This window comes from Arachis hypogaea, chromosome 9 (assembly GCF_003086295.3).
Source record: "Arachis hypogaea cultivar Tifrunner chromosome 9, arahy.Tifrunner.gnm2.J5K5, whole genome shotgun sequence".
Taxonomy (NCBI): domain Eukaryota; kingdom Viridiplantae; phylum Streptophyta; class Magnoliopsida; order Fabales; family Fabaceae; genus Arachis; species Arachis hypogaea.
This window is the reverse complement of record NC_092044.1, coordinates 2,601,702-2,743,049: the sequence shown is the minus strand read 5'-3', so window position 1 is coordinate 2,743,049 and position 141,348 is coordinate 2,601,702. Positions and strand designations below refer to the sequence as shown.

General features: G+C 31.8%; 16 protein-coding genes, 2 long non-coding RNA genes and 2 other non-coding genes across 33 annotated transcripts in view; 8 read left to right on the top strand and 12 right to left on the bottom strand.

The window, feature by feature from the left end:
• The window catches only part of LOC112709905 (uncharacterized), a 2,319-nt gene extending 859 nt beyond the window's left edge, over positions 1-1,460 (bottom strand). For all 4 annotated transcript variants that reach the window (XM_072202271.1, XM_025761898.3, XM_025761899.3 and 1 more), the window contains exons 1-3: positions 1,024-1,460; positions 784-905; positions 1-127 (exon numbers count right to left, since the gene is read on the bottom strand). The exon at positions 1-127 is cut by the window's left edge. In XM_072202271.1, the coding sequence (XP_072058372.1) occupies positions 1-127; positions 784-905; positions 1,024-1,297 (523 nt within the window). In that variant the 5' untranslated portion in view covers positions 1,298-1,460. The remainder of the gene's footprint in view (positions 128-783; positions 906-1,023) is intronic.
• Positions 1,461-7,276: 5,816 nt separating this feature from the next.
• On the top strand, positions 7,277-10,216 carry LOC112709901 (putative disease resistance protein RGA1). The gene has a single exon (XM_025761891.3). The coding sequence runs from the start codon at positions 7,277-7,279 to the stop codon at positions 10,214-10,216; it is 2,940 nt and encodes a 979-aa protein (XP_025617676.1).
• A 1,549-nt stretch (positions 10,217-11,765) lies between these two features.
• On the bottom strand, positions 11,766-13,480 carry LOC112712852 (uncharacterized). The gene is made up of 2 exons (XR_003157931.2): positions 13,293-13,480; positions 11,766-12,317 (listed from the first exon to the last, which is right to left on the bottom strand). It is a non-coding gene; the product is annotated as an uncharacterized lncRNA (long non-coding RNA).
• Positions 13,481-17,369: 3,889 nt separating this feature from the next.
• On the bottom strand, positions 17,370-18,179 carry LOC140175411 (uncharacterized). The gene has a single exon (XM_072203759.1). The coding sequence runs from the start codon at positions 18,177-18,179 to the stop codon at positions 17,370-17,372; it is 810 nt and encodes a 269-aa protein (XP_072059860.1).
• Positions 18,180-32,303: 14,124 nt separating this feature from the next.
• On the bottom strand, positions 32,304-37,728 carry LOC112709900 (probable plastidic glucose transporter 3). Of its 6 annotated transcripts, none has more exons than XM_025761887.3 (15): positions 37,461-37,728; positions 36,800-36,927; positions 36,051-36,147; positions 35,891-35,958; positions 35,662-35,794; positions 35,283-35,382; positions 35,062-35,174; positions 34,864-34,957; positions 34,270-34,423; positions 34,012-34,155; positions 33,815-33,888; positions 33,395-33,483; positions 33,123-33,237; positions 32,796-33,017; positions 32,304-32,478 (listed from the first exon to the last, which is right to left on the bottom strand). In XM_025761887.3, the coding sequence occupies exons 2-14, from the start codon at positions 36,864-36,866 to the stop codon at positions 32,829-32,831; spliced, it is 1,437 nt and encodes a 478-aa protein (XP_025617672.1). In that variant the 5' UTR covers positions 36,867-36,927; positions 37,461-37,728; the 3' UTR covers positions 32,304-32,478; positions 32,796-32,828. The 6 variants fall into 6 exon arrangements, with proteins under 6 accessions (XP_025617672.1, XP_025617673.1, XP_025617675.1 ...); XM_025761888.3 differs by having other exon boundaries at positions 36,800-36,924; positions 37,461-37,721; XM_025761890.3 differs by having other exon boundaries at positions 36,051-36,141; positions 37,461-37,674.
• An 899-nt stretch (positions 37,729-38,627) lies between these two features.
• On the bottom strand, positions 38,628-48,565 carry LOC112709898 (golgin candidate 5). Its single transcript, XM_025761884.3, has 20 exons — positions 48,290-48,565; positions 46,930-47,209; positions 46,416-46,571; positions 44,727-46,177; positions 44,005-44,076; positions 43,216-43,290; positions 42,960-43,074; positions 42,543-42,604; positions 42,393-42,440; positions 41,733-42,017; positions 41,582-41,641; positions 41,366-41,449; positions 41,199-41,264; positions 41,011-41,109; positions 40,597-40,930; positions 40,309-40,526; positions 40,083-40,142; positions 39,862-39,975; positions 39,316-39,390; positions 38,628-39,004 (listed from the first exon to the last, which is right to left on the bottom strand). Exons 3-20 carry the CDS (start codon positions 46,561-46,563, stop codon positions 38,984-38,986), a joined length of 3,387 nt encoding a protein of 1,128 aa, XP_025617669.1. The 5' UTR covers positions 46,564-46,571; positions 46,930-47,209; positions 48,290-48,565; the 3' UTR covers positions 38,628-38,983.
• Positions 48,240-50,873, bottom strand: LOC112709897 (protein CURVATURE THYLAKOID 1C, chloroplastic). The gene is made up of 7 exons (XM_025761883.3): positions 50,590-50,873; positions 50,344-50,473; positions 49,476-49,570; positions 49,286-49,372; positions 48,985-49,047; positions 48,861-48,898; positions 48,240-48,565 (listed from the first exon to the last, which is right to left on the bottom strand). Exons 2-7 carry the CDS (start codon positions 50,444-50,446, stop codon positions 48,511-48,513), a joined length of 441 nt encoding a protein of 146 aa, XP_025617668.1. The 5' UTR covers positions 50,447-50,473; positions 50,590-50,873; the 3' UTR covers positions 48,240-48,510.
• Positions 50,874-62,226: 11,353 nt separating this feature from the next.
• On the top strand, positions 62,227-76,739 carry LOC112709896 (homeobox-leucine zipper protein GLABRA 2). The gene is made up of 11 exons (XM_025761882.2): positions 62,227-62,482; positions 62,842-63,080; positions 66,062-66,179; positions 66,536-66,748; positions 67,340-67,741; positions 68,124-68,225; positions 70,788-70,997; positions 72,394-72,568; positions 73,150-73,421; positions 75,077-75,166; positions 76,187-76,739. The coding sequence occupies exons 1-11, from the start codon at positions 62,414-62,416 to the stop codon at positions 76,607-76,609; spliced, it is 2,313 nt and encodes a 770-aa protein (XP_025617667.1). The 5' UTR covers positions 62,227-62,413; the 3' UTR covers positions 76,610-76,739.
• A 765-nt stretch (positions 76,740-77,504) lies between these two features.
• Positions 77,505-88,996, bottom strand: LOC112709895 (uncharacterized). Of its 4 annotated transcripts, XM_072203796.1 has the most exons (12): positions 88,794-88,963; positions 88,622-88,717; positions 88,432-88,506; positions 88,120-88,184; positions 87,116-87,344; positions 86,520-86,574; positions 86,309-86,412; positions 85,456-85,552; positions 81,164-81,308; positions 80,803-81,040; positions 79,548-79,619; positions 77,505-77,661 (listed from the first exon to the last, which is right to left on the bottom strand). In XM_072203796.1, the coding sequence occupies exons 1-5, from the start codon at positions 88,824-88,826 to the stop codon at positions 87,275-87,277; spliced, it is 339 nt and encodes a 112-aa protein (XP_072059897.1). In that variant the 5' UTR covers positions 88,827-88,963; the 3' UTR covers positions 77,505-77,661; positions 79,548-79,619; positions 80,803-81,040; positions 81,164-81,308; positions 85,456-85,552; positions 86,309-86,412; positions 86,520-86,574; positions 87,116-87,274. The 4 variants fall into 4 exon arrangements, 1 of the variants encoding a protein (XP_072059897.1); XR_011866176.1 differs by lacking the exon at positions 77,505-77,661 and having other exon boundaries at positions 79,377-79,619; positions 81,164-81,349; positions 88,432-88,485; positions 88,622-88,996; XR_003156576.3 differs by lacking the exons at positions 77,505-77,661; positions 86,520-86,574 and having other exon boundaries at positions 79,377-79,619; positions 81,164-81,349; positions 88,432-88,485; positions 88,622-88,889.
• Positions 88,997-89,806: 810 nt separating this feature from the next.
• On the top strand, positions 89,807-91,374 carry LOC112709894 (photosystem I reaction center subunit VI-2, chloroplastic). Its single transcript, XM_025761880.2, has 3 exons — positions 89,807-90,250; positions 90,656-90,782; positions 91,083-91,374. Exons 1-3 carry the CDS (start codon positions 90,123-90,125, stop codon positions 91,260-91,262), a joined length of 435 nt encoding a protein of 144 aa, XP_025617665.1. The 5' UTR covers positions 89,807-90,122; the 3' UTR covers positions 91,263-91,374.
• LOC112709893 (rop guanine nucleotide exchange factor 12-like) lies at positions 91,076-94,587 on the bottom strand. The gene is made up of 7 exons (XM_025761879.3): positions 93,875-94,587; positions 93,625-93,741; positions 93,344-93,498; positions 93,180-93,254; positions 92,836-93,108; positions 92,398-92,718; positions 91,076-92,251 (listed from the first exon to the last, which is right to left on the bottom strand). The coding sequence occupies exons 1-7, from the start codon at positions 94,176-94,178 to the stop codon at positions 91,871-91,873; spliced, it is 1,626 nt and encodes a 541-aa protein (XP_025617664.1). The 5' UTR covers positions 94,179-94,587; the 3' UTR covers positions 91,076-91,870.
• A 1,729-nt stretch (positions 94,588-96,316) lies between these two features.
• LOC112709892 (glyoxylate/hydroxypyruvate/pyruvate reductase 2KGR) lies at positions 96,317-100,344 on the top strand. Its single transcript, XM_025761878.3, has 2 exons — positions 96,317-97,018; positions 99,639-100,344. The coding sequence occupies exons 1-2, from the start codon at positions 96,596-96,598 to the stop codon at positions 100,155-100,157; spliced, it is 942 nt and encodes a 313-aa protein (XP_025617663.1). The 5' UTR covers positions 96,317-96,595; the 3' UTR covers positions 100,158-100,344.
• LOC112713744 (small nucleolar RNA U30) lies at positions 99,139-99,226 on the top strand. Its single transcript, XR_003158714.1, has one exon. It is a non-coding gene; the product is annotated as a small nucleolar RNA U30 (small nucleolar RNA).
• On the top strand, positions 99,367-99,459 carry LOC112713743 (small nucleolar RNA U30). Its single transcript, XR_003158713.1, has one exon. It is a non-coding gene; the product is annotated as a small nucleolar RNA U30 (small nucleolar RNA).
• Positions 100,345-101,747: 1,403 nt separating the features above from the next.
• LOC112712778 (uncharacterized) lies at positions 101,748-102,257 on the bottom strand. The gene has a single exon (XM_025765696.1). It carries the CDS (start codon positions 102,255-102,257, stop codon positions 101,748-101,750), a length of 510 nt encoding a protein of 169 aa, XP_025621481.1.
• Positions 102,258-103,353: 1,096 nt separating this feature from the next.
• On the bottom strand, positions 103,354-106,397 carry LOC112709890 (ras-related protein Rab7). The gene is made up of 7 exons (XM_025761877.3): positions 105,978-106,397; positions 105,441-105,467; positions 105,212-105,311; positions 104,589-104,735; positions 104,424-104,504; positions 104,163-104,308; positions 103,354-103,614 (listed from the first exon to the last, which is right to left on the bottom strand). The coding sequence occupies exons 1-7, from the start codon at positions 106,028-106,030 to the stop codon at positions 103,545-103,547; spliced, it is 624 nt and encodes a 207-aa protein (XP_025617662.1). The 5' UTR covers positions 106,031-106,397; the 3' UTR covers positions 103,354-103,544.
• A 1,077-nt stretch (positions 106,398-107,474) lies between these two features.
• Positions 107,475-112,584, bottom strand: LOC112709889 (proline-rich receptor-like protein kinase PERK15). Its single transcript, XM_025761876.3, has 8 exons — positions 111,748-112,584; positions 110,630-111,157; positions 110,109-110,195; positions 109,930-110,000; positions 109,361-109,437; positions 109,039-109,186; positions 108,233-108,394; positions 107,475-108,114 (listed from the first exon to the last, which is right to left on the bottom strand). The coding sequence occupies exons 1-8, from the start codon at positions 112,124-112,126 to the stop codon at positions 107,845-107,847; spliced, it is 1,722 nt and encodes a 573-aa protein (XP_025617661.1). The 5' UTR covers positions 112,127-112,584; the 3' UTR covers positions 107,475-107,844.
• Positions 112,585-118,718: 6,134 nt separating this feature from the next.
• LOC112709888 (uncharacterized) lies at positions 118,719-127,071 on the top strand. 3 transcript variants are annotated; one of them, XM_025761875.3, is made up of 16 exons: positions 118,719-119,370; positions 121,195-121,588; positions 121,694-121,871; positions 122,018-122,157; positions 122,234-123,455; positions 123,557-123,657; positions 123,787-123,931; positions 124,683-124,751; positions 124,840-124,885; positions 124,982-125,152; positions 125,228-125,343; positions 125,549-125,628; positions 125,736-125,871; positions 126,110-126,293; positions 126,414-126,496; positions 126,650-127,071. In XM_025761875.3, exons 1-16 carry the CDS (start codon positions 119,271-119,273, stop codon positions 126,785-126,787), a joined length of 3,303 nt encoding a protein of 1,100 aa, XP_025617660.1. In that variant the 5' UTR covers positions 118,719-119,270; the 3' UTR covers positions 126,788-127,071. The 3 variants fall into 3 exon arrangements, with proteins under 3 accessions (XP_025617660.1, XP_025617659.1, XP_072059896.1); XM_025761874.3 differs by having other exon boundaries at positions 124,982-125,343; XM_072203795.1 differs by lacking the exon at positions 121,694-121,871 and having other exon boundaries at positions 118,746-119,370; positions 124,982-125,343.
• Positions 127,072-128,318: 1,247 nt separating this feature from the next.
• LOC112709887 (large ribosomal subunit protein eL37x) lies at positions 128,319-129,329 on the bottom strand. Its single transcript, XM_025761873.3, has 4 exons — positions 129,167-129,329; positions 128,944-129,079; positions 128,728-128,829; positions 128,319-128,543 (listed from the first exon to the last, which is right to left on the bottom strand). The coding sequence occupies exons 1-4, from the start codon at positions 129,167-129,169 to the stop codon at positions 128,497-128,499; spliced, it is 288 nt and encodes a 95-aa protein (XP_025617658.1). The 5' UTR covers positions 129,170-129,329; the 3' UTR covers positions 128,319-128,496.
• A 2,734-nt stretch (positions 129,330-132,063) lies between these two features.
• On the top strand, positions 132,064-134,445 carry LOC112712851 (uncharacterized). Its single transcript, XR_003157930.2, has 2 exons — positions 132,064-132,256; positions 134,096-134,445. It is a non-coding gene; the product is annotated as an uncharacterized lncRNA (long non-coding RNA).
• Positions 134,446-141,348: the final 6,903 nt, after the last annotated feature.

Below are 141,348 nucleotides of genomic sequence, written 5' to 3'. Positions count from 1 at the left end.
GCAGCTCGGCCAGCCTTTGTGCCCACTCTCTTTCTCTTGCAACTGCAGCCATTTTGCGCCCTATCCTCTTCATATTTTTTCTCCGTTTAGCTTCTTTCATCTGAGCTATCCTTTTCTTCCTTTCTGCCTGTAAATGCCAGAGAATTCCACATTGAAAATAATTAATGGAGGTGGAAAACTATTATCATCATAGTATCTAACACACACTTAAATGTATCTTTCTAAGAGATTTTTAAATTTTTAACATGCGAATTAACTCATGCATGACATTTTATGTACGATGTTAAGTATCAAGCCAAATATAATCTAATCCCATTGTATTATCAAATCTTCTTTTAACTAATAATTATCACTTGAGGAAGAAGAGTTCCCCAGCTTCTACATTGGACTTATAAGTTATGATACAAATGCTTGCAGGTGTTAGGAGTACCCTGGTCTAGGAGCCAAAAACAAAATGTCAATTTCTTGACAATTAAATTGTCCTCTTCAAAACAAAACAAGATGATGCCCTCACACTCCCCCAAACCACTTCCAGAGAAGAATAGCTATTCATTTTAAAGCTACCATCCAATCCTTACACAACCAACAAACAGAGCAAAAATGAATTTCCTAGCCTGCGTAATTTCTACAATGTTCCTATTACACAAACAAAAAGGAAAGATAGTTATTTTTGCTATTAATCATAAACCCTAAATACTATTGAGGACTACAATTTAAAACCATGTCTAAACCCTCTATTGTTCAATGCCTGAATTTCAATTTTCGGGAATTAAAATAGCGCACCAAAATAAAAGCACGGCGCAGCCTCATGCGTTTCTTCTCGTTCCTCCTCTTGATACTCCCTTCGTTTGGCTTATTCGGAAGAATGGTTTCGCCAGGGGTATGCTCAACCCAAGCATAAGGCCCTGCAAAATACACGCACAGAAAAAAAAAAAATCCACAGCTTCATTCTTCAACGAACAGATTCAAAAGCAAAACCACAAAAAAATGTTTTTGAAAGAAAAGAAAAGGCTTGTGACGCGCCTTGGGGTTTCAAGGAGGCTCTCTTTCGGCGCGATTTATCAGCGGGACGGCGTTTGGGGAAGCGCGTGTCAGTCAAGCTATGGAGATGGTTCGAAAGGGGAAGAATCCATTGGTGCGTTTTGAAGAAGCAGGGATCTTGCTTCGGAGATGCGAAGAGGAGGCCACGAAACGACGTCGTTGTGGTGGCGGCGGCGGTTGTTATGCGAGAGGTTAGGGCAGTTGATGATGCGATTGAGAGAGGGCGAATGAGGTTTCTGAGGATTCCGAATCCCATTTCTCTCTCAATTGGATTTGCACATGCAACTCTTTGAATCACTCTGCACAACTGTGTTTATTTCGATCAAACTATCAAGTGTTCTAAAACGAGGTTCAGAGTGTAATGACTAATGAGTAGAGCTCGTACTTCATAGTTACAAGTTTAATAATAAATTAATAATAACCCTCAAATCTAATTTTTAATAATATTTTTAAGAACTTAATTTTGATATAAATTTACACAAATCATTCAATTAAATTCATATATTTAAATAATTTTTAAGTAATAAATCTAAAAATGAAATAATTTTATTAATATAATAATATATAATTAATTATGTGTATACAATTTTTTTTACCGTGCATACAAATTAAATTCTACTTTTAAAATATGTTGTTAAAGCATAGCATATGTTAGCAAGAATTAAGTTTTTCTCTTTGAAGGTTGAACACTTGATTTGTGGGCATGTCTACTGTCTACACCATTCCTACACTTGATTTGTATGTAACTAATGTGTTCATAATTGAATTTGATATTTTGTCAGCTATTCCAATTCAAAACTCTTTTCTAGAACTAGGATTATTTTTCACAAAATAAATAAATAAAGAGCGAGGATCAATAGAACTTTAGTTAAAGGATTTTGATACCAAAATGAAATTAAGATTCAAATATGATTTCTGTGTAAGTATAAAAGTATTGACCTCGTTTTGTGTTGGTTGTGTAGGTGAATGCTTTTGTGCGTTACTTTGTATGATTTGAAAATGGCAATCTTCTGAAGGTGCTGATGAATGGGAATAATTAGAATTACAACAAGAAACAACAATTAGAATTACTACATCAATGCACCTTGCCAAGTTACAAGGTATTATAAACAATTGCGAATATCATGTACCTTTTAGTAATTTACATAAATTAAAAGAATATAAAATTATAACAAGAATTATATTATGGTCGTTTTGATTCCAATTTGATTTAAGTTACGTGTGCCCGACACTGCCGACAGCAATGGAGCTTTACAGAAAGTTTATCTAATTAAGCTATATAAACATGCTACAGAGTGGGTTGTTAAATTCTTTTAAGGAAAAATTATGCTGACATTTTAATATTTTATGTGCATTGGTTTTTTTAAACAATAAAGCACACACATTCCCTATAAATTATTATTAAAAAATAGGAATAAATATTATTTTGATTCCTAATGTTTAGAATCAGAATTAAAATCATTTCTCATGTAAATTTTTATTTAAAATCGTCCCAAACATTTTATTTCATATTAAAATGACTTTTTTTAATAATTTTTAATTTTTTTAGTAAATTACCCATATTTTAATAAAAAAATTATAAAAAATTTAAAAAAATTAAAGAAAAGAACGCGTTGTTGGGGGAGGAAGAAAAAGGATACGCGAAGGAAAAGGGAAAGGAAAAAGAAGAGAGGGAAGGAAAGACGGAAGCGGCGGCAACACTGGTGACCACTCACTATCACCGTTGCGTCTTCTCCATTTTTGCGGGTTCGCTCTCTCTGTCTCTCTCTTCGGCGGCCACCGACACATTCCTCACCTCGATGGTGACGCATGTGACGGCGGCGACTCCTTCCCCTTGGTCACTGGCTCGCGTCCCTCTCTCCCTCTCCCTTGGGTGCGACACGATGGTGACGGCGACGTGTGTGACGGCGGCGACTCCTCCCCCTTAGTCACTGGCTCGCTGTCACCTCTTCTTTTCCCTCTTTTTTTTGCTTTTGCTTGAGCTTCTATTTCTGCTTCTTCTGCTTATTTGATTTCTGTGTCTTCTTCTACTTCTTCTGTTTTAACTTCTATCTTTGTTTTTAATTCTAATTTTAATTTATTATTTTTTATTGTATTATTGTTGTGTGTTGATTTTGTTGGTGAATTTGATGTTATTTAATCTAATTTGATGTTTTTGAATCTGATTTGATATATTTGATGGTGGTAAAAGTGCTGGTGATGGTAGAAAGTATTTTTGTCCATAAAAAATTAAAAGGACGATTTTAATATGAAATAAAACGTTTAGGACGATTTTAAATAAAAAACTACGTGAGAAATGATTTCAATTCCGACCCTACACGTTAAGAGACCAAAACAATACTTATCCCTAAAAAATACTAAAGAAACAAATGAATAACTAACTTATTTAATGTGTATTTAAAAAAATCTAAAGTTTTTTTAATTTATAATTTAGAATCCAACACATATAATGCTTTATATAATTAATCTTATAAGTTATAATTCATCTATTTTACTATGGTTGCCTTTTGAAATACCAATATTCGTTAATATTTGTTGTCACCATTATTTCAGACTTCAAAAGTTATATTTTAGAAAATATAAATTGAATAATTAAAAAGATATTTAATATTATTAAGAAAAAATTTTAATTACAAAAATATCTTATTAATTATTGTGAGAATTATTTAAAAATATATATTAAATATTCAATTAAATTTTTGTCCCTTTTTACAAAAAATAACATATTTTTTGTCTAAAAAAAGACATTTTGATCCTCAATTTTTTTTTATTTTAGGACATTGTGATTTTTTTATTAAAAATTCCGTTAAATAGTAACAAAAATTAATTTTATTGGGATTTTATTTATAATTTATAGGAATTTTAAATTCACATACAGGGGCGGACCTACTTAGTATAATGGGGCATAGTATAATGGGGCACTTGCCCCTACTCTTATTTCAATTTTTTTTAAAATATACATATATAATATGTTTTTATTTTAAATTTTAAATGATCCAATTACAAATAAATTTGGCTCAATTATTTAAAGTCCTAAATTCACTTTATCTTTTTATTATTTTAACTATCAGTTAATTTAATTAAATTTAGTCTTCTCCATTTCTCAAATTCCAACCATCACCACTTTTTTATTCTCTTAAATCCTCTCCTTAATTTCATATTTTCAACCTTTTTTTTATTTATTTTCTAGTGGTCATTTTCTCTTCATCAAAATGTAAATTTTAAATTCTCTATTTTTTTATATAATTCTCTATGACTTTATGTATCTTTCAATTTCATTGTTTCTCTTTTTGATATTTTGAATTACAAATTTTAATTCAAATAATTATAGTTTAAGTATTAATCTAATTTTTTATTTTCTTCATGAATTTATATATTTTATTTTATTCTCAATTTAGTGATCCTTATCATTTATTTTTTTATCTTTTGTTTTATTTTATTATATGTAATTATGTTGCATATAAATTTTTAAAGTCAATTGATCAATTTACTAATTTAGAATATATATTTTTTTATCTTTAAAAATAATAATAAAAAAATATTTCAAAAAATATCTTTCGTTCTATTTTATTATATGTAATTTTTTATTTTTCTATTCGAATAATTAATGTACACTTTTATTTTTTTAAATTTTGATTAACATATCTTTTGTGTATATTATTTTTGTCCTCCAATATAAACTTTTTGGGTCCATCACTGCTCACATAAACTATTAATAACTTTATTTTTTAAAAAAATTTTTATTGGTGGTGGTTAATTGGAGAAAAACCATTACTGAAAATGATGTCGCAGAAAAAAATAATTACAGAACAAAGACCTTTTCAAAAAAAATAATATCGAACAATAAATGAAATAAGATAACATTAATATTGATGATATTTGTATTGGTGATGATGACAGTAAAAGAGATAACGATTAGAGGTAAAAGTAATAATGATGAAGATGAAAAAGGTGGTAATAATAATAATCATAGTTACATTGTTAAAAAAAAACGTTGTGAATTTAAACCGTTATAAATTACAAATAAAATTTTTATAAAACTAATTTTTATTTTTATTTAACGAATTTTTTAATAGAAATTAAAAGTTGTATTATTCTAAAATAAAAAAATTAAAAATTAAAATATCTATTTTTTTTGAATAAGGGGCGTCTTAATCTTAGTAAAAATGAATAAAAGCCAAATTGAATTTTTACCCAATAATATAAATTAAATAATTAAAAAGACATTTAATATTATTAAAAAGAAATTTTAATCGCAAAAATTGTCTTGTTACCAATATTATAAAAATCATTAACAGAAATAACACTGCAATTGAGAGACATATCTATTTAGTTTTATAATAGAATTATTAATTATATCTACAATAATATGTTGAGATGATAAAGAGAAAAAGAAATGACTAAAAAGTTTTAAACGAGATAAAGAGATAGATTAACATAAAAAAATTAAAATAAATAATTTTTATTTGTTGTTTTTATTTTTGTATTGATTTTAATTGATAAATTTAATTTTTTTATGTGGTGTTTGTATTTTTTTTTATTTTTAGTTATTATTAAAATTATAATTGTTTGGTCATATGTTTTTGTGAAAATATATTATTTCTTTCTGTTATCTCTTTTGTTTTATCTTTGTATAGATATTTTTTATTTAAAGATGTGTCTTGAATTTTTTTTCTTTTTAGTTAATCTTTTGATTGGTATATCATCTTATGATATTAGTGTTAGTGAAGTTGATTCCTATAATTAATGAAAAATATAATAAAAAATATAAATGATATTTTAAATATAATATTTTTGTAATATTATCTATTTTATTTGTTGTAACAGTGGTTAAATTTTAATATTTTTTGTTGGGATAAATGTCTTCGTAATAAAATATTGTTATGAGCTTTTTTTAAAGTTAAAATTATTTACTTTGACTTCAAATATAAGTGTAAAGTTGTATAAATTTTTAATTGATATAAGTGTAAGGTTGTGTAAATTTTTAATTGAGATAATGCTTCAGTGTTATTACTCTTTTAGAGTGTAATTAAATTTAAAATAGTTGTGCCTAATAATATTTTTGCTTTTCTATCAAATAGCATAAAAATTGTAACACTTGTATCTGAAATCTTTAATTTAATTTTGAATCTGTAATAATTATTAAGTTAGTAATTTATAAGTTGATGGAATTTTTATGATAAGTATAATTTGATAGAATTTTTTATAATTTAAATTTGTAATAATTTTTTATATTGTAACACAAAAAAAATTATTTTTGTAAATATTTTATATTTAATTATTTTTTTCTCTTAATGCATTTAGTTTTTTAATAATATCTATAATAATAAGAATATTTTTTTTAGAACACTTATTATATATATATATTGAATAAATTATTTTTTATAAGAATCATTTGAATAGCATAAAATAAAAATACATATTAATATATGTTTAACCCACTTTGTCGACAATGTCTCAAATGATACAAATTCAAAAAGTATTCAAAAATAACTAAAATTGACTCTTTGATTTACATAGCATAATGAAATAAACATAACTATAAAATTTTAAAATATAATTATATGTAAAATATTACAAAATAATAAAAAAGTATAAATAGTAAAATAATAAAAGCATTTTTTCATAAATTTATTTAAAAATTATAATAAATATTTTTATTTTGTACCTAATTATCTAATAGAATTATTTCTAAATAGATACATTTCCCTTCATTAATATTATGAATTATGAAATAAAATAATAATGATAAAAATTTTATATATGATATATTAGTATGTCAAATAGTATAAAATTTAAATATTTTATAATTTTAAATTTATTATGATAATATTATTATTATTATGATACTTTTAATATAGATATTTATTATATTTAATTAATGTTTTATATTTCTATGAAATAATAATATGAAAGAGAGACAGACCAATCCTCAAATTAATAATTTTTAGTGATTTAATCTTGGAATTAATAATTTAATAATTATTTACTACTTCCTGCGGAAAATTGCATCGTAGGTTGGTAAAGGCATCACGTGGCACGTGACTCGGCACGTGACTAAAAAAAGGACAAAAAACTGAAAAAGAGAGTTCATTTTAGTATTTTACGGACTAACGAGTTGCTAAGAATGCATTTTGACTTTTGAGGCACTTTTCATTGCTTGCACAACCAATCTCCGATCTTTGTCTTCCTTCCTTTCTTTCTTTTTCCCCTTTCATTTGTTGTATTTCTGAAAATGGCGGAGGCCTTGCTTGGAATTGTGCTGGAGAACTTGATCCCTTTTGTCCAGACTGAATTTGCAGCCTTCTTTGGAATCAAGGAAAAGGCTGAAGACCTGTCACGCACTTTAGAACTCATCAAAGCTGTTCTTGATGATGCCGAGCAGAAACAATGGTCAAATCGTCCTCTCAAGGTGTGGCTGCAGCAGCTTAAAGATGCCATGTATGTGCTGAATGATATCCTTGATCAGTTGCCTACTGAATCCTCTCAACTTGGGTTCTTATCTTCTTTGAATCCAAAGAAGGTGATGCATCGTCGTGAGCTTGGACAGAAGCTGAATGAGATAATAGGGAGGTTGGATCGAATTGCTCAAGCAAGAAGCAACTTTGATCTTAGACAAGGTCTGAGGGAGAGGCCAAGTGAAGTAGCTGAATGGCGTCAAACTAGCTCAACTATCGCCGTTCCTCAAGTGTACGGACGAGATGAAGATAAAGGGAGAGTTATGGAGTTTCTTCTTAGCCCAGCACGAAGCTCCGAGTTCCTTTCCGTCTATCCCATTGTTGGCTTAGGTGGTCTCGGGAAAACAACACTTGTTCAGCTGATCTACAACGATCCAAAAGTAGGTAACAATTTTTATTTGAAGATTTGGGTGTGTGTTTCTGAGCATTTCACTATGGAGAGTATTTTGCGTTCCATTGTAGAAGCTATCACAGATGAGAAGTATGAGCTCAAGGCTTTAGATGTAATGGAGAAAAAAGTGAAAGAATTGCTACAAAGTAAAAAGTATTTGTTGGTTTTAGATGATGTATGGAAAAGAAGTCAAGAAATGGAATTGGGATTAACCCAAGACAAATGGGATAAGTTAAGATCCGTATTGTCTTGTGGATCTAAAGGCTCATCCATTTTAGTATCCACTCGCGATAAGCATGTTGCAACAATTATGGGAACATGCCAACCTCATTATTTGGACCGTCTATCCGATGATGATTGTTGGTCGTTGTTTAAACTCCGCGCATTTGGACCTGACAGAGAAGAGCGTGCAGAGCTTGTTGCAATAGGGAAGGAGATAGTCAGGAAATGTGGAGGATCGCCTCTTGCAGCAATGGCATTAGGAGGTTTGATGCAATCCAGAAGCACGGAAAAGGAATGGCTTGAAGTTCAGAAAAGTGAGGTTTGGAATTTACCAGATGAGAATGATATTATACCTGTCTTGAGATTAAGCTACTCTTGTTTATCGCCAACTCTAAAGCAGTGTTTTGCTTTCTGTGCCATATTTCCCAAAGATATGGAAATGGTGAAGCAAGAATTGATTTATCTTTGGATGGCTAATGGATTTATTTCATCCCGGCCAAACTTGGAGGTGGAGGAGGTTGGCAACATGGTCTGGAATGAATTATATGGAAAGTCATTGTTCCAAGATGTCAGGGCTGATGACTTTTCTGGCGAGATTTATTTCAAGATGCATGATTTAGTCCACGATCTTGCTCAATCAATTTCAGGGCAAGAGTGTATATGCTTGGAGAAACAAAACCTTAATGATTCTTCAAGAAACCCCCATCATATTGTTTTTCACCACATTGTTAAAAGACAATTCAAGAAGAGATCCGTTGAGAAAGCTGAATCCTTGCGGACATTGTATCAATTGGATTCATACGGATTTCCTTTCAGTTCTAGATTGATTCGAACAAATAATTCTCTTCGGGTTTTGTGCATATATGCTAGAAAGATACCATCTTTTGGGAGTTTAAGTTGCTTGAGGTATTTGGAACTTCGTGGTTTGGATATAAAGAGCTTGCCTGGTAGTATTTGCAATTTGCGGAGACTGGAAATCTTGAAACTAATAGGGTTGAATAATCTTCGCCGTCTACCGAAACACTTGACTAGGATGCAAAATCTCCGACATCTTGTCATTGATGGATGGAATATTCCATCTAGTATGTTTCCTGATGCTCACAAATTACGTCATCTGAGAACTCTAAGTATATACATTGTGAAATCAAAGAAAGGGCACAGTTTGACAGAGTTACATGCTTTGAATCTGGGAGGAAAGCTATACATCAAAGGCCTAGAAAATGTTGGGAGTATATCTGAAGCTAAAAATGCCAACTTGAAGGGTAAACAAGACCTTCGACAATTGATTTTGTCATGGCGCAAAAGTGGTAAGAGGAAGTCCGTATTGGGAGCAGAAGAAGTACTTGAAGCGCTTCAACCTCACTCCACACTCAAGCTGTTGACGATAGAATACTATGAGGGATTACAATGGCCAACTTGGATGCAAAACAATTCTGCCACCCACAATTTAGTTTCTCTTCGACTTGTGAAATGTGGAAAGTGCGGGCATCTTCCTCCAGTGGGAAAACTTCCATTTCTGAAGAAGCTTTTTATAAGTGGCATGGATGATGTGCAGTACATTGAGGAAGATGAAAGTTATGATGGTGTTGAAGCAATGCCATTCCCATCTTTGGAGGAATTGGAAGTGGCGAGATTGCCAAACGTGGAGAGGTTGTTGAAACGGGAAACAACACACATGTTCCCCTCTCTTTCTACCATAAAAGTCATCAATTGCCCTAAACTGCAATTGCCGTGCCTTCCAAGTGTTAAGAACCTCACTGTTTGGGAATGTAGCAATGAGCAACTGAAGTCAATCTCTAATCTCAATGGTCTTAACCAACTTCATCTTTGGGTAAATGATGAAGTGTCGTGCTTCCCAGAAGGAATGATGAGCAACATGACCTCTCTTGCAACTCTGGAAATAAAATATTTCAGTGAATTGAAGGAACTGCCATCTGACATCACAAAACTCACTGCTTTGTCTAATCTTACCATTTATGACTGTGGTAAGCTGGCGTGTTTACCAGAACAGGGTTTCGAAGGGTTATCTTCACTTCAACGATTGTCAATTAACAAGTGTACGAGTTTGGGATCGTTGCCTGATGGTGTCCGGCACTTAACTTGACTTCAATATTTGAGTATTGTTGGCTGCCCAATGTTGAAAGAGCGGTGTAAGGAAGGAACAGGGGAGGATTGGCACAAGATAGCACATGTTCCTGATTTATATATCTAGTAATCATTGTATTGTATTTATTGTATTCTTAGTTTATACACTGCTTAAGTGCTTATTGATTCTTTTTTCTTTTTGTTGTGTATTTGCATTATCATGGTTTCAATATTTTGTGTAGTTTATCTTCATTTGGAGTGCTCTTTCAAATTACAGAACGCCCAAAACAAGAAAAAATATATTGTATCTGCTTTTCAATTTTCAGGATATGAAATGAAACTCATTGCAAGTTCTGTGTTGGCCAGGTGAGTATTCAATAATCATGCATATGAATTGCTGGAACTTTTAACTCATTTGTTTAAAATACGCACAGAAAGGAACATGTATAGAATTCTTTTGCTTCTCCCTCAGTTTTTTGTTTGGCATGAACGATTTTAATTTTTCTTAATATGACAGTAGATTTTAAATTGGATGGTGGGCTATTATCCAATTTTATTGTCAATGCTTTTCTTTTGCCAAAGCATCAAATAACGAATTCTTATATATATATATATATATAGTTTGTCTTTTATGTGCATATTATTAAGGTTTAATTACTCTGTTGGTCTCTATATTTTTACCAAATTTTTAATTAGATCTCTATACTTTTTTTTTTTCTCCACTAGGAATATTTAGTTGATCTTGGGGAAGAATTCTAAAGCAACGGTGTGTTAATCTGAAACATTTTCTGCTATAAGACTATGATTTTCCAAAACAAATTATTCTTATTGCCTCATATCACAATGCAATTGGCTTCAAATAGTTTCTGTCTATCAATTCAAATGAGACTTCTATTGTGTATTGAGGCCAATAAGAAAGAAATTCAGAGCTTAGATGATTATGGTCAGTTGGTCACAGTCACTATCACTATCACTATACAGGTTTCAAAACATGATATCTTCATCATGGAATTGGCCGAGGCATTAGTGGCATAATCATGGTTTCAATGTGCATTGCTAAATTGTCAAGGCTTTACTTTGGCCAAACCATCCAATGAATTTTGATTCCCAAAAATTGTTCTCTTTAATAACTGCTAAAACTTTTAACTTCTACAAATGGTTATTTTTTCATTTTTTAAATTTGTCGGAATGGACAAAAATTCACACACACCTAAATCATTTAATGAGTCATATGTACACATGAATATAATACTTCATAGTCACTTCCATCACTCCCCAATAGAACGGTGTCTCCATTAATAAAAATACACATATATAACGATTTCATGACACACTTGAAAAAATATATAAATCACTAATAAAATGATAAAATCATTACACATGTGCACTTTTATTAATGGAGATATATTTTTTTGCCGAAATAGTGGATATAACTACCAAAATATTATATTCGTACACACACATGACTCATTAAATAATTGAAGCATTTCTGTATAAACTTTTATATCAATTATATATACTTTTATGTTTGTGTAGAGATAAAATTAAACTATGATAGTATAGACATATTGGACTAATTAACTCATTTTATTGCGACAATAATTCATTCCAATTTCCAACCTCTATACATAGAGATATTTTCATTACAAACACATTCTGAAAATAATATAAAATATCTAATAATCTTCAAAATCCTCCTCCTTTTTCATTTTAAACTGCAAACGATCGAAACTTCTTTATTGATCAATAACTTTGACTATGTTTTGATTTTAAACTAGTCTTATGTATTATATATTGATTATTGAATTCCAACCTCTTGTATTATTATTAATTATGTTCAGGTTTTCCTTTTCCTTTTCCCTTTATTAAGTTTCGGAAAAAGGAAGGTTTTTCTTTACAGAAATAGGTGCATCTACAAACATGTGATACCGCATATTTTTTCATGCAATCTCCAAGAATCAACTTGCTATGATATTTCGCATAGCATTTCTCGACACATCGATGAGGGTAGTGGTGTTTGCAATCATCGTCAAACATAAAATCGTATCGGCATAAAGTAGTGTCTTCAGTAATGAACTGACTACTACTAGCAGCACCGTCTGAACTTGTCATCCACATAACTACAAAATAAAATATATATAATATTGAAAACCAAGCTTATAAATAATTAATCTAATAATAAAACGTTATATTTTAGTATGTAGGGATGCATTTGCTTATATGCACAGACTACTAAAGTAGGGTTTGGTGGAGAGATAGAGACGGAAAAACAACTGAGAGACAAAGATCGAAATAAATCTTAGTATTTTGTTTGGTGTAAAGTGAGAGACAAAAATTGAAACAAGAATGAAATTTAATTTAATTTGTACAAAGAGTAAAACTGAAATTAATTAATTGAAATGAAGGTATTTTACGTATAAAATGTTATTAAAGTTTCAGTTTCAATTTCTAAATTTTAGTCTTCTGTGTTCTCACTTTTTGGAAGTACTGAAATACTGAAATTCTGGAGATAGAGACAGAAATTTTAATACCAATTTCTGAACCAACAAACATGATACTAAGTCTTAGTCTCCCAATCTCTGTCTCAGTATCTCAAAACAAACGTTACTTAAGATAGAGATACAAGACACTAAATCGTGTTTACCAAATAAGTCGTAAATAGAGATATTGTTTTTAAAGATATTGAATTAGTGTATTTTGTGTCTATTTTAATAGAAAAAACACAGAGAAACAATTTTTTATTTTTCTTTTATTATTCTTATTAATTTTTTATAATTATATTTTTCTTTCTAAATTTTTTAAATAAAAAAAAATAGACTTTTATAATTTGTTTTAATTTATCACCAAACAAAATATAAGAAGAACACTAATTTTTATATTTTTGTTATTTATGTCTTAATTTCAATATCTTGTCTTATTCCAATCTAATATACTATAGAATATAAAAATGAAAATATACTCTTTAATTTAAATGTGTTTGAATTAATTGGAATCAAATTTACTGAATTGAGATATGGAAAAAAAAGGTGTAGCATTTCAAAGGCATACACTCATAAGAGGGGGAATAAATAATTGAAATATGGAAAATAATGAACCTGATGAAACCAGAAGCGAGAGTAAGAAAATGTTTCCCAAAGATAACTTGGCCATCTTTCTATTTTCTAACAAGTTAGCGTGAATTTCTTATTCTTGATATCTTTTTTGCTTGCAAGTCCAAGAGTTGAGATATCTACTACTGTATATATAAGTGGAGAGTCATTATTTTAGTCTAAATTAAAAGAATTTGAAATTAGTGAAACCCCCCAACACGCAACATTTTAAAGAGTTTGTCTTATAATAATAATTTTTAAAAAATTTAATTATCTAATAATAAAATTATTTATGAGAAATTTATTTATTCACTATATGGATATTAAAAGTTTTATAGAAATTTTAAAGTTTGCATAATGTTGTTAGTAATGCAATTGAGCATACACTACAACAAAAAATATTTTTGGTGATACATTTTTTAGTACAATAATATAATGGTTATTATATATCTTATTTAACTTATGTTTTTGAAACAATTATATATTCATTGTTATTATTAAATATTATGACGACAATTATATATTATTTAATATTTTGTAACTATCAAAAAGGTTTTTACTAATTGTATAATTGCTATTAAAACATTTTAACGAGAGATAAAACATAATATAACTATTGTCTAATTATTAAATAAATAATTAACGGCTATTTTATTGGCACTAAAAACAAATTAGCCGCTAATAATAATTTTTTTAGTAATGATATAGCAGTCCTTTCTTTTCGTGAATGTGGTGATATTCTTCGGTAAAAAAATGATTTTTTTGTTAAATATATTTAATATTAATTTCAAATTTTTACTTTTTTTTAATAATAGGAAATATTCTAACAGTGAAATAGTTACAGAAATTGTTATTTAAACAAATTCTCCAACATTAAAAATGTCACTCTTCTTGATTTTATAGGAATGTTGATGTAAATAATTCATTAATAATATTGTTTAAACTTTCTTCAACAACACTTATTTGAGACCAAAAGTAGCAATGTGGTATCTTCATATATTTAAATAGCTACCAACTTGCACAAAGTGGGATTTGTCTCTGCAGATAATAAAATTTTGCTAACAAATGTTCTAAAAATACTTAGAGTAAATGTTCTTTTCATTCTAATCATTTGTTCGATGGACTTTCCACTTCTTAAGAAATCTAAAAATCTAAATCGGTCTCTATCTACTTTGATATATATACGGTTCAGTCACTGGTTAGAGACCGAAAAGAACATTACCAAGGACCGAAAAGACATTTATTCAAAGTTGATAGGGACTAGAATATACATATTTCAAAGTAGATAGGGACCGATTTAGATTTTTAAATTTCTTAAAGGGTGGAAAGTCCATGTGACAAATGGTTAGAGACCAAAAAAGGCATTTACTATTTTTTATGAAAAGTTATTAAAGTACGTAAAATTATTATTTATAAAAGGTTTTTTTTTTGGACGTGATTTATAAAAGGTTAATCAACAAAGTATTGTCGTGTTCAACAACTACAATGATAATGCATCCTAGTAATTATGAAAGGTTAGAATTATGAAGTTGTCACGCTTGGTATTTATTAAAGGTTAATAATGGTAGAAATTGTTGTTGCTCCTTTAAAATATCTATTATTAAGATTTGTCTTTTTAATATTCGTTAGTCTGCTGCATAGTTAAAAAAAATTTGCTAATATAGATTTTAAGAGTACTTTTTAAAAAATATTAAAATGAAAGTTATTATTAAAAAGGTAAGATTTTAAAACTTTCAATGTTAACAAATAAAATTATAAAATAAAAAAAATAAAACTATATAGTTTGTTAACATTTAACCGTTTCATATCTTCTAAACAACTCTTTAAAAATGTCTTTTGAAATATGTTAAGATGTCAAATGAACTAATATATTAATGGGAATATCCAATTTTTTGTACTTCCTTATGAAAACACTTTTATTTTATATTAATAAAATAATATTTATCTTTGAAAAAAAAAAAAAGAACTAATATATTGTGTTACATTATGAATTCGCCTCTAGATAAACTGGTCCGTATTACTTCAACTCATACTTAGAAATGGATTTTTTCAAATTTTTTTAATAATTGAGAGAATAAAAAATAATTTTTAACTCTTTAATATTTTATCTCTTATATTTTTTTTAATTTCACTTATAAAATTAATAACAAGAAATTACACTTTATTTTTTCAATTATTAAAAAAATTTATATGATCTATTTTCCGTCTTACCTACTTAGACATTCTGAAAATACAAATCCATTGCCATTATTAGCAGTTTTATCAAGATGAGTGTGCCATATGTGAATTGTTTTGGCAATTCAGACTCTTCTGAATTAGTTCAACCAGTATAAGATGAAAGTGATTAAAATATGGGATTGTTCCATTTAGTTCTTTTAAATGATAGTCAATATTGTAAAAGGACCAATTTAAATATTAACTCATAAAAGCAATCTCCAGCAACATTAATTAAGTCAATTAAACAAGGTCATAAATAAAAACGATTTCACATGCTAGAATATTTGGAGGAATAAAAAATGCTCTAACTTGGTGGATTAGTTATGATCTTGATTCTAGGAGGGGTGGCCAATGTGAGAAAACTACATACTTTAACTTTTGTGGCGGATTTATTGAACTTTGATTTTGATTATGTTCTTTGAAGCAATAAACCACGCTGGTTCGTGTCACTTATTTGTTAGGGACACATTTGTTACAAATAAATTGATGTCTTCTACTTATATATAAAAAAAAGTTGATTTCTCTAGCTTTTTATCAAATTGATAAACCTGGTTTTAGCAAAAGTACTCTTAATTGAATGAGATTAATGTTTCATTGTCTGCTTATTTGTTTAGACTTATATAGAGACTTTTACAATTTACAAATTAAATCTGGTTGTGACACAGTCAAATCAAATAATATTTTCATATAAACTTCCTTGTCCAAATCTTCATGAAGGAAGACAGTATTGACGTCTAACTGTTTCAAATGTCATTTCTTTGTCATTGCTAATGCTAACACTATTCGTAGGATAGTCATTTTGATAACTGGATTAAAAGTATCACTATAATCCACTCCTTGCACTTGAGTTGAATTTTACCCGAAAAATCCATTTGCAACCCACAGCCTTCTTATCTTTTGAGAGTTTTGTTAGGAAATTATTTAATTTCCTAACTTATTTGTGGGCAATACATATATCAATTATAATCACAAATGATGCTATTTCAAATTAAATGACTTATATAATGATGATCTCATTTATTGTTATAAATGCTAATTGAATAAGTCATTATTACTTTTGATTTGGAATTAAATGAGAATAAAACCGGATATTATCTTTTGTTCCTTAGATAATTATCTTTTTTGGATTTTAGATATACAAGTTTAATCACCCGTGCCATGCACGTGATAAGATTGAAATTATAATTTTAAGTTGTTATGTTAAATTTCATTTTAATTATAATAATTTAATTAACAAAAAAATAACTTGTATGCGTTGTTTTTCTTTTCTTAATATAGTGTTAATTGTATTAACTATAAAATAGTTATTTAATCCACTTTTTTCAATAAATCAAGCATATATACTCAATATGACCATAAATAATCTAGTAATACTTAAATCTACTAACAAAGTTTTATATGTTGGTTTACTGTGAAGTAAGAAAATATCAAAATCAGCTCAAAATGAAGAACAAATTAATAGAGAATCCTAATACAGAAAGTTTTGTAATAAACAATAAATAATTTAAACATACTAAATAACAATTCAATACTATCATTTGATACCTGCAAAATATATATGAAACAACACTGTATCAATGTTTGTATATAAAATTATATGATTAACGTAATTATAAAATTGTTTGTCAAGAGAATAAAATCATACGAATTTTAATGATAATTTTAGTATTCTCAAACTATTAATGTACAATAAGAATTCATCTATTAGTTCCTATAATTTCTAAATTTTTTTAAGTGATAGTAATAAATTTTAATAAATAAATAGATTTAGTAAGACATTTTGTTATTACCTTTTTATTATAGGCTCTCAAAAACTTCTCTATATACCACATTCATCGTGCAGTTATCTTCCAAGTGTCCATGATCTTACAACAGCACTCGCAGACTATCTTTACTCGTTACCCTTGATAACGCAACATACAATTGACCATGGGTGAAAACTGGCCTTGGAAGGTAAATTCCAACTTTCGATAGAGTTTGTCCCTGAGACTTATTTATTGTCATTGTAAATGACATGATAATTGGGAATTGTCTTCTTTGAAACCTGACCGGCAGTGTTTCATTATTTGGAATTAGATTCAGTTTTGGGATAACAACAATACTTCCAGCTTTGTTACCAGTTAAAGTCTTGCATTCTATCACATGATTTTCCATTCTTCTAACTTGCATCCTCGTTCCATTGCACAAACCATTAGTTTGGTCTATATTTCGCAGCAATATAACAGGAGCGCCAACCTTCAGAACCAACTTGTGTGGTGGTAGACCTGAACAATTTATTCCATTTAGAATCTCCGGCGAGAAAGCATCTAACACAAATTCCATATTTTCCTCTTCAGCACACACAGAGTCTGAACTTAAGTAGACTCTTTCTTGTCCAGGTAACCCTGCAGTCATCTTGTTGTTGACATCAATGACACAATCCAAAGTTGGTGCAAGAATTGCTCTATCCTTGAAATAATTTTCAACAGATAAATTGGATAACATATCTGGATACACGAAATCAATGAGGTCATCTAAAACTGTTTCAGAATTCTTAATCAAAATGTCAGATGGTATATGAACGATCGATTCACCATCTGTTGTATCACCAGCCAAACCATCACCAATTTTGAGTAGCCATTCTGCAAAATTTCTGAGTTCTTGTATGTTGTTGTTTTCACCTAGTGACAATCTCATGTTTTTTATAAGTTTCAAAACCTTACAATTATGCCACAAATATGAAGAATTAATAGAAGACTGAATTATATCTTGGCTTGAGCCTCTGGGAATCACAGATAAAATTTGTCTAAAATCTTCTCCGAGAACAACAACTTTACCTCCAAATGGCAAATGAGCATTATACGAATCTGAGCACCTTAAGATGTCTCTGAGGCATTTGTCTAAAGCTTCGTAACAATAATTACTTATCATTGGAGTTTCATCCTATATGATTAATTTGGTCTTGGATATTAACCTTGTAAGAGGACTTCCCTGTTTAATGCTACACAAAGAATCCTCATTTATGGCCAAAGAAATTTTAAACCTTGAATGTGCAGTTCTTCCATTAGGCAACAAAAGTGCAGCAATCCCACTCGAAGCAACATTTAAAACTATACCTCCTTTAGACCAATTGAGCATGATATAGTTGACCATAAGAATGTTTTTTCACAACCACCTTGACCGTATAAGAAGAAAAGTCCACCCATATTACCGCTAACAGCACCAATTATTTGATCGTATGCAAATTTTTGCTCATTAGTTAGCTTTTCTAAATACCCACTTAGTTCATTCGCAAGAGCATTAACGTCAAAATAATTGAAACAATTGACTATTACGACTTATATATATATACATATATATATATATATATATATATATATATATATATATATATATGTACACACTAATTACAAATGATATGAATTTTTAATGAAAATACTTGATACTAATAGAAAAAAATTATATAAATAGAAATTATTTAATTTCAATTTCAATTTCATATAACAAAACAGTGGTTTTCAAAAATTATGGAATCTGTTTTTGATATATGTATTATGTCATACATATAAATTATACGGGTTATTATATAAATTCAAATATATGCATAACAAAACAGTTAATATTATATATTTTCTACATTAATTATATGCCAATATTTAAAAAAAAGAGATAAAAAAAGAGATATATAAATATGTATAATATTATTGTTATATATAAAGCAGTTTTATATTGTTTTAATTATAGAGACTTACTATAATTATATAAAATTTAATTTAGGAAATAATTTTCCTTGCCATAAATAATATACTAAAACGGTTAGTATATTATCTTCTTTATGGTTAATTGAATTTATCAATGATTTTTCCGTGTAAATCGTTATTACTCGGTTTTTAATAATTATTTAATATACAAAATTTGAAATTGGAAATTGTTATTACTAATTTAATTAACCGGTTAATTGAATAATAATTGTCAAATTATTAAGGTGCAAAATCATTGATTTACTCAATAAATTTCCATATATTATTTATATTTCAAGTAATAATTTGAAATTATATTATTTACCCAGTTAATAATACTATTATTAATAATTATTTTTTGCATGGATTTTTAAATCAATTATTAAATAATTATTTTTGTTAAGATAATTGTTTATAAATTATTTCAAACTATATTTTGTTAAGATATAATTATTTAGATTATTACTCATGGCACCGGTATAATTTCATTTTATACCAATTAATCAATTATAATTATATGACACGGGTGTAATTTCAATTTTATCCATTGATTATTGGCAAATAAATTTTATTTCAATTATAAATAAAATCTGTTTTTATTGGTAAATAAATTGTCTTTAGGTTAACGATTTAATATATGTGTAGATTTATTTTTTGTCAAATATAATGAAAATACAAATAAAAAATAAATGATAAAAATAAACTTAATAATATCTGACACTACTTCATTTTATTAAATTATTTAAAAATAGCACATCTACAAAAAATAATCTAATATATAAATTGAGACAATAATTTAAAAATCTATAATTATAATTTAATCAAATACTAATAGTAAAACCAAATTACCTAAACAATATTGAACATATTCTAGTCCTTAGTCACGTATAGTATAGAATCATTCTTGTAACGACAACCAACTGAAATAACATCGTAAGTTTCAATATTTAGAATTCGTACAAAATCAGACCATCCTCTTGTTAGATAAGTTTCATCATCCGCTATCCATGCAATGCGGCAAGGTATAAAATTGCCACATCGAGAAACCAAACTAACTCTTATTCCCCTCAATGGCATTGCATGCATGCAAAAGAAAGCTGGTAATTTTTGAAAAAAATCAAAATATGTTAAAAAATTATTCTAATAATGAACAACTTAAACTAAGAAAATTTAAATATATTACCAATCGTTGAAATTGCATATCTAAATTTGTCATGAATTTAGCAAAACTGAACGCTTACATCCTTCGGTAAAGTAGAGACTATTGCCTCTTCTTTGAACGCTTACATCCATGTAGTTGGAACCCGAATCAGTGAAGATAACTCGATGAGGTATTTCATGGATGTGATGCATTGTAAATGATTGTGGCAAAAGACAATCGAACTGGAACATTAGATGATAAGAATAACTTAGAGTAACAACAAATAAAAAATTATCAAAAGAATAATATAATAGAACGAGTATATAAAAAAATATTATAAAAATTTATAAATTGTACCTTAAAAGGATCAACTTCAATAAAAAATGAAGAATATATTCTTATTCTATGAAGTAGTAAAAAATACACTAAATATAAAATTATGAATTGACTCTCAAATTTAGATTCAATACCATAGGAAAACACTATATATAGACTTTAGTAAAACAAAAATAAATATGTAAATTACCTATTATTAAGGTAATTTTTTAATAATGCATTAAATTTTGATTTGATACAATTATAATGAAGATATGTTTCTAAATTAGTATAATTATATATTATTCATTAAATATTAATTACAATATAATTATAATTAAAGATATTTTTTATAAAATAATTTAGAAAAATTATTTGATATACGTGAATCGGGTAACAAAGATTTTTTATTTTTATTATTACTATTATTGATATTATTATTATCATTAAAATTATTAAAAGTATTTTTAATTGATAATTGATAAGTAGTTTAATAGTGCATTAAATATTGATTTGATATAATTATAATGAAGATATGTTGCTAAATTAGTATTATTATATATTATTCATTTAGTATTAATTATAATATAATTACAATAAAATAATTTAGAATAGAAAAAAATTTTTATTCGTTTTGGAGGGAAAACAGAGGCATAAGAGATCGACACGTCACCTTTAGTAGCTGGGGAAAAACCCAGTTTTAGTATATTAAGTAGATTATCTTTTGGGCTTTAGATACTATTTTATTTGGGCTTAAGGGTTTAATGGGTGCCATGCTGAAATATAAATAGACTTTCAGGGTTTCGGTCCCCAAAATATACCAAAGCCGCCTTTGTTGCTCTTTCCCCATCAAAAGAGTTACAGTTCAGCCGCCTAGGAATACAGAAGGCTTTGGTTGAGGAAGATCGAAAGAACCACAAGATCCAAACTCTTCCAATCATAATTTATGTTTATGAATTCAGGTACGCTTTCGCATTATGTTATATTTTTTGGTGATTCAATATGAATGATCTGGATTATTGAAAATTAATTATTCCAACAAATGATATCAGAGCCATCCATAATTTAGTCATCAAAATATCAATTTTTTTTATTCTCTCGATTGATATATATGTATATGTGCGTGTCATATATAGTATGAGCACAAGGATTAATTTATTTTAATGCCAATGCACTCGATTGCAATTCTTTATACACATTTGTGTATTATGGGTGTGCTACTGTAGATATATATGTATGACTTTATTATGGCGTTAGTATGCCTTTAAATATTATTGGGTGTATATACATATTATTGGCCGCGCGTATATATATTTTACTGTATCTAATTTTTTTTTATTTGATATAATAATTGATTTGTTCTGAAATATTAGTATAAAGTATTACTATGATTGTTTCAGATTTAATTATGTGTGCCATTAATTTGGTGAAAAGTTAATTAATTATCCTTTTAGGATATAAAGATTATTATGTATGTGTATCTTATGCGAATAATATTTAAATGATAAAAAAAAAATTATATCTTATTTAATTGTTACATAAGGAAATTAGTAACAAATTTGGATTATTATACCCACATATTTTATAAAGATTTAGTTTTGGAATAAATTGATTGAACATTATGCTGCCAAAGTAGTCTCTTTTGTGAAAATTGATTTATTCAAAACATTAGGAATATGATGATATGTAATTCATGCGAATATTGGTCGGCCCAAAGGAAGGTCTATATTTGGCCGAATTACATACACATATTGATGGTAAATACATGTTTGGGTAACTAATTAAGAATAAAGTAATACTTATTATTTATGCGAACAATAATCGGCCCAAAGGAAGTTTATTGTTTGGCCAAATAATAAGCATTGCATACTTTTGTTTATTTTCTATTAATTATGCAGTCAATAATCGGCCCAAAGGAAGGTTATTGTTTGGCCAATTAATAGAAAATATATGCGGTAATAAATAGGTTGCGAAGTTTAAGTTTCCATGTGCGCATTAAGTCGGTCCAAAGAAAGGCTTAATGTGTGACAGGAATTTTGACAATATTTGATTACTGCAATGAAAGTATCACTTACAGTTAATTTTTCTATCCAAAGATTGAAAATTAATGTTGTGCTAGATATCTCAATATGGATTTTTACCCATTAATATCTAATATTTACTGCATATTCTTTTTGTTCTAATCCAGAAACTATGGCTTTAGCTACCAATGTTTATGCGCAAATTAGCAGTATTCCTATGCTGAATGGTTCAAACTTTAAAGTTTGGAAGGATACCGTGGAGATTGTCCTCGGTTGTATGGATCTAGACACAGCTCTTCGAGAGGAGAAACCCACTTCCACTCCGGAAAACCTCAATGAGGTTAAAATAGAGAAGTGGGAGAAATCCAATCGAATGAGCATTATGATCATGAAACGCTCAATTCCTGAGGCGTTTCGGGGCTCAATTACTGAGGATAAAGATGCCAAACAGTTCCTAAAGGATGTTGAGAAATTATTTACTAAGAAATTCAGTGCTCACATGGCTTTATCTTCTCAGTATAAAAGAAAGCGTGATACTACTGTCGATGCACCTTCTCAGCAGAAAAAGGCTAAGAAACAGGATCAAGTTTCAACCTGTTTCTTCTGTAAGAAGGTGGGACACATGAAGAAGGATTGTACCAAATATGCCACTTGGCGTGTGAAGAAGGGTATAATTCTCACTTTCGTTTGTTCTGAGGCTAGTTTAAGTTATGCACCTGTTGATACTTGGTGGGTAGATTCTGCTGCTACTACTCATGTAAGTGTCACTATGCAGGGTTGCCTGTGGAGCCAACCGCCAAGTGATGCTGAAAGATACATCTACGTGGCAGACGACAATATAGTTGCAGTCGAAGCTATAGGAACCTTTAGATTATGTTCCACGAGTGGATTTTATTTGGATTTATTAGAGACATTTTATGTACCGTCATTTAGACGAAATTTGGTTTCTGTTTCTCGTTTGGACAAATCAGGTTATTTTTGTTCATTCGGAGACAACAAAGTCAGTCTCTTTTATAATTCGAATAATATTTGCTCTGGTCATTTGGTGGATAATCTATATAGGCTTAACTTAAATTCCTATAATAATGAAATACTGCAAACGGGTACAAAACAAAAACTTAATGAGAATTCGGCATCATTATGGCACAAGCGCCTAGGCCACATCTCTAAACAGAGAATTCAGAGGCTTGTGTCGGATGGAATTCGCGGACCCCTAAATTTGGCGGACTTTGAAGTTTGCATTGAGTGCATAGAGGGGAAAAGGACAAACAAAAAAAAAATTAGGTGCCGAGAGAGCTAAAGATGTCTTAGAACTGATACACACCGATATATGTGGCCCATTCCCTACTGTATCTTGGAATGGAAACGGTACTTTATTACGTTCATAGATGATTACTCTCGTTATGGGTATCTATATTTAATTCATGAAAAGTCCCAAGCCTTGGATGTTTTCAAGTCTTTCAAAGCGGAAGTTGAACTTCAACTTGGAAAGAAAATCAAAGCTGTCAAATCTGATCGTGGTGGTGAATACTACGGAAGATTTGATGGTTCAGGTGAGCAACATCCCGGACCTTTTGCTCTTTTCCTAGAGGAGTGTGGTATTGTTCCGCAATACACCATGCCAGGCAAACCTAGCATGAATGGTGTTGCAGAGCGAAGGAACCGAACTCTTAAAGACATGGTGAGAAGTATGATTAGTCATTCTTCCTTGCCTGAATCACTCTAGGGAGAAGCCTTAAAGACCGCAGTGTACATCCTTAATAGGGTGCTAAGCAAAGGAGTTAACAAAACCCTATATGAAATTCAGACTGGGAAAAGACCCAGTATAAAACATTTGCATATTTGGGGATGTCCAACTGAGGCGCAGCCTTATAGGCCGCATGAAAGAAAATTGGACTCAAGGACAATTAGTTGCTACTTTGTTGGTTACGCTGAGCGTTCACGGGGGTACAAGTTTTACAATCTTGCATTAAGGTCTAATTTTGAAACGGGAAATGCGAGATTTCTTGAGGATGTTGAGTTTGGGGGGAAGGGAATATTAGAAATATTGCTTTTGATGAGGATTCTATAACTAACAATGATCAGGACTTTGTGCCTATTATTGTTCAAGATACAGTTATAGTACAAGAGCACAATGAGAATCCTACTGTAGATCCAGTTACAGTACAAGAGAACAATGAAAATATCGTTGTTGCTCAAGATACTGCTACAGCACAGGAAAATAATGAGAATCCTCCTCAATCCCAATCCATACAGCAAGCTCAACAACCTCAAGAAGTGTCATTAAGGAGATCCAATAGAAAAAGGAGAAAATCCATCTATGGTCTCAAACAAGCTTCCCGTTAATGGTATCACAAGTTTAATTAAGTCATTACCTTATGGTTTTGAGGTAAATATTATAGATGAATGTGTATACCGCAAGTTCAGTGGGAGTAAATACATCCTTTTGGTCTTATATGTTGATGACATTCTACTTGCTAGTAATGATATAGGCTTGTTGCATGAAATTAAGAAATTTCTATCGGACAAATTCGAAATGAAAGATCTTGGTGATGCCTCTTTTGTATTAGGAATCGAGATACTAAGAGATCGCTCTCAAGGTATTCTTGGATTATCACAAAAGAACTATATCGATAAGATTTTAAGTAGATATGGCATGGAAAGTTGTAGACCAATGGACACACCCGTAACTAAAGGAGACAAGTTCAGTCTCAAACAATGCCCTGAAAATGATCTTGAGAGGACAGCAATGCATGATAAACCTTATGCATTAGCACTAGGGAATTTAATGTATGCTCAAGTCTACATATATCCTGATATATCATTTATAGTGAGAGTGTTAGGTAGATACTTGAGCAATCCGGATATGGATCATTGGATAGCTGTTAAACGCATAATGCGTTATCTAAAGAGAACAAAGGATTACATGCTTATTTATCAGAGATCAGAAAATTTGGAGATCATTAGGTACTCTGATTCCGATTTCATGGCATATGGTTGCGAAACTTTGTCACTAAGCTTCATATAGTAGATGACATTGAAAGGGCCATTAAAGATATTTTGTGACAACAAGTCAGTAAGTACTATACTCCAATAAAAATAAGAGCTTGACAAAATCGAAGCATACAGACATCAAGTTTCTTAGTTGTCAAGGAGAAAGTTTAAGAAAAACAGATTTTCATAGGACATATGGAAACAGAGTATATGCTAGCAGACCCATTACCAAGGGATTGAACCCTAAAGTTTTTCATGAGCACACTGCTCGGATGGGTGTCAATATTTATGATGCCTTGGTTTAGTGGGGGTTTATTTTATGCTATATGTCCTATGACAGATATTGAGTTATTTTCTGCAGAATTAAGTTGATGGTTTATTTCATGTTATATGAAATGTTCATTTTGCAATATTTGTATTGTGTTTGATCTCAATAAAGTTGGACCAGCTGGAAATAGACATGCATGAGATCACTTGGCATGTAATTTCTATATTACTCATCCAAATTTGATCTATGTCGTTAAGTATATTAGGATGGTGATTGGCGTGGTTTAGTCACGGCATTTAATGTGATAAAAGCTACGGTAGTTCCATATCTAATATATGAGACGGACCAGATTGTTAAAGTAATGAGAGAAATAGCATTCAGATGCGCGCATAAAGTTTATAAAATGTGATTATGTTAAGAAAGAATATATGTATAGCCCAAGTGGGAGATTGTTAGGAAATTATTTAATTTTCTAACTTATTTGTGGGCAATACATATATCAATTATAATCACAAATGATGCTATTTCAAATTAAATGACTTATATAATGATGATATCATTTATTGTTATAAATGCTAATTGAATAAGTCATTATTACTTTTGATTTGGAATTAAATGAGAATAAAACCGGATATTATCTTTTGTTCCTTATATAATTATCTTTTTTGGATTTTAGATATATTATCTTTTGGGTTTTAGATACTATTTTATTTGGGCTTAAGGGTTTAATGGGTGCCATGCTCAAATATAAATAGACCTTCAGGGTTTCGGTCCCCAAAATATACCAAAGCCGCCTTTGTTGCTCTTTCCCCATCAAAAGAGTTACAGTTCAGCCGCCTAGGAATACAGAAGGCTTTGGTTGAGGAAGATCGAAAGAACCACAAGATCCAAACTCTTCCAATCATAATTTATGTTTATGAATTCAGGTACGCTTCCGCATTATGTTATATTTTTTGGTGATTCAATATGGATGATATGGGTTATTGAAAATTATTTATTCTAACAAGTTTAGTAAGACACCAAATTCTATTCTGATATAGAACGGTCAATTCAGCATGTATTGCATTTCTCCAACATTTATGTGCAGCTGTTTCCTCATAAGTGCTAGATTTTGGATTTGAGGTGATGGATAGAGAAAGAAACTTATGTTTTGGAGTTAGTTTATCATATGATAAGTATTGTGAGATAGGATATAAAGAGTTAGAGTTGACAAAGTTACTAGAATGAGCTACGTAGGTTATCATACAATGGTAGTCCTTTAAATAAGCAGGCGGTTTGACTCTTTCAAATTTTTTAGTGATGCAGTTATGTGTGATGTCGTAGTTTTGTGATGCAGGTACATTGTTATTGTGTGGTGTGGTAATTGGTACAATGGTGTGTGAGGAAATTGGTGAGTGCATTGAAAATGAGAAATGCTCATTTGAATCTATGAGTGTGATAGGTATGGGTGATTGCAAATGATGTGTGGATGGTGTATCATATTGAAAAAGATCAATGCATTATGGAGTACGGGTGGATACCATATGAATGTCAATGCTAGTGGAATGTGAAAATAAAAAATGAGTTTTATAGAAAGTTATATTTCTAGATATGAAAATTTTCTTTGATTTTAAATCAATAAATCGAAAACCTTTGTTTCTAATTTAAAACCAAGAAAAACTGTTTTCATAGCTCTTGGGTCTAATTTTATTCTTGAATTTGTTGATGTGGAGGCATATGCAAGATAATCAAATACTCTTAAATATGAAAGGTTAAGTAAATTACCATATAAAAACTTATAAGGACTAGCATTATCCAGTTTAGTGCTGGGCAACCTATTAATTAGGTGAATAGCGTGAGCAACTGCGTACAATATGAAATTCTTTATTGAAATAACAATGCTTTAGTAACACCTAAAATGTGCTCATGTTTTCGCCCTACAATTCTGTTTTGCTCTGGTATTTCTACACAAGAGATTTGGTGTAAAATGCCAGTTGATACAAAAAATATTTTAGAGTGAATTCTGCCTCATTGTTAGTCCTTATATACTCAACTTGTTTTTCAAATTATACTTTGACAAAATTCACAAAATTAATAACCAATTGTGATGCCTCAGATTTAGTTTTCATAAAAACAATTCAAGTGAATATGTTCTTGTCATCTACTACAGTAAAAAAATATCTATGTCCTTCATTGGAAAGAACAGAAATAGGACCCCAAATATCCATATGAACTAAGTCAAAACAATCTTTTATTTTTGTTGTACTAAAATCAAAAGATAATTTCTTTTGTTTTGCAAAATGACATGAGTTACAAGAAAGTTTTAAAGCAATACAATTTATAAAAGGATAATACTTCTTCAATAAAATCAATTTATGCATGGGTATGTGTCCTAATCTAAGATGCCAAATGTTACTATACTTAATGTGTGAAAGTATTGTGGGATGAATAGTAGTCGTAGTTGTCGCCAACGAAGTTTGCTTTGCTAGAGAAGGGAGAAGTGAGAGAATTATGGAACCAATGCACTCAACAATGCCAATCATCTTTGATGTGAATCGATCTTGTATCTCACAACACTTATCATTGATTAACAGTTGCTATTCAAGCTGTGATGTTAATGGTTTGATGAACTAGAAAGGATTAAGGGCTTGTTTGGGTAAGCTTCTCAAAAAAGATCTTTTTTCGAGTTATCTTTTTTAAAAGATCTTATGGAAAAGTAAAAATAATTTTATATTTGGATATCTCATATAAAAAGATCTTTTTATTTATCAATTATGTTGAAGTATAACAATATAAAATTACTTTTTTGTTTATTTATTATATGAAAAACATTTTTTTTAAGAAAAAAAAAGATCTTTTTTAAAAAAAGATGTAAATTACGGGCTTGTTTGGGTGAATTTTTAAGAAAATATCTTTTTTGAGTTATTTTTTTTAAAAGATCTTATAAAGAAGTAAAAGTAATTTTATGTTTGGATATCTCGTGTAAAAAGATCTTTTTATCTATCAATTATGTTTGGGTATAACAATATAAAAGTACTTTTTTGTTTATTTATTACATGAAAGATATCTTCTTTTTAAGGAAAAAATATCTTTTAAAAAAAGATGTAAATTACAGCTTCTCGAAAAAGATATTTTTTTTATTTTACTAGTGCTTTTACTTTTACTACTAGAAATTTGCCAAACACGTTAAAAAATAAAAAAACTTTTTTAATTGAAAAAAGATCTTTTTTTAACAAAATAATGATATCAAAAAATGTACTACATTTTCTCAAAAAAGATATTTTTTTATTTTTTTAGTGTTTTTACTTTTACTACTAGAAATTTGCCAAATATACTAAAAAATAAAAAAGTGAAAAAAATTTTTTATCGAGATAATGGTGTCCAAACAAACATTAAGCGAAGGAAATTTTTTTCATTGTTGAAGAAAATGAAAAATATTTATTAAATTATAACCCTTTATATATATATGTACATCTTATCTTATGTACTCCCATTAAAAAAATTACAACAAAAAAATTTATGTCTACTATTTGATAAAAAAATCTAAGTAATAAAGAGATCATGTGAGAAATCTGAATCTTTGCGAATGATATATAATTTGGATTGGTACATTATTCACTACAATTGATGGAATACAAGATATTTTTGTCCAACAAACATTTCTCTTAGAGTGTTATGTACAAGAACTTTCAAATTTCCATCAGTTGAAAATTTAAGCCACTTGAGATATTTAGGGTTTTGTGGATAGATATAAAGAACATTTTTTATTCTATTTACAGTTTACATAAATTGAAAATCTTGAAATTAATACATTGTCATGAGCTTTTTAGTTTATCAAAACACTTGATTTGCTTGCATAATCTCCCACATCTTGCCATTGAAGATTGTTGCTTCCTATCTAAGATGTGTTCAGACATTTGTGAATTGAGAACACTAAGTATATATATTGTCAATTCAGAGAAATGAATAAGAGTTAATGAATCAATCAATGTAAAATTAATAAAAAATGAATAATATAAAAGGAGTACATAAGAGTACATTCAAATAGCCTTTTTTTGAGTAAAAATAAAAACATTTTTACAAACATATCAGAAATTATTTATTATAAAAAAATTTGAAACTGAATCTTAAAAGACTAGATAATAATATTTCAGTTGAGTGGTTTTCATTAGATTCGTACAAGAAGTTATAAATTTACAAACTTTAATTTTGAAAGTGGACTAATTATAAAGGAGTTGATTTCCTTTTATTTTTATAGTTATTTTATTGTATTATAAATTAAAATTTGTTTTTTATTTTAAAATCTAAAAACTCCAAAGTTATTTGAAAAATTAAAATATTTTTTTAACACTAAACTTAAAATACCAAAATATCTTTTATGTAATAGTTTTAAAATTACTAGAATATCTTTATAGAAATAATTAATATTAGTTGATTTATTAGCAATTATGATTCTAATTCAATATTAAAAGATTAAACGAATCTTTAAGAATACAAGAGCAAGCCTGGAGGTAATCCACACAAAGACGGTGATGAGCTATACAGAATGGCGTGGTGGTGATTCTGGGGGAGGCTGTTGACAGGTCTGGGGTGTTAGGTGTTGGTTTGGTTGGTAGCTCGTTGTGTGTCTTCTTCTTTATTTTATGCTCCACTTTAATGTGTTGAGCTTTCTATGTTTCAAAAAAAAAAAAAAACATTCTATAGTTGATTTTTAAAATACTAAAACAATTTTTAGCATTAATTTTAAAATGACTAAAATACCTATTTAAAACAAAGGTTAGTTAATTGTATCAGAAATTACAAATTTAAAATTTTAAAACAACTAAAATATCTTTATAATTAATTTTTAAAACAACAAAACATTATTTTAAGTTTGATTTTAAAAAGACCGAAATACTATTATAAAAATTTTCATATGGTTTACTCATTAGAAATGAGAAATTTAAATTTAATTTTAATAAGACTAAAACACCCTTTTAGTTTATTTTAAATGACTAAGATTTTCTCTTTAAAACTCAAACGAAAACAAACTTTTAGTATTAATTTTGAAAAAGACTAAAATATCATTATAATTGATGTTTAAGAAAACAAAACAATGTCAATTAAAAAAACCATCTTAGGACTAATTCATATTATTTGATTGTGTTAAAATTAAAAATTTGAATATGATTTAAAAATAAAAATAAAAAAACTCTTGAAGTTCATATTTAGAGTACTAAAATATTCTTTTAATCATTTTAAAAAAATTCTTATTATTTTTATAATGAATAAAATTTTAGGATTCTCATAATCAGATTTAAATAGACACACATAAAAAAGACACTAAAAAATAAAAAAATCAAATTAAAATTATAATGTCTAACATAATGAAGCATCGTTCAATCTAGCAGGATCTTTTTATAGTTGTTTAAAATAAAGTAAAATGATATTTTATAATTTTTAATATAAAAATCCAATAAATATACTTGATTTAGGTCTAATTATAAGAATAAAATTAATTTTAAACATAAATAGGATAAATAAGAATAAAAACTAGTATAATAGATTATTGAATTTATAAAATGTCAATATGATTTTTTAACAAATGTTTAAATATAAATTATATGTCATTATTATATGAAAGGTACTATTTAAATTATAAAGTTGTGTGTCACTAATACATGAAAGGGGCTATTTTAACTATAATTCACTTATGTAATGTAATTTTAATTTACAATTAGATTTGTGAAAAAAAAAATAGATAATAAATTTGATATAATAGAGATTTATTTGCGCGAAAGGTATCATGGTCATTTTGGTAATTAAAAGAGTAAAATGTGATTGTGCCACATGTATAAATGAATAAAAATATATACTCTAATTCTAAATTAATTTAATATCAAATAAGCCCTAAAATTAAAAAAAAAATACATAAAGATCTTGGTCCTTTAAGGACCTTGTCTTTCACCATGCTAGAACTCTCCTTCAATTCATACTTGTCATTCACTAAATCTTTTATTCTCTCACACTATGCATCATTCCCATTCTGTTAAATAACCAATTCAGCCAACTCAGCATAGGATAACTCTAACATGTTGTTCTCCCTTTAGGTGTAGTAGTCCTTCATTCACTTAGGGGGCTTCCTCACTCTATCTCTTCCTTCTCTTTCACTTGGCTTAATGCTATAAGTTGTGGTTTCTGCCCATGTTAATATCCTTGACTTTTTCGATTGAGTAACATGATATTTTCATATTTAACGCAAATTTGGACTTTGGTTGGGAGTATAAGAGAGGGGGAAATTTTACCTAAAGAGTTTCACGCATAACACAGAGAAGAAGGGTATCGTCCCATTTAGCCCTTTTCATCATAGTTAGATACTGACAAAAAAGAAAGAAATTATTTTTTATAGAAAAAAATATTCATTTTAGTCCCACGCAACCATTCAGTTTAAGCCTAGTCTCCACATAAAAAGAAAAACTAAAAAATGTACAGATCCCTTCCGTTGAGCACTTGATGCATGGTAAAAAAAATGCCCTTGATGCACCATGCAGAGAATTTCCTGCAAATGGTTAAGATAAAGAAATATGGATGAATTAATATTGAAATTATTGAAATTGCTCAAAATTTAGCAAAAGTGCAATGATAATTATGTCCTGAACTGTTGTTATCTTTTGTTTTATTGGATCAGTGAAGTTCTCTAAATTTAGGTGATGTTACACCTGACGCTTTTCTGTTTATAAAAGTATACACTAATGGCTTCTCTGACATCTAGGTGATAATATTACATCTGATAACCTTATTGAGTGAGATGTCACTCATGAATCATCATTGAACAACCTCTTGTATAATCAAATCGAAAATAGTGTATATTATTACCTCAACACAAGAGAAGTCAACATTTTAGTGCATTTATGATGCTTCTTGAGCAAGAAGTGCTATCTCAATTTCCTGTAGTGACTTCCCTTTTGTTTCAAGAATATACTTCTTCACAAAAGCCACTGCTATCAGACAGAATGAACCAAAAATACTATACAAGAGTTGTGCCCCAATTTGCTCCAGCAAGCGCAGAAATAGTAGACCCACAAAGAAGTTTATCACCTGTTACAAAAACAATACTAAGAGAAAGGAGCCAAACAAGTAGAGCATATTCAACAAGCATTTGCCTAAATACTTTAATTTTTCTATGAGAATTTTCATAATTACCCAGTGCGCAGCCAAGCAAATTGCCATCGCCTTTGCTCTGATCTTGCCGGGTAGCATTTCAGACATAACGAGACAAGGAACTGGACCGGCCCCGAGTGCAAATGATAGCACAAACCTGCATTTTCCATTTCACAATAGAGATGTATTCAGTAATTTGGCAGTACAAAAAAAAAAAAGAAGGTAAGGTATTTCAATCCATATGTTGTATCTAACTTAACAGAATAAGATAGATAATTAATTGAATTCAAGCTTCAAGCATTCTGAAAACTTACAGCAACATGCCACCAACGGATAGATACATTGCTCCAGATCCTGCAGCAAATGAACTTGCAGCAAGAACTTGTAGACCCATCGCTACTGCCTATGCGAGAAAAACAATAAAGTTTGGATCATATATTTCTCATTAACTAGCTAATTAAATTTATAAAATGAAAAATTTGGTGCTAGATATATTATCAGCAACTTTAAATCCAGCTAGTCTAAGGTTTGGTCCTTGTTAGACATCTGAATACAAAGTGAGTTGGGTCTGTAGTTCCTTGCAGTTCAAGACCGATTATCTGTAGTATGAATTTTACAAGAATTTTATGAAAATATGTCCAACAAAATTTTATGTAAGTAATGCTCGAGTCTTTTTCTTTTCTAACCTAGCGCAGCAAAGTTATTATTTTCATTCTTTTCTCTTTCTTCCTTACCATGCCGAAAAAGCTACCCATGAGAAGCACTTTTCTTCCAAGTTTATCCATCAGAATCATTGCTACAATTGATCCTGCAGTACCGTAAACAAAAAGGTTGAGTGAAATACACAGTAAGTATTTATCGAAAAAACATTATTTACAAAATCAAGACACTTTTTTTTAATAAAAAAAAAAAAAGAGCTAAGCCAGAATACCCAATAAATTGCAAACTCCCACGCTCGTATTTGCAAGATCAGATGGTACACCAAAGCTTTCAAAGACTGTCGAGGAGAAATAGAACACAGCATTTATGCCAGATAGCTGCTGTAAAGCAAAAAGCACAGAACCAATGAACATCACTGCAAAATGCAGAAACAAGCAATATTTCAAGATTAGATAACATAAAGTGGTCATGTAGATGATACAACTATTCTACAAACAGTATTCAAAAATAGAAAAATATGGTCATTTACCTCTGGCATGGCAGCCACAGAGTAATTCCGATAGTTTTACAGAACTAGACTCATCACCTCTATCAGACTTTGACAGGTCAGCCATTGCAGATTTCACATTTACTCCTCCCAAGAGCTTCTCAAATTCAGCCTCAGCTTCAATGGTTCTTCCTCTCTTTTTTTTTTTTTTTAAAAAAAGAAGAATCAAATAAGTATAGGTTCCAGTGCAGGCAAATGACTCACGGTCTTGCTCTTATAAGTAAAGTGTGCAGTAATGCTTAAAAGATATAAATAAAGAAACGATTTATTTTACAACATTATTTTTAATAAGAGAATTGATCATAGTAAGATTGCAAATAAAAATATGGAGAATGAGATATAACTGTTTTAAGTATCAGTCTTACTTGCTCTTAACACGTTAGTTTCTAATACTTATCTGTCTCTCTTAAGCCTAATCATAATCCAATAAAAATACCAAGTTCACACTTAAATAACCAATAAACCACGGTCAGGATCAACATTATTCTAACAATTGGATCTGAGACAGTTGAAAACAAAAGGTTAGCAGTATGTACTTGGAACTTGGAAGTTATTCATAATTTACGCAAAGACAACCTTGAAGAGCCAGTGTGGACTCTCTGCACTGATCTCCATGCAAATGGCAAGCACTCCAGCAGGAATGATGGATACCCAGAAACAAATCCGCCACCTGAACATTAATTTCCACATGAAATGCAACTGTGAAATTGGGTGATAGATAACACTACCATAGATATATGTTTTGCTAAATCAAACTATAATATCATTTCATACCAACCCACTATTTCCTTGGCTGGGATTCCTATAAAGAAAGAACCCATAAGTCCAAGACATGTTGCAATCTGAGTTAAAGCCCCAAAAGTACCCCGCACAGCTGGAGGTGATACCTACAAATGCAAATGGATTTTAAATTTGTTTTTATAAGATAAGCAAAGAGACATCCATTGAGTAATATTGCGATATCATAACATACACAACAATATCAAACAATATACCTCAGCCACATAAAGAGCAGCAACAGGTGGGCCAAGTCCCATTCCGGTACCAACAAATAACCTTCCCAAAAGCATGCCCCACAGGCTATTTGCTGTTGCACTGCATAAATTGTGAATAATAATAAGTTTATCATTTTGTCATCAAAATTAGAAAACGGGCTTACAAGATAACATATGTCTAACTATAAAACAAAGAAAGCGCGAGAAAGTGGCTCCCATAATTTTATCACAATATTTTGAGAATATATATATTGTTGGTTAACAGCATAACTGTTGGTAGTTCCTTTGCAGATTAAAATTTAAATCTTAATTGCGTAAGATTGTAAAGTGATGGAAATGGTGAAAGATAAAAACTAATTTGCAATTATGCTGCAGATACCTCATTCCTGCTCCAATTATCATAGGCAATGCACACAACTGGAAACTTCTTTTACGCCCAACCCCATCTGCGATCCAACCACTAAACAGAGACCCAACAAAAGCACCTCCTAAACAGGTACTTACTACAAGACCTTCATCAACATAAAAAGAAAAGAAAATAGAGAAATATTTAGATTCAGAACATGAGAGTGAGCATTATTATTAATCAGACAAATACAAGGAAGTACCTTCAGCCATTGTATTCCCACTAAAGTCAAGATCTTCAGAAATGCTCTCTAAGGTTTCATTGACTACTCTGCATAACCAATATAGCAACAAGGTAATTAAATAATTTCACAAACATCAGAGAAATAAAGCTTATTCAAGCTTCAATATAGAAGAGCATACCCAATATGGTAGCCATATAAGAATGAAGATAGAGAAGCCACTACAACATGCCGCAAAGATCGCCGCCAAGGTTTTGCATTCGGTAAACGCACTGAAGCTTGAAATAAAACTTTTTATGTTAGTGATATCATTAGAAGCCAATTTCTCCACAGGAGCTATAATAATTTCAAATGGAAAATAGATGAAGAAAATGAGATAGAAGCTAATTGTTTTCTGACCTTTTAACTTTATTAAGTACCTAAAGCCATGATTATAATATCTTCCGATGTTAATTACTGTATGTATATGCACAACAATCTTTCCGTCTCAAATTAAAAATTTGCAAGCTTGTAAACGGAATGGATCATCAAAATGTGAGCACAATTTCTAAACACATGCTACTAAAAAAATAGACATTCGTATAGTAGACATAAATAATCATTACTATATATACTCAAAAAAGAAGGGAGTAATGTTCCATCAAGGACGTCATGAGCACACATATATAGACATAATATGATGTTATGAAGTTAGTTTACTGGAATTTCTGAATAATAAATATTATCCATTTTAAAGTACCCATTTCCATTTTTACAGTCTGTGCTTAAATCATATATTATATGGAAATATCTTTCTCTCTGATAATTTGTGGGAGCATTTAAGTATAAAATCAATAAACCCAAGTTTTCTAAATGAACAGGATGATTGGAATGCTCAGAAATTCAACAAAGTATGAATACATGAAGAAGATAACAAAAGCAGCAAGGTACCTGAATTTTCTTCTTTTCCATGCCCAATTATGTAATCTCTGGATGCAACTCGCTGCCGTCCCCGCATAGCGAAACAATTAAAATCTTTTCCAGAAACCTAGCAAAGGGAGTAAACTCTACACAGGCTTCTGCATCACCGGATTAAGAAACATCAATAAAAAAACTCATCATTGCAATAGCAGCATGGCAACATCAACTACCTCAGGGATCAATCAAAACAACAAAGTTACATAAATTTTTCTAAGGCTTCAGCAATGATCAGTATCACAAGAACAAGAAACAGCAATCGAAGAGACTCACTAGTAGTTAACAAAAACAACACAGCAAAATTAACTAAAAAAAAATTGCAAAGTTTTTCTCAGATCTAACAACTCCAGAACTTCATTTTTTCTGTTCACACGGGGCTCTTTAAGATTTATTCTCGATGCACATTGTTACTTCCAAGAAAATAGGAAGGAACTGAAACTCCACTATCGATGATTCAGTTCAAAACGGTTCTTTTTTTTTACTTTCTTTTTTTATAAAATAATAAAATCGCATAAAAGATCAAGAAGCTTCTTCTCTCACCACGATCACAGAGAACACTGAAAGTTGAAAAACACACAAAAAAATGCACTAATCACATGCTTCACGTAAAGAAAGAGACTTGAAAAGTGGTTACCTTAATTTGTTGTGTGGCGAAAGAATGTGGAAAATGGCGTGTTGAAATGCAGCGAGAGAGAGATGTAATGGAATTGAACCAGAAAATGTGAGAGTGAAGTGTTTTGTGGTGGTGTTATGGCTGTTGAAGGCGAAGACACGTGGCAGTAAGGGACGCAGTCTTGGTGCATATTATGGGAAAAGCTCCCATTGATTCTGCACTAAGCAAAATAAATAACTTAATAAAATAAATAAATAAATATAAAATGTCGATGATTTCCACATGATTTTACTTTTTGTCTCCTTAAGGAACGTTATATACTTATATTATATTCATATGTTTATTTACTTATTTATTTTGATATTCTAGGTTTGTTTATATTTATATCATTGTCTAAGGTGTGATGCTACTCGCTGGCTATATCGCTATCTGATAGTCATATATATGGTTTTAGATTGATTTATTGGTATTTAGGAATTTGAATCTTCTAAAGAAAGTTGTACAGTGCAAAAATGAAGAATTGTTTCATTTAAATGAGTAATTATTAGTTTATTACTATGTGTAGTTCAATTAAAATAATTGTTTTCAAATTCATTCTCCAATAGTTAATGTAATAAATCTACCAATATTTTTAGCTTTGTATATATATCTGTGTGGTCCAACATGATGTATATTATTTAGATGTGTGGCGCAGCCGAGGCCTGGGTCAAATGGCAATGTTGTTTGTCTCTCAGAGAGCTGCACTGGGTTCAAATCATCGTTGAAGAATATTGAATCATTTGTGTGTACTCCCATGTAATGTGTGTGAGTGGATTGTGTGTGTGTAATGCATGGGTGTAAAGCCTAAGATTGGGGCCGTCCAATCTACTTGACCAAAAAAAAAAAATGTGTGGTAGCACTTGAGGTATGGTATCTAATTCTAAGAGGCAGAGGCATGGAAATTTGGCCGAGATTTGCATGTGCTTGCTTACATTTGCACATGCATCTTCATTTTGTTGCATGAAATGGGTATTGTCTGCAGCGTAGTTAAGATAACTAATATGTAACCCAAAAAAATTCTTTATCTTCTGATTATTGTAAGAAAAGAGATCTAATAAAAAGATAACTACCAACAAACATAATCAATATGACATGATTTATTTAATGACTACAACCAAGGAATTATATAATCTATTTATCAGGCACAAGTGAAAAAGAATATAATATCATCAAATATTCAAAGGATTGTATATGTACATGTATAACCATATTCAAAATTTTCCAATCACACAATTCCCACCAAAAAATAGTAATTATCTATTTATCTCAACCAGAAGATACATGTTTAAATTTGATAATAGATTAGCTATACAAAATTCTGCAAATAAAAAAAAAAACAAAATTACATTTATTTTTATTCCCCATTTCTTTTCTTGTAAGAATACAAGTTACACTTTTGACAAGGGTGACTTTGAATAACTATGGCCAAGAGAGAATCAAGATATAGAGCATGCATTAATCTTCAATTTACAGCTAAGCTTTCTTACAGCTCAGTTAGCCACTATTTATGAACTCATCCTTTGAATCTGTAAACATGAATAGCAAGGGTAAGAATTCCAGAATGGCACAATAAAAGAAGTGATATTTTGTACTAAAGTATTCCATCCATTCCATACTAAGAATCATTTTGACTTTTCTGTTACATTCATAAATCTACTAATCTAGATATATTGTATCAAGTGTATCAATATATGAATGTACTAAAAAATGTACTAAAAAAGTCAGAACAACCATCAATATAAATGGAAGGAGTATTTTACAACATCTATTAGACTTATAAGAATCAATGAAGCGTTAAATGAGGATTTCAGTTACATTTCTGATGAATGTTATATACCTTACTAACAAGTAAGTTGACTTGTTCTCTGTACATTTCCTTCAAGTCCACGATATCCGCGCGAAGTTCCTCCAGCTACATACACTCAACTTTTTAGATAAAAAGTAGTAATTCTTTTCTTTGTCAAAATACAAGCAGATATAACAGCTAAGATATAGAAAACTAAGTTTGAAACCTCTCTTCCTTTTCTTTTTCTTAAAATTTTTTTCTATTTGCATCATTTTACTTCAGGGCACATGTTAATTATTTTTCCTAGTTCTGTTGAGTAAATCAGTGAGAACAAAGTGGTCACCAATTGTTGTATCCAATCTTGACCATCAGTGCATGGTTATAGTTATACAGTCCAGAATTCATGTTCTCATCTCTCATTGTCGATTTGTAGGCATTGCTCTCATGTGACACACTCCCTTTAAACAGGAGGATTTAAAAGGAAAAATAGAGAAGTTGCTATACAACCATAACATTGGCCGTAGTTAAAAAGCAAAAGCCGAAATTTGTCTAACAATTTTGTTTCAACGAAAAGCAAAAGTCGTAGTTAAAAAGTACCTCTTCATCACGTTCGCCCATCAACTCCAACGCAGCAGAGTGCCTCCTCCTCAGTGCATCTAGCTCTGCTCTTACACTAGGTAACATGGATGCCTCCGCGCGCAACTTTTCACACTGCAGCGAGTGTGCACAAATCATGCTTAACAACAACAGTACCAGTAAATTCTAAAAAAAAGCTCAGTGCCAGTAGATTCTAAAAAATAAGCTCAAACCAAACCCACCTGCTCCGTCATTTTGACCAATTCCTCAGACAGAGAATCACGAATAGATTCCATTGATGCCTGAAAGTTTTTAGATTGAAAAAATGCCATCAGGATTACTTGTTGGATTTAACAGCTTAATCTATAACAGGCATTATGACAAGTTCACGACAAAAAGGGAAAATAAAGTGGAGTGGAAGCTTTAGTTTCAAATATTAATTCAAGGAACAAAGGCAATGAATATTACCAATCGTGACATGTATGAAGCAAGTTCGTTCTCTTTCTGACGAAGTGCTGACTCAAAAGCACTGGGTGTCATGCTCCTCATATAGTAAGGACTCATGCCCTCTCCAGAGTTTCTCCTCTCGGAGAAACTCCCAGATGAGTCCAATGATGCTTGCAGAAAGTAGCTTTCTCCCATGCTTGCCAGCGAGCTTGACCTAGAGACTTTCCGAGACAGGTTGCCTACATAATAAAGTGTATCATAGAAAAACACCACAGACCAGCAATGTAAACAAGGGTAGAGTAAACAAACCATTCTCAAAGGCAGAATTTTGCTTTGTTGTCATTCTTTGATCGGATAATTGAGCAGAATGAAGACGAGAAGTCCTCTCCAGATCCAACCGAGCTGCCTTTTCTTTCTCTATCTCCTGCTGCAGATATTCTCTTTCCACCAATGCATCCTGTAACTCTTTCTTGTGTTTCTGCCTGAGTTCCCTGATCTCTAGCTCAAGCCTTCTTACACGACCTTCTTGGGTGTCGGCATCCTCCTTTGAAGCAAGGTACTCCTGCCTACTTTCTGCCGCTCTTTGTCTCTCCTTTTCAAGTGTCCTATTTAACTGAGTCTGTTCGGCTCTAAGACATGAAATCTGTAGTTCATTGCAAAAGTAAGTCACATTTATGTAAGATCACCATTATAGACATAATTTCACTCAATAAGTGAGAGAACCTGAGCATCAAGAACATTGATTCGGGACAAGGTTTGAGATAAGCGTTCATTCACCGAACGCTCACGTTCCTCGGCGGCGGCAGCTTTAGCTTCTGCTTCCTGTGGAGTAAATAGGAAAAGATAAAATAATAAACAATAATATCAAAGGGGATAATTCCACATTTAACTCAAGAAAGTATTTTAAGGACCTCAAGTCTAGAACTGAGATTTCTTTCAACAGCAGCCCAAGCTTCTGCCTTTCTGGAGTTTGCTTCCTGTTATCATGGTGAATTCTAGTCAAATACAGATTGCATGCAAATGAACCAAATGATGAATAAAAAGAAATCTTGAATCACATATGTAACTGTTTATTTACCTGCATGGCTTCAATTTGCCTCAAAAGTGGCCTTGTGGATTCTGGAACTTGCATAATCAGTTCCTCGCACCGTCTTTCACTTGCCTAGATAAAACAATAAACAAATTACGCATACTGCAAAAGCAGCAGTTAAGATGCTACACCATAAAGAAAACCGGGAAAAGCAGCAATCAAAGTTAAACAATTTAAGCACATTAAGAAAGCAAGAGAGCACACCTGGTAGCGCTTTTTAAGATCCTCAATGTCTTTGCGGAGCATATCTTCTTTGAAGATTGCCTAAAAATGGATTAAGATGCTAAAAACCTTAAATCGAGATCCTGGATAGATATCAACTTGGTATTAAAAAAAAAACACCAAACAAGCAAACCTGTTGATCCTTTCTAGTTAAGGTTTGCCTTAATTCTTCAAGAGCCTGGACCAGAGCAGATTCACGATCCTCAGCCTCTCTTAGACGATTCTCTAGTTCAGTTCTTGCTTCATTGTTGGCACGTGCCTCTGCTAATGCTTCAGCCTCCTTAGCAGCTGCCAAAGCATTACTGTAATATTCTTTCTGTGTTGCAAGCTCTGCTTGATGCTTCTCCATTGTTTCTTGTAACAAATTCTCAGTAGCCATCTTGTCCCTTTTGATACTTTCTACTTTATTCTCTTCTGCCTGGATTAACAGCAATTAAAGAACCGGTAGACATTAGCATTGTCACAATTTTTGCTAAAAAAAAGTTAAGGAACTGGTAGCACCCCATAAATCATAAATATCTTTTATAAAAGTTATGGCTGTTCAAAAACTACATGGAGTAAGACAGGACTTCATTTAGATTAATTATATCATAGAGGAAACATTTGGCAAGGGGACGAAAAACCAGAAGAACTAAGCTCAAATAGTAAAGTTCAAGGAATCAGTTCTATACTATAGATATAATGCATGAAATTTGTATCTCTAGAATTGCTTGCTTATTGAAGATACTTAAACCTATTCAGATCATTACAAAGGTAATAAAAATTTCAAGAAAATTTTTCATCGTCCAATTACCTGAAGTTTAGTAGCCAAACCTTTCTTCTCCTCCTCAAGTTCTCTAATCTATATTTTTAAAAATAAATAAATGAAACATTGATTAGTTGATGTAGGAGCAACAAAATATGAATTTTTAGAAAAAACAAATGCAGCAAGTAGGCTGCATACCTGAGCCCTTAATTTCCTAATTGTCGATTCTTGAATAGCCTGCTTTCTGGAAAGCTCTTCACCTGAGATGAGATACATTCTAACATAAAAAGGGACCTCTAAGATATCCAATTGTAACTACAATAGAAATGTCCCTCAAATATATTATTCATTTGTCAACACAAGATAAGAAAATTTAATACATTGCATATGGAAATTTTAATTGGATTTTTTTTTATTTATATATTACAGTGGAGGGCACTAGGCCCAAAAGGAAAAGAAGACTGAACAGATCAAATTTTAATTGGATTTAATTTGATCTTGATCAAATTTACAAACGCCATCAAACAAGACAGTGCCACTTATTTCAAAAATGAACTCAAAGCAGGGAAGAATTCCAAATATTAAATTCAAGTTGAAAATGTCCAACTGCCCTACCTTCTGCCATAACTTGAGTAATTATTTCATCTTTTTCCTTCAAGAGAGCAGCAGCATCACTTCTTTTATTCTGCTCCCGTCGAAGCGTATCCCTTTCCTTCGTGAGAGCATACACCTGTGATTATTCATATACAATCAATAAAAGCTTTGATAAATCATAACCAGTCATTTGCAGCATATCTTATTGATAGCTATGGCTAAAAGGTAAATTATAACTTTGATAAATTTAAATTCATACAAATTATTACCCAGTTACCTTTCTCTCAAGAGTTCCAACCTTCTGATGGTATTCCTCTCGCAAATGCTCCATCTCTGCATCATTGGATTTTTTCTGTTCCACGATCATCAACAATTGAATATAAACAGATCAAACTTCAAAGGGAATCAGAAGCAAAAAAAAAGATTGGGGGGGGGGGGGGGGGGGGAAAGAAGATATCCAAAAGATTAAAACAAAATACTTCATCAGATCTGATAATGATATAACAAATAACATATGTAGAAAAATTTGAATGGCTTTTACCAATTATCTCCATTGAAGGTTTTTTTTTTTCGTTTCCCACAGTATCCCTAAACCCGGCAAGCCAAGGACTAATTTGTCACAGATCTGAGCTACATTTTAAGGTTTGCCGCTGACCAATGAATTGCTGCATGCACAAGGCGGGATTCGAACTCCCAACACTTGCTTAAGCGGACTAGTGAGCTAACTACTAGACCAACCCAAGTTGGTTTTTTATGCAACTATAACCGAGTGGTCAAAAGCACTTTTATACTTACAATTTACAAAAGTAAAAGAAACAAACAAAAATGTGTAACAACTTTAGAGAGATCAAGCATATGAGAAGCACAACAAAACATGAGATAGAGTATTTCACAGCAGATTAGACAATTAGCATGCGTATTAGACAATCGCATGAAAAAACAGTTAAATGCACAAATAAATGTAAGGACTAGCAAACCATATGGAATGGATGTATCAATGAGAAGATTGAGCATTAAAAATCATAATATCATGCCAGGAGTTAGGTGCCATAAAAAGGAACTATACCTTTAAATCCTGAATCACGCCTTTTAAGTGTTCATTTTCATTCATTAATTTTGCAATTTCGTCCGCTTTAGCCTGAAAGAGAATTAACAAAAATTTCAAGATTGCAGAATTGTAATAAAATGTGAAAACACAATAATGTCTGCAAAAGATTAACATAGGAGTTTGAAATGTTGAGTAAACAGACCACCCATGCAGCTCCAATAACAGATGGAGAGATCCAATAAAAAGGCAAAATCAAATCATTTTAGTGATTCATGGAAACTCCACCTTGCTAGTGCTAGTAAGATAATTGTATCATCTATTCTTTTCTTTTCTTTCTTTTTTTATTTCTGTTGTAAACATTGCAACATCTTTAGCTAGCTGAAATCAGATGTTATCCCTTGATAGGCTACGTCAAGGGTACACATCCATGTTTGGTAGGCTAGCCAGTCCATTAAGAGGTTAAAAAAATTCAAGAATAAGTGAGAGGGGGTTTAAATTCAAGTTTTTTTTTTTTTTTCTATACCGAAAATTTTAAAAATTTCAATTCTAATGTGTATCACATAACATGTGGAAAAATAAAATATTGAATTTGTCCATTTTCAATTTGATTAAAACTTAACTATCTGACTACCATTTAATAATCTTCATCATCATGTGTAATCCAATGTATATTCAGAAAATTAAAATGAAATGTGCATCAGAAAATCCTTTTGCACTATCATGATTATGGGCAGAAATACCTGAGCTTGCCTGGCAGCACCTTGAAGTGCAGCTTCCATCATTTTCATATCCCTCTTCAGCCTCTCCACTTCAAGCATAGAATCTGAGACAGACATATTTGTAACAGACTGCAAATGCTGCTCTCTAGTGTCAGTTTTGACATCATTGACTTTATGATATACTTCCTTTGCTTCATGAGTTGCTTCATTTTCATGCAAACTTAATTCAGATACCACCTCAGAAGATTCATTTGATGGACTAAAGCTGGACAAAATTTCAATATGTGAATGCCTGGCAGCATCATTTTCCTCAACAGCCATAGCATGTGCAACAGAAGTATCAGCCTTGTCTTTTTTGTCGCTATCACCTGATATCTCAGGTTGAATGGAAGAAACTCTCTCCACACTTTCTTCTGCTTGCACCCTCTCTTCTTGACTTTCCTCATTTGCCTCCACTTGATTTTTTTGTTGCACATCACTCGTACCTTGTGACTCACCAGGATCACTCGTACTACCCTCAACTTGATCCTCTCCAAGATTAACAGGCATGGGTTGCATTGACAATAAACTCTCGGTAGTTCTCGCTTCGGCAATCTCATTTTCTTGATTAATGACAACAGGATCAGGATCCAAACTCTTAGCATGCTGGATGTTGAGTTCAGACAAATCCACAGGCATCTCAGGTAGTTGGTGTTCTTCACTTCCATGGTCCAAATTCTGAATAGTTGTTCCATCTGCTAATTCTTTCCGCTCACCATCTTCTACTTCTACTTTAAGCACTTCATTCTTTTCCAAGACAGTTGTTTCGTCAGCTGTGGCATGGGTTGTGTTTTCATCTGCAGACTCCATCTGTTCACCACCTTCTTCTTCTACCTTCTCTGCTTCATTCACTTCTTGAACAGCGGTTTCTTCAGTATTGACAACGGCTGTGCTATCATTTTCAAATCCTTCAGTTTTCTCAGCAATAGTGGTGTCTTTTTTCTTATCGGTGATTTCTTCAGTAGTAACAACGGCTGCTTTATCATTTTCCAATCCTTCCTTTTCCTCAGCGACGGTGGTTTCTTTTTCCACACCAGTGGTTTCTTCAGCAGTATCAAGGGCTGCGTTATCATTTTGGAATCCTTCTTTTTTCTTGGAAATAGTGGTTTCTTCAGTAGTAACAATGGCTGCATTATCTTCTTGGAATCCTTCTTTTTTCTCACCAAAGGTTTCTTCAGTAGTAACAAGGGCTGCATTCTCGTCTTGCAATCCTTCTTTTTCCTCAGCAACAGTGGTTTCTTTTTTCTCAGCAACAGGTACATCATCTGGAGACACCGGTTTATCCAATGATTTCTTAGGTTCAGATTCTTGTTGAGGGGATTCTAGTTGTTCTGATTTTTCATCAGTGTTTTCCTCACCATTATTCCCCATAAATGCCATAACAGGATTAAACAATGCTTTTGGATCTCGGCGTAAAGTCCATGACCCTGAAGCTGAAAGACATACAATTTCCAGAAGTAGAATCAGTGCAAAAGATTCCTACCAAAAGCAAGCACATTGCATTTCAAAATTCAATAATATCATTGATCTTAACATTACTACCAACACTAACCAGCAAACTCTGCATCTACTTATTATCTCAATTATGAAACTCCCATGTCATCATAGGAACCCCATTCGGACAGAACACATAGAGCAGTGCTTGGAACTTGAACAATGCAAATAAATTACCTTCATTGCTGGATTCAGAATTCTCCTCAAGCCCGAGAGCACTATCGAAATTCTTCTCGATATTCTTCACACTCTCCTGAAGCTTATTCACCGCTCCCGCCAAATCCGGGAAGCTACGCCATGTGTTGTTCGTACTAAACCACGCCATCTCTGCCGCTGAAACCAAAACAAAGCCTACACATTATGCACATTGCCAGTTACAAACACAGACACTTCTCCAATTGCAATTTCAGATTAAATTCCAATCCAGTTATGCACATTACCATTCAAAGAACAACCACTTCCACAATTTCAGTTTCAGATAAAACCCTCCCCATAATGCACATTACCAATTCAAAAACGCACCACGTTCTTCAAATTTCAGATACCAGAAAATGGAGAACATCAAAATAACACAAACAAATTTAAAAAAAATGGAATCTAAATCATGTAACTCATTGTATAGCCATGAAAATTGGTAAAAGAAAGACATTGATGAATGCTGAGAAATTTAATTCATAAAAAAGAAACAAACCTTAATGAAGCGAGTGCGTTGGATCCAGGGAATCAAAACATAGTATCAAAAATTGAACTTGTTAAGCTTCAACGCATTATTGATCAGCACTTTCATTTACAACAGAAACATTTAAAATCTGTACATAACATCTATTTTCCTTTGGTATTTTCTGGAAAAAAAAAAAAGGGAAAAACATAAATTGTGGGGTAAAAATGAAGCAAAATAAAGTGCAATTTTTTTTTTTTGGAGGGTATGTAATTGGAGAACGCGGGTTCGATTTTTGTTTCTTTGATGAACTCTGCAAAATAAAAAACTATGGCGTTATGCGCTTTTTTTCGGTTCTGACTGTAGGTATCGCTTTGCAATGCAATCAATTTTTTTTTTTTTCATTTCTCAATTTAAAAAATTAAAATATTTGGTGGGTGAAATTGTTAGGGGAAAAAAGGTTACACAACCTCTCATTTTCTATATATAATTATTGGCTTAAATATATTTTTTTATATATAAATGATGAACTTTGATTTTAGTCGTTTTTAAGATAATATTTGGCTTTAATATTAATCCTAGAAAATTATGATAAATTAGTTTCAGGAGTTCAGACTATTATATATAGAAGGATTTGAAATAAATTGTCCCAATTTTGAATATGTTTATGACAAACATATTATTTGAAATATTTGAACCAAATTCAATTATCAATTATTTTTATATGTTTCAAAATAAAAGTTCCCAATATTTTTTAGAAATTAAAACATATTTAAGTACTTTATTTTTGTATGAAGTGATATTATAATTTTATATTGCCATCTTCTGAAAAGTATTAAATTTAGAGTTTAATATTGATGCATATGAAATCTGGAATTTTGTCGTTTAAAGGATAAAATAATGGAGTTCTAACTTTTAAGATATCAACATATCCGGTGTAACGACCAAACATTATATTCCTTATATAGAATTTTATATAAAATATTTTCATACTCACAAGCATAACTTTTATATTACTTACACAACCAAAAGATGATTATAAAAGCATGAATTTCTCATAGAAAAATAAGGGTTGATTAGTTAATGAATAAACATTTGGAATAATACTACTAGCATGGAATAACTATATTTAAATGCGTTCTAAGTATCTTTCTTTCACAGGGACAGCTTGATTTGAAAATCACATGCAATTATCTATGACAAAATTGGCCTTAAATTTGTGAGTGCATATATACATGTTATATTAGTTCACACTTCACCATATTTTTTGGATTATTTTAGGGGGCGAGATGCGAAAGGATAGTTAGATATAACTCTTATTAATGAATTATCTATCAACATAATTTATGATAAAAACATGATTTATTTGATCTATGTAGAAAGGTGATCTCACCCTTCCTATTTAAGTGTTTCCGGTGAAAAAGAAGCTTAAGCAAATAGATGCAAGCTTTAATTCATTGATGTGTAACACATTGATCATTCACCCTACAAACAAGACCCTTTCTACAATTCTTGCTGCATCTTTTCACCCAATCCTCCAACAGAAGAACTTTTACAGCAACTCGTAATCTACACTTAAAATTGCAATCTACAGGAACATTTTGGAAGCACAAATTACTGGCCCAAAATATCTGATACTGACTTGTTCAGGATTCTAAAGAGCTCTTCCCTGTGTAAGTAAAAAGCATTCAAATGAAATTGCTTGCAAATTAGGTACAATACTAGCCAATTTATTGAGATCTCTGTCACAAAGGACAAGCAAAAAAGATCCGATTTAAGAAAGTATTGTAGGGAAAAAAATCATTAACCACTATAATTGAGACAGGTTAGTCTCTTTACAAGGTAGCTTTAATCATCAACCAATTTTGCATGGTTATAATTAGTCCTTTGACGTAGATTTGGACCAATGCTATTAATATTATGATGTAGTCAATATCAAGATGAAGGTGAGCAATAATACTTACCTGTCGGGCTTGAACAAAAGATATCGATATGTAAACCACTGAAATAAAAAGAGAAGTTTATATTACTATACAACATTAAGCACATTAAGAATATAAATAGAGGATTCAATCTGTAATCACCTACCGCAGTAAATAGTATCCCAATTAATTCTAGTGCAGTAGGGATAATTGGTAATTTGTCAACAGCCTATGTACAAAATTCACAAAGGCAAAAACAATATTAGAATGCTGCAAATAATATTCAATAGACAATCTCCCTATATTTGAAAACAAATGTCACTTTGACTAATTTGATACTCAAAATCAACATATCTAGATACCATTTGTGTTAAGATACTTTGACAAAAGAATATATTGTGAACTGGCTCAAGAGATGTTTGTCTGGATCATGATATCTCAATGATCAAGTTAAATACTTAAATTACCGTGATCAAATTTGCTGATGCCCAAACTGCTACTACAGCTGAAAAGCCTAAACCAATTAGTCCCAACCGGTCCTCAGGTTTATCCCACTGTTTTTAAATGAAAAGGGGAAAAAAGACAGTCATCAACTTATTTGTATGGTCCACTTTTCTATCCTTTGAAAGAAAGACAAGAGTGGAAGGAGAAACTCACAACATTCTGAACCGTCTTGAAAACAGTAAGAGTAGTAGAAGATTCAGAACTATCTCCAGAAGCCTTCACAACAAAAGCAGTATGGTTTCGTCTCTCTACGAAATAAAAACAGGCAAAAAAAATCGAATCCGGAATACAAAAACAGTGATAAAATGCATCAGCAGAAGTTATAGGTATCAAATGAAAGATGGGGAATGATGATGACTAGGACATAGTTACAATTGATCCGTAGACACAAAAGTTCAAATGTAATCTTAATGTGCATTAAAATCACACTTTAAAATCACAAATACAATAATAATCTTTTAAACTGAATCCAATCCAGTACAACATCTTTGATGAATTGTACATATAAAAACTACAGTAAAATGATAAATAAACCCCTGAGAATTTCCACTTTAGGCAGTTTAGGGTCTAGAGTTTAGGATAAAAAATCTTAATTTGAACTAACTTATCTACGTTTGTTATCCTAGAGAACTTTATTGGTACTTTTTCTTCTCTTCAGGACTAATCTGTCTGAAATGTAAATCCTCGAGTTTATTTGTCATTTTACTATAGAATCTATTTCAACCAAATTTTATGATGGAAATATTCTAATGGTACATTGTGTTATTACTTATTAGACAATTTGATTTCTTTAAAAAAAAAAGTTATTCAATTGGACTTATACCAAGTTACTAACTACACTTTAAATAAAATAAAAAATTAAAAAATTAGAAGGAAAAAAAAAACCTTAAATCAAAGCTTAAAATTGAAGAATTGACAATCACTGAAGAAATCAAACTTTGCAGACGCACAGTGCATGTGGGGAAAAAATTCAACTTAGAAATTAAAAATAAAATAAATACAAACAAGTAAAAAGGGTTACCAAAAAGAGGAGGAGAAAGGGGGAAACTATGCATGGTCACAGCATGTGATTGTCGACCATGAACCAGCAACGGTGGTAGCAAGCTTGCAACAGTGGAAGCCATTTCCAACTCCAAAGTGCTACCACAAACCTGAATCATCGTTATTAAGAAAAAATAAATAAATCAGATAGTTAGTTCGTCTTTTAGTGAAACAAAATTTGAGGAAAATCAAAAGAAAGTTAGATACCAAAAGCAAAATTGTTTACCTTTGGAACAGTACACTGCTGCAAGATGAGTGCCACTGAGTTGAGAGTTCGGAGACAGGGACTGAGAAGTGAGAACCACAATATTCAAAGGCAAGCAATGTGAACCACAAAAAAGATATCGAAATCAAATAAAATAACTTTTCTGAAAATAAAAATTCTCAATTTTGTTGACTTTTCTGTGTTTTTGGGTCGGAAGTTCTGTTTTTTGGCCATGTTCTTTATGGGCCTTAGGCCTGTTTTCATATAAAAAAATACATGGACCAACTTAATCGAGTGGCCAACTCACTCGTCCAAGGTTCGAATCACGTCTTATATATAGACCTTTAAATAAAGTTCAAATTCGCAAAAAATTAATCCTTTAGGCTGCATTTGCTTACAATAGGAATACAAAGACACAAAATTTGACAGATGAAATATGAATAGAGATATTGTGTCCAGAGACTGAATTAGTATACTGTGTACCCATCCACAGGAAACAGAGACACAATTTATTTTTTTATTTTTTCTTTCATTATTCTTATTAATTTTTTATAATTATATTTTTTATTATTATATCTTTTTTCTCAAATTTTTTAAATAAAAAAATAAAAATAAATTGAATTTTCATAGTTTGTTCTAGTATATTATAACGGAAAAGCTCTGCATACAAGCCATTAGGGCTTGTATGCTTTACAAGTTTATTAAATCATAAATTTAAGATACTCGCTCCTCCAGCTACGTTGATTACACGCGCTATATAATATGTCGCGTATATCTAACTTCCAAATTTAAAATATTTGTTTCCTTCTTCGTTTTCGTTATTTTGAGATTTGGTTCTTCTTCTTCTCGCGCGTTTTCCTCATTCTTCTCCATCGATCTTTTCCTCTTCTTTTCTCACTGGTATGTTCTTCGTTTACGTTCTCTTTTTCTCTCTCTGCAACTCGAGCTTCGTTTTCTCTCTTGATTTGTTGTTTTCTGAAATCAAAGTTCGAACTCGTTTTGAAGATAATGGATCCTTCAAGCTCAGATTCTGCGCTGAATCCAGGCGATGTGGATTATGAATTTGAATCTAACGAAGTTCCTGAGGTTTGATTTACAGTAATTTGTATAGCATTGTGTAGTTTAAAAATTGCTGAACATTGTTTAATTATCTGGAATTTATAGCAGACGCTCGGGTGTAGATCAATCTCTTCTTTGGGTGTATTTTAGCTATAAGTGTGGGTGTATATACACTTTACTGGTTTTTTTTATTTTTAATTGAGTTGTTGTTGTTCAGTTGAATTATATGTATTATATCAGACATGATTGTGTGTGTTTTTAGTTTTTGAGATGGTGTATTCTGCAGTCTGTGTATTCACAGTTTATGGCTTTAAAGGTCATTCTGTAGTTGAGTTGTTTCGGTTCGGGTGTATCATATAAGACATGATTGGGTGTATTTGTATCATATCTATGGGTGTATTCACAGTTCTGACACGGTTTATTGTGCAGCCTCTCTCTGTTGTTGATGACGAGCTTGTTCCAAAGGTCGGAATGACCTTTAGGACCCTTGAAGATGCCAGAAAATTTTACAGGAACTACGCCAAGGCTGCAGGTTTCTCTACAAGAGTTCGGTGCACAAATAGGAAGGGAAACGAGATTAAGAATCAACTGATTACATGTAGCAGAGAGGGAAAATGGAAATCTAAAATATCTCCAACCGAGAAGACCAATCCGACAGCCGGTTTAAACTGTCCTGCAAGAATTTATATACACACATTGAAGGATGTCGGTGCTTGGATCATTTCAAAGGTTGTGCTGGATCATTCACACCCCTGCTGTCCAAGCAAAGCAGAGATGCTCAAACAGCACAGGGAACTAAGCATGTCCATTCGTCGTACGATAGAGAATAACGACGAGGCCGGTATCAGACCAAGCAAAACCTACCAATCATTTGTTGCGGCTGCCGGGGGTCACCGCGAGTTAAATTTCATCGAAAATGACGTGAGGAATTACATTACCAGGGAAGTGCGAAATGTTTCCGAACAAGAAGATGCAAAGGAATTCGGGAAATATTTATTAAGGATGAAAGAGAAGAATCCGAATTTCTTTTTCGAGCTCCAACTCGAGGAGGATCAATCGATTAAGCTGGCCTTTTGGGCCGACGCAAGAAGCAGAGCGGCCTGTGAGTATTTCGGAGAAGTCATTTCATTCGACACCACCTACAATACAAACAGGTAACAAACTGTCCCTTTTTATGATGCTAAATTAATTTATTTTTACTAATCCGCAGCAGAGGTGTATATTGGCTATGTCATTGGGTGTATTCTAAGCATTTGTTGGGGTGTACCTAATGATTTTGCATTCTGGACCATGGCAATTCGTTTTAGGTATAATTTGGTCTGTGGTTCTTTTGTCGGGGTGAATCACCACGGCCAGTCAACACTTCTCGGATGCTCTTTGATGAAGAACGAAGAAATTGAATCATTCAAATGGTTATTTCAATGCTGGCTTCGTTGCATGGGAGGAAACGCTCCGAAAGGGTTTCTCACCGATCAGTGCGCATCAATGAAAAGGGCTTTAGAGGCCTGTATGCCAACAACAGTTCACCGCTGGTGTATTTGGCACATCATGAAGAAGATTCCAAGCAAATTAAACGGGTACAAGGCACACGCCGATATCGAACAACAAATGAGCCATGTTGTTTGGAACTCTCACAGCAAAGACTCATTCGATAGGAATTGGAACGATTTTCTGGTGAATTTTGGTCTTGCGGACAACAAGTGGCTCTCAGGTAATGTGTTTTTAAAATCTGCAGCAGAGGTGTAAATTGTACTATCTCTCGGGTGTATTTTACTGTGTGTGTTTGGGTGTATTATGCAGATCTGTACGAAGACCGTCACATATGGGTTCCTATCTATCTGGACCACCACTTCTGGGCAGGGATGAGAAGCACACAAAGGAGCGAGAGCATGCATTCATTTTTTAACAAGTACATCACCCGTAACAGCTCGCTCATTCAGTTCGTCAAACAGTACGATAATTGCCTCGGAAGCAGGGAGCAAGCAGAGAGAGAATCAGATGCTGCAGATTTTCATACGGTCATACCATGTGCAACCAAATCCTCCATCGAAACTCAGTTTCAAGATGCGTACACCCAAGTAAAGTTTAGGGAAGTCCAAGCCCAATTCAGAGGAAAGGTGAATTGCATCACGAGATTAAAGAATTCCGCTCTAGGCTATTCAGTATACGAAGTCGGAGAACAAGTTTCCAGCTCAATATTGGACAAGTTCGCGGTTACCTACGACTCAGTTGCAGCCGAGGTAAAATGCCAATGCTTATTATTCGAGTCGAGAGGGATACTGTGCCGTCACGCACTAAGCGTGTTAAGCTTCGAACAAGTAAGCCAAGTGTCCCCTAGGTACATACTGGAACGATGGAGCAAGAAGGTAAAGAGGCGACACACACACATCAAGAGCAGCCACGACGAGCCACTGATGGAGCCAAGAAGCAAGAGGTTCGACCAATTGGTTTTTCGTTCGCAAAATATTTGCGAATTTGCCTCCGAATCGGAGGAGCTGACTGCAATTCTGCACCGTGCGTACGATAACGTCATGGCCGAGATGGAAGCAGTAAAAGCCAAAAGGAAGGGGACATCTTCTTTATCCCACGAAGACGCCAACTTGGAATCCGTTAACGAGCTTCAAAGCCCGCCAAGGATTCGAACAAGAGGACGTCCAAAAAACAGGCTAGGTTCAAAGCTGGAGAAACAGATTGCAAATGCCACAAAGAAGAAGAAGACAAAAGTTTTAAGCGAGGTAAATGTAATGTTCTTTAAATCTGTGGCGATTGAGTTTATTTTTCTAGTTAATTGTTTAGCTAATGCGTGAGTGTTATATTCAGATAAACCTGTTTGATGCTGCATCAGCGGCGCATTCAAGTAGCAGCCAATACCAGGGACAAGTTATAAATTATCAGTTCAGGGTACCAGCAGCAGGGGATAACTCTTTGGGTGTATAGTTATAGGGAGTATGGGTGTAAAATCCCTGTTACCTTTGGGTGTATTTTTGTTAATAGACAATTTACATATAGACACATATATAGATACATATAGAACAAAAGCTGTAAAAATTCACAGGTTATGGGCGTATATTTCAGTTGATGTTTTTTTTTCATATTTTAGTAGATGTAATTCATTCATTTTGAATACAGCACAGACAATTGGGTGTATATTTTTACTCAACCTCGGGTGTATTATTAGACTAGCGTTGGGTGTAACAATTTATAATATGCGTATGCTTTGATTTTTTTCTTTATGTTTTACCACCTGTACTACAGTTTTTGAATACATCACAGACAGTTTAGCAGCACAGATAGTTTAACTATGGGAAAAAATATACATTGAATAAATTGAATGGCAAACATTTACATCATTTGTTCAATTTACAAACTACCCAGTTTCTATATCCTCAGAATTAATCTGACAAAACGGACTCAATAATACAGAGGATGGCTTTGACAGTCTTATAGCACTACTCTCTCTAATTGCGTGATCTCTCTGTCTATTAATCTCACTGAATAGTATCCGGGAAGCATACTCCACTCTGTAGTGGTCCACCTCCTCCTACAATTAAAAAGTATGTTATGTTTAAACAGAAATATTAATTCAGTAAAGTAATACAGAGTTATATAGTTCTAAAGACAGTTACCTGTGTCCAGTTATCCCATTCATACTTCCCCTTTTTAATGTTTTCCGGCTCTATTAACTCAAGCCACTTCATTACGTAAATAGCGCAGTCATAGCTGAAAACGAAGAAAATAAATTAGAAATCTCATTTAGGAAAGTTTAAGGTTCAGAGTCACAAATCTATACCTTGTTTTTTGGCCTGAAATTTTAACATATGGGGCTTTAATTTCCTTCTCCTTCTCGCCTTTCTCGAGAGGTTTCCCCCTGGCATATGCTATCAATCTCGAAAATACATATCCCTTAAATACCAAAACAAGTCAGTAATACACCCGAATCAATGGACAAGATACACCCAATCGAATATGGAATATACACCCAACTCAAATTTCAAAATAGACCTATCTATTAAAGTAAAGAAGACAGAGGGAACTTACAGTGAATTTATTAAGCTGCTTTCTCTCTTCGCTTGGAGCTTTTTTGTGTAGCGGGTCAAGTATTTGACATTTTCGCGTTCTTGTATTTATTAGCCACAGCCACCAATGTCCCGAGTGGCAAACAGGAGCAAAAATCTGAAGGATTGCCACATTTCAACAGTCTGTTATTTTATTTGGCATATAAGTAAATAAGCGTACTAACAAATTTACGAAACAAAAACTTACATATGGATGCGAACTTAATTTTTTCCTATCTATGAAGGGAATGAAATTGGGGTAGGCTTCGACCCTGAATTCTCTGTTCGTTTTTGGAGATATGAATTCCCCCTTTGGGTGATCAGAAAGTGCCATGCTCTGCAAGAATTGCAATACAAGAAATGAAAACATGAAAATACACAACTTACACCCAATCTAAGCTAACAAATACACCCAAATCCATGCATAAAATACACCCAAAGTTCGTAGAAGTAACACTTACCACAATATCTGGGGGGAGACAGTATATTTGTGCATGAAACCTCTTTTCCTTTTTCTGGTTTAGGATGAGGCAGATGGCAGATACAACCTAGAAATCAATTTTAAATTAATAACCATTGCAGTTGACTTTGGTGTAAAAACATTAATGTTAGTCTAAAATTACCTGACATTCTATATCACTGTTTGCCTGGAGGGATGCAAGGTGCGTTCTCATCAGAATGTACTGTCCTTGGCCAGTCAGAGTGCATATCTCCTCAAACTCGTTAGTATCACCCTTTGCATCCTCCTTCAGTCTCGTCCCCCAGATGTAGCACTTTTCTTTCATATCATCCGGAATTTGATTTGTTCCCCCCGGTGTTTCAAACTTAGCAGAACTTTCTCCCCCAGTCTCCTTCCGAATTTGCGAACTTTCGTCTTTTCCCTTTGACGCACTGCTTGCTAACTTTTGGACCAAACTGTCCAATTGTTCCAGCATAGTTGCAGCTTCTGGAGATTTTTCCCTTTCTGTCTCCTGCGTCGATGCCCCCTCCTGGCTTGAATCTGTCAATCCAAGGCTGAATGATGGCATCGGCAGATCTGTTTTAGAAACATAGCTTGCTGTCCGTGCCATCATCAACAGGGCAGCAGCTTCCTCGGCGTCTGGATGACTGCATCATTATGTATAAGAATAATAGTAAGAATATACGGATGACAAGCAAAGATTGATTCTAGTCTAATTAACTTACATTTTTGTTGGAGCTGGGGGAAGCTTGGGTGTTGTTTCTTGATGTTGTTTGGGGGTTTCAGGAGTGCTGCACAGTTGCACAAAATCGATCAGGAAGAGTATACACCCAAACTCATAGCAAATATACACCCAAACCCTAAACAAATATACACCCAATACTATTTTCTTACGTTTCTCTAGCCCCTTCAATCTGTAGCATAGGGGTTGGTTCGGAATCTGCGTCAGTGGTTGTTTGCTGGGATGGCGGCACAAAAAATTGGATCGGGACTCTAAACAAGAATAAAAATGAAAGGTTAACAACGTATTTGAAAATAATAAGGTTATAAGGTTGAAATATTCTTGGATAACTCACATTGCAAGCGCTTCCGACGGCGTTTGTTCCCTAACAACCATGACATTCGAATCATCCGGAGTCAACCTAAAATACACCCAAAGAAGGTCAACAAATACACCCGAACAATTCAAAAAGAAGACGGACTTTGTTTTTTGAGAACTTACATACTTGCAGTTTTTGCTTTTTTTTGCTGCCTTTTTTTTCTCGAATAAAATAATAAAGGGCTTTTTTTTCTAAAAAAAATACATACAAAATTAGAAGTAGAAATTATTAGAAGAACAAAAGTAACGGTTATTTGAAAGAGAAATTACATGCTCTATGATGGCTGGTTTACACTACTCTGTTCTGTGCGTCCTTGAGAGGAAGGATCATCACTTCCCAAGTTCACAGCCGGTAGTCTAAACAGATATCATGTTATTCAAAACAAATATACATCCAACTTAGTTATAAAGATACACCCAACTTGATGCACAGAATACACCCATATTGTTTCACAGAATACATCCAAATCACGATAACAAGATTTTATTAAATAATAAAGCTTCTTACGTTTCAGAGGACACATAGCGACCTTCTGTCGATCGCAGGTCAGCCTGGTTGTCCCTGCGAAACAAGATACAATTATTAACAAACAAAAGACACCAAAATCTCAAATACACAGCACAGCAAGACATACCCCTCTGCAGCAGATTTTTGAACGTTTTCCCCTAGCAATTCATCGAGTTCGTCACTCGATATTTCATATGTCTCACTACATTCATAAAATAAGACGTTAACAAAGATAATAACGATGATAGACCGTAGGATAGTTTACGAGGTACTGTACCCGTAAAAGTATTGATCTTCTTCAGGAGGTGAATCCTCCACAACTACTTTTTTCTTTTTTTGTGGTGTTCTGGGTGGAAAAAAAAAACAGTACCAATCAGAAATAAAAAATTAATTTTATCACAGAATATTAATGAAAGAACTGCTTACTCTTTTAGAGTTGTTTTTGTTTCTTTCTTTTTCTTCTCCTTCTCCGCAGGAGATGATTCTTCGCTCCTATAAGTCAATAAAAGACACCTCAATTAATACACAAAATCTTTATAACGAAGCCAAAAGAAAGGAGTAATAATTTCAGGACATTACTCGTCACTTGATTCAGATTCAGATTCTGAATCAGAATCTGACTCCTCTTCCCTCTGCTTTCTTTTTTTTGAGTCCATTCTGCAGGCAAACAATCATCATTTACAACATATTAAAAATACACCCAATTCAATTCACGAGACACACCCAACTGAGTATACAATATACACCCAACGCAGCAAACGAAACACACCCTGCTTAATAAACTACATACACCCAACGTGGACAAACAAAATACACCCAAACCCAAAAAGAAATTACACCCAAGTATGGTACTTACTTTTTCCCCTTTTTGACGGGGTGTTTAACTCCCGAATCCTCCGAGTCTTCTTGAGCCTCAGACTCAGAGGTAGAAGTGTCACTGTCGGTAGTTTCTGTCTCCGAAGACGATGTTGAGCTCGCCTTCCTTTTTTTTGTTTTTTTTATTTCCTGTTCTTTTTGTTTTTTTTTCTTTTTTTCTCATTTTTTCTTTTGTCTCTGCCAAATTCAGAATCCCCTGAAACATGAGATATTTTAGTTAGCACCATTCGGGTAAATAAAGTACACCAACTTATTATGATTACTCACCAAAGTTTCCTCTCTCTCTTCATTCATTCTTTTCACCAACTGCTCCTTAGTCCAGTTGGCAATCCATGGCTTTGGTGGTCTTTCACCCCTGTTGTTGCGTTTGTTTTTTGAAAGGTGAAAGTAGATTATCATCAGGGCGAAGAGGCAGCCATTGATTGCCTTCTTCTTCTTCTCCTGGTAGTCTGTTATGCCCCTGATCATGAAGGTCAAGACATGCCCCCCCCCAATTTCTCTCCTCTATGCCCTCCATATTAAAAATCGGGACCAGGTGCACCGGCGATATTTTGTTTATCGTCGTTGGCAAAAGGAACGCCATCTGTATGTAGAGGATGAATATCCTCTTGAACATCAGGCGTTCCTCTTCGTTGCCAACGCCGATTTCCATCATTTCATCGGTAAGACTTTTGAGGGTCTTACCCTGGAATCTTCTATAAATTATTTTGTCAGATTCAGAAAGTTTTTTGTAGTCAACTTTCTCAGGAAATAGATCTCCTACAAAAAGGAAAACAACAAAGCTTCCAAGTCAGTTCAGATACACCCAAGCATCAGGTTAATATACACCCAAACAACAACTTAATATACATCTATAATTTTGAGCTAATTACCTGTTGCATTGATGCCAAGCGCATCACCTATTTTTTTGGGGGTTATATGGAAAGAACCATATCCTGTCTTCAGTTTGTTCTCCCCAAGTTTGAAGTTTTTTGCCAGCTCCCTTAAGAGTTGGTGATCCACCCTCAGTGGTGGGATGTGCATCAACCCACCAAATCCAAGATCCCTCACAATTGCCTTCTTCTCCTCAGTCATGTTTCTGAACTTATCATTCAGGAGATGTGTGGCACATTTGAGGTCTTTGGTTTGGTTTCTTGCTGCCATTTTCTCTGAAACTAAAAATACACCCAAAGACATCAGTAATATACACCCATATATATATGACTCAGATACACCCATTGATAACAATTAAGATACACCCATTGATAACAGTAAGATACACCCATATATATGAGTCAAGACAGCCAAAGATATTCGCAAGATACACCCATTCATAACAGTGAGATACACCCATAGATATTATTCAGATACACCCAAAGATGTCAAACAAGATACACCCATTGATTACAGTCAGATACACCCATAGATATTATTCAGATACATCGATATAGATATGAGACAGATATCACTCAGCCATGCTTCAATATAAAGCCACATTACAAGGTTAAGTAGTTTACACCCCCGAATCTACGGAATGAACCCCCAAAAATCAACAAAAATAGCAGGCGAACTTAGAATAACAATGTAGAAGACGTAGAACTTAGAAAAACGACGTATAACTTAGAAGAACGACGTATAACAAAGAAGTAACAGTAACAGTAATCCCTAGCAGAACGACGTATAAGAAAAGTAAAATATACAGTATTTTAATGGACTTACGTTGAGTATTCTTGGTTTGTTTTTTCTTCAGATTCTTCTTCATAGAGAGGTTGATGGTGTTTCGATGCAGTTTTCGAACTACGATTTCTATATTTTGAAAGTTGATTTTCGCTCGAAAATGAGAGGGTTTCGTTGTTTTGAAACTGCCTTGAGAAATGGAAGAAGTGGAAGAAGTGGAAGAGTCTCCCATACGTAACCGTTCGAATGCTTGGCGCGTGATTTGGACGCGGCATCTTATCTCTCTTTCATGCGCGTGTTTCGTTTTTGGGCTGGGCCAACTTGGTTGCTTGTATGCTTGTATGTGTAGCAGGCCCGATATTATAAATACAACATTTTGTATTTCTGTCTTTTGTGTTTTGTTTTCAATATCTTATCTTATCATGTTTTTAAAAATATACATAATCTTACATATCAAATACAATCTTACATGTCAGATTGAAAAATACTATAGATAATAAAAAAAATCTTCTAACTGAAATCTAAAAGATGACTCCAAAAAAATAAATTTGTATAATTAATTTTTTTCTTCTTATCAAAGATTAAAAATAAAGATTTGAACCAATTTATATTAGTCAAATAATTAACTTACTTATCTATTTAAATAAGTGTCAAAAACTCAAATTTTATTTTATATACAATAACTTATTTAACGATCAATTTTTAAATGAAACTCAATTTCGTAACGGATTAATCCTCGTTAATTAAACAAAAATCCTAAACTTGGATGTGGAAGAGATTTTATCATTAATAAATTGGAGACTCAGCTGCTGTCATATAATAACATGATTATTTAATTAATTATGGACATGATTTTTTAATATAAAGTTAACACTTATATAGAAAACTACGTTTCTAAAATTCTTGTTGGGTCTTTTTCTCGAATTATGAAATGGATTCTTTCTAATTGTCAATCGTATTCCTACCAATATTATTATTTATTGTGGTATAATTAATTTATCTTTTCAAATCATTTAATAATAAATGATATTGCACCATTAATAAAAATATCTCACTCTTATAATAAATATTTTATAAATGGTATCAAAATAAATGAAAACTAATCTGATAACACCATGAATAGTTCCTTTATTAATAAAAAATGAAATTAATGTTAAATGTTACATATTAAGGATAATACATATAGCTGTCTTAATATTAGTGTTTTTATTTATAATATATTTTAATTTCATTAAACGAAAGTGTTCAGAAGTTTAAGGTAAGGGTAAAATATACTTTAAAAATTTATTAGAAATATAAAAAATATTTGAGTGAATAATTATTTGGATTCGATCATTTTTTTTAAGGACTATGAAATCTGTAATAAAAAAATGCACATTTCAATTTTTGATATTTATAACTTCCTGACATTGGTTAATCTTTTGTCAATAATTTTTTTCTAAAATATGTTTATGCGACACGTTTATTACTAATATATATTTCATTCAATTGTTATAAGTAAAAATAAGTTAAAAATTACTAATACTTTTTAGTTTTACACAATAAATTTAAATAATATATTTAAAAAAGAAAAAAATCTAAACAGTCTTGATAATTATCCTAAAAAATAACGAAATTTTTAAAATTTTTTTATCAATTTTAATTAACTTTTAACAATAAATCAACAGTTTAATATGTCATATAGGTTTATTTCGTTAATGCAGAAAAAAAATATTGACAAAGATTAATTAGTCTCATAAAAATAAAAATTAATAGCCAAAAAAATATTTTTATTAAAAATTTCGTTATTTTTTAAAATAATTATAAAAAATTATTTAAGATTTTTTTTTTCAAAATACTTTACCTTCTATAAACATACATTATCAAAATAAAAAAAATAAAGTTGGAAAATAAAATAAAGATAAAAAACAAGATAGCGAGTTCCCCTCTTTTGTTTTTATATTCTTAAATATTGAGCAGTAGTCCTTACGTCTCTCAAGAGTCTCAACTCTCAACCCTTTTTCACTCTCTTAACTCTTTCTCTCTCTTTCTCTCTATGAAGAAGAAGACACCAACCTCTCCCACCATTTTTGCTTCTTAGAAAATCATCAAACGTTATTGAGTGTGTGTGTGTGTGTTATTCTTCGTAGCTAATGGGAATGGACATGTCTTCAAACACCAATAAGGACTTGTTCTCCTCTCCAACTCTCTCCCTCACCCTTGTAAGTATATATAATAATAACATATCTTATATAATATAACTCCCTCTAGAATCACTACTAGCTACTATAACATATACTATAACATAGTTAACTAGATATATATGAATCTATTTAATTAATCCAATAATACATATATATGATCTTCTTTGCAACAAATTATTAGACCTACTCTCTTTCACATATGTGTGTATGTATGCATATATATATAAGTAATTAATTAATAAAAAAATCTATTTTCTAATTTAAAGATTTTGATTTTGATTTTGATTTTGATTGTAGTAGCTATAATTGATTATTTATGATTAAATTAAGAGAGTTGATTCTTGTTGTTATTATTTTTTTTTTTTATGGTATTGAAGGCTGGGATTTTTAACAACCAAGTAGAGGAAGTAGGGGATGAGGGAAGTAGAGAGTGTTCAAGGAAAGAGGACACCACCACCACCACCACCGTTGATGTAAGCAGCGAGAATTCTGGGCCGTTGAGATCAAGATCAGAGGATGATGATGATGATGGTGATGATGACGATGGGAGCAAGAAGAAGAAGAAAAGAAGGAAGTATCATAGGCACACCGCTGAGCAGATCAGAGAAATGGAAGCGTACGTAAATAATGTTTTCATTTTTTTTTTTTTTTTTTGCTTTTCTAGTTTCACAATAAATGATAAAATTTTCGCCCATACTTGCTTAGATATTATAATTGATGCTCTTAATTATTATAATAACAAGTGAAAAAAAATAATAAATTGCTTAGTTTGTACTTATAACACAGGCGGAGGATTGCGGCGGCCTTTTAGTATCGGTTTACATAATCACTGCTAAATAAAAAAATTGTGACAGTTTCAATCCGTAATTTTTTTGGTTGGCACATTTTATATTTCTACTATCGATGACTATTTTAATATAGATTTTATATTAAATTCTATGATCAGTAATACTAATAGCAGTGATTAATGATAAAAATTAAAAAAAATTAATTTTTAAAAATATTAAATATATATAAAAAATTAATAATTAATTTATTATTATATATTTGTATATAAATATATATTATTTAATATATTTTATATTTTAATATATATTTTATACTTAATAAATGAGTATTAATTTTTTTTAACAAAGAAAAGTACTACTAAGAAATATATAATTTAAAATGTTTCACCCAGTGATGTAATTATATTTTCTTTAGTAGTTACTTTTGTTTTTAACGATATATAGTTAAATGTATACGTAAAAATGTTTATAGTACTAAATAATGTACCAAAATTAAATTTAAAATATATTTTTTATTGTCTATATATATTTCTTTTAATTTACTAAGTTGTATTATTTTAATACATTAATAGTATAAAATATTTATACAATTTTTTAATTAGATTTATGTATTTAATTAATTTTTTTAAATAATAAATTTAAAAATTAATTATTTTGGCTAATATAATAATACACAATTAATTTTTTATGTAAGAATTTTTGTATTGGGAGTGCATAAAAAATTAAATTCTTATATTATGTAGAATATGCTTTTTTTTTCTAAATTAGCATGGTGCTTCATACATTTACATGGACATGTCATTTTTTAATTTACAAATGTACTGTCACCACCCCAAGTAAAGAATCAAGTAATAATAATAGTTAACTTTTACATATATATATAATGTGTAATTTTTGTTATAAATAAAATGAAAAATCACATACAATTAAGAATTTGATAGTTAGAATTTATTAAATAATAATTTAATTAAATATATTAAATTAATTAATAATTTCTAATTAATAACATCACATAAAAATAATTGTACATATATGTTTATCTATAAACAATCTAATATTAAAATATCAAGATTTTACCTAATTAAAGACAATTTGATTTTAAGAAGTGTACTATAATAAAAGAGCAAGCTAAGCTACCGATCTAGCTATATAACCTGTGGGACAGAATAATTAAAATTCAAAAAATTTGATATATAAAATATATAGGCGATTACTATAGTGTCTAAAAAGTGATATCTAACTTGTTAAAAGAAATTAAAAATTAATATTTAATTTAAAAAATATAAAAATAAATCATTTTTAAATATTTAAAATTTATTATAAAAAAATAAATTAAACAAAAATTTAGCACTAAATAATAGTCTACTGTCTAATTCACCCGCAAAATATTACAACCGCTAGCTCTTTATTGATTTGCTCTCTATATAAGAATTTCATTTTCATTTGTGTATATATATATATATATATATATATATATATATATATATATATATATATATATATATATATTTATGTATGCATTTGGTATGAGTAGTGGGGACAATAACAGTGAATCATGGTTGCAAATAACAAGCATTATTGCTGTTTTCTTACACTTTTATTCTTTTTAGGGTGTATTGGATCTTTATTTGTAAGAAAAGAGCAACATGCAATTCTAATTAATTAACCAAGACGACAAAGATTCAAACTTTACATATTTTAATTTATGAATATGCGGCATGTTGGGTGTTAACTAATTTATAATTACGTACGTATAGTATTAATTTGTGGTTATTATTATGGATGAATTAATTAATTATTTCATAGTTTCTTGGCAAGTCAAAGATAGAGTAGTAGTTTGCTATGATGAGAAGAGTTTGCCATATATGAGGGTCATAATAAAAGGAAGATCAATGATTAAAAGCTAAAGCTTACTAGCTTAAAAATTTTAACAGCTTTTGCTTTTTAGATTTGCTACTCTATGTATTTGTCATCATAATTATGTCAATATATATATAACCTTTAATTTCCTTTTGAAAGCCAAACCCTTTCTTTCAATCTATGTGTTGGTAATAATCAAAGATATATTGTTGAGACACATTCAGTAAGAAATCAGGTAAAAAATTAACGAAAACGTTTGGTAATAAAAAAGAAATTAGTCAAAATTAGTTGGAACTTGTTTTATATAGTATTTATTAATTACTGTAATAATTAATAAATGCTAAAGAAAGTAAGTTCTTTTTTTTTTGTTTTTCTAATATTAATATTATCGTAAGAAAAAATTTGAATTTGGATTCTAATTATATTCCAATTTTCAAGTAGGATTATCAATATCAATTTTACCTTAATTTTTTTTTAAAATAAAATAAAAAAAGTGAACCAGTGATTATTATAAGGCTATTTTAATTTAAATAAAAAAATAATTATTTTCTGACTTTGTTAAAAATAAAACAAATTATGTTTTTATCGTTATTTCTTAATTTCACATGCATTGTTTTCGCAAGCACAGGGACTACAAAATTTTGGTCGTACTCTAATTTTGCAGTAATTGGACTACCAATGAAATTGAAAAATAATTCCTTCTATTTTTACATACAACCATAAATGAGTAAAAGTGAAATAATTTTTTCATTTAAATAACAACATGAAAATATAAAACAAGTATTACTTTCTCTAAGGGCCTTTTAATTTTTCTAGTTTGTGTCATTATATACTTAAATAGATGTATACAAACATGTATATGTACGAATTATTATTGAAGCTTGATGATAGATAATTAAATCAGCTAATAATTAAAAAGCTGAGATGAGTATTTATTACTATTCATTAGGGTTTTCAAAGAATCTCCCCATCCAGATGAAAGCCAAAGGAAACAACTGAGCAAGCAATTAGGCCTTGCTCCAAGTCAAGTCAAGTTTTGGTTCCAAAATCGTCGAACCCAAATCAAGGTACCTAATTAATTGTATATTAATTTTTTTTAATTCATATATTTATCGTTAAATATAATTATTCATGTATTTTTATTAAAAAATTTGATTTTAATATACTGTTAGTGTAAAACTGTTTATTACATATAATATTATTTTAGTAAAAATAATAATTTTTTACTTTATTTAACTGTGTGTCCATAGATACAATGTAAATAATTTTTCAAGGGAACAATTGTGATTGCAAGATTCTGTTTTATTAAAATCACTTTAACTAATTCATTATAATTATTAACTCGTCATGCAATTTTTTTTAACTAATTCATTATAATTATTAACTCGTCATGCAATTTTTTTTTTTTTTTCAATTTGGCCAGGCAATACAAGAGCGTCATGAAAGTTCGTTGTTGAAGAAAGAAATAGAGAAATTAATGGAGGAAAATAAGGCCATGAGAGAGGCCATAAGCAAATCTTGTTGCCCTAACTGTGGCATGGCCATGGCCACCACTTCTACTATCACTGATGATAGCTCCACCATCTCCATTGAAGAACAACAACTTCGTTTAGAAAATGCCAAACTCAAAGCTGAGGTATTTATATATATAACTATCAACTTTTTTGTGAAATGAATGAAAAAATTAGGGTTAGGTATATATATACCCTACATATGTATCTTCATATAATATTTTGACGGCAAATTCTGTGGTGTCTATAATTTTGGTGTCGAAATTGTCTAATTTACCTTTTAAGGTAAGTTTTAAATATTAAAAAATTATTTATTTTTATATTTTTTTAATTTAAATATTAATTTTTATTTATTTTTAGTAAGTTAGGTAAGTATATATAGACACCATAACATGCACCATATTTTGACTCCATTTGATGGAAACTTGCATGCAGTTATATATTTTTGTGTGAAGTTGATAGTCGAGAACATAATAACTTATATTAGTCAAATTTATTAAATCATTTAATAATTTTCAGTAATCAATTTCACATAAAAATAAGTGTATTTAATTCTTGGCGGCCACTCCATTTTTATCAATACATCTATTTCTATTATTATTGTATAGTATTCAAATTTTGAATAAGTCCTTATATTATACTATTATTGAATAAAATTGTATATATGTGAAATTATATAATATTTCAATAAATTTTTTGAATTCTTATATATATAGGTAGAGAAGCTACGAGAAGTTTCAGGGAAATACCCATCAGCTGGAACAATAATGTACCCTTCATGTTCTACTAGCCATGAGCAAGTAGATAATAATAGAATAAACTCATCAATGGATTTTTACAATGGAATTTTTGGGGTTGAAAAATCAAGGATAATGGAGATAGTGAACCAAGCAATAGAGGAACTCATAAAGATGGCTACTATTGGAGAACCTTTATGGGTACGTAGTGTTGAAACTGGTAGAGAAATACTCAACTATGATGAATATGAGAAGGTTTTTGAGGTTCACAATAATTCAAGAATTATTGGAAGAAGGTCAAACACGTCCATTGAAGCATCAAGAGAAAATGGAATTGTTTTTATGGATCTATCAAGTCTTGTCCAAAGTTTTCTAGATGTGGTAAGTATATATATTATACTATTAGTCAAATATTATTTGAGGGTGAAAACTCAGGTGCAGTAATTTACGTAAAGTTGATAGTTGAGAGTCGTTAGATAATTTGACTGATTTGACTAAATTTTCATCTAAATATTCTCACCTATTAATTTCAAGTGAAGTTGACTACATCTGAGTTTCCGCGTTATTTGAGTTATTATTCATATATATTATTACTTTAAAAATAATGAATGATTGAGCCAACTACTTTTGTTAATTATTAGTTGAATACTTAAAATGTTTATTTAAAAAAAACCTAACATAATATACACAAATTAAATCATTCATTTTTTAATATGTTTATTTTTTTATTTTATTTTATTTTTTTACATTCTTGTTCTTGCAGAATCAATGGAAGGAGATGTTTCCATGCTTAATATCAAAGGCTGCAAATGTTGATGTTATATGCAATGGAGAAGGATCTAATCGCAATGGTGTTGTTCAACTGGTAAACATAATAACTACCTCTGATGATAACAATAATAATCTTATATATTAAAATCAAATAATCTTCATTATTTATGAATCAGAAATTAAACGAGTTGAATTGTTAAGTTGTATTTGAAAAAGAAATTGAAACCAAAAATAGAAACTAAAAGATAAAAACTGAAAACAATATTAAATAAATAATTGTATTATGTTTAGTGTAAAGTGCATAAGAGTAAATTATATATTCCATATCCTGTTAAAAAAGAAAATAAAAAATTAAATTTAAAATTTAAAAAATTGAATAAAAATAATTTAAAAATAAACATTACTAAAATTTTAGTTATATTTCTAAAAATTTTAATATTATATGTCTTTATTTTTTAAAAATATTGAAAATACTAAAATTTTATATTTAAAAATAAAAATTTTAATTTTAGCTATCAAATCTTAATTTGAAGTTCCAAACACAACCTTACAGGTTAGAAATTTTTGGCATAGGTGGTCCAACGACCACGAGTCCGCGAGGAACACGAGAAAAAGATGGATCTTCCTTTTAAAATATAATAAAGTACTCTAGATTCTACTATATATGATTAGTAGTTAACTTTTTGCAAAAAAATATAAATAAATACTTAAAAAATTATACTTTAGATAGATTACTTTATATATATATATATATATATATATATATATATATATATATATATCAATAAATTTTTTCATAATAAAAAATATAGATAAGCTAATTAAAATTAAATTTTTTTACTCTAATCATAAAAGTTTATTTAAAAATAATATATTCATATTTATTATCGTAAAAAATTTAATATTTTTTTAAAAGATAATCTTTTCATCAAAATATAGATCTTTAAAAAATTTATTTGTCACTTTTCTTTTTTTCCATATATATATATATATTAATTTATACGTTTAATTAAATAATTAGTTGATCATTGAAATTATTAAATACATCATAATAAAATAATTAAATTTATAACAATATTTTTTAATTATTAAATATATATTTTTATATGCCATAACTGATTGGGAGAAGAAAGAGTTGAATTTCTAATAAATAATAAATAGGGAAAGTATGAGGACCAATGAAATATTTATACAATATATACAATAGGGGTTTATGAAGTATTAGAGATATAATCATTAGTGTTACATTCTCCCATCAATTGAAGCTTTTGGGATGAGTGGTATCATGACATGGTATTAGAGCGCTAGACTTTAAAAGGTTAAGAGTTTGATTCTTGGTAAACCCCAAAATTAATTTATTTTTTTGAGAAGGTGTTTATTATTTAGTACTCAAATGATTATTCTAGATAGTATATGAGATGTTCATTTTATAACTCAATAGTCCATTGTCTCCCTAATAGGATCCAAATAAATAAGGTTGCATGCATTATTAAACATTTTGGGAAATGTAAGTGGTGATAATCTTTTAAGTATGGCTTTAAAAGATAGGCTTTATATTATGATCAGCATCTCATAAAGTATTGATGAGGACCCAAAAAGCTTAAAAAGAACAAATGCAAAAGATCGAACATCATTCTTGGCACTTTCCTTCCATTTCCCCATATCCGATCCAACATAACATGCTGGAATCTCTCCATCTCCATCTCTTTATCTCTTCATTTATTATCATTTGATTTCCTCTCCAAGGCATATATATAATGAGAGCGAAATTATTATTAAAATTGGATGCTGAAAAAATGTCCTACCATTGAAAATGATAATGTTGAAGAGATAAAAAAAAATTATTTATTTAATATTTATTAATTATTGTAGTAATTAATAAATATTAAATAGGATAAATTTTAATTATTTTTTATTAATTTTGTTTTCTTATTAAATATTTTTGAATTGAAAAATGCTTTATAATATTATGAATAATACGATAAAATCAATATAATTTATTAATTTTAGTCAATAGTTAGTTAGTAATATTTTAAAATATAAACTAAAAATACGATACTAAATTGTTAATTAGACTAAAGTCTAAATATATTGGATTACTAACTAAAATATCGACAAATATAAATTAAAATTGTTGACTCTTGAGTTTTAAATTATATTGATAATATAATAAAATTTAAATTTAAAATTTAATTTAATTGATTAGTCAATTTTTTCGGTGAATATCAACCAAAATTTTTTTAATTATTTTTTATTTTAAATCTTTAATCTTAAATTTTTTTAAAAAGTCAGAGTTCAAAAATAAGTTTATAATAAAAATTGATTAATATTTATTAATTAAAAGTTAGGTTTATACACTTATTCTTTACAATATTATTCATTAAATATATAACTATTCATACAACACTTAAATAAAAGAAAAAGTAGATTTATGACAATATTGGTTAAACATAATATTTTAAATTAAAGATAGTATTTAATAAAATGGCAAGAAGTAATTGTGTTGAGAATTCAACAAAACTTGCTGAAGTATTTTTTTTTCATCAAATTAAGTTAAGAGTAGTTTTTATGATACTACATAGCTAGAAATATGAAAAATCTATTGATCTTTAATATATAATAATATAATAAATTAATTATATGCATGGGTTTGAAGATGTTTGCTGAGTTGCAAATGCTGACACCAATGGTGCCAACAAGAGAAGTATATTTCGTGAGATGCTGCAGAAAGTTAAGTGATGAAAAGTGGGGAATTGTTGATGTTTCCATAGACAAAGTAGAAGACAACATCGATGCTTCCCTTCTTAAATGCAGAAAACGCCCTTCTGGTTGCATTATTGAAGATAAGTCTCATGGTCATTGCAAGGTACCTAATTATTATTCTATCATATAACTTAGGAAACAAATATTATTGTCACTTTTATTTTAATAATATAAATTCTTTTTTCTAAATATGACATTATTAAGGCCCAATTTGCATTGGATAAATAACCTAATTAAGTTACTTTTTAAAAAATTACTTAAACAATAAATAATTATATTAAAAATAGTTTATAAATAAGTTATTTTGTGTTTGGATTTTTAAAAATAGTAGCATTATGAGAGAAGTCATTTTTTTAACTTCTCTATAAGCTCCTAAATAGTTTCTTAAAAAATTGCAATTTAATTTTAAAAATTGCACGAGACATTAATACTATTACTTTTCATAATTTAAAAACTCAAAAAAATTACTTTTGAAACTTTTCAAATGGATCTAGTTCACAATATAAACTGAATTCTATATATCAATTTTCCTTTTTTATATTTCATATATTAAAACCACTTTCTATCTTTAATTTATGTATGTATTCATATTTTAAACTAAATATTTGTTTGAAATTGGATATAGTACGTATGCCATGACATCAATTTTAAATTGTCATAGTCATGATTCACGCACAAGAATATATATAACTTTTATGTTACTAAGAATGTAAAAGAATTTTATAGAAATAATTAATAATGTATTATAAAAAACTATCAATTTTAAATTAATTATTTAAAAAATTATGTAAATACATAAATATGATTAGATGGTCGTGTAAAATTATTTATAATAAAATTAAGGTTTAATTATTCTATTGGTCTTTATAGTTTCATGAAATTTTCAATTAGGTCTTTATATTTTTTTTCTTTTTAATTGAGTCTCTTCACTAAATTTTTTTTTCAATTAAGTCATTTTTAGTAGTAATTGGCTTAATTTTATAGGGACCCAACTAAAAAAAAAGAATCAGTATAGGGACCTAAATAAAAGGAAAAAAAAGTATAAGGACCTAATTAAAAAAATTGGTGCAAGGACTCAATTAAAAGGAAAAAAAGTATAGGGACATAATTAAAAATTTCGCAAAACTACAGGGACCAATAGAGTAATTAAACCTAAAATTAAACTCATATATAAGTGAGGGGCTATATGCTACGTGTATACTAAAATTAGTCACTAAAATCAGCCACCAGTATAAAATACATGTTGGAATACAAATACATATTGAAAATAAATTAAACTACACAATATATTTATACATTGGTGGTGGCTGATTTTAGTGGCTGATTTTGGTGTACAAATAATATTTTTGATAAGGAAAAAGATAGTTTTTATTAGGATCTCCATGACCTTAGCTTTAACATGTATAAAACATAGTTTTCATACTTATTATAATTCGTAAAAACCCTAATGGGATTTAAATTCAGGTAAATAAGCAGATTGTTGTTAATTTTGGATTTAGGTAAGTTGGGTGGAACACTGGGAATGCGAGAAAAGCAGTGTCCACAGAATGTATAGAAGCATTGTGAATAACGGTACAGCGTTTGGGGCAAGGCACTGGATATCAACACTGCAGCTTCAATGTCAACGTCTTGTTTTCTTCATGGCAACTAATGTTCCCATCAAGGATTCAACTGGTCAGTTTGTAATAATAACAAGGATTAATAAATTTCTTTATTAGTTTTATTATTTTTCTACTCATGAATTATATTAACTTTTACGGATTAATAGTGAAATTAGTTCTTGAAAGTTTATTAATCGTTTCTTAAATTTGTTTATGAGAAATTTTATTAATCATTTTTGTGCTTCTATCACTACATAACAATTTTTATCAACGATTGATGATATAGAATCTTAACTGACAACATACATGATATCTAATATGTCTAATTAGATGTTGAATAAATATATTTATAAAAATTTATCAATTTAATCGATAAGTTATATTGGGGTTAGAGTTTATGTAATTGAAAAAATAGACTAAACTGATAGAATTTCATAAACATATTTGGTTAGCGCGTTCAATTGGATAGGTCAAAAATTATATATGTTATCAATTAATATTTCACATCATCAATTATTTATAGAAATTATTAATAAAGTGACAGAATAATAAAAATGAGTAATTTGTAATTTTTGAAAGACTAATTCGATGTATTGATAAAATTTTTCACCAAAGTTGACCGTACCATTTACAATTTGATGATGATATTGTTAGGTGTTGCCACATCAGCTGGAAGAAAGAGCATATTGAAGTTAGGAGAAAGAATGAGATGGAGTTTTTGCCATGCAATTGGAGCCTCAAGCTTCCATACATGGACAAAGGTGACAAGTAAAAATGGAGAAGACATTAGGATCAGTTCTAGGAAGAACTTGAATGATCCTGGTCAACCTCTTGGTGTCATCCTATCAGCTGTTTCTTCTGTGTGGCTTCCTCTCCCTCCAAATGTTCTTTTTCATTTCTTGAGGGATGAAAATCATAGGTCTCAGGTACAAATTTTTCATCTTGCACTGCTCTCTACTTTGTTAATATATACATGTTCTTATATAGGAGTTTAGAATGTAACTACTTTATCTTATTTTGAGTTATTAGAATAGGTAGAGTAATTTAATAAGTGAAGTCAAGATTAAAAGTGAGTTAACTACTTTTTAATATTACTATTTTTTTTTTGAAAAAAAGAAAATTAATATTTTATAGGATCAAACATAAAAGAATAAAAATAGAGGTAGAAAGTTTGTATCTATATAAAAATTGACTAGTTGAGCAAATTATTGTTGTGTGTACCTCACAATAATTTAAGATCATAAATGCAATGAAAATGAGAGAAAACTATATATATATGACTCACAAAATTGACATGTTAAATGGTAAATGTAAGAATTTCTTAGCATAGATCAGAGGGTAAATTATTTCACACAAGTGGTGGGTCCATTATAACTTGTGCCTCCTAGAGACACAAATGATAGCCACTGGTAGTTCCTAAATAATCTTTAATTACAGGCTGTTTAAATGAATTCAGTCCTTATGTTGGTATCAAAATTTTACTATGATTTCAACTCTTATGAAAATTGAATTATTGAGTTTTGGTTGTTGATTAGAGATATATATAATCATTCATATATTTATTTTATTATTTATGTTTTTCAAAAAAATAATATCATAATATAATATTAAATTTTTTATAACTTAAAAATTTAAAATTTAATTTTTATTAAATTTTAAAATAAAAATAAATTAGCATAAAATAAATTTAAAAAAATTATATAAAAATTTAAACAAATCCAAAATTTTATTTGAGAAGGCATATTAAAAATATAATTATTTATATATATCTTTCTATCACTGACCTAAAAAATCTATCACACTCAAAATACAATATACCAAAAGTGTCATTCAATATGTAATTTTGGGTGGTTTCTTTGTTTGCATTTTACAAATACAAAATATTGAGACAGAAATATAAAAATATAAAATTATGTTTAACAAATAAAATATAAATATAGACATTATATCATCAAAAAACATTAAATTAGTCGTTAATGACTTATATTTTTCCATATTTATTTAAGAGGTAGCGGATTAAAATCTCCTTATCTTTGATAAAAAAAAACATTAAACTAGTCTATTTTATATTTTTTTAAAAATACTAATAAGATGCACAATTTTTTTCATTATATCTATTACATTTTTTTCATAATAATGATAGTTATTTTATCTTTCTAATTTTTTTCAATATTTTTTGTATAAAAACAAAAGAATAAATTAATTTTTTATATTTTAATTTTTCTTATACTTAGTTTATTATATATCACCAAATAAAATATATTATTACTAAATTTTATAGTTCTATTATTTGTATCTTGTATATATTCTCGATATCCTATCTTATAAACAGCCTTGCTCCTCTATCGACTACCATCGCAACCTTATCATCATTACAAAACTGAACTTCTCCTTTTCCAAAATGAAGAATTATTTTGCGTACTCAGAATTGATTTTGATTCATTTGCATCCAACAAAAAAAAAAAAAAAATCCAAAGAGGGTGTTACGTTAGCTAGGCAAGTTGGTGATGAATTATATAGCAATTGGACCATTGAGTTTCTATTATTGTCTGTGTCTATAATTATTTTTGTTTGCATACAGTGGGATATCATGGTCACTGGTGGGTCATCGGTGCAGTCCATAGCAACATTAGCCAAAGGCCAAGATCGGGGCAATGCTGTAAATATCCATGTGAGTTGTTATAAGCTAAGCTTCCTTTTAATTTATTTTGTGGAGAAAATATAACACACTGAATTTGTTGAATTGAATTCCAAATGCATTATTTAAAACATGCATGTTTCTTAGATTTAAGAAATTCTTAGATATCCGTGTGTGTATATATTGAAAATAGGATCCATTTAGTTTGCATTTGTATTTTAGTATATTTTTTTTAGAATTTTATGTAAAAAATATTTTATGTTTTTACTGTTTTTTTAGGAAGTAAAAATAGAAAATAAAATTTTTATTATCTTTATTTTTTTTACAAATTCTAAAAAATAAAAAAATATTAAAAATAAAAATACGGATCAAACACATCCTAATTCTTCTAAACACAATTTTATTGTAGCCATTTTTAAAGATTTTGCGGCAATTTCAAACTGTTGTTATATTTATCTTTTACTATGTTAATTGAAAAGGTTGATTTAGTTTATTGAAATTTTGAAAGGTAGGTACCGTTATTTTTATGTGAAGATAATAAATAAAAACCGTTAAATAAACATGTAGTTTGATCAAATTGTCATTTGATGATTTTTAACAATTATATATATCTTTACATGAAGATAATTTTAAGTAAGTAGTCAAATAATTTTAAAAATATTTCTCATTATTTATACTTTCTTGATATAGTTACCACAAGAATAATAATATATATTTGGCTAATTTCACGATAAAAAAAATATATAATTAAAATTAACTATTAAAATTAATCAATATTTATATATAATTATATGTGTTGTAATTAATTTATAATATATATTTTAACATATATTTTATGTTAATAACTAATTTTAGTGGTTAATTTTAATGTGCACTTAGCACGATTGTTTTACTATAGATATATATAATTATAAATTTATAATCCATCATGTCAGATAACTTAAAACTTTTATCTTAGAAAAAGTTGTCCATCCTTATTAGCTTTGAGTATAAAATTTTGTCCTTCCTTATTGATTGTTATTATTATATATGCTTCATTCTCATAATTTGCAGGAGATTACATCAAAAGAAAACATCAAGTGGTGGATATTACAAGATAGCTCCACAAATGCTTATGAATCAATGGTAGTGTATGCTCCTGTGGACATTCCTAGCATGAAGAATGTGATGAATGGATGTGATTCAACCAACATTCCAATATTACCATCAGGGTTCTCAATTCTCCCTGATGGGGTTGATTCAAGGCCATTGATTACTTCTACTACTATGATGCAACAACAACAAGAAGAAAATATGAATACTGAAGAAGGAGGAGGATCTTTGTTAACAATGGCATTCCAAGTAATTACTAATAATAATAGTAATGGTTCTCCATCATCAGCAAAATTGACTTTGGAGTCTGTGGAATCAGTCAAGAGTTTAGTTTCTTGTACATTAAGGAATATCAAATCATGTTTACAATGTGAAGAAGATTGATAGTGAATATGTAAGATTATTAAGTAGATAAATGGTCTTTTTCATTAGCTGATATATTCATAGAGTATGAAATTTATGTCACATGATTTTAAATTTAATTTAATGATAGAGAAATTATTTATTGATTTAATGTTGGAGATAAGAATGATTACACATAATACTTTTATACTAGTGTGAAGATTCGTGCAAATGTACGGGATTAAAGTTTTGTTAACATTTTAAAAAATAAAATTATTCAATATATTCAATATATTTTAGAGAAAACTCTCATATCTAATATTAATATTATAATTTTAAAAAAATAACCATACTAATCTAATTATTAATACAAGAGAAGAAAAAAATAGTCAAATACTTCATATTCATTAATAGCAACTATTCATATCATATAGCAAAAAATTACACATATTTTAAATTTTAGAATATAAAAAATTTAGGTTCTAAAATGTAATACATATCCAAAAATAACACCAGAAAGTTTCAAGCCACCTAAATAATTACATTTTCATTAATAAAAAAACAAAATATGTCCAACACAGTTCAACATATAGTTCAAAATATGTGTCACACAGAATAATACATAGGAAGCCTTTTTTTATAAGCTCTAAAATTTTTGAATCAACAACTCTATCTGGTGGTTAGATAGGGAGTCCAACTTTAAGGTAATCTTGTCCCCTTCTTTTAAATTGTATACTTTACAACATTCTTTCCATTCAACCCCAAACTTTCATTCTCCATCTCTTTCTCCACTTTTCAGTAGGTGGAAAAAGAATATATTCTTACCTACACTGGAAGGTGGACCAGTGATCTTCCAAACTGAACCATCTCCAGAGAGTTTAAGATATGCAGCAAATTTTTAGGGCAGATACTGCAATGAATGATTCATAGTAGGATAAAGAGAATATTTTTCTATATAATGAATAACAGATATAGAACCAATATTTAATAAGTTTAAAAAAAAGAAATAACTCTTTTAAGATTAACTTGCCAGTCTAGATTGACTCAAACCTGAATTTGTGATGGTCTTCTGATAATAAACATTTGGAGTGTATCTGATTCAAGATATTTAAACTCGTTAGTCACCACATTAAAAGATATCTATATGTACTACGATATTAAAATGCAAAACATAAGAAAAAATTGCATTTAGCGTTACCCGTTGTCAGACAATTCTGTTGTTTCATTACTTTTTTCGCTGACATTACTACTCGATGTGGGACTTTGAGCACCCCATAATACCCAAGTCCCTAACAATACATCGGCCCTGGAGAGCCGACGTCCACGGCGGCTTCACTCTATCGACACTGACCCAACGGTAGCCACTTTGCTACGGTCTATCAGTATTCGGTATTCACCTTAATCCAGCCTATAGGTAGCCCTTTCCATGGGGCCGACAACCACGCTCTGATACCATTGTTAAGTATCTAAGGAAAGTGGAAAACCACACCTTAAAAGCTAGCTGTTAAGGGGAAAGAATCACTCTCCTTATATACAACATCAAGCATCGTTGATAAATTCGTTGCAAGAGACAAATATATGGGATTATCAAGATCATCCCCTTCCAGTGTGTCATCTTCATCATCATTTTCATCACCGTCTGATGAGAATTCATCATCAAATGGTTCAGACCCAGACAATACCATCACATCAGGTGATGAAGGCTCATCATTCTTGTTATATTTTATGTGGAACACTTTATATATGTTATTAAGTGTTTCTTGGTCTATACGGTCAGCCACATAAGAGTTATGATCGGGGTGAATCTGAATCGGTTGGTTCATGTGATTCCACAGTGAAATAAAAAAGATTCTGAAACCGACATATCTGAATTGCACAGTTGCCCCCTATTGACAAAATAGAAAACTCTAATTTGTTCAAAGGAGCTGTCAGTTATAACCAGCTGATCATTGTTTCCTTTCAGCTGTAGCACCAAACAATTATCGAGCTCATCAATCACATAGAAGACCCTGATTTTGTTTTTTTTTTTGTTGCATTTTCAGTGTGAAAAAATTCAAGCTACAGTTAAAAAACAACTTCTTAATAGGTTTAGGGATCATATAGTTGAAGGTCAAGTTTATAGAATGGTATACTTTACTGTTGTGTCAAATTATGGTAGTTATAGAGCAACTTCTCATAAATTCAAATTGGTTTTCCTTCATCGAACCACTGTTGTAGCTGTTGATGAAAATGTTATCCCAAAGACTTGTTTCAACATGTTTCCTTTTTTTGACCTGCTGAACATGACCCAAGATTATGATTTTTTGGTTGGTATGTATATTATTGTGCTATTCTTTTATTCAAGTTTTTGTAACGAATTGTTTGAAAATTTAATAGGTTGTATTTATTTAGATCAGACGTCATTGGTCTTTTAACTTTGATGGGAGAAGAGAAAGAATATGCAAAAGAGGGAAAAATCGTGAGAATGATCGTGCTGGAATTAACTTTAAAAGAGTATGTTGATTCAGTCATTTATGATGGTTTCTTTTTATCTTTGAATTATCTTTTTTTTTATTTTTTGTTTCATTCTTTTTCATCTTTTGAGTTTTAGTCTTATAATGCATTGTGCATTGTTTGGGGACTATGTTAATCAGGTAAATAATTTCCTAGCCTCTGGCTATGTGGAGCAGCCTGTTGTTGTCATTCAACTTGCCAAGGTAGTGAACTCGTAATTTTTATCTTGACTCGCTAATCTAATTCAGAATCGTAATTCGTTGAATCGTAAGACAGAACGTGAACGTGACTCGTAAAATATAAAAATTATAAAAAATTTGATAGCAAAAGTTTATTTTACCAATAATAAAATAAATCTCAAATAAACCTAATTACCTAAAAGACTATGACTAATATTATATCATAACAAGTTAAAAGTCACAACTCATAAGTCTTAACACAAAATCACAACTCAACTCACAAATTAAAACACAAATTCACAACTTACGAATTTATAGGCTTGAGAAGCTAGATTGTTAGTCGAATTTTCACTTGCACTCAACTTGATTTGCCTCCATTTCTATTTAAAAAAAATAAACAACAAATATTTAACAAATCAGTTCAATATCACATAAAAAATTTAACAATTTAACAAAAATTATAAAATTATGTTTAATTCTAATTACAACCATCCAAGTTCAACAACAAATATCAACAATTTAATTTGAACAAAAATTATTAGCATAACAAAAATTTAAGAATTGTCTTCAATGCCACAACAACAATTTAATCATTCAATTAAATAAAATTCAACAAAAAAAAATTCAATAAAGCATTTTAAGTAATTCAACAAAATAGAAAAAAACAAAATAGAATAATATCTTATTACCTCTCACTTTTTATCCTGTTGATGTAAGTGTGTTGATGTAAGTGTGCAACAGAAAGTTTTAGATTGAGTACTCAAAGTTTTCTATGGAGTACTTTTCTTATCTGTTCTTATTCTCACTGTTTCTTATTTTTCTTTCAATAAAACACAATTTAAATTCTAAACCTCTATCTGGACAGAATTGCTTCTCTTTTAGTTTACAGGTTATACTATTTCTTTTTAATTCACATAATATCCTTTAAATTTTACACCTCATGTCTTTTTATGTGTTGATACTTGATAGAAAACTCTATCCTAACAGCAGAATTTCTCTTAATGGAATTGCACCTTTAACAAGAAATACTAAATTGGATTTCATTCTTTAATGCAAAATAAAGATGATTGAACTATCCTTAATTAAAAAATAACCGAGGCATATTAAGGAAAAATGAGCCTTGACTTTCACAATAGGAGTTTCATGTTCCATATCTAAAATAAACCAACTAAACAAAAAGAAATTCAAAGATTATTTAATAGATAAAGCAAAAAGCAACATACAACAATAATATCTTTAGATTACTAAATCATTAAAATTGCATATCTCAAAGAAGAAAAATCAATAAACAATACGAAAGCTATATAATATACATACAACATACTTATGAAATACATGCTTGCAATAAACATGAACACATAAGTTAACCTCAATTTAGAAACCTACTATAATTCGCATAAAACCATATTCCAAATTGAACAATATAATCAATCTGCAATATAATTGATAAGCCAACAAAGATAGGTAATATCAATTCAACCTGCAACATAATCAATAATAAACAAGCAAACAATAGATTGAGCATTGAAGATGATAAAAGTTAAAAAAGAGCTTTTAACTTACCTGAACTACCATTGAAGGAGAGGAGAAGAGCAACTACAATCCAAATTCTAGAGCAAGAGAGGTAGAGTCATAGAACCAGAGGCAAAGAGGTAGAGCCATAGAATCTCGTAAATCACGATCGCAAAGTGACGCTCACACAGCCTAGCCACCACCAGTCTGATTCGACAGTAACGGTAGCAAACCTTACGGCGAGTCGGTGACACTCCAAATTGGAGATTTTGGTCGCGCGTAATTCAAACTTCAGAGGGATAGAGAGATAGAGTCAGAGATTGAGAGACTTGAGAAAGGTTAAAATTTGCAATTTTTTTCATGGAGATAAACTGTAAAGTGATGAGGAAGGTTAAGAGATTAGGGAATTTACTGCTAGTCTGCTAGGACTCCCCATCTTCCACAGTCTTCTATTTAGATTGGGCCATTGGGTTGGATTGGGCTGCAATCAGGGCCAAGAAAAGAGCTTCTTCCATCTTGAACGCAACATCGCAACAAAATCGGCGATTCCAGCGGCTCTGCGTTTTTACGCGGCGATTCCACAAGATGCAGGTGAGTTCTGAACGAGAAGCGAAACCGACACGGAGAGAAGATGCAAAAACGTGAAATCGTGCGTTTTCACGAGTTGAAGCGCGATTTGACTACCTTGCAACTTGTGAAAGTCAAGTTCTTTAAGGGTACATTGTTTAATTTTTGTACATTTTCTTATTGCTACTCTAAGTGTTGTCTCCCATGAACTTTGCTAGATTCTTTTGGTATTGCTGTGTAGGTCAAGTAAGTCTCTAAAATGTGATGTATACCACTCAAATGTTATTTAATTCTGATCTTTCTGAAGTTGCTGAATTCAGGCAGAGGTTAGCATGGTTTATTTCGCTGTTTTTGTTTCTATTATTGAGATACAGCCAATCTAGAGTAATAAGTACATGTATTTGCATCATTTTTTTGTTAGTTAGTATGATTGAGCAAGGTGTCAAAGGTACGCAGTCATTGTTTATTGCAAATGAGGGTAAAGTTGTTTCTTTGGAAGATGATTTCATGCGTTTAACTAGAAGATGCACTATTGAAGAGCTCCAAAATAACAATGAGGTTGACATTTATTGAGTTAGTTGTGTTTATTTTATACACCAATGAACATGAAAAAAAAAAAACCAAATTTCAGATATATTCTTTTATGCATATTGTTAATAAATTTTAAAATGTCCCTTGTCTAGGAGGGTTCTTTTATCATTTTCGGTACAATTAAAGGTATTATTGAAGATGGAAGTTGGCAGTATTCTGCTTGTATGTGTGAAAAGGGTATCTATCCTCAAAATGGTGCATACTACTGTGATTTCTGTGTGAAGCATATAACTAATGTCACTCCAAGGTAAAAAAAATTGTTTAAAATGTTTTTTCATTTTGTGTTGTGAATCTTTTATAAGAATAATGTTTTATGTTACTATTCATTTTGAAACATTTTTTTTATTATGCAGATTTAAAATTAAAATAACACTTGAAGATCATAGTGGGGAGGGTATTTTCGTTCTCTTTGATCGTGAAGCATCTTATTTGTTTAAGAAATCATGCGCTGACCTGTTTACTGAGGTTCAAAAATATGCAAGTGTATGTTCTTAGTTTTATTTTCTGTGTTGTTCACTTTATGTGGTTCATTTTTTTATAGCTATATTCTTTATTTTGGTTGATATGTGTTACTCAATCTGTATATTTCTTATATATTACCTTAAAAATAGCTTATATGTGAAGATACTTATCCTCCCTCCCATATTCCAAGGGCTCATTGTAAAAAAGTTGCTGCTGAAGGTTGATACCAAAGGTGTCGAACTTGATAAATTTTTTTGGCACTTTCCGAGTTAGGAGAGTATGTGATGATCCCACCATTATTACTATGTTTGAACTTTCTGATTATGATGTTAATGATGAGTCTACTCCAAAAAATGTTACATATACATATAAGTATTTTTAGATTGTGTAAATTCATGTTTTTTTTGTATTGTGTTGTGGTAAACTTTTCTTATATTCTTTTTTTATTTTTTAACTCTTATGCTAGATGAATAGAAGTCTGAATTAAAAAAATTTGTGCCATGTTAAAAAGGGATACTGATATTAAGATTGAGTCATCAAGTATTTCTATCAAAAGTGACAATGTTGCTGTTGAGCCTTCTGGGATTTTATCTAAGTCCCCAATTCTTATAAATTTTCTGGCTGAAAAATAACTTGATGTTTCTGGAGGGATTGAGGTTGTTGCTTTAATTAATGATGAAAATGAAAAAGTTGAAAAAACACCCAAGAATGATACCTTTAGAGATGACTTTTCTTCTCAACTAGATATACTGCTTAGCTCACCATAGCGTGAAAGAAACTCAGATACTATTATATAATACTTTGTTTCCTTTCTTATGTGTGCCGTTTCTAAATGGATTTTTCATTGATGGAGTCATTTTCATACCTTTTGTTAATTCCTATGTCATAGGAGGTGTTCTCCCAAGTTCTAAATGCATGTTTTCACTATAGAGAGAAGGTTATTCGTGAAAATCATGTTGTCACTTCCAAGGGCAAGAGGAATTTAAATCCCCAATTTGATGAGGCGGCTAATGGTCTTCATCAATAACCTTCTCTTCATAGTGGGAACATGCATTTAGAACTTGGAAGAACACCTCCTATGACACAGGAATTAATGAAAATGACTCAATCAATGAAAATCCATTTAGAAACGGCACACATAGGAAAGGAAAAAAAGTATTATATAATAGCACCTAAGTTTCTTTTACTGGTGAGCTAAGCAATATATCCAGTTCAGAAGAAAAGTCATCACAAAGGGTATTACTCTCGGATATTTTCTCATTCTCGGGTATTTTCTCAGCTTTTCCATTTTCATCATTAATTAAAGCAATAACCTCAATCCCTCCAAAAACATCAAACTATTTTTCAGTCAGAAAATCTATAAGAACTAGGGATTTAGATAAAACTCCAGAAGACTCAGCAGCAACATTGTCACTTTTGAGAGAAATGCTTGATGACTCCTTCTTAATATCAGTATCTCCTTTTTCACATGGCATAAATTTTTTTAACTCAGACTCCTATTCATATAACATAAGAGTTAAAAAATAAAAAAGAACATAAGAAAAATTGACCAAAGCACAATACAAAAAATAAAAAGAAGCATGAATTTACACAATCTAAAAATACTTATATATGTATATGTAACTTTTTTTGGAGTAGACTTATCAACAGCATCATAATCAGGAAGTTCAAGCATAGCAATAATGGTAAGATCATCACATACTCTCCTAACTCGAAAGGTGCCAAAAAATTTATCTAAGTCCAATATCTTTGGTATCAACCTTCAGCAGCAATTTTTTTCCAATGAGCCCTTGAAATATGTGAGGATAAGTATCCCCACATATAAGCTATTTTCAAGGTAATAGATAAGAAATAAACAGATTGAGTAACACATATCAACCAAAATAAAGAATATAGCTATAAAAAATGAACTACATAAAGTGAACACCACACAAAAAAAACTAAGAACATACACTTGCATCGTTTTAAACCTCAAGTAAACAAGTCAGTGCATGATTTCTTAAACAAATAAGATGCTTCACGATCAAAGAGAACAAAAATATCCTTCCTACTATGATCTTTAAGTGTTATTTTAATTTTAAATCTGCATAATAAAAAATAATTTTTTAAAATGAATAATAACATGAAACATTATTCTTATAAAAGATCCATAACACAAAATGAAAAAACATTTTGAACAAAATTTTTTTACCTCGGAATGACATTAGTTATATGTTTCACACAGAAATTACAGTAGTATACACCATTTTAAGGATAAATATCCTTTCCACACACACAAACAGAATACCACCAACTTTCATCTTCAACAATACCTTTGATTGTATCGAAAATGATAAAAAAACCCTCCTAGGCAAGAGACATTTTAAAATTTGTTAACAATATTCATAAAAGAACAGATCTGGAAATTGTTTTTTGTTTTTTTTCTCTGTTCATTGGTGAATAAAATAAACTAACTCAATAAATGCCAATCTCATTATTATGTTGGAACTCTTCAATAGTGCATCTTCTAGTTAAACGCATGAAATTATCTTCCAAGAAAACAATTTTACCCTCATCTGCAATAAATAATGGCTGGGTACCATTGACACCTTGCTCAATGATACTAACAAAAAAATGATGCAAATACATGTACTTGTTATTCTAGATTGGCTGTATCTCAATAATAGAAAAAAAAACAGCGAAATAAACTATGCTAACCTCTGTTTGAATTCAACAACTTCAAAAAGATCCGTATTAAATAACATTTGAGTGGCATACATCACATTTTGGAGACCTACTTGACCTACACAGCAATACCAAAATAGTATAACAAAGTTCATGGGAGACAACACTTAGTGTAACAATAAGAAAATGTACAGAAATTAAACATGTACTCCTAAAGAACTTGACTTTCGCAAGTTTAATAACAACAACAGGTTGCTCCACATAGACAGAGGCTAGGAAATGATTTACTTGATTAACATAGTCCCCAAACAATGCACAACACATTGTAAGACTGAAACTCAAAAGATGAAAAAGAATAAAACAAAAAATAGAAAAAAAGATGATTCAAAGATAAAAGAAAAAATGAATGAATCAACATACTCTTTTAAAGTGAATTCCAGCACAATTATTTTCACGATTTTCCCCTCTTTTGCATATTCTTTCTCTTCTCTCACCGAGGTTAAAAGACCAGTGACATCTGTTTCAAATAAACACAACCTATTAAATATTCAAACAATTCGTTAAAAAAAACTTGAATAAAAGAATAGCACAATGATATACATACCAAGCAAAAAATAATAATTTTGGTCATGTTCAGTAGGTCAAAAAAAAGAAACATGTTGAAAAAAGTCTTTGGGATAACATCTTCATCAACAGCCACAACAGTGGTTCGATGAAGGAAAATCAATTCGAACAGTGGTTCGATGAAGGAAAATCAATTCGAATTCATGAGAAGTTGTTCTATAACTACCATGATTTGACATATCAGTAAAGTATGCCATTCTATAAACTTGACCTTCAATTATATGATCCCTAAACATATTAAGAAGTTGTTTCTTAACTGTAACTTGAATTTTTTCACACTGAAAATGCAACAAAAAAATAAAATCAGATTAGTGAAAAACATAATTTTAAGTTGAAAACTTAAAAAGAACAACTAACACCATATTTAAAACAGTAGCTAATAGGGACTAACATGCTCATCAAGGAGAATAATCTCCATTGAGTTAGGAACCTCATGGTTACCAAAAGAGGGCACAACCCAAAGACTTATAACCCTAACTTTCAACTTCCAAGCCTCTCTAGGAGGATGCATCTTAGAAATCATATCAAGTAGATGAAGATATAAACACAGAAAATATGGAATAAACACAGCCTAGGAGAAAATAGAAGACAGCAGAATGCCTGTGTATTGAATGTGGTTCACCAACCAAATTCAGGGCACAAGACTCACCTTTTTGAAATCAAATTGAACATGGAAATGGAGGGAAAAGAAAATCCCAATCCATATGCATCTCCATTCAATGGCATAGAGAGAACTAATCACACGATGAAAATCTGATAAAAAACAAAAAAAATAATACAAAAAAACCAGTCAAAGTTTAAAGAATTCAAAGAATAGGGACCAAAAAAGAAGATATCACACAATACTTAATACAGCGCACCTATATAATATTAGACCATAGGGAAGGCAATCATCAACTACCCCAAATACTGATTCTACTCATGGCAATGAGAATTGGTAAATGTATTAGGTAAACATAGATTCTAAACAGCAAATGAATGTGAAAAAAGTTACAAGCACACATCAATAAAATCTTGTCAATCACATCGACACTCATGAAATAGATTAGATAGAAACCCCATACTTTGATAATGATTCCCACATTTACAATAAAGAATATATGGCACAATATGATTGTGTCCAAAGAACATTTTCAAGGGAAGATAACTTGCTGGATGGATTTTTCTTAGGAAGAAGGAATTTGCTAGTTAGACAAACAGTACCGTGATGCCATTTTAGTGGCACAAGCCCGTTCCTTTCTCAATGAAGCTCTTAAATTCAGGCCAAACAGTTGTAGTTCTATGCAAGAGGTGAAATATACAATAGTTTTTACATAACCAATTAAAAAATAAAATGCAATTGAGTTTACTTAACCAAAGGTTTCATCAAAATGCAAAGAAATGACCAAGAACCTATCAATCAATTCCTATAAATCACATTACCATTCATGAAATAGATTAGATAGAAACCCCATACCTTGATAAGGATTTCCACATTTTCAATGAAGAATATATGGTAGAACATGATTAGGTGTGCAGAAGACATTTTCAAGGGAAGATAACCTGCTCCATGGATTTCTCTTTGAAGGAGGGGATTTGCTAGTTACACAAACAGTACCGTGATGCCATCTTAGTGTCACAAAGCCCATTCTTTTCTCAATGAAGCTATTAAATGCAGGGCAAACAGCTTCATATCTATGCAACAGCTGAAATATAAAATAATTTTCACATAAACAATAAAAAAATGAAATGCAATTGAGTTGAATAACTAAAGATTTCATCAAATGAAAATATAAATAAATGACCAAAAAGCTATCAATCAATTTCTTTCAATCACATCACCACTCATACAATAGATTAGGTACAAATCCCATATTTTGATAATGATTCACACAAGCCACATGCAACCAGTAATTCACTTTATGTGAAGTTAAGGGATTTCTTGAATATGAACAAAAAAAATTTGGATTCATAACCAATAAAAAATAAAATGCAATTGAGTTGACTAACCAATGGTTTCATCAAAATGCAAAGAAATGACCAAAAAACTATTAATAAATTTCTGTCAATCACATCACCCCTCATGAAATAGATTAAATAGAATCTCATACGTTGATAAGGATTCTCACTTTTCAGTGAAGAATATATGGCAGAACATCATTATGTGTACAGAAGACATTTTCAAGGAAAGATAACCTCCTACATGGATTTCTCTTTGAAAGAGGAAATTTGCTAGTTAGACAAATAGGATCGTGATGCTATCTTGGTGTCACAACACCCATTCCTTTCTCAATAAAGCTATTAAATTCACAAACAACTGTATGTCTATGAAATGCAAGAGATGAAATATAAAATAGTTTTTATTAAAAAAATACAAAAATGAAATTAAACAATATAACAAACAATTCAAATAGATTATTGAATGAGAATGGAAATGGGAATGCAAAACTTGAATAGGAGAGGGTGGATCTATAAACTCACTTTGCTGGAAAAACTCTACCAATCACATCACCACTGAGGAAGTAGATTAGGTAGAAACTCCATACCTAGACAATGATTTACAAAACCAAACCCATAATCCATAAATATAAGAAAACATAAGTAGAAATTTAATCTAAAATCCAAAAAATTGATAAAATAGACAAATCACATGCAACAAAAAACCCTAAACCCTAAAACCTGGATGAGACACAAAATTTGATCACAAGGATATACACAATAAAGGAAAAGAAAAATGATGAAGAGAAAAACAGGTTTGAAACTAAAGGGACCATAAGACTGATAAGAGTGTACCTGATTGATTGATTGCAGATCTTCAATTTGAGACTCTATGGAAAAATCCCTAACCTGCGACGGACGAAACAGAAGCTGTAGACAATGTTTGGTAGGGCAAAGGAAAAGAAATTAGGAGATGAAGACAAAGGGGCTAGGGTTCGATTTGATGATTACCAGATCAATCAAATCTGTGAAAAAAGGAGCTTACGTGAAGGAATCGCCAAAAAAGATAGCTGATGGCGAAAGCAGAGAGGAGCACATGCACCCTTCCTGAGGAGAACGTCCACCTTGGATGTGTGCCGACCTAAAACGCAAAAGGCTCTCTACATCGGAGATGAAACCACGCATATGCTATTGTTAATGATTTCATCTTTACTCACTTGAAATTTTTTGTGACACCAACGGCATTTCATTTCATTTGTATAGAATATTGATCATTGAATCACACAAGATTCGTCATTTCCCAGCACCTGAAACTTAAATAATAAATAAATTGAGTAATTGACAAACTGCTTTTTTTTCTTTTTTTTCTTTTTTTTACTTGGAATTGACAAACTCTTATCCCTTTTCGGTTGGTCATCCGGCAAGCCCTTTCTTATATTTTTGGGAATATATTTGAGAAACTCTTTTATTATTTGGGCTTATTTATGGGCCTGATCTTTGTGAAGGTGGACACCCTTAATATGATTTTATGATAATAAATTTAGGTTAATCAATTAGTCAGCTCACCTGTCCTCTCTTTTTAACCAAGTGTTGGGTTTGAAATCCATCTTATGTATGCTGGCTGCAGCAAAGGCTTAGATCAAGCAGTAAAATTAGATGTTTCACAACACACACCCACACCACACACACACATGCATATAACACTAAAAAATTCATATTCAATACTTCAAACGCTAACCCAACCCAGGTGCAACATATTTAGAGGTTTTGGCTTAAAGGTTAAATGAAAGTCCAAGTACAAGCCCATGGTATGGAAGTGGTTCTCAATTTTTTTTTTATTTCAAACAATGATAGAGTGAAATTCAACAATAATTCTACCACCAAGAAAATAAAAAGAAATTTAACAATAATAAAAAAATTAAGTATTATATCACCTGAAAACAAATTAAATAATTTGATTTGGTCAAATAGTTAGTTTACTTTTTTATTTAACAAGTGTCAGGAATTTGAGAGATACAATAATTCATTAATAAGTTTTAAGTAAAATTATTTGACGTTATTTATAGATACATTAAAGGATTAAGCATAACTAAGCGTTAAAATGGGATAATATTTTTTAATTTTTCATTTATAAATTAAAATTAAGCCAAATAATTTTAATAGGAAACTTAAATTGTGTGGCGAAAAACCCATATGAAGAGTGGCAAAAGGGAGGGGAGAAAACTAAACATAGGCAACTATGAAATTATTAGACAAAATTGTTGTAAGCTTTACATAAAAATCCTCCATAGATCCTATGTTGGAATCAGCCAAATGTTACTGTGGACCACAAGAGCTTTTAGAAACTGGATAACCTTATCTATCTTCAAGCCACATGTCACCTCATAAATGAGCATCCCAAATATGCACAAGTAAATGTAGCTTGCCACGTGGCAATATTAGATCCAATCAACAGATCAAAAACCAAAACATCTATGAACAATTTTGCTACCTGACACAGAAAATCTAAGTGAAGTTAGTTACAGAGTGAAACAGAACACATATTCATGGCTTCCCTTGCAACCTTAGCTGCTGTTCAACCAGCTGCAGTCAATGGACTTGCTGGAAGTTCCCTTAATGGAACTAAGCTCTCTTTCAAATCCTCTCACCAAACTTTAAAATCCAAGAAATTCAGGTAACTACCATACTTTTTTTATAAAGGAAAAATTATATATTATTGCACATGTTGAAATTTGACTTGATGAGTATATAAGTATCAACAATTCAACATGGACTCATTTTCTTTTCTTTCTAGAAGAGAAAGAAGAATGACCCTTAAGGATGATTAGTTTTTAATTAGTATAATTGAGACTAACAAGTATAGTTGGTTAGCTACATAGTTTCTGCCACTAGTGTATATACACTAGTATTCTACTTATGGTGGGTTTTTTTTCCCTTATAATTCAACTATTTTATATAGTTAAAAACTGAAAACTGATTATTTTTTTCCTCCTTAAATTTTCTTTCAAATTCTTGGCTCTTTCATTTTTTTTTTCAACATTGAATGAATGCTAATAGAGTATGACATTAACATTAACAGGAGTGGTGCTGTGGTAGCAAAGTATGGTGACAAGAGTGTGTACTTTGATTTGGAGGACATTGGCAACACTACAGGGCAGTGGGATTTGTATGGTTCAGATGCACCTTCACCTTACAACCCTCTTCAGGTTCATCTCATCATTTATGCCATCTCCATCTTTTCTAGCTGCATTGAAAATTATCTACTTGTTTACACAAAAAGTTAGCTATCAAACCGGTTATCCGTATAGAATACATTTTGAAATACGAAATAATATATAACAAAAATGTGCAAAAACAACACATGTAATTATTCAGAAATAATGTTTGTTGATCACTGATCTAGTTAAAATATTTTGATATTACGATTTTGAATAATGGTCTCAAATTTCTATCTTTCTTGTGGCACAAGTATGTATACAACTAATTCATTGAAAATGGATCTGCAGAGCAAGTTCTTTGAGACATTTGCTGCTCCATTCACAAAGAGGGGATTGTTGCTCAAGTTCTTGATCTTGGGAGGTGGTTCAACACTTGCATACTTCAGTGCCACTGCTTCAGGTGACATTCTCCCAATCAAGAAGGGCCCACAACTCCCACCAAAGCTTGGTCCACGTGGCAAGATCTAATTTGATACCACCTTTTCCATGTTTCTTGCTTTTTCATAATATGTAAAGTGTGATGACTGATGACTACTACATCCTATTATTATTATTCAAACATGTTTAATTTTTACTTTTATCAGCCTCATGCATTGCTTTGGTTTTCTAATTAAGACCTAAATATCCACAAACCAATATCAGAGAAACAATGGAATCAAATATATTTAGAACAATGGTTTTCATTCCACAATTTTTGGAAGCTATTTAGTTAATAAATAACAAGGTTTTTTCTTTTGTAATAGTACATATACAATGAGAATTCTTTGAATTCATCTTTGCAGCTGCATGACTACAAATCCTTCCTACACTGAGGATACAGTATGTTACAAACATTCAGCTTTTGTATATATTCACTTCTATGTACAAATTGAAAGATAAAATTAATAGTTATCAAATAATAATCAATCAAGTCTTTGAAGAACACCCTCAATGGAGGCCTAATTGTTCTTCTTGAAGACTTTATATATTTATAAATATATATAGATAGATATACTCTTCTACCTTGCTTTCCCTGCTTCCCTATTTCGGAACCAGTTTCATCAGTTGTCATACTATTAGTCCTTCATTTCGCGGCATTAATGGCGTGAAGTTGGACTTCTCATACCTCCCAAGGAATCAAGATAGGAAACCTTCTTATCAGTTGTTACATTTGGAAGCTTCTGGCCTTTTCCATTGTCAATATCCTTGTAGAAGTCGTCTGTAGCCGCGAAAGGATCCTTATTACTGTGATCACCACCATTCCAACCCATGAAATCCGAGAGAGTCATCGAACCACTGTCTGCATCATCTTTAGGAGTTGTTGGAGCCCTTGGAATTGAGCTCTTTGCAGCATTACTCTTCCTAGGATTTTGAGTTTGTTGATCTGCATATTGTACATCTTCTATTCTTGAAAGCACTGTATAGGCCAAACTTTCCAATATTCTTGAATAGCTTTCGAGACAAGCTTGCCCCACATCCTGCCATGGCAAAAGAGATCCCCCTCCATGAATTTAGTCTTATCATAAGGCTAAAAGGCTAATTAGAAATTTAGATTGTGGGTTGCAATTCTTTTAGATTCTTTTAGAAATTGTAAATAGTAAAGTTGTTCTTAGTTAGGCCTTACCCTGTTGAATTGGATTTTGCTTATATCCAATGCAGATTGAGGAGCTCCGGGGAAACGATGCTTAATGAGAAGCAAGATGGTTTCTGCTCTGTCTTCAAATTGTTCTCTTTTCTCCAGACTCACAGCAGAACTCCAAGATGATTTTGAGTCCTTTTGGTTCATCTTCCTCCTCCAAATTACCATTGAAGCCTCAATTCTGTTCTTCAGATCAAGGATCTTGTGTTCTGATGACAAGTCCACAGTTGATAGGAACTGGTCCGGATCGAAAAATTCAACTGTAATGCTCCGGTAGATCGATTCACCTAGACTTGATCTTCCATTCTAAACAAGAAGAAAAGAAAAGATTAAGAAGAAGCTATAACATCACTATTTCAATGCACTATTTTGTCTAAATGAAAGTAATATCTAAATACTTTTTAATATTTATGTCAAACTTACCTTGGGTAGGGAATCAATGTAGCTTTCAGGGATCTCCATTTCTGATAGAGTTTGAGCATTTATGGCCATGGCTGCTTTGAGGACTTGGTTGACACTATCTTTTTGGTACTGCAGAAACCTTCTTGATGCCTCAGATAAACCATCTACTGGAACCTTAGGTGTAGGCAACCACCACTTGTCATCATTCTTTCCTCCATCTTTCTCCGAATCATCCGAAGCATCCTTCTTTACATAATAGAACTCTTGCTTCTCTTGGAAGCCATCTAAACATTCCTGCTCAGCCATTGAATGTTAGTTGTCTGAGTTAACCAACAATCAAATTAAATCAAATTGAAACTACTTACAAGAAGCATTGTATCAAGCTTTTTTAAGGCAGGGATATTCATGTGGAGATCAGTTCTTTGTCGCGTTGTCATGATCTATTCAAATCAAATATGAGTTTCAATCATAAAAGGGAACATATATAGGACTAATCAGCTTTAATTTAATCCAATTCAATTTAATTAACCTCCATGGTTGTGCCATCCTTGTTCTTTTGTTGTTGAGGAACCATTTCAACAATGTATTCAGTAACTGATAGAAGCCAATCAATTTCTTTCTTCCACTTTGCTTTCCTCTCCGGAGGCATCGGCTCTAGGCGTCGTTGCTCTCCGAAAATTGAAGCTGCATTTGAAACAAGAAAAAAATGAGAAAATTTTTCAAACATTTCTATCATCATCTTAAAAAGAAAAAGGGAAGAACACAAATCTTTTGTCCTCATGCTTCAAACAATGTCAAAATTAAAAGTACCTGCAAGATTTGTGAATGCATTTGACAAGGCCAATGCAGATGAAACACCTTTTCCACCACCAGACATATCTTCACCCAATAGCAACTTTGCAAATCTCTCCTTCATTTGTTCCATTTCTGAAACATGTTGTTAATCATATATCATATGAAAGCAAACATATTACAATATGATGAAAAGTGCTTCTAAATCAAAATGCTGTAAATCAAATCATAGCAAATTAAAGCATAGCATATGTTATGTTTTTCTTACCCTGCAGTAGCTTGTCTTTTTGTTCTTTGAGTTCAATTTCTTCCTTGCTCATAACCCTTGGCTTAGCTGGAGTAGCAGCAGGACTCTTATTATTATTGTTGTTGTTGTTTTTGTTTTTATCTAATTCATTGAGCTTTGATCCTTGACTCTTTGATGAAACTATATCTTCTTCAGTAACATCCAATTTGCTAGCACTCTCAATGCTCAAACTTTTTGTATGCCTACCTGTGTTCTCAAACATTCCTTTGAAATGGAATAGTTTGGATTTATAACTTTCATGTTCTTGTTCCAATGCCTTCACCATCTTTTCTTTCTTTCTTTCTTTTTTTCTTCTTTTGAATAATATACAAATATATCTCCTAATGATGTCTAACACAGAATTCTTTGTATCTATGGCTTTCTTCCAAGGAGTAATGGTTATATTTTCAAGCAAGAACAAAACATGGAGGGTGAAGAAAGAAACCAGAAAGAACTTTGTTCCTTCATGAAATAGGAGTTATTGTAAAAGAAATGGTGCATTTTGTTCTTTTAGAAGTTTTGAGAGTTTGAAGAGAGAAAAAAAGGGTTGGAGGTGATTATTTGATGGGGTTTGAGTTGGTTTTATTTTCTTTTTTTGTGCTGAGTTCATTGAACGTGGGGTGCATGTTAAATTGTTGATAGATAAAGAAAAAATATATGAGATAAGATTATGTGGGTTTAAGATTTGTGGAAGAAACAATTTTTTTAATGATTATATTAGTATAACATTATTTTACTATGTTATGTTATTAGATGTGAGGGTTTAATTGGATGGTTAATTACTTAATTTAAGGTTCTAATTTGAGGGTCAAAGTTTGCTAAAGACAGGGGAGGCAGACATGCATGCTTAGCCAATTAATTAATTAACATTGACACAAATTAAACTCACTCTCTTCCATCACTGGATGGTGTTGATGCCTCACTTTAGAATAATTAATTAAGGTTAAGATGCTTCAAGAGTATTAAAAAAATAGAAAATTTCTGATCAGCATTTAGTAAATTATTTTCTTCTTTTTCTCTCTCTCTCTCTCTTCTTTTTGGGATAAAAAAAAAAACATTGGTTCTCAAATTAGACCATAACAAATAATAATTTTAGTTTCTATGTTTCCACGGTATATAAAAAATATAAATTATATAAATATCAGAAAATAGTTACTAGTAGTCAACTATCTGAATATCTTGCTAATACATGTATATGATAGATGATAATAATGTTAAATTTTAGCATGATTCAAATAAATTTTAGAGTAAATTGACAATTAGATCTTCGAAAATATTAATCTTGGACTAATTTGTTTTTGAAGAGAAAAAGTACCAATTAGGTCCTCTAAGATAGTAAATCGTAGACATGTATGTCCTTCTGTCAATAAATAATGCGAAACGAAACTGAATTGTCTATGTATTTCGTTATTTATAATGGTGCATGTCTTGTTACTATCACATGAGTAGGAAAATGATATAGTTTTGAACTTATTTTTTGAGTTTTCATATATCATTTATCAACTGTTTTCTATTTATCCCAAATCATATTAAAATAAGTGAAGTTTCACCCTAAAAATTGTTATCTACATGACTATCTTTCATAAATAGACATGTCAAAATAATTAACAATACATTTAAATATTACCGTTAGATTTTAGTTGATAAATTAATAAAAAGATATCATTTAATTTTTAAGGACCTAATTGTTATTCTACTCTAAATTTTAGAAAGAGAAAAGTAAAACTTTGTAGACTATAAGTGCATAATGTTTTTCAGATTTCTAAGTAAAACTAGTAGGCATTAGGCAATACTGCTTTTGAAGAACAAATATATGTTAATATGTATCAATTTCTAGGTTCATTTTTTTTCTTTCTCTTCTTTTATACATGATGGTGGCATATATATATGCCCAATCCTTCAATATAAAATAGATTTATCATTAATTTAATGACACCAATATAGGATCATTAGGATGTCATAATAGTCCACCTTGTCGTTGCTGCAACTTTTGATCTGGGTATTCCAGAACATCTATTGGTAAAGCAGCTCAGTAAGGCTGTAACCTCAGAATACATATATCTTTTTGATAAACCAAAAAAAATAAATTTCATACTTTAATCTAATAGCAAAAGCACGTGCAACATTTTAAAAGAACAAGTGTTATATTAACTAAACATATTTTATTCGCAAAGAAACATATTTTTGGCCTTGGTGTTCTAAACAGAGAGGATGCCACATAGACTTTTATATCATTATTGCAAAAATATATCAAATTAATCTTTTTAATAATTTTAAAAAATAACATATATATTTAAATTTTGTATTATTTTAAATTTTAAAAAGATAATTAAAAAAATAAATTAAAATTATCAATCACTGCTCATCGTTTATTATTTCTTATCCAAACATTTTTAAAGTGGTATCGACTACCGAGGCTTCTATAATTATAACTTCTATAATTACTAATAATTAGCCAATAGCCATGCTACTGGAAAAGAAAAGAAAAAAAAATAATTTAGAAACACTTGTATAATTTTCTTATTTTGTCAGTAAAATGAAATTTAAAATCGGAAAATAAAACAACAATAATTTTATTGTTAGTGATGGTACGATTGGTACCTATTGTCTCTGCCACTATAACTTTATCTATCTCCATGGAGCTTCAGTGCCTCACAGTTCAGGACAACCATCGCCGCCCTGAAACCCTAACCCTAAAACAATATGGGATCAATCAGCGTCCTTCTCGTCGGAAAAGTCCTTCCATATCTCGAACAAGAGCTCGACAAGCGCTACAACCTCTTCCGCGGTATCGATCCATCGCAGAGGGCCGCCGTGCTTCGCGACCATGCCTCCTCCATACGCGCCGTCGTAGCCAGCTCCAGCGGCGGACCCGATGCGGCGCTCATCGAGGCGCTGCCCAAGCTGGAGATTGTTTCGAGCTTCAGCGTCGGCGTGGATAGAATCGATCTACAGAAGTGCAAGGAGAAAGGGGTTAGGGTTACGAACACTCCCGATGTTTTGACCGATGAGGTTGCGGATTTGACGATCGGGTTGATTCTTGCGGTACTGAGGCGGATCTGCGAGTGCGATCGATACGTGAGGAGCGGGAATTGGAAAAAAGGTGACTACAAGTTGACTACTAAGGTAAATGAAGAACACTCAACACTGTGCTTCATTTCCCTTTTTTTGCATTTACCATTGATGAAATGTGATTGTTCTTTTGCATTTAACTTGAAACTTGAGTAAACCACTAGGTTAATATTGAATCAGACAATTTAACTCCGGTGAATGAAAAAAAATCCAGTGAAATTGTCCATAAAAACGTGGATTGAGTTTTATATTTAATTATTAGGTAGAGACTTAAGCTTATAGTGCTGTATTTTAAGATACACTAACTCCCCTGGTTTTTACCAAGTCTATTAGGAGCTACAAAGAGTGGGTTAGCTTTGTTCCGTCTAGTTGTTGATGGCAATGCTGGACATAACTACAGTCTTTTGTTTAGTGTTTGTATTGTAAATCTGGACTTTCTAAAGGCTCCACCTTACTGTGTTGAGCTTTTTTATTTCAAAAAAATAACTCCCCTGGTTCAGAGTTCAAACTTCAAACACCAGACTCTTGTTTTCTTCCCCTCCCCCCCCCCCCCCCCCCCGCCGCTTGGCATGTCTCTTTATCCTGGTTTGCGTCTTTAGTAACTGCTGTTTCAATTCATCAAGTTGCTTAGCCCTTTCAATCAGGATCTGATTTACCTCTTCCAGTGTTGATGGAAGCAAATCCCCCTTCTGCAAAGTAGGAGGCGTTATAATTTTAGAGCTGAAATTCAGCCCACTTAATCACTTGGGTCATTGTCTAGGCTTCTATAAGTGAAACACCCCAATAAGCTTCCAAAAAGTTGTTCGCCTCTTTGGTGTGGCATTCCATTTGAGGATTGTAGGCTGTGCTGTGCTTCAAAGTAGTCTCAGCCAACCTAGACATCTTTGAAATGATAGATTTGGGGAACTCATGTAGTGATACTACATCCTTGGCACTAAAAGAGTGATACAAGGCTATGAAATGTTCATATTCCGCGAGCCTATCTCTACCTCTACGAGGAGGATATCAACCCCCCATCGCATGCTTTCCGTTGAAGTCCATAGAGATATTAGTCCAACTTGAGACGGAATGGAGAGGGGATGCTAGAGGCCTCCAGGTGAAAGTGTTATGATACTTGTTTCTTTTGACAAGTATCACAGCCCCGGGCATATTACTGAATTGTCCTCTTAATGCCTTCCCCAAACAACCCTCACTAGATTTGTTTGTGGCTTTGTGCTACTAGTCTTTCATACTTGGCAATAAAAGTATTTAACTAATGGAATAAGTTTAGTCTCACAAAAGGGTCTACAATTCTTCATTCTTTGAAACGGTTGCTGTTTGTTGTCCTACATGGTTTTCAGTTTCTTTCTCTTGGTATGTCTCAAAGTATTTGCATATGGCCGAAAGGCAAAAGACAAAAGTTCAAGTGAAGTTTAGCCTTGGAAAATTTGAGAATACTAACTAAGAATTTAATTTTATTTTTGTAAGCAAACGGGGTTAACTCCCAGAAAGAGAGAGCAAAAGAATTACACATATCGGTGTAAGGTAGCCCCACTAAAATCATCCCCTAAAATTTATCTGAGCACTACAGGGGTGGGGTTGTCAGCAAAGTGAAACCCTGGGTGCATAGTGATACTCTCCTTTGCCTTCCAATCTGCTTAATGATAGACCCAATAAAGGAAGAAGCCCAATAAAGAATTTTGAGGGGTAGGGGTGAAGGACTTAATCCACATCATTAACTGTGAGCCCAAAAGTTTAGTCCAATTATAAAAGAATTCCTCTCAAGACAAAAAAAAAACAGATTTACTCTGACCCAAAGAAAAAGAGAGCCATAAAACGAACAAGGATAAAAAACCCTAAATCTTCAAGCTGCAGCGCCGCCTAACACGAGCTATGGTTCGTGGCGGGGGCTATTAAACGTGTAACTTTGAAGTGTTCTGGTATTATAATTTATAACTCCTTCATTAATCATTATCGTCATCTCTGCTAAAGATACAAGCTCGCCTATCCTAGCAATGACGACACCGAATGAAGAATATATAAGAAACCAATTTGCTTCTCTCTCTCTCTCTCTCTCTCTCTCTCTCTCTCTCTCTCAAACACACACACACACATATGTAGATGACAATATGTAAACATTTAAACGTTACTAGTTTGTTTGTTTTCCATTTTGAAGTGAAATAGTGAATAGAAGGTGCTGTGATGATGATATGAAATAATCTCGTTAATCTGAGATTTCTTTTGCTATGAGGAGAACAATTCTATCCATTCATTCTTCTGAGCACCTTTTATTCTATTATTCTTCATATATTGTTCTCTCCGTCTCCATTAATCTCATCATTCTCATGTATATGTAAACAGTTATATCTTACTTGTTTGTTATTTACTTACATTTTTGAATTGAAACTATAAATAGGAGAAGGTGCTGTGATGATGAGATAAAATAATCTCGTTAATCTGAGATTTCTTTTGCCATGAGGATAATTTTTCTCATCCATTCATTTTTTTGTCTGAGCACCGTAAACAGACTGCCTAACAATTTGTACTATTCATAGTGGTCTTAGAAAATAAGACCCGAACGATCTATCATCATCACATTATAATTTGTTTTATACGTGCACACATACTCTTTTGGGATCCCATTTGCTTTTGCAATGGCAAATTTATATTTATTTGTATAATATTACCCTTGCAGTTCTCTGGCAAAACCCTCGGCATTCTTGGGTTGGGAAGGATTGGCGCAGCAGTTGCCAAGAGAGCTGAAGGATTCGACTGTTCAATATGTTATTACTCCAGAAATGAAAAACCAGATTCGAAGTACAAGTACTATCCAAGTGTTGTTGAATTAGCCTCCAACTGTGATGTACTGGTTGTTGCCTGCCCTCTTACGCCGGAAACACATCACATAATCAACCGGGAGGTGATAAATGCTCTCGGTCCAAAGGGTGTTCTGATCAACATTGGGCGAGGCAAGCACGTTGATGAGCCGGAGCTGGTGTCTGCACTGCTTGAAGGTCGCCTAGGAGGAGCTGGGCTAGATGTGTTCGAGAAAGAGCCTCATGTCCCCGAAGAGCTGTTTGGGCTTGAAAATGTTGTTTTGCTGCCTCATGTTGGAAGCGCCACAGTTGAAACTCGGACTGCAATGGCTGACCTTGTCCTTGACAATCTGGAGGCTCACTTCCTCGGAAAGCCCCTCTTAACCCCATTGGTTTAATTTGATGCCATCTATTGAACTATCAAAATAACTTTGATGCGCCTTCATTTGGCTACAATAATTTTTTCGGACGTTAAACATTGATGATTGTGGGAGCATTGTTGAGCGTATTGCTTGTTACTTCGGGTTGTATGCTCGAGTTTGTTAAGATCGTAGCAATAGAATTCGGAATTCCACTTAGGACTCACTGGTATCTTTATTTATCTTTTATTTCCTGGCTTTTACATACCTTTTTTCTGGTCCAATTATGGGAAAATATTAAATGCTTTTGAATTCAATTTTAGTGTTTGAAACAAAAATGCTTTTGAATTGTTTTTTTTTTTAAATCAATTTCAATTTAAATAGACCTAATTTAAAATTTCATTCTATTGGGATTTTATTTAAAATTTAAAATATCTTTATAATAAATTACTTCTTTTTTAACCTTCTCTTAAATGCTTTTAACCTTTTAACACAGACTGCTCTTTTCTTTCACTACTTTTGTTCCTTTTCTTTTCTTTTAATTCACTCAATATAATGTATATATATTTTTTGGAAAGTCTACCATCTAAAAAAAAAAAGTATAGATTTTATGTTTAACAACTATTTCTGAACAAGTGAAGTTGTGTCAATCATGACAATAATAAAAAATGCACAATTACACTAATAAAAAATACACAATTTTATTTTATTTTACTGATATAATTAGTTGTTATAATTTGTTGTTTAATAACTAGCTTTTTTTTACTTGCTAGATCGATAGACCTCAATAGTTTATGTTTATTTTTTTGTTATTGGTTGTCATTATAATCAACCACGACAAACTATTTAATTTTTTAATTAATAACAATGTTTTCTAAATTTAATATTTTTAAATTAATACAATTTTTGTTTTTTTAAAAAGGATGAACATATTTTAGTTGAAAAGAAATTTAGTTAAAAAATATAAATTTTTAAATTATTTTATATAATTTAATAAATATGATGTATTAATAAAAGATAAAATTATCTACTATAAAATTTTAATTTATTTGATAAATATTTTAAACAATAAAAATTAATTTAATTTTATAATTTTATTAATTCATTTCAAATACTAAAATTCAATTCTATACCATTAAAAATACTTAAACAAGCTGTGAAAGTTGAAACACATCTAAACACCATTTTCGTAACACATTTAACAGGGTCTAAATTAGAGGCAACCATTTTCAGCTTAAACGTCTTATCTGGGGACTTATTTTCCCAGAAATTATTGGATACAAGTAAAATCTTATGATCTTATCAAAGGTGTCACCATACATGTTGTTTCTAACATGAATTTGCAAATGTAGTTACAAATTGGGCGTTAATTCTGATATCAACAATGACTTTAATACAACTAGACTGAATTTATTGAAAATCAAAGGGATATTCGCTCTCGAACAAAGATCTCAAGGAAAGAAAAACAACCTCAAGATTTGAAGAAAGAAAGACATTGACGTTGCAGCTACAGTTTACAAAACACCAATTTCTTAGTAACGGAGAATTAAGAGAATCTGGCCATAATGAAAACAAAAAACCAGGGCTATCCAGAACAAAAACCGACGGAAATTTCAACTTTTCAGCGTTTCATACATAGCCTTCAGTTAAAGTAGGTTTCTTCTCTTCTTCTTCACAGTTTTTCTTCTTATTCTTCTTTGCATCATCGTCAATTCCCAAATCTTGCAATTCATCAATGCAAGGTGCTTCTTCACCTTCCCCCAATTTAGCTCCTTCTCCAACCACAATTTCGTCCACAACCTCTTCCACTTCGCAGCTGCTACCACCAGAGACCTTCACCTCATCGCCACCTTCTTCGCATCCTTTCTCGACGGAACATGCTCCGGGCGGCTCGATCCCAATCACGGCATCGGAGGTTCCCTCGGCTGCGGCTGGCCACGGGTCGTTGACGCAATCTCCGGCAGTCTCGTCATCGTCATCGGAGAAAATCGCGGCGGCGGACTTCACGGCAGCGGCTGCTTTGAGGAATGCTTGGTGGATGGATTCAGGCGGAAGAGCACAATCTTCGAGGCCTGCGTCTTCGAGGCGCGGGGGTAGGATCTGGTGCAGTAACCCGTGTTGTTCTTTGGTTGACTCCATTGGAAAATCAGGTTCCAATTCCGAATTAGATTTTTTTGTGATTTTTTAATTTTGGGAAATGAAACCCTATTTGCTAAATCTCAGGGAGGAAGCGGTTGCTATATTAGGCTCCGGAATGTGGCGGTGAATGGCGATGCTGCTTCTGTGACCATCGAGAAACTTCCATGGGCTTCGTGAATTTGAGCTTTCTGCTGATTTCTTATTTGATTTTTTTTTTTTTTGTGCATATCAGGTGGCCTAAAATTCACCAGCATCTGCCCCTACTAAAAAAATGTGAGGAGTAAATTTTTTTTATTAATATTAGTTAACACTTTAAGTTAATATTTTATTTTTATATTATTAAAATTTAAATTTTAAAATTTAATAGAAAATTTTTTTATTGGTCAAATATTGAAATAAAAATGTTGTTGGTTAAATATGACTGAAAAAGACAATTGCTCCAAAGCTTATCTAAATTTAGAGGGTAAATACATACTGTAAAATGTTAATTGTGTTGTGTTGTGTTGTGAATGTGAGCATGTGATTATTGCGATTTGTGCCACTATCAAAAAGGAATTATGAAACAAAAAGTCTCATAATGGAATCCATTAGGACACTTTGTAATCTTCGGAGGAAGGAGTATCCTGCACGATTTGGAATCTTCCATTTGAATATCAAATGAGGGAACCTTGAAAATTGGAGGAGCCTAAGACAAAAAATAACATGTAGTGATGTACAATGCACAATATGATGATTACTTAGAAGATTAAACGTGCCATAGAATCATATTATTTTACTAATCATATACCAATAAATAATTCATGTAAAACATTCTTTATTTTGTTTATAAGTTAATATATTTGCTCAGTTTTCTCCAATTATTCTTCAACCACCCTTCATCATTTTCTTATCTAATTACAGCCAAATTAAATTAACCTTGAATTGAGTTCTCTATTCTGAGTTGTAAATTTGTAATGCAACTAGATACTCAATTTGAATTTGAAACCTCTTGTTAATAGCTCAGTCAACATTTTCCCAAGTTTGAATGAAAGAGAATGATTGTGCTAGGCTATTTAAGCTTAATAACCAAACAGAAAACTTGTCAAATGCAAAACACTTACATCAAAATTAAAATATTTCACTTCAATATGATAGCTCAACAATACACAAATAATATTCAGTATACATGACAGAGAATTTGTTCCTGGTTTTACATAGCTAATGTTGTTTTAGCTGACTAATAATGAATTTGTCAATGTCTTGTACTATGGCACCAAGCAAAGCTGATCCAGATTGAACATTCTACTCTTAACATTCACAGCCTGTGGATCTCTGCTGTCGACCACCACCACCAACATCGATTGAGTCAGGGAGGTACCTGATATAATCAACACAATACACCATACTTAAGTCTTGTGATGATTAAAGTAAATTGTTTATCTTAAAGGGAAGTGGAATCATAAATCATTTCACATTCAAATGTACAACACCCTATAAATCATTAACTAGTAAATATTGAATAATGACATGTACAGAAATTGAAATTGATTAGAGAAAACCCATGGACAAAAATTGATTATCTAATGTGTATTCATTTTCCTTTTTTTTTTTTTTTGGCTTTTAGGATTTTGTGAGGTAAATAACTAAAACAAGGAATCTTTTTAGTAGTATTATAAAGCCACCATAACCATGGAGGTTTAGGAGTATAACTAGAACCAAGACAGAATCTCCAGCACCGGAAGCTACTATCTTTCACTATTCTTTTGTGAGAGAATTTGACAGTGCGACATAGCTCTCGTGAATTTTAGGAGGGTTATAACCTTAATGACAAAGATTAGTTTCGAGAAAGCACGGGAGAAGTTCCCGAGGGTGGATATCCAGTCCAATAGGAAATGAAAACAGAAGAATGAATCAATGAACACTCACATTTCTTCTTCAGGTTCGTTCTTGAGTGCATTCTTGGCTATACACTGGAAAGCAGCTTCAACATTAAATCCTTCTTTTGCAGAGGTCTCGAAGTACGGAATGTTTCCCTTGGAAGCACACCATGCCTTTGCTTTCTTCTCAGAGATCTGAAACGAGAAAGACATCATAATAGAGGAACTTACAAATGGAAAGTTTTTGAGAAAATTGCACAGAACTTTTCATAGGAGGCAATAAGTGACAATAATGACAGGAGTAACTTACAACTCGGCTGTTTCCACCATCGACATCTATTTTGTTCCCCAAGACAACAAATGGGAAGTTTTCAGGATCAGATGGACTAGCCTGAAAATGAAATCATTTACTTGAGCTTCTCAATGTTCTTTAACAAAGGGAAGGCCACAACATCAGAGAATGATAAAAGGTCACCTGAATAAGAAACTCTTCTCGCCAGTGATTAAGGTTCTCAAAAGATTTCATGACATTTACATCATATACAAGGACACAACAGTCTGCACCCCGATAGAAAGCCACACCGAGACTCTGAAAGCGCTCTTGACCAGCAGTGTCCCAAATCTATAAGTAAAACGAGATACCTTACCATATTCTTCAAACAAATAGAGGAATTCACAACTATTCAATGAACAGCATATAAAAAAGAGAGGCAGAAATTGAACTTATATCCCGTAGAAAGTACCAGGCACTTACCAAATTACTATCATAAACCATTCATAATGGTCATCATTTCTTTAATCATAGAGATTAACCTCACCACAAGAAACAAAGAATTCCAAGAAAACAGAATATTTAGTCTGTTTTCTATTATTTTCTTTAGAATGAGACTGTAAAGATCATCCATCAAAACTCTAATGAACAGAATGGTCAATAACAAGAACAGTTTAAAACATGCTCTAGCTATGTTCAGCAAGATATTACAGAGATATTACAAAATAAAGCGATGATCAGTGTGAAAACTAATTCGGATAATGAACAATCCGATAGTGAAATAGATCAATACAAGAATTGTTTTTCATCTGAAAGGGATTCTTCACCTGCAATGTGAACAACCTATCTTCAAACTGAACTTCCTTGGTTAGAAAATCCGCACCAATGGTAGCCTTATACTGATTACTAAACTTTCGATTCACATACCTACATGCAGAGATGAGAAACGAAAATCATGATCTTGATAATGCAAATCAAACAAACCAGCATTCATCAAGCCATTGCTAAATGTACTATAACAAAATGCTTATGAAAGAAAATGAGTTTCGGGCATACTGATTCATCAATGATGTTTTGCCAACCCTGCCAAAATGAAGGGGAAAAAACAAAACAAAAACCAAATAAATTATCATCAGCAAAGAGAGATTGGATGAATAACACAACAAACAATTGCATCTGACTGATATAGTAACCTTTCAAGCATTTGCACGCAAAGACATAATATTAAACTAAGCCCTCTCAGAATATTGCAAAACTATTGAATCATAACAGAATTTTGCTTTCATGTAACACATGTTTTGTAAGAAAGTTCTATGTTTTCAAGAATCCAAGAAACTTTCATACAATTCAAGTCTCATTTCTTCCTCCTCCAATCTTCAGCATCTCATAAACTATATCTTTCATAGTTTTTGCTAACAAACCAAGAAGAAAAAAAATAAACTTTTTCTTAAAAATATACACTTCAAAGAAAAATGCACCACCCCTTTTCAGTTTTTCCTTTCTGGGTATGATATAAAATAAACCAAAATTTAATTAATTAAAAAAGAATTCAAATTTCATATATATACACAAAAAAAAAAAAACATGCATTACCCGCTATCTCCAAGGATTATGACCTTTAACAACATGCGCCGTCTTGATGCCATGGATCGAAATACAATCTGTGGAACTTTGTTTTCAGCTGGAAAAAAAAATGAGAATTTGGAACACAGAGATTGAGATGTGTTTTGTGTTTGTGGAACAAGAGTTTTTGAAAGACAGGTGGAAGAGAGGAACAGGAATAGAAATTTCAATTTCAATTATAATTACAATTACAATTACTGAATTAAGATGAATAAATAAACTAAACAAAGGGTGACAGCTAAGATAAGAAATAAGAAGAATGCTGTGAGATTGTTTATTGACTCTCTTCTTTTACCAAAATGCCCACACTTTCCTAATTTAACCTTTTTTATTATTTTTTCTGATATCTCTTAACTCATCAGGTCAAAAGCTAATTTGTCATTTAACTGTAATGTGTAATCACATTTGTACTCTTTATTTATACTAATCACATGGCAAGATATGTTGTTCTTAATAGTAAAGGAATTAATTAATTAAATGTTCATAGAAGGGCCAACAAAGCATCAAAGGGTGTGCCTTTTTTTTTTAAGATCAAGTGTTCCATTAGTAGTGATAGGATACAGGATGGCATGCTAAGAATAGCTTTAATAAATGACTGTAAAACTATAACATAACACTATAAACTACATCATATAACATTAATGAAATCAAGTATATAGACCAAGTGACATTATCATATTAAATATTCAACCCCAAGTTTAGTAGTTCAATTTTTTATCTCCATTATGTGAATGACACGTATATTCTATGGTTTATTCTTATATGTTCTTTAACGTTCTTTATTCCATAAAGAGTATTATATTCTTTGTCAATTAAATAAACAAATTTTATTTTTCTATTTATTATATTTTATATCAATAATTTAAATTTAAAATTTACCGTTTAAAATTTATAGTTTAAGTGCTTTATTTTTTACCTTTAGTAACAATTTAGTTTTCAAAAATGGCTGTTCTTCATAATTTTTTCTCAAAGAATATTAGCATTTAACGTATTTTACTGTTTTTCTTTTACTATAATAATAATAATAATAATAATAATAAAATTAAATTGGAATAGTAGTTAACTCATTAATCCGTTTAAATAAGTGTAAAAAGTTCAAATCTCATCTTGGGCATAACAAATTCATTAGCTAATAAAAAATCCTTAAATAAAGTTTCGATCTGCGACGAATTAGTGGTTAACCTGCTGGAGACTGGAGTAGAGATACCATGAAAAAACCAAAATAAATAAATAAACAATATTGATAACGATGACGATGATGCTGTTTAAACTATTTAAATTTGCTTAATTGCGCTCATAGAGTTATTGAAGTCACACAACCATTACTCCCAATACCAAAAAGCACGAAACGTTACATTCAAATATGGTTCTCCTTGCTGTCATGAATCAATAACTCCTCCTGTCATAAACTGGAGATATCATACAATATCATGCTCTCTATATAATTACAGAAAGACCGTGAAATAATTGCCTTAATCAACAATCCTTAATACCCTCCAAGTCTAATATGATGCATAATCACAAAGTTAACCAAATAAATACAGAATCATCCCTACATATCCTTAGTTCTTTTGAATCACAATGTTAGCCTTCCCAGTTAAGTAAACGTTAGTAGCATAAAAGTGTGAATCAAATTAAAGCTTACAAAATAATTCAGCATTCATACTTGAGAAACAAGTTAGACAGCAAAACCATTAAAGAAAAAGAATGAAGCAACATTGGCTACTGCATATTATGAGCACAAGCAAGCCATTGCATACTTCTCTCTACCTGCAAAATCTACCAACACATATGTACCAACAATGCTCGTCGATGCGAGCGGGACATAATATCTGGATTAAATCCTTTCTGTCTCTTGTGTGTTTTGCAGGCCTGAACTGGTTGAAGCAGATGGATGTTGACCGTACTCGCTGCTCGGTCCACTGTACTCGCTAGTGCCATGCTCTTGGCTTTCAAGTGCCAGCTTCCTGAACTTCTTTAGGTCTTCATTGTATTGACCGGCGTCATAGTTTAAACTCTCAAAGGAACCAAAAACTCTGCTGTGCCCCGGTGTGCCCCCCTCGTACAGATCCTCTAGAGAAATATTTCCTTCTAGAGCTCGAACAACCTGCTTAACACAATTTTATCATTGTTATGCCAAACAATTAGAAGTAAGCTTCAAAATCGTTTAAGAATGATAGATCACAAGTTTCTTATAAACACATCTTTTGACTAGGTAAACTCACCTGGCTCATTCGAGGCCGGCGCCTGGCTGAATGGCGCACACACGTTGCGGCACATGCAGTCATTCGAGTCAGCTCTTCACGATCATAATTTGTCTGCAACCTTGGATCTAGAAGTCCACTAAAATTTCCAATTTCCAAAGCTTGGGAAAGTAAGGGCCTTGCCTATAATATACACAATAATTTAGTACATAGTTACAATTGGACAGTTTCTCCCATTCTTCACACAAGTTCAATACAACATTTGGTATTGGAAACCAGTTATCTGAGACCAAGTTAGAAAGCTAATATGAACTAGATAACCAATAGATAAGAACCAATCCGATTTTTATTATGCTAGATACTTTCAACTTCAAAATTGGACTCACGTGCAAGCATAGGGTGAATTTCGTTTGCATTTTTTTTTTCTATTTTCATTATTAATGGTTTTGTTTTCAGGATTTTGTGAAGAAAAAAGAGAAAACAAGACACTGGAAATGAAAACAGAAAAATGAAAATTCAAATCAAATGCACCCTAGTTTTCCAACTTCCTAACCACCCTCAATTAATATGGTTTTTATCAAGATTGCCAATGTGACTGAGAAAAGGGGTAAAAAAGCATCCAAAATGAACAGATAAAAGGCTTGAGAGATGCATATAAAACACTGGCCACCCAAATATAGCAATCAACTTCACTCCTCTCACAAAGAGGATTGGACACAGGAAAGTTAGACACCTATCATAAATACTATGTTTTCAAGTCTAAAGCTATACAAATTATAATAATAACATATAAACATCCATGCAGTACAGTACAGTACACTACACACCCATTCAACCATGCTGTCATCTGTGAAAGATTCAGTTTTATCAACAGGTTTTCGACCGGTAATCAACTCCAAAAGCACAACACCATAGGAGAAAACATCTGACTTCTCTGTGAGTTTCCCACTAGCAGCATATTCAGGAGCCAGGTATCTGTTGAATGAATTTGGAAATTCACTGAGATAATTCTAGAACAGCAAATATAAAATGTAAAAGTAAAATCAACCTAACTTACATCCAAATTAAGAAATATAAATATATAATACATAAATTATAAACCCTCCTAACCAGACTCGAGAAAAGAATACAAATGGTGATGCATCCTACCCAAAGGTTCCCATCACTCGAGTAGAGACATGGGTATCTGTGTCTGTTGAAAATTTGGCTAGTCCAAAATCTGCAACCTGAAGGGACGATAAGGGAATATTATATTATTACATACACGATATGCTTGGATAGGGAAGCGCCAAATGAGATGATGAACAAATTTTTAGTTCATTTAACTATTCAATTATTCATTATACTCCATTTTAAGTCCCTTCTACTTAGGGAAATTTTGAGGTCTAAGGAAGACGGAAGGTTCCTTCTTTTCCTATTGCAGAAACCATTTTAAAGAGGGAGTGGGATATAGTTTCCAATTAATCCACCTGTTCCTCTTGTTCACCATTAAAACGAGAGGACCTTTGATCCATTGGCTTTGTTTGCATCCTATATCATACATAGCTTTATAAATCATACATATGTTATGTTGTCATTAGAAGAACAAGTATAGCCTACCTCAATGGCACAGGCAAATGAACAAGAAAACAAGGTTTCTTTAATTTTAAAACATTAATTAAGGATTTGAATTTCTATTTATATGTCAAGGAATGCAGTTCAAAGGTTATAAAGTTTACCTTTGCCTCAAAACTATCATCAATAAGGATGTTAGATGCTTTAATGTCCCGATGTATGATTTTAGGGTGACCTAAAAAGATATTAGAATGATAGAAGTAAATTTTGAAGTTAGTATCACGAACAAATAATTTTTACCAGATTTTAAGCAGAAACTTATTTCCAAGTAAGGTAAACTCACAATCCTCATGCAGGTAGGCCAATCCCTTTGCAGCTCCAACTGCAATCTTCATCCTCGTTGACCAGTCCATAGTCGGTCTGTCCTTTGCTGGAATGATATTCGTATGATACCAAAAATTATTAATAGTGACGTGCGAGTAAGTTTATCACACTTTAAACAAGACAGTGTAGTCCTAAACCTTAATTACCAATCCAATCTATTTAAACTCAACTCCACAAAATTTTTAAACCACAATTCTGCATACGAAAACAATTTTATTACACACAGAAGCTATACTACTCAAAATATGCGTACACCTGAAGTTCATCACATTTATTAGAGAATGATTGGAGTAAATCCTATGTATAGGAAGAAAAGGGAAATTGCATACCATATAGGTGAAAAATTAAATTTTGTCCTTCATTCTACATTATCTATGTATGCATCATGCATCATTCTTCATAAATCAAAAGTGCTAATATATGTGGGGGGAAGAGGAGATAAAGATTTAACTTTGGAGCAACGAATGGAAAATATCTTACCATGCAAATGAAACTCAAGTGTTTTATTTGGCACAAACTCATAAACAAGCATCCTTTGGCCACCTGAGACGCAATATCCAACTAGGGAAACAAGATGCCTGTGATGGACACGGCTAATGACCTCGACTTCTGCATGAAACTCACGCTCCCCCTGTTTACTCTCGGATTTCAGCTGCTTAACAGCAACAGTTTTTCCATTTGGAAGAACTCCTTTGTGGACATAGCCAAAACCACCTTGACCAAGAAGATTTGAGCCGGAGAACCCTTCTGTTGCCATTGCTAACTCATCATATGTAAAAGTACTCTGAGATAGAGACAAGGACATGCCAGAAGACTGAGACATGTATGGCCGCTCAGACCCAATACCACTGCTGGTAGCTGAAGAATATGTGGGAAGACTACCAGCAGATGACGACTTTTGGTGATTTGCCACAACCCCAGGGGGTTTCGGAGGCAGCCCTCCTTTACCATCTGTAGAAGGAGAAGGAGTACTTTGCCATTGCTGAGGTAAGCCACTACCCTGGTCAACTGAAGTAAATTCGCATCAATAATTAGTTCTACTGTGCTAATCAATAATCAATAATTCTATACAAACACAAAACCACATTTCATGCAAACTTATTCTTTTGAATCTAAACTGTGAAAAACTAAACCTAATTACCCTACTATAAAGTTAAAGTTATCACAAACTACTTCCACCAGTTTCAAATAACTGTCTATTTAAACAAACCAGTATAATAAAAGTTCAATGTAGGTTTGATGTATCTGGATACAACAATAGTTTCTCAATCTAAGATGATATATTTGAGGAGCACAGATGTCAATCCACTTGAACTAACTATACATTCGGTCATTCAGTGAAAATTTAGGTCATCCAAACCATAAACTAGCAAAGAAAAGTAACAAGTAACCAATGCTGTATACGAGAAAATCACCAAACTTTCTGAATGCACCAGAACCAGCACAATTGACTAGGATTTTTCAGATTATTTATCATAATCAACGAATCTAAGTTACCCTTCTCTTATGCACTAAGGAAAACGACAATTGAAGTTGACACAAACTAGTGTATATTATTTGACTAATATTTTTGGTTGAGAGAGGGAAAAAGGCCTCACCTTTTGGTTGAGGAAGAGCACCATAGTAGTTGCTCTTCTCAAAACCCTGATTCCTCTTCCTCTTCGCCCTCCTGTAGAAAAAGACGAAAATGCCCCCAATAATAAGCATCGCCGTCGAACCCAAAACCGCCCCTATTATGATTCCGGTCAATGTCCCCTTCGCCAACCCACCGGAATCCGCCGGAGTCAATGGCATAAACGGAGTAGAGTTCACCGAGGTAGGAGCGGTGGATACGAGCGCCGGCGACGGCGGGGAGGCGGTGACATTGGTCGTCGGGGTGGATGCAACCGGAGACGGCGGAGATGCGGCAGACGGGGAAGGAGGAGATGCGGCGGTGGAGTTAGTTCCTGGAGGAGTCTCCGGCGCCGGAGACGACATTTCCGACGAAGCTTCCGGCGAGAACAATAAGATGAAGTAAACCAAAAAAAAGATTTTGAAAGTGTTCAAAAAGAAAAAGAACAAAATGTAGGGATAAAAAGAAAGTGTGAGAAAGTGAAAGGAAGAAAAAAAGAGGGTAAGAAAGAGATTGGAAATTGGGATTTAGGAGAATGGAGGAAAAAGGAAACAAATTTAGTTCACGAAATTATGATAATCACATCACATGGGAATGGGGATTGGATTTGAGAGAGAGAGAGAGGTTTTGGAAGGTGGTGAATGATGATGGTGTTGGGTGGACCCTATTATGAATGTGATGTTTCGTTCTTACTACTACGTTGTTGTTACTGAGTCACTGACTCGGCGTTGAGTGAGTGAGTGACTCGGTCGCTGCAATTTAAGGACAGACAGTGGGAACACCGGAGCAATGTTCTGCGTACGGAAGATTCTTCTGCGGCTTCAACTGTTTTCGAGGATTCAATCTTGTCTTGTAAGAAAAATAAAAATAAAACTTTTTTTTAATTCACTAATAGAATTTGTGCAGAAATTATTTTTAATATGGAAAGGAAAATGGTGTTTTGGTTGAATATTGATATTTGAAGTGTACTACAGTATTGTGAAACTCGTCCAACACGCTCCCCACGTGTTGCACCACGCCCCCCACATGTTGCACAATACGCTGCCACGTGTCCACCACGCCCTCCACGTGTTGGCCAGAATGCTGCCACGTGTCCACCACGCCTCCACGTGTTGCACCACGCCCCTACGTGTTGACTTTTTACCTACAAAATCCACCTATCTGTAATTACACCAAATAATCCCATTTTCCAAAAAAACACCAATATCTCTTCCATATAAAAAAAATCAGCCGAATTTGTGCCTTATTTTCTTTCGTATAAAGCATTTACATATCGAATACATTTTAAACACGATCTGACCATTTGTCCAACATGTGTTTTTATTGTATCTAACCATATCTTAATAAAAAATAAATTTATTTTTAAACACATTTAAAATACTTAAATATCATCACGTGTTAACATATTTAATTTTAAAGAAAGTATAGAAAGTCAAATAGTCTAAACGTACAATATGTACAATAGAAGTTTAGAAGTATTAGAGATATGACTATTAGTGTTACATTATCCTGTCAGGTTACGCTTTTGGGATGAGTGGGTTCATGACATGGTATTAGAGTTCTAAATCCAAAAAATCAAGGGTTTGATCCTTGATGAACTCCAAAATCAACTTAAGTTTTTTGAATGAATAATTTTATGACATGAAATGTTTATTATCCCTAGTATCCGGATTCGATAGTATGAGTGATATTCATTTTATTCATAGACCAAAGATTTAGCCCATTATACATATTGTATGTTTAGGTTCCTAAATAAATTTAAAAATAAATAATATATATTAAAATATTATTATAATTTATCTCAAAAATATTTTTTATATATATATATATACTTTGTCTCTTATAAAATTTTAAAATTTGTATCTATATCCCAATGCATCATAGTGTCCTCCTCAATTGGCATATTTATAGACTCAATAGCTAATTAAGAATGTAATTGTCGTTATCCTAATAATTTAATTATATCCTTTTTATAGTTATTCACTTATCATAAAAATTAATTAATTTTAGAATTTAACATTTAAAATTGTTAATTAAAAAAAATATGGTTCTTAGTTTTTGAGAATTAGAATGAGATTTTTTGTTGGTGACTCATTAAAATGAGATTTGATTTGGTAAAATCTTTATTTTTTAAAAATAATTTAAAAAAATTATTTTAAAATAATAATTTTTAAATATTACAATATTTTATTTAATAAATTTAATTAAAAATAATTTTAAATAAATAGAAGCAAAAATAATTGTATTTGGTAAAAAAGTTTAAAGTTTAAATTTTTTATAATAAACATAAATATAAAAATTAAATTTAAAAATTAATTAATATATGAAAGTATATTAAATTTTTTAATTGTGATAAGTATAAATTAATTTTTAAAAAAATCACTTTTTAAATACTTTAAAAAACATTTTTATTTTTAAAAAACTGTAAATAGAATTACATATATAATTTTTTTAATTTATTAAATACAAAATAAAAAATTTTTGTAACTTCAAATAATGTTATCAAACTAAGTTTGAATCGGTTTATTCAATTAAGTTAACTTAAAATCACACGTTTAATTGGTCTAATTTAGACAAAAATTTCACGCATAAAAAGAATTAGTCTTTTAATAGTAATAGAAATATTACTCATGATATTTTACCAAACAAAGTGCATCAGATAAGTTCTTAAACATCTGGTGTCGTTTCAATTGCTTCTTCTTGCGTTTTGGTTTTCTTTTCCGAGCGCATGCATGCTGTAGGAATCCTCTTTTAGCGGGAAGATATATATAAATATTAAATATAAAAATAAAAAGTAACGAAAAAGAAGGAAAGTGTGCAAAGGCCAAAGGGAAAGAGAGAGTGAAAGACAACGTTGAGAGCACGTGCTCCGTGTATATGCATCTTAGAATCTTAGAACTTATATAGAAGATTCGCTTTATTTTTTTAATTTTATTTTGTCTCCCTTCTTCTATTTATTTATTATTTTTTATAAAAGAACAAACAGGTCTTGGACCGATCCGCAAACATTTAAGTTTTTTATTTTTTTAAAATTTAAGTATATCGATTCCTCATATTTATTTGTCAACGAAAAAATTAAAACATGACTTTTGTTGTACTGACTTAATTGATATGGATACACAGATAAAATAATTTTTAAAATTAGATAAATTGAACTTAAAAATTAATATATCCACGTTTTAAAAAAATTAAAAATTTAAATATATTTTTAAATTTTCAAAAAATTAAATATGCAAATTTTGTAAGTACTTCGTTTTCATGAAGGATATCAAGTATCAACTTGAAGTATTTTGAGTTGGGTATGATTTTCAATTTTGAGTTCATTGTATTTTTTGGACTAAATTCATGCTATAATTTAAAATTGTTTGGGATTTTATTTTAAATTATATAGTTTCTTAAATAGTATATTATTTAACCAAATTAGTGATAAATAATCAACTTTTTATACTTCAGCTCTTCTTTGCATTTCTAGAACTCTAGAAGCAACTTTTTATCCTTCAGCTAATATTTTTATATTATATGATGTTACTTTTGTGTTAAAATATTTTATTTTGATATAAGTGTCCCATATCTTTTTTAATTTTTCACAGTATCCCTCAATCTGACATGCCAAGGACTAATATTTAAGGATTTGTTATTGGTTAATAGGTTGCTGCATACATAATATAAAATTCGAAGTCTCAATACTTACTTAAACGGACTAATGAACTAAGCACTAGGCCAACCCAACTTGGTTATATTGAATTTATTCTCTAACTTAAAAACTTTTCTATTTTACAAAATATAATTTCCAAACAGCATACATTTTTTTTTGGACCTGCACAGCAAACTTATTTAAGCATTGGATTGATTTGATTGAGCCCAAAAACTTTTTGAATTATCATGGGCCAGGTTTAGGTTTACCCCAAAATATTGGATCCAATTCCAAAAGTCAGGCCTAGTTTATAGATAGGGGAAAATAGTAGGGGAAAATATACTGACAAGTGACAATAATGTTTTTTATACATAAAACTATAAAAGAATTAAATATTATATCAGTTGTTATATATTTATATATAAATATATATTATTTAATTTATTTTTAATATATATTTTTTATTATAGTATATATTTTATATGAATAATTGATTTAATAACTGATTTTTTTATATACAAAATATATTTGTAATATGATTGATGCATGTAAAGAGTATACTTGGAGATTTAACTAGTAGAAATAGCATAACTATTTTTTTAAAATTAAAAAAAAAATGATAAAATTATAAGAGAGTCATCGAATGAAATTGAAAGTTTTTCCATCTTATAGTATATTTTACTTTTCATTTCATTTGAAGAATGATTCTTCTTCCTTTCAATCACATTGAAATTTTCATACCTTCAACATTTATTATTATTATTATTATTATTATTATTATTATTATTATTATTATTATTATTATTTCTGGTTTTCAAAAAATATAGAAAAAAGAAAATGACTATCCTGGTTTTAAAATAATAATTAAAGAAGAAGAAAGCTATGGTTGAAATCAATTTGTGGATTAACCCAAACAAAAAAGAGGGAAAAAAAGAAAAGAAATCAATTTGTGGTGTGTCCAAAAGTTCATGGTGGAAAAGTATGATTGAAAGATATTGAATTTAATAATGAAATGGATAGCTCAGCTACTACTAAACTAATGATGAGTGATGACCTAGCATGTTAAAAATATAATCATTAGAAGCAATTAGATTGGTTTCTAGGGTACTCATAATCATTTTGTTAAAATATTGATTAGTAGAAATTAACCTAGACAAAAGTGTTTATATCAACCTGCTGCTTTATTTGTTGACCAATGCTACACAATTAGAATAATGTGGTGGCAGTGACTCAGGGTGTTTAACCATTTGAAAATAATAAAAAAACCCTTAATTATCTATGTGATTGAATTAAAAAATATTAACATTTTAATTTGTGTCTTATTTTTAGTATATGTGAATTACAGCAGCTCATTTTGATTTATTTTTACATGTAAGAGTTGCAATAATACATGATTTTACGTTGAGTTTAAAAAATGATTATAGAAAATTATATCATTAAAACTAATATTAGTTAAAACTTAAAAGTTAAAACAGCTCTAACTAAAATCATTACGTTTTGATAAATTATTTGAGATAATTTAACAATTTCTTCATTTAACTCTTCAACCCTATTGGTATTGGGTAATTGCATAATGTTATTGATTATAACTTTAATTATACTTTTCAAGTGTTTTTAAAATTTTATAACTACCATAAATACCTTAATCATAAACATTATAGAAGCCACATAATAATAATATTGTTATAAGAAAGATTTAACAAAAGATTAGTAAGTAGTTATTTTGATTTTTTAATTATCGAATTTTAGTTAATAAAAAATTTTCACCCATTACTTTTATAATTTTTGTAGAATTTCAAGCAAACCGGATCAAATTAATTGACTTGAAAACTTATAGCTTCTTTACAAGACTTCAACTACAAGAGATCTAGTTAATTTAACCCAACCCTAAAAGTTTTAAAAAACAAAACTACACTAAGTTAGTTGTTAGTTTTAAAGAGTATAATAAGACCAAAACTAAATTCTTTAAAAAATAAAAATGTCTTTTACATTAATTTTGTAGAGTTTGATCTCACATTATATAAAACCTTTCTTAAAATATTCGTTTTAATTTCCCTTTTATATATATATATATAAAATTATGGATTATAATATTTTCACAATATTTTTAAATTCAGTAAATCAAAGATTAATTTGTCTCTAATTTAGATTCTATTTAAAAAATTACTATTAAATAATAAATTACTATGTATATACTCAAATTCCAAACACTTAGTTAAGCGAAGTGAAATTAACAAAGTACTCAACCACTGGAGCATCTCAAATTTAATTCTCAAATATCAATATAAGAGTAAATACCAAAATCAATCATCGAATATTTTAAAAACAGATATTTTAGTCACTAAAAAAATTAATATACACATCAATTTCTCACGTTTTTTTTCTATTGACTAAAACAGTCTCTATACCAGTTTTCGATGTGACTTACTAACGAAAAATATTGAATTGGCACGTTAACTCTCACACGTGGTTGTTAAGTGTCCACATGTACACGGAAGACAAAACAATCCCTAAAAAGACGTAGAATTTCTCTATGAAGTCCTTAATTTGGGAGTACACATCTTGCAGATAGCAAGCGGTGAGGCCAGTGGCTTCTTTGGCAAGGAGACGGTTGTCAGAGATGAAGAAAACTAGTCTAGTGATTTGTACTTTGACATTTCGTTGATGGCGGGGTCTTACCAGATTTTAAGTTTATGACAGCAACTTTGAACAATATAGATTATAAATCTATGCTGAACACTGCAGATTAAGCAGGAGATGAGAGAATCAATACCAAATTACCAGCTTAAAAAAAACGATATTATTTCTTTTTATCCTTTTTGAATCGCTTTACGTGACTAAAAAAGTTGAGGATTTAACAACTAGTCAGTTCGATTTCAAGGCTTAAGAAAGAACATGTTTAAAGGAGAATGTGTTTTGGAGAGCAAAAGAAGAAGAAAAAAGGCTATGGTTGAATAAACAGATCACATTCCCTTCAATGTGACATTGCGGAAAATGTTTGGTTGCCAAGAAAGTTAGATGATAAATTGCAAAAAATGTGCGAAGAAAGATATGTCTCTATCCATGTTAATTAGAAGAAGACGAACTTTCTTTAACGTCAATATTTTAATTACCTCTAATTATCATGCTAATTCAATATTTTTTGTTGATGAATCATGCCAAAAATTAGTTGAAAAATTGTTTTGACTGAAGAAAAAAACAATGAGAATTATATGTATATTAATTTAAAAAAAAATTCAAATATCCACTTATAAAAATTTTAGAGACTAATTTAAATAATTACTTTTAAGTTTTAATATAATTGAGTTTTGTATGGTATGACTAGAGCAACTGCAATGGTCCAAGGATATATTTATACTTCAAATAAAAAAGCTCCCAGCAAAGATTAAAAAACAGAAGAATCACACGTCAAATCTTGAGTGTGTGTGTGATTAGAAACTAGAAACTGCAGAGAGCCAAAGAGAAAAACTGACTCACACACAGAATGAGAAAAATGAGAGAAAATTAAACGCACGCTACCACCACCTTCATAACCGTCACCGTAACCATTTTCAAGCACAAGCAAAACCAATTTACCTAACGGTCATACCCATACCCTTACCATTACCCTTCTTTCTATTCATTCAAATCCCAATCCAATCCCTTTTTTTCTATCCCCAAATTGTTTCCTTTATTGAGCTCCAATTCCTCATAAATCTTTTCTTTTTCATTTCATCGCGATCCCCAAGAATTCATCTTACGGGAGCGCGAAATTCTTCGAAGAAAAAAAAAATGAAGCTCCTTTGGTTCCGATTGATCTGAATTGGGGCTTTTCTTCTTCTTCTTTCTCTTTAACCCAGTTTTGTGGCGCGTTTGGGTATTGAGAAATTCGAGGAATGGCGAACCAGGTGACAGTGAGGGACCTCGCGGAAGAAGCCAAGAAGAGGATTGTCATCTTGCTCGTCTCTGTCGTTGGACTCTCCTATCTCATGTCCCGTGAGTTTTTTCACACTCCAATTTTTATCTTATCGCAAAAAATAAAAGAGAAAAAAAAATCGATTTTTATGTTGTTACAGTTCGTTTGGGTCCTCAATCGGTGTAGGGTGTGTTATATCAATTCGATTTTTTTTTAATATATATAATTTATTTGAGCTGAAGTTAAACATTGAGATTGTTCATTTATTTGTGTATGCTTTTTGGATTATGTTGAATGGTTAGATTAGCCCCTCATTTAAGTTCAACAGCTTTCTTGATTGTTCTGCTAATGAAGTATTTTCATGCATATTATCACTACAATGCTGCCAGCTTTGCAAGAATGGTGGGTTCAAGGTGATATTGTTATGATATGACAGTTAGCATGTATTGCATTTTCATTTGGATTTAATTTCGATACATAGCAAGTCGGTCGATCATGTATTGTCATGTTATTAGAAATCCTTTACGTTTGCAATAACTACCCTATAGTCAATTATACAATGGATTGCAATTGGTTGGTAGTGTCAGCTATATTAGCTGACAATGTATCGAAATTAAGGGGGTATATAAGGTGACGCGGTTTGGGAAATATTTAATGTGAGTGGATTTGGGAGATTTGCAGTGGGTAAACTTCTGTTTGACTCCACTTCTCTAGGGTTGAGTTGATATTGTACTAGTATGGATATAGAGGTGGTATTAAAAAATATTTTAACAGAGGTATGTGTATGGCCTTATGGAATATTAAAGTAACGGCATGATAATATTATAAAGATTCTCATATTGTTCTTCATCCACTAATTATGATGCTAATAAATGTTCTAACTCCAATAAATATGATGTTTATAAATGACATAACTCCAGTTTAGTCACTATAAGTCTATAACATAGTGTTTTGCTTTGCATAAACCGTTGAAATCCTCTGTCAGTTTTGCTGGTAGTATGATACCATACAAATTGACATAGGAATATGGTATTGAAGTCTGAAAAGTTGAAAGCAATTAGGATTAGCTCTCACTGTAGCAGTGAACCTAGAATGCAGTAAGTAGAAACTCAAGAATTTACCTAGTCACAACCTTATGCGTTAACATGGGAGACCCGAGACCCTTTATATATATATATAATAGTTGGGTCAAACTGAAAAACCTTATAAACTTTTGAAATCCATATCATGCTACAACAGAATATAATTCTACCATTATTACCTTGAAAGTACCTTAAATAATGAACTGCCTAAAATATGTACTATGAAGATCTCACCAGTCTCATTAAATCCAGTATAATTTTACAAAATAAAATTCTTTCACCCTACCCCCATTCTAGACCCTGGATATACCTTTACAATTTGATTTGTGCCGAAATTTATGGTTTGTTTATTTGTGACATTTCCACATTATGCGTCTCTCGGTGCTTGATTCTGCTTAGGAGAGACAAGGGATATATTGTGTTAAAATATTTAACACAAGTGGAAGCAGAATAAATTATAGTGCTGAGACTACGTCATGCTTAATATGGGGATATGTGATGAATCTAGAAAGAAGTTGCGGTTGCACAAGGATTTTGCATTTCGTAAAACTGTAAAAGGGAGAGGCAACAATGCTAGTTTGATTTAGTTTTATTCAGAAGCTTTACATTTTTCTAAACTATGAATGAAAGCCTAAGGCAAAATGTTATAGCTCATTTAATGTCCCCAAATTATTTGATCATTTAGCAAAACCAAACCAGCACTACAAGTTGAAAACTCCTGCTTGTGTTCATCTGTGGCTAGAAAATATTGTTGCTATCTACTTATGTCACACAACTTTATGTCCTTGCAGTTAGTTTAATTTTTTTTTGCCTTTATTTCAGTGACAAGCTCCACAGTTTGGGTCAACTTGCCAGTTGCAGCCTCCTTGATCATCTTTCTCAGGTATTTATCATTAGATTTTGAAATGAAGAGAAAAACAGCAGCATACAACAATAAAGCAGGCTCCACCAATGTTCAGTCTTCAAAGAAGCCCATTGAAAGTTCTAAAGTTGTTGCAAAATTTGAGTGGAGAAAAAAGGTGAATTCTCCTGTTGTTGAAGACGCAATTGATCACTTTACCCGGCATCTAGTTTCTGAGTGGGTGACGGACCTGTGGTACTCTCGCATAACACCAGACAAAGAGGCTCCCGAGGAGTTAGTACAACTAATAAATGGTGTTCTTGGGGAAATTTCAGGACGCATGAGAAATATAAATCTAATTGATCTCTTGATAAGGTTCTTAGTTTAAGTTTTTGCCTATGATTTTTTTTTTTTAAATTTGTTTAGGATTGCAGATTGATGGGTTGGGGAATTAATTTTTTTTTTTTTTTTTGGGTTCAGGGATCTGATAAATCTCATTTGCACACACTTGGAGCTGTTTCGTGCTGCCAACTCAAAGATTCAAAAAATGCATAAAGGTCCATTGACAATTGAAAGTCGAGATATGGAACTAAAAATTGTATTGGCTTCTGAGAATAAATTGCATCCTGCTCTATTTTCTGCTGAAGCTGAGCATAAGGTTTTTTTTTTCCATGTTGATTTATGCACATTTACTGAATAATAATGATGATGATGAGAATATAGTTGTCATCCTTGGTCCATTATTTGGTTCTTGTATTTTCTAATTTGGGTTATATAATGCTGCATGTGTTTCCTAATGTGCAGGTTTTGCAGCATCTGATGAATGGCCTCATGTCTGTCACTTTCAAGTCCGAGGATCTGCAGTGTTCTTTCTTTCGATGTACTGTCAGGGAACTCCTTTCATGCACTGTCATGCGGCCTGTCCTAAACTTAGCCAATCCAAGGTTGATATATTTCTTCTTCTTCTTTACTTCATTTTTGACTTATGTTGTTCTCATTTATCCTGCTATCTGCTGGCAGATTTATTAATGAAAGAATTGAAAATGTAGTAATCAATAAGACCAAGATTAATCCGGGGATTGCTGTAGCTCAAGATGCATCTCAGACTAATGCAGATGAATTACAGACTTCGTCTGACCATTTCTCTGACTGTTTAGATCCTTCTGTTAGTGGTGTGGAGCTTGTGCAGTTGAAAAATGCTCCTTCCAAGAATGCAGGGTCATCTGCAAAAAATAAAGCATACGATAATACTAAAGATCCATTGCTTTCAGTTGATGCTCGGTCTTCTCGTTCATGGAGCTCATTGCCTGGAAATGCCCAAATTAATTTGGAACAAGGTATTCAACGCCATCGTTCTGGTGGAGAGTGGGGAGATATCTTAGATGTTATCTCTCGAAGAAAGACCGAAGCCCTTGCTCCAGAACATTTTGAAAACATGTGGACAAAAGGGAAAAATTACAACCAAAAGGATGATGAGAACCAGCCAATTGGCCGTCCACAGCTTCCTGTAGCAGGACAATCACGAAGGGTAGATCATATGAAGACAAAATCTGGAACCCAAGGAAAAGGCACTAATTCAAAGATGATTCCACCTAAAGGAAGCCAAATTAATTCTGGATACAGCAGTCCGTTGACTGGTGAACATACACCCTTTCATGCAGACAAGAATGGATCAGCTTCTTCTACAGTCCCTTCATATAAAGATGATGAGCATGAGCGCATCCATATGCAAGTTGGTGACTCTGGGAGCACTTCTTCTTATACTTCTGAAGATGATGATCCTAACACTGTCACTGGTCTTGATTCCCCTGTAACTAAGGTTTGGGATGGAAAGACTAATAGAAACCAGGCAGTTTCCTATGTTCATCACCCACTTGAAAATTTTGATAATCATGGTACCAAGAAGAGGAATAAAAGCCATTCTCGCTATCCTAAATTACGTAGAACCAGGTCTGGAAGTAAAAGGTCTAGATCAAGTGATCATGACCCAAATACATGGGAGGAAGTTGAGAGGACAAGCTTTTTGTCTGGAGATGGTCAAGATATACTTAGTGTTTCAAAACACACTAATTCTGATGATTCCAGTGATGATGCTGATACTGAAAGTTTGGGTAGAATTTATAGTGGAGCAGCAGCTTCATCTTCTGCATCCTCTATTTCAAAAGCAGAATCTTGTAGTTTGGTTGTTAATCCCCGTAAAAGCTCCTCAGCCATAGGTTCCTTTTTCAAGTTGAGATGTGAGGTACTTGTGGTGGTGCTTTGTGATTCCTTAAAACAATAATTGATAAAGTTCATATATTATTATGCTTGTATCTGAAAATGAATGCTAATTTACTCCTGAAGGTCTTAGGTGCAAATATTGTGAAGAGTGGCTCAAAATCATTTGCTGTTTATTGCATATTGGTTACAGATGTAAATAACAACAGTTGGTCAATTAAAAGAAGGTGCAAAAGCTTCTACTGTCTTTCATTCAAGTTTTTAATACTATTTTCAATCTAATAGTCTTCACAGTATCTAGTTTTACTTATTTATTTCTTTCTTTAATTTGGCTGATGTTATTTCTTACTTTTAAGGTTTCGGCATTTTGAGGAGCTACATCGACGCCTGAAAGAGTTTCCTGAGTATAATCTTCATTTGCCTCCAAAACATTTTCTGTCAACAGGTTTAGATGTACCAGTCATTCTAGAGCGGTGTGAATGGCTGGATAAATATTTGAAGGTCATTTTTCCTCACCTTTGTTGTTATGTGTTTAATACTCACATTTCTTCTGTTTCTTCCACTATGCAATACTGTGCCATTAATTAATGAAAAAATTAGAGAAATTGTGGCCCTAGTGTCTGAATTAAATTAATACATTTTTTTGTGTAAATAATTATTTCTTTGGCAAATTAGTAGGTTTGCGTTATTAGTGAATTGGCTATTTTGTTAATTTATCAACTTCAATCCCGATTGTTACAAACCATATATGCTATTAAGTACTATTAAGTAAAGGCATCCATAGGACTTCATAAGATGCACACCTAACACGAGCATATTAGGCTTGAAGTACATATAATGTGCACAAGTGTATTTTTATTTCAACCTTATTTACGAGAATAAGATTATCAAAGGTCAAACTTTAGAGCACCAAGTCATAAATGCTTCGTAACCAGGTCATATCATCTCACATAAGGATAGGCTATTTGATAAACGCATTCCTGATCTATATTAATGAACTTGCTTTTCCTAACGAATAATTATCTGGCTTTTTTACGTGATTCAACTGGAACTATGAACAATTTTGTTATAAGCCCGATATATGTACTTCTCTGTTATGTGAGGTACTACCTTTTGCATCTTTAGCTTTTGTACTTCTCTGTTATGTGAGGTACTACCTTTTGCATCTTTAGCTTTATTATGATGTTATTTTCTGTCATTGTTTTAATCAACTATGCCAATATTTTGCTGACTCTTGGATTTTGCCCTTCAGGAACTCGTGCAGCTACCAACAGTTTCTGAATCAATTGAAGTATGGGACTTTCTGAGTGTTGACTCTCAGGTCTGGTTTCCAGCACTTCTTTCTCTTCAGCAGGATTTTGTTTTTTTAATTATCTAACTTATCTCTTAATATATATATAATACCGCAGACATACATATTCACAAATTCATTTTCAATCACAGAAACGTTACCAGGTGATTCATGGTTGATGAAAATTATTAATATATATGATTTTTTTTCTCCTTCCTGTTGACATGTATTGCATTACTGTGTTTATGGAACTGTTCTAGTTGGACTCCATGCTAAGCCATCTGAGAAGACTAAAAGCTCTTCCAACTTCGCTGCACCTGCAAGTGACGTTTTTGCCACCCGAAGAGAAAATTATAGTGCTGACAGCAAAGAGGCTATTCTGCAAACAAGAAATAATGCTGCGGTTGATGGATTGAAATCAAAAGCAAATGGTATGCCTCTTTCTCTACCAAAAAGGAATGCCCAGGAACCTATAAAGCCAGTTGACAAGTCTGGAAGCAATGCAGATATTATTCCATCAAAGACTGTTTCTTCTCTCAATAACGTGCAGAAGACGGTGAAAAGAGATGGTTCAGAGGTGTCTAATGTGCAGCATGATACTTCTGATGGTTTTCCAACAGAGGTTATGTAAACAAAATCTGAATCTTTGGTTCTAGATTTACTTTTATTGCCTAATTTTAGGTGTAGATGAGCAATATACTATTTTGTTTTTCTTCTCATTGTATTAGTTAAAAGGGAATTCTTGTATTTGGTTGTTAATGTTGTTCTTAGATTATCATATGAATGTTGGCTTCTTCATTCTGAATCAATATACTTTTTACATGCAGTGGGTACCACCAAATTTGAGTGTACCAATATTGGATCTCGTTGATGTTATCTTCCAGCTTCAAGATGGTGGATGGATTAGGTAATTCGCAAAATCTTAGCTATTTTACCTTGAACATGTGATGTTTGATTTAAGTTCCATTTGTTAAGCTCATATATGCTTAAACATTTTCTGTGTGTACATTACAGGCGGAAGGCATTTTGGGTTGCTAAGCAAGTCTTACAACTAGGAATGGGTGATGCCTTTGATGATTGGTTGATAGAGAAAATCCAGCTTCTCCGAAAGGGATCAGTGGTTGCTTCTGGAGTCAGCCGAGTTGAACAGGTAATCTTCCAACCAGTTTGTTTTTCCCAACATATGTGAGGTTCTGCGAGCTATCCCAGTCATTTACATTTCTTTCAGTTTGTTGAAATCTATGTTTCTGTTATGCATGATATAACCCTGATAGTCTTTCCGGAAATAAGAATTCAAATTTGTATGACGGGTAAATACTATGTGTCTCTGTACAACAATTAGAATAGTGTTATGTACTGATGAGGTATTTTGGTTTCAACTGTAATAGATACTTTGGCCTGATGGAATATTCTTAACCAAGCACCCAAATAGACGACCACCACCATCTCCTGCTAAAACATCTGAGAGTTCACCTCCTGGCCAAAAACCTGCAGAAGTATCTCCGAGGATTACTGATGAGCAGCAAAAGGAGGCAGATCGACGAGCAAAGTTTGTATATGAGCTTATGATTGGTAATACCCGCTATACCACCATTCTCATTTATCTTCATCATAGATATAATAATATTTCTGTCCATAATTCTATCAAAAAATGAAAGTCTTACTCTTGCCTCTCTTGCCTCTTCTCTGCAGATCATGCACCACCAGCAATTGTAGGTCTTGTAGGACGGAAGGAGTATGTACAGTGTGTTAGAGATCTATATTTTTTTCTTCAGGTAATGTCTGTCTAATATGTTAACGTTGTTCAAAGAAGCTTAATTGTGTTCACCTATTGATCATCCGGTGTGATGTGTCTACGTGCTAATTGTTAGACTTTTCCCTGTGCAATATTTTGCTGTTTTGGGTGCATGACACATTATTTTGTGCAGTCATCTGTGTGCTTGAAGCAGCTGGCTTTTGACCTCCTTGAGCTGCTCCTGTTGCAAGCATTTCCAGAACTAGATGATGTATTCAAGAAAGTGCATGAAGAAAAGCATAGATTTGGGGAATTCATAGCACCAAAGTGAATAGTATAATTTTTGCATGAGGTCCGGAGACACAATTGTAAATGGAGATATTATGCTTGTGCCTTGTTTTTTACTTTTATTCTCCTGAAAAAAGAAAAAAAAAGGTGAATTTTCTGGTGACCCTATTTGTCTTTGCAACCCATCATCTATCTTTTTCTGCAAGTTGATGAGTTGAAGGCAATTTTCCCGTTCATAACTTCGGTTTTGTAATTAGTATTGGCGTCTTGAGGAAACAAAAACTGTAAATTTTGAGAATACTGCAATCATTGTAAGTTTTTTTTTCCCTTTCGGCCTTGAAATTTCTCAACGCAAGCTGCTGTCTGGTGACCGATGACAGGTTTAAAGCACTTACACAAGATATAGCAGCATAGTTGGATATTCTCTTCCCTCTATAGATCACTCAGCTAAATACAATTATCTCTAATTCTCTATAATTATTATTTTTATAATAGGTGACCTGTTTAATTGAAAAATTTTCAAATATACTTTAGTCATTTTTAACCGTCGATCTTAATTAGGGGTTTTTATGGCCCGTACTGAACAGGATTTAGTTAGTTCAAATAATTCTAATACTTTATAAGGCCAATTTTAAAGATTTATTGCGACTCTAAACTAATCTGATTTGTAAGTAGTTATATAATTTTATAAGTTTTATATAACATCATTAAAATGTTACTATTAAAGATTAAAATTTAATAAATATTATATAACATTTATATCAAAATAAATTATTTTAAAATAAAAATAACATTATATAATATAAAAATATAACACTATTATAAAACATAACTTCACCCAACCAATCCGAGTCAATTCGACAAAATCTTTTGGTTCCAGACTCTTGAATGCCCTATATTCAATATTGTAATTAAAAAAATTATAAATTCTTTTAAAAAAAAGTAAACTACATTTACATGGTAATATTACATACAATAGTTTATTCTTTGGGGCTAAAATCTTAGTTTACTATGTAAACTCCAAAAGGAGCCAAGTTTATCTACCATTTACCAAGACCACCCAAAAGCCTAAACTCATTTATCGCTTTCCTTTCTTCTCTAGGTAATACGATTGGATTTCATATATTAACTTGGTTGCTGTGCATTTGGACTTTAGTTTCTAACTTTCTATGCCTAGTGGCCTGAGCTTGTTACAACCAGGTTCTCATTTCTTATATTAAAACCTATGTTGGTTGCTTTAACTAGAGAAAAAACAAGTCAAGCAAAGTAACTAGTGCAGAGGAAAAATATTAGCAGCAAATAAAACTCCGAGACACATAGCTCCACCTGAAATAATTCAATTACACAAATATGCAAAGACATATTACTACAAAATCTAATTATAGATTAGCCACATTCAACATTAGAGAATTTACATTATATGAATCCGCATTGAATCAATCAGTAATCACTTAGACACTTAAGAAAGACTGATCAACACAGCGGAAAAGCGAGGCCTGCGGGAGAAACTACTATGCATGTGTAAGATCAAAGCAGATAAATCAACACAGCTTCAACATACTTCAGAGCAAAAATTTAGATGTAAAAAACTCTCGTTAAACAAACAAAAAGTCTTACAGTATTGATATGTTGAAGAATTATAAAGGTAGAAGGAAATCAAAATTGATAAGTAATGTCTCAGTGAACTTTGCCTCAATATATAAAATTCTTGCAATCCTATAAATTGAGTAAAAGAAACAATCTTTGAAAGCCTTAGGCAGTAGCAGCAGCTCCCCTCTTCCTTGGTGCAGCTTCTGTGCCTGATCATAAGTAATAACAATAACCTTTAGAGTCACACATAAAATACAGTTTAGTTTAATAAATACTAATAGCATGTCATAATTCCTCCCGAACTAATAATCATAATCATCAATGACAATAATAATAGAACTGTTTAATGGAACAATAAAAATGGGAATTTTAAAAATAAAAGAAAATGAGTACCTTCTCTGAAGCCACTCTTGAACCTGCGAGGGACGTGGCGCAAGTACCTCATCCTACCGGTTCCGGTGGTCTTTCTCCTAATGGCCTTCACACTCCAGTTATCTAAATCCCAAAATTTTAATTATTACAATTACAATTTGAGGTAGTAATTACAATTACAATATAAGTTGCAGACAAAAAAGTTGAATTATTATTTTTTTTAAAAAAAGTTGATACATTTTCTCTTGCGGGCAGCAGGGAAAGCGCAAGCGGAGCACCGACTCTTCTGGAGATGGAAGCTGCGGCGGCCGCACCTCACACAGAGCGTGTGAGTCTTGTTCCTTCTCTTTCCAAAGCTCCCTGTTCCCTTCCCCTGCACTCACTCATTCAATTTTCCATTCAGATCCAAATTCACAGAGAGAGAGAGAGAGAGAGAGAGAGAGAGAGAGAAGAGAGTTACCATTGAAGCAGATGCAGAAGAAACCCTAACCCTAGAATGTGGCTGGAAGAGAAACGGCGAAAAGAAAGGTTGTTTCTTATATTAATATATGGGAGTTGACGATGACGACAATGAAGTGAATACTGCGAAATACAGTGTCAGTGTTGGTTAGTTTGGCATCAATTTTAGGGTTGAGGGTATTATGGTAACTATACACTTGGTTCATATTGTCAATGGGCTTTTCTATGGGCTGGCGCTTCATCTGGCCCAACTCATTTATTTATAAGAGATAGAATAAATTATAAGAGCAGAAAACTACAGTCCAACAAAAAAAAAAAAAAGCTGATTACTTAATAATGAAACAATAGCCTTAACTCAACTGCTATTTGGTAAAAAAATTGCTAACTACACTATTATTGAAAAAAATAACAATTAACAATAATACCTATATCTATAAATAAATGGGTTATAATAGGTAACAAATAATTTTCTTGAACAACATGAACAACCACTAATCAAATAAAAATATATTACACCTCCAAATTACCCATCTAAATCTTAATATTAGAATAACTATCTGCATACTTAATGAAATAAACATCCAATATATCTATTGTTCATATTATTTAATATTTTTATTATCTACCTATACTTTTTCTAAATAATAATATGATAAAAGACTTATAGAAATGAGTTTAGATATAGACATTATAAATATTATCAGTTATCAACTTATCATCGAGAGTAAATTATTATTTTGTCTCCTAAAAAATTTAACTTTTAATAAAATATTCTTTTAAAAAAATTATATTTTGACTCTCTAATGATAATCTCATGTTGACAGAATACACATTTTTTTCATAAATAGCAAATGATTTATATATTTGATTCAATTTTTTGTATGATTGAGAAAAGACACACAAAAAATCAAGTAAAAGGTTAATCTTTAAAACTGTTTCAATTTGTTTTTAAAATTTTTTATATTCAAGTAAAAGAATTACAAAAAATTTCACTTACTGTAAAATCATTAAATTTAAAAGATAAAAAGATTTTTTTATGCAGATTTTCAAAATATATATCTCATCAAAATCTAATTATCAATAATAATGATAAAATCACTAAATTTTTTGAATTTGAAATCACTTTATCAAAAATTGAATCTTTTTAGTTTAAAATGGTAGTTTATTCTCATTAAAATTCGTATCATAAAAATCTATATAGTGAAAAATGTCATACAAATCCAATGATGGAAAATGTTGTATTTATAATTAATTATTCTATATTATTTTTTTTATTTGAGTTTAACTATCATAGATAAAATATTTTTAAAAGGAGAGAGAAATAAATTATGGTATTATGAGAGGTTATGAAAGTATGTAACACTTAATATTTATGAAAAGTTAACAATTCTTATATACTATGTATTCTTTATGTACTCTCATTATATAAAAAATATTTGTTAAGTTATTATCCTTATATATTTTTTATGTACTCTTACTATATAAAAAAATTACTAATAAAAAAATAATCTAGATAACAAGAAGTTCTTCTAAAAAGGAAGAATTCTATCCGGAATTCTCTTCCAACAAACAGGATAACGAGCAAGACGAGAAGCCATATGAGGATCTAGAAAGACGGAGAGAGTTATTAAAGACAGGAAAGAACTTGATCCCCAACTTCCAAACATGCTAATGTCTGATTTATTCTTTCTGGTTTTAGCCAAGTGGAGTAACCCCACTATTGCTGATCGTGAGATTTTGACTCAGGAAGCTAAAAAATTGACAGATGTTCCGATTCCATTTATTGGAATCAATGTCCATAACTTTCCAAATTTTGAGACACTCTTGCAGGATCATCTTCCGTGCACGGTGCTCTTACGAGGATCGCGCTGTGTTGAACGTTATGACTATATTGGTATCTCTGCTGCTGATATTGCTAGATTTACCAACATAAGAATTGAGGCCGCAAATAGTGATTAATTGGATATCACAAGAAAAAATGGTCAACAATTTCAATTGCCCTCAGCGGCAAACAACTAGCTTCGAGGGGTATTACCCCTTACATACTATGTACTCTTTATGTACTTCTACTATATAAAAAATATTTGTTGAGTTATTACTTTTATGTATTCTTTATGTATTCTTACTATATAAAAAAATTATAAATAAAAAAATAATCTAGGTAAAAGATTAATTTTTAGAACTTTTTTCAATTTGTTTTTAAAATTTTTGCCATTCAAGTAAAAGAATTACAAAAAATTTCACTTACTGTGAAATCATTAAATTTAAAAAATAAAAAGTTTTTTTACGCAGATTTGCAAAATATATCTCATCAAAATCTGATTATTTATAATAATGATAAAATCACCAAGTCTTTTGAACTTGAAATCATTTTATCAAAAAATAATCTTTTGAGCTCAAAATAGTAGTTTAGTCTCTCATTAAAATTCGTATAACGAAAACCTATATAGTGAAAGATGTCATACAAATCCAATGATGGAAAATGTTGTATTTATAATTAATTATTCTATGTTCAATTTTATTTTTTTTGAGTTTAACTATCATAGATAAAATATTTCTAAAAGGAGAGAGAAATAAATTATGGTATTATGAGAGGTTATGAAAGTATGTAACTCTTAATATTTATGAAAAGTTAACAAAACTATATATTAGTGAGTTTAATAACTACTATAACAAATTAACAATTAAATTAGTGAAACCTAATAGTATATATGGAAAGTCATAACATGAAGTTTGGAACCGCATGGCATGTATGAAAAGTTAGGGATGGTACACACCCGAATAAGAATAAGAACAATTTACATCTTCATTTACTTTTCATAAAAATGATTCCTACCTTTTATTTATTTAATTCTTATTGTTATCAAATTAAATAACTTTACTTTTGCATATATTTTATATAATGTGATAACATAATATAGAAAGAATCAAATAAAAAAATGTATAGTTACTTTTCTTAACAAATCACTTTTTAAAGTCGCATACATAAGAGTATATTTAAGATCAAGAATTATTCCCACTTTGCTTATTAAAAAGATGGCTAAGTCAATAACTCTAGCAAAGATTTCCTTGCTTTTCCTTTCGATTTCTGGTTCATCATCCTTCATATCTCATACCTTTTTTTTTTCTGTGGAGTATATATTCATGCTTTTGTTCTATTATTCATTGAAAACTTAATATATTCTAATTAAATCTAGCATATTGATCTGTTAGGATTTGGTTGAATTAGTCCCACATTGCTTAGGATAGCAAATGGAGTGGGTGGCCTAGGCTATAAATATGAGGCTAAGTTCTCCATTTGTTTTTGCACCAGTCAGAAACACTTTAAGCTTGTATCTGATTTTTCTTTTCCTCTGTACTCTTTGATTAGAGAGTGTTGTGAGGTGTAGTTAGATATTTGCTTTGAAAGAGTGTGGGTGTACTGGGGTGCCGGTGAGAGAAAGAAGTCTATGTGTTGTAACAATTTTCACATAGTGATATTCTCTGGTTGTCATTTGACAACGGCCGTGGTTTTTTCTCCGGTAATTGGAGTTTCCACGTTAAATTCTTGTGTTGTGATTGTGTCTATTTTATTTCTCTGTCAAAGGTGTTTTCTCAAGGGGGAATTGTGTCTTATTCCCAACAAGTGGTATCAGAGCTTCGGTTCGGTGGGATTTATTCTTAGTATGCTCTGTGGTTGCAGCCTAGTCTGACCTTCCACATCAGAAAAGAATTTTGTCCTGTGGCTTGAGGTTGATCTTTGGTTGCTGTTGTTGTTGCTGGAAGGCAGTGTGACTCTGTGAGAGTGCAGTTTGGAAAAGGTTCTGGCTAAGGAAAGACTTGGTATTTAAGTGTGTCCATTGTGACCCACCTCTCTTTCCTGGGGACCCTTCCTAGTGCACGGTCTACAGTTGAGTTATAATATTCCAGTATACGGTTGCAACAATGTCAGGATATTCAAGTGCTGTGAAGCTTGAAATAGAGAAATTTGATGGAAGAATCAATTTTGGCTTGTGGCAAGTACAAGTCAAGGATGTGTTGATACAATCAGGTTTGCACAAGGCGTTGAAGGAGAAGATCTCTGGTTGCTCTCTCTATGAGAGAAGATGATGTTCTCTAGAAGACAAGAAGTATCCTCATGGTATTACCGCACTGCCATGGATAAGGATGAGTTGTGGCAATCAGGTCCACAATTGCACACGGGCATTGGTTGGCGTTGAGATGCAAGGTGTGTGGCGGAGTTAGGTCGATGGCTGAAGAACTTCCAGGAAAAGCCAATTTGGAAGTTGCACCATGAATTTTCAGCAAGGTTTCGATCTGTACCAAGGCGAAATTCTTGGAGTGGTCTAATTCCAAGTGAGTATACTTTCATGGTGGAGTATGATAGTTCTCTGAACTATGATTGTCGGTATAGACAATGGCAGCAAAGAATTGTCGGTGTTGACAATGGAAGCTGAAGATGTGTGACTATTTCAATCAAGGTGGAGATTGTTAGGATTTGGTTGAATTAGTCCCACATTGCTTAGGATAGCAAATGGAGTGGGTGGCCTAGGCTATAAATATGAGGCTAAGTTCTCCATTTGTTTTTGCACCAGTCAGAAACACTTTAAGCTTGTATCTGATTTTTCTTTTCCTCTGTACTCTTTGATTAGAGAGTGTTGTGAGGTGTAGTTAGATATTTGCTTTGAAAGAGTGTGGGTGTACTGGGGTGCCGGTGAGAGAAAGAAGTCTATGTGTTGTAACAATTTTCACATAGTGATATTCTCTGGTTGTCATTTGACAACGGCCGTGGTTTTTTCTCCGGTAATTGGAGTTTCCACGTTAAATTCTTGTGTTGTGATTGTGTCTATTTTATTTCTCTGTCAAAGGTGTTTTCTCAAGGGGGAATTGTGTCTTATTCCCAACATGATCTTCTTTAACAACTATGTTACGTTGTTGCATTATTTTGCAGTTGTTTCAAGGAGAAATGAAGTGGCTGAAGCAAAGACGTGTGTAGAAGTGTTGATGGAATCACATTGCATAATATCCAATGAACCTTGCATAAAGTTATGCTTGGATCAATTTGGCCCCAAATCCTCTGGTCATTGTAGTTTTCCTATTTGTGTATGCTCCTATGAATGTACTGAATATGATTAATTACTAGAATATACCTTATGCCTAGTGCCTACAACTATGCATTTGCAATTATAAATGGAGACGATAGGATATTTTCAAATAATTTTGATTGAAAGGGAGTAATGAAATTCTATCGAAGAAATTAAATAATAATTGCAAGTGGAAGTGGTTTTCTTTTCGTGTGTATCTGTGTGTACTTTGCATAGTTCTTATATATTATTTATAAACATTAGAGTACATATAAGAAATATTTAACACAAATACTAAATTTAGCATAATTTTTTTTGAAAGGTAACTAATAATAAAATAAATGGACAAAAATACACATAAAAAATTTTTGAGATTATAAAAATACACACAAGATAATTGAAATTTTAATGTATATACCAAAATTACTAATAATGGACAAAACTAACCTACCATTATAGGAGTTCAGTTTCCGATAAATTTAAAACGGTGACTTAACGCTCTTTGTCATTGTTTAGGGTATCTAAAGTTAAAAAAAAAATTTATTTTAAAAATAACAAAAGATTATTAGTAAAAGGTGGAGTGTTTTTAATGGGTTCTTTTTTTTGTATATAGAAGTAAAAGTAGTAATATATCTTAACATTGTAATTTTTGGTGTTTTTTAAAAGTGTGAAAGATACATAAATTAGAGAGTCCGATTTCTATACTTCAAATTTTTTAATTTTTTTAACAGAAATTTCTCGGTCCGATTTCTGTTCTCTTACAAATTCCTCGTTCTGATTTCTGCACTTCTCACAAATTAGACAGTCCGATTTTTGTTTATCTAATTAAACGGTTCACATTTGAGAATAATACCCCAATCAACCCATATTTTGAAAAAACACCGTTGTTACTCCAATATCAAAAACAAAATCTAGTTTTTAATGTGCCTTAAATTGATCAAACTCTAATTTTACAATATTCTCTAGAAGTGCCAATAAGAATGAAAGATTAAAATCATGTCTAGGTTTGAAGTTGGAAGAAAGTACTTTTATGGGAGAACGGCTTAAGTGACATTGGTAGATTATCAGCTGGAGCTACGTCGAAGAGAAAGAAGAAGAAGAAAAATACTCTTTTAATGATGGCAAATACTATCATGATATTAAAGTGCTGTTGTTAAAGTCGCGTATAGGGAGGAATTTAAAAAGATTATTTTTTCGATTTCATTTGTAAAAGGTATATGTAAACTGAATTTGGTTTCAAACTATATCTATTGGTAATGTTCTTTAATACTCTTGTCATGTTCTATTCATCATCATCAAAGCAGAAACTTAAGCTAAGACGCCAGTATTTTGTCTAGTTTGATGAAGTAAAAAATGAGTATAGAGACAAAAGTTACTTTGAATGTTAACTTGTTGTAACATTCACTTTTAATAGGACATAATGCTATTTTGAGCGAGGGAATAGACTCATATGATGCAAGTATGAAAGTGACGTTGAACCTGAATATTCGTTAGGGTGAGAGCTGAAATTAACAACCTTAGAAAGTCGATAATTAGATTGTATATGGATATGATGATTGTTACGGTGGATAATCGGAAATGGATGGACTGGACTTGTTGAGTTGGCCCAATCGTCTAGCGGAAGAAGCCTTCGAGCGGATTCACTCCTAGGAGCCTCCTTCCGACTTGTGTATTGGAGAGAATGGGGGGTGGTACCTGCAAAGACATTCCGATGCCTAAGTCAGCAAGGGTCTAAGCAAGTTTTTTAGAGTATGGGCCTTCTAAATACCTGAGGGGTGTCAGTGTACTTATAGTGGTGAACCCATAACCGCCGTTGGAGTGGTTCCGTCTTTGTAGGAGGATAACCGTCCCTTTATCTTAGGGAGGTTGAGGTTTGACTTGTAGAAGGGGGTTAAGAGATTTTAGGGGCAGTTACTTATTTGAATGAGTGTTACATGTCAGCTAATCTTCGTCCCCGACTTCTTACTGGTGGAACCTATGTCGAACCCGACCTCTTACGAGGAGGTCGGTTGTAGGGGAAGGCTAATATCGTGGATTGGGCCTTTACGTATTATTTGGATCTGGGCCTTGTAATTGGGTAAGGGTATGAACAGTGCCCCTACTCGAGTCCAAGTTCCTTTGCGAATTGGGCTCGAGTATTCAGCTCGGGATTGTAGCCGACTTGTTGAAGAACCGATGTGATTTTCGGGAGCCGAGGTGATTTAAATTTTTTTAACTGTTGCGTCTAATCAAACGTCGTGTCTCTTAGAGGTTTGAGAATTTACACGCGGGGGCGGTTACATTGGTAACCGTGCAGCTCTTGAATGGTTGTGTCGTTTTACCTTTATGCCCCTAACATGCTTATAAATAATTTTTCCTCTCTTCCCTTGTTTCGTTTCTGAAAACTTTCTCACCTACATACTCTGTTCTGAAAGAAAGCTTCCTTTTTCTTCAATCAACTGCTGTTACACCTCTGATCCTTCAAAAGTAAATGTCAGTTTTTTCTCTTCTCCTCTTTTATAAATTCTTTTATTTGCATGTTTTTTGTTTTGAGAGGAGTGCTGGCCGTAGGCTTAGTGATTTTGTTTTATTGATGATCTAACCCCAGGCCCCTTAGAGACCCTGTTTTTGATCATTTTTTCTTTTTCCTTTGTAGGTTTCGCAATCCCTTTCATTTAGGAAAAAGATGTCTTCTATAGAGTCTCTCGCTCAATGGGTAGATGTTACGGTTCTTGGGGAAGAACCTTTTGTGGATACTGACTATATTACTGACCTTCGCACGCATCATAGGATTTGTGCTTCTACTGAGGATGAGTCGAAGTATGAATTGATAGCCCCGGATCCAGTAGACTGGGTTTGTTTTGGGAGGGCTTCTAACACAGACCTTCATTTCTTTTTTATGTATGATAGTCTGTTCACATGTTTGGGTGTTTTTCTTCCCTTTTTCGACTTCGAGATAGCCGTTCTATCTCATTGTCGTGTTGTCCCTACCCAACTTCACCCCAATTCTTGGAGTTTTCTGAAGATTTATCAATTTGTTAGCCAAGCATTGGATTTTTTGACCTCTTTAAAGATCTTCTTTTATCTTTTTCACATGACCAAACCCTTTAGTGAGCAAAATAACAAACAGCAATGGGTGTCTTTCCGGGCCATATAAGGTCGGAGAGTTTTCACCCTTTTTGACGAATCCTTCCACGATTTCAAAAATTTTTTTCCAAAGTACGATCTGTAGAGGGTCACCACCCTTTTTTTCTGGACCAAAATTCTTCTCCTCGCTTTCCTTTGTACTGGTCGGAGTCTTCTCCCTGTGAAAAATATGGGTTGGATGACCTGGATGAGGTGGAGGCGGCCGTCGTGGGGTTCTTCCGAGAAGCATGGGGAAGAGCTCCTTATTTAGAGACGAAAAAGTTCCTGCAGGGGGTCTCTGACCTTTGTGCATGCCCAATTAGGTAGCGTTATGTTTTTATATTATGTTTTCAACCTGATAGTTTTTTCGAGTTGTCTTCTCCAACTTGTATGCTGACTTTCTATCTAATGGTTTTTTTGCAGAAATGGCGAAGAAGAATTCCCGGGAGTCTCATCATAGAGTCCAGGAGGCCAAGTCGAGGTCTCGCGCCAGGGCTGGTGGTGCTAGGGCTGCTGGCCCTCCTTCTCCTCCTCCCCCTCCTCCTCCTCCTCACAACTTGGGGACCCCCACCTGACCTATCGTCATATCCTCTTCAACCTCTTCTCTTCCATCCCCTCCTCCCCGATCTTCCCCTGAGTCAGAGAAGAAGAATCGGAAGACTTTAGAGTCTAGCTTTTCTTTTGAGGGTGAGGCCAAGTCTAATGCGCCTCAGTTCGTTCGAAATTATATCTATCCTCATACCCGTATAAGTATGGACAATGCTTCCGTTCGAAACCACCTTAATCTTCTGGTTCAGGGGAGTGTTAGGGCGGCGGGGGTGTGCACGAAGCTTTTGGATATTTTTGAGAAGACTCTCCTCAACTCTTTAGGTTCATCCCTGAGGATTGAGGAGCTAGAGGGGAGGATTCTTTTATATCAAGAAGGAAAAAAGAGATTGAAGGAGGAGTTCGCCGAGTTGGAGGAGGAGAGGAATCGTCTCCGAGAGAAGGAGAAGAAGTTGATGGGCCAGTGTGCTATGGCGGAGGGTCTGAGGGAGAAGGCGGAGCAGAGTTACATGAGCTTGTTCGAGGACCTTGTAGAGGTGAAGAAGGATTTGGTGGGAGCTCGGAATGCCTACGTGGAGCTGAAGACTCTATCACCGAAGGGGCCGAGGAGGCGTGGAGGATCTTCAAAGAACAGGTTGGGGTCATTGCTCCCGGCTTGGATCTCTCTCCTTTGGATCCTGATAAGATCGTTGTTGACGGGGCCATCGTTTCTCCTCCCCGATCTGTTTCCGAATTCGAGTTGAAGACTCGGGGTCAAAGGATAATGGAATCCCCCCTCGATCAGGAGATGCCCCCGAGTTCTTCAAAGGCTCCTGAGAAGGGTCCCGATGAACTCGCTCCGTCTTCCGTTGGTGTTGCTCCGACTTCTCTCCCTGGTCCTGATGGTGCTTCAACTACTCTCCCTAGCTCTGGTGATGATCTTCCTCTTGGTGGTGGTGACCTTCCTTCTTCTAATTAATTTTATGATGGCTATATGGGGGCCCGGCCTATGGGTCCCCCGTTTTTTAAACAATTTTTATATTTATTGTGGTGACCTTCCTTCTTCCTGACACTTTTTGGCCCTTTGTGGTCGTAAACAAAATTAAAAATACCCTTTTTTGGATAAGGATTTTAGGTTTACATTGGAAATTAAAAATACCCTTTTTTGGATAAGGGTTTTAGGTTTACATTGGCCTGCATGCTTTCCTTTTAGGTTTTGAGAAAACCTTTTTGATCTTTTTCTCTTGTTGAAAAATCCTTTGTTTTGGAAAAACTTTTACCTTGGCCAGCTGTCATTTGTCTACGTTATCTTGAACTTTTCTTAAAGACTTGGGGACAGTTTCTGCTTTTGGTTTTTAATGGATTTTCCTATCTCTTTTTGGTATTTCTCGTACTCAATTTTTCTATTGAGTTTCAATAACTTAGATTATTTCCGCGATGCATTTCATTCTTCTCGGACTCTACGACTTGCAAGTCGACTAGGTTCCGAGTTCCTACATGATCTACTTTTATAACCTCTTTACACTGACTTGTACCTCGTCGTTTTATCCTGACGACCATCTAGGTCGGTTCATGGGATTTTCACGCTTTGTCAAGCTTAAGTCGACGCGTTTCGTAGAAAGAGTGAGAAAACTTATAAAAAGGAATTTAAAGAGATATGGGGAAAGATCTTTATTTGTTTGCAAAGGTACTTTTTTGCTACTAAGGGTTTTGACAATTTTGTTGCCCCTTAGTCCCCACTTTGATGCTTCGTTAAAAACCCCCTTCAGGAAAAACCATTTTCTTTTGGGAAAAACCATGAAGTTGGGAAAAGAGTACATCAGGGAGTAGGGTTCGCTTTTAACTATAGTACCTTTTCATATTACAAGCATGCCACGACCTGGGTAGCTTGGTGCCGTTTAAGTCGGTCACCCTATAGTAGCCCTTTCCTAAGACCTCTCTAATTTTGTATGGTCCTTTCCAATTGGTAGCAAGCTTTTCTTCCCCAGACTTGTTGACTCCTATGTCATTTCTGATCAAAACCAAGTTGTCTGGGGTGAAGCTTCTCCGAATGACCTTTTTATTGTACCTGTTCGCCATTCTTTGCTTTAGGGCCGCCTCTCTTATCTGGGCTTGCTCTTGAACTTCAGGGAGGAGCTCAAGTTCTTCTTTGTGCCCCCGTATATTTCCAACCTCGTTGTAGAAGCTCACCCTTGGACTTTGCTCGTTGATTTCAACTGGTATTATGGCCTTTATGCCATAAGCAAGTTGGAAGGGTGTTTTCTGTAACACCCTAATATTCAAATCCTTATGCTCGAGTCATAAGTCAATGATATTACGGTGGTACGACTCTCAGGTGGATTTTTAATATATAAATATAGGTAATTTCGAAAGGAGTATTAATCGAGAAGCCTGAAAGGAGTAGAAATAAAATCGCGAAGACGTATCACTCACGTTTCGACAACGAAAAGTTAAACCGCGAAGCCGAAAGCGATATACGGACAAGGCATAAAGGAGATTAAGAGATAGATAACAGATAGATATATATAACATAAGTAAATAGCCACTAGTCGCGACCCGCGAAGTTTAGGCCGGCTAGGGTACAATATGAAAGTAGTTGACAACAGTGCATCCTAATCTCTCCCAAAGGAAACATAAGAGCCTCTATAGGCAAGTTCCAAAAGAGTTCAACACATAACATAATATCTTCAAAACAAAGGTGGAGAGATTCTAAGCAAAACACAAAGTAGAGAAAATGAAGATCTTCGCCGGCTCTCAGACGAACCGCAGCTCACTTCTGAGCACTTGGACCTGTATCTGAAAAACAAGAGATATATACGGAATGAGAACCCCGGGCCCATGGGTTCCCAGTACGGTAAAAGTGCCAAATAAATACAATGCACTGCAACAAAACTCACTAAGCATCCTAAACTCCTTTTCACCAAGTATCCAGCCTAGATTCTCACTAATCCATAAATAGGCATCTGTTGTAAGGGGATACTAAATCTAGTTCATGTTACACATGTTTCCCAACTCGCTGATTCTTTCACAATTCAGACTTAGAATCATAAGCAAAACCATTACCAGTTGTTCTGCCTCAGCAACTTTATATCAATACATCATACCCTCGCCTGGAGCTAGTGAAATCACATCACTGCGTCTACCCAGGGGGCTCAAATGATCTCATTCAAAAATCATCATCATTATGCAATCGCATTATTAATTCATCTCATCAAAAACAGCCCCCAACATCCACCAACACCATCATGAGGGATCTCTCAGTTGTACAAACACAATCAATGCAGACAAGTAATACACAACTAAGGTACAAATAGAACAAGTAGCATGTAATCAGGTAATATAGCATATATGATATAGAAATCCAAAACAAATAGGCAAACCCAAACAATTCAAACATATGCAAATGATGTATGCCTGCCCTATGACTGATGATATCATCTGTCGGTTATCAAGCCAACCCGACGTGTCCGGTAGCTAACCCGGGCACAGT

Bases quoted from the DNA above. Each gene is read 5' to 3' on its own strand.
- LOC112709894 (XM_025761880.2), top strand. From the start codon at position 90,123: ATGGCTTCCCTTGCAACCTTAGCTGCTGTTCAACCAGCTGCAGTCAAT. The intron at 90,251-90,655 runs GTAACTACCATA...TAACATTAACAG, and splicing joins TTAAAATCCAAGAAATTCAG to GAGTGGTGCTGTGGTAGCAA. The intron at 90,783-91,082 runs GTTCATCTCATC...ATGGATCTGCAG, and splicing joins CACCTTACAACCCTCTTCAG to AGCAAGTTCTTTGAGACATT.
- LOC112709892 (XM_025761878.3), top strand. From the start codon at position 96,596: ATGGGATCAATCAGCGTCCTTCTCGTCGGAAAAGTCCTTCCATATCTC. The intron at 97,019-99,638 runs GTAAATGAAGAA...TTACCCTTGCAG, and splicing joins ACTACAAGTTGACTACTAAG to TTCTCTGGCAAAACCCTCGG.
- LOC112709893 (XM_025761879.3), bottom strand. From the start codon at position 94,178: ATGGTGAAGGCATTGGAACAAGAACATGAAAGTTATAAATCCAAACTA. The intron at 93,742-93,874 runs GTAAGAAAAACA...AACATGTTTCAG, and splicing joins AAAAGACAAGCTACTGCAGG to AAATGGAACAAATGAAGGAG. The intron at 93,255-93,343 runs GTTAATTAAATT...TGATTTGAATAG, and splicing joins AGGATGGCACAACCATGGAG to ATCATGACAACGCGACAAAG.
- LOC112709901 (XM_025761891.3), top strand. From the start codon at position 7,277: ATGGCGGAGGCCTTGCTTGGAATTGTGCTGGAGAACTTGATCCCTTTT.
- LOC112709887 (XM_025761873.3), bottom strand. The intron at 128,830-128,943 runs GTATCAACTTTT...TTTGGGATTTAG, and splicing joins TGCTGCCCGCAAGAGAAAAT to ATAACTGGAGTGTGAAGGCC. The intron at 128,544-128,727 runs GTACTCATTTTC...ACTTATGATCAG, and splicing joins CAAGAGTGGCTTCAGAGAAG to GCACAGAAGCTGCACCAAGG.
- LOC112709897 (XM_025761883.3), bottom strand. From the start codon at position 50,446: ATGGCTTCCACTGTTGCAAGCTTGCTACCACCGTTGCTGGTTCATGGT. The intron at 49,571-50,343 runs GTAACCCTTTTT...TTTATTTCGTAG, and splicing joins CCTTTCTCCTCCTCTTTTTG to AGAGACGAAACCATACTGCT. The intron at 48,899-48,984 runs GTAGGTGATTAC...TTTTTATTTCAG, and splicing joins TTGGGATACTATTTACTGCG to TGGTTTACATATCGATATCT.
- LOC112709898 (XM_025761884.3), bottom strand. From the start codon at position 46,563: ATGGCGTGGTTTAGTACGAACAACACATGGCGTAGCTTCCCGGATTTG. The intron at 42,441-42,542 runs GTATGCAGCCTA...TTAAAAATATAG, and splicing joins TTAGGAAATTAAGGGCTCAG to ATTAGAGAACTTGAGGAGGA. The intron at 41,642-41,732 runs GTTTGCTTGTTT...ATCCATTTTTAG, and splicing joins TAACTAGAAAGGATCAACAG to GCAATCTTCAAAGAAGATAT.
- LOC112712778 (XM_025765696.1), bottom strand. From the start codon at position 102,257: ATGGAGTCAACCAAAGAACAACACGGGTTACTGCACCAGATCCTACCC.
- LOC112709888 (XM_025761874.3), top strand. From the start codon at position 119,271: ATGGCGAACCAGGTGACAGTGAGGGACCTCGCGGAAGAAGCCAAGAAG. The intron at 122,158-122,233 runs GTTGATATATTT...ATCTGCTGGCAG, and splicing joins CTAAACTTAGCCAATCCAAG to ATTTATTAATGAAAGAATTG. The intron at 125,344-125,548 runs GTTATGTAAACA...TTTTACATGCAG, and splicing joins CTGATGGTTTTCCAACAGAG to TGGGTACCACCAAATTTGAG.
- LOC112709896 (XM_025761882.2), top strand. From the start codon at position 62,414: ATGGGAATGGACATGTCTTCAAACACCAATAAGGACTTGTTCTCCTCT. The intron at 62,483-62,841 runs GTAAGTATATAT...ATGGTATTGAAG, and splicing joins CAACTCTCTCCCTCACCCTT to GCTGGGATTTTTAACAACCA. The intron at 66,749-67,339 runs GTATTTATATAT...TTATATATATAG, and splicing joins ATGCCAAACTCAAAGCTGAG to GTAGAGAAGCTACGAGAAGT.
- LOC112709889 (XM_025761876.3), bottom strand. From the start codon at position 112,126: ATGTCGTCTCCGGCGCCGGAGACTCCTCCAGGAACTAACTCCACCGCC. The intron at 111,158-111,747 runs GTGAGGCCTTTT...AATTTACTTCAG, and splicing joins TGCTCTTCCTCAACCAAAAG to TTGACCAGGGTAGTGGCTTA. The intron at 108,395-109,038 runs GTGTGTAGTGTA...TGTATATTATAG, and splicing joins ATGACAGCATGGTTGAATGG to GCAAGGCCCTTACTTTCCCA.
- LOC140175411 (XM_072203759.1), bottom strand. From the start codon at position 18,179: ATGAGATTGTCACTAGGTGAAAACAACAACATACAAGAACTCAGAAAT.
- LOC112709895 (XM_072203796.1), bottom strand. From the start codon at position 88,826: ATGAAATGCCGTTGGTGTCACAAAAAATTTCAA. The intron at 88,718-88,793 runs GTGAGTAAAGAT...TTTGCGTTTTAG, and splicing joins GGTGTCACAAAAAATTTCAA to GTCGGCACACATCCAAGGTG. The intron at 87,345-88,119 runs GTGAGTTTATAG...TTTATATTTCAG, and splicing joins GGTAGAGTTTTTCCAGCAAA to CTGTTGCATAGATATGAAGC.
- LOC112709900 (XM_025761887.3), bottom strand. From the start codon at position 36,866: ATGCGGGGACGGCAGCGAGTTGCATCCAGAGATTACATAATTGGGCAT. The intron at 36,148-36,799 runs GTACCTTGCTGC...TTTTATTTCAAG, and splicing joins TGGAAAAGAAGAAAATTCAG to CTTCAGTGCGTTTACCGAAT. The intron at 33,889-34,011 runs GTATTCTGGCTT...ACGGTACTGCAG, and splicing joins GGGAGTTTGCAATTTATTGG to GATCAATTGTAGCAATGATT.
- LOC112709890 (XM_025761877.3), bottom strand. From the start codon at position 106,030: ATGGCATCAAGACGGCGCATGTTGTTAAAGGTCATAATCCTTGGAGAT. The intron at 105,468-105,977 runs GTAATGCATGTT...TCATTTTGGCAG, and splicing joins ATAATCCTTGGAGATAGCGG to GGTTGGCAAAACATCATTGA. The intron at 104,309-104,423 runs GTAAGTTACTCC...TTCTCGTTTCAG, and splicing joins ATGGTGGAAACAGCCGAGTT to ATCTCTGAGAAGAAAGCAAA.